This window comes from Malus domestica, chromosome 13 (genome assembly GCF_042453785.1).
Source record: "Malus domestica chromosome 13, GDT2T_hap1".
NCBI classification, from domain to species: domain Eukaryota; kingdom Viridiplantae; phylum Streptophyta; class Magnoliopsida; order Rosales; family Rosaceae; genus Malus; species Malus domestica.
This window is the reverse complement of record NC_091673.1, coordinates 11,796,388-11,936,922: the sequence shown is the minus strand read 5'-3', so window position 1 is coordinate 11,936,922 and position 140,535 is coordinate 11,796,388. Positions and strand designations below refer to the sequence as shown.

Below are 140,535 nucleotides of genomic sequence, written 5' to 3'. Positions count from 1 at the left end.
TACACTTACGACGGGAATGATACTTGGCAATAGCTTTGGGGCAACGCTGCACACACCTGACCAATGATCATTTGATCCACAACAGTAGAACATATCCATTTCAGTATAAACCGATTGAACGGTAGCTTTACCCTTATTCTTGAAGTTTTGGGCCGTGAGGGCAAGGGATTTGTGCTGCAACACGACTGCATACCATTGGGCCTTGGGAGGGTTGCAAACCTCTGGGCCATGTGGTCTGGGTGAGCCCAGCAGCAAATGCTACTGGTTTGGGCCAAAAAATAAGGCATAGATGTAGGCCCAGCATGTGCTGTCCTACAGGGAAGCCCAACCGAGGCTGGGTTTCGGGTTTTTGGGTCAGAGCAAGTCAAGCCTAGCAACAAAAGTTGCGGGCAAGTGGGCCAAGGGGTAGCAAAATCCAGCAAGCAACACGAGTTTGCTACAGGCGGACCAAAGACGCAGGACCAGGTCTAGCAATACACGGGTTACTAGTGATGGGTTATGGGTGCGAATGCAGAGCCCAGCAAACGGATACAAGCCTGCTGGTATGTGGGCTAAGGCTGCAAGCCCAATCCAAACCAATTCTTGGCCAAGAAGGTCGGGTTGTTCTCACTCGCGGCAAGCCCAAAGGGCTGCAACCATGGGTCAGACGTCAAAACGATGTCGTCTTGGGGAGTGCTTAATGTGACTGGGTTGCAGGCCAGCGCGGTGCTTGGCGGTTATGCATATCCAACTGAGCCATATATTGATGCTTTAGGCCATAGAGTTTTCAAGGTCGGCTGTGGAGATTTATTTAATTGACCCCAAACCTAATATCATACCTTTGGTAAACCATGAGGAGATGATGGGTAAATAAAAACCCCACCTTCCTATAAAAATAAAATAAAAACTCTACATTTCAAGTGACATTGTTTTTCCATGCATGGCTAAGTAGGAATTAAAACAAAATTTTAGTCATGCACATGAAGCATAAGCTTTTTACTTTTCACAGATTTGGATTTAACTTTGACACCAAATTATTTGTGATAATTAAAGTTATAATACTTTATATTTAATCGTGTCACCTAATTATTTGACAATTAAGGTTATAGAACTTTTGATTTAACTGTAGCACCTAATTATTTGATAATTAAGGTTATAATACTTTAGATTTAACCGTAACATCTAATTGTTTGATAATTATTTGAATCCAATACACATATATTAATAGATTTTAGAAGCCATCACCTTAGAACGTCAATGTCAATATCCATACCAAAAATTAAATTGAATCACATGCACTGTTCAGCTACGAAGAAGGGGAAGCCTGAGGTTTGTATTCGTAGCATTCATTTTTTTCACCCCTTTTTTCTCTCTTTTCTTCTTCGATGTGAATGAATAGTTGGGAAAACTGAATTCAGAGTTGCGATTTAAGTGAGGGTGGAGAGAGAGGCCCACCAGTACAACCCTGTAAATAGGAATAAGTAATCTGTTCAGGTTTATAGGATGATATGGGCAACAAGTTATAATTCTTTAAGGGGGCGTTTGTTGCACCGGACTATCTCAGACTGGACTAACTTTAGGGATTAAACTGGATTGGCTTGGCATGGACTAAGTAGTATAAGAATAATGAAGCATTTGATGTAATGTTGAACTATGCTAAAATACTTTTTTGTCATTTTCTTATTCATTTTATTAATATTTACACACTTTATTTATTTGATTCTCTCTCCCCATCCCTCTACTTTTCTTCTCTGGTTTGCATTTTCTTCTTCGCAAGCCCAGATTTGCTTCCACTAATAATCAAACCTAGAAACTTCCTCTTTTTTCATTTGCTTTCTCTTCAATTAAAACTTATATTTCTCTTCTTTTAATTTACTTTCTCTTCATATCAAATCCAGAAAAATCCCAATTTTTTTTTTTTCAATTTGCAAAGGCTCGGATCGTTGGATCTACAAATCGACAACAAACTTGCAAACGCATCCTCCTGGCAAAGTGCTTGGCGGCCTCGAGGAAGATGCGACGATCAGTGGCGCGAGATCTGGAGATGCAGCCTGCAGGTAGGGCCTGTGCGAGAGCTGGTGCTACCGAATCGGTTGATTGTAGGCCGAGAAAGAGGAAAAGCTTAATTGCAGCGGTTGGGGATCTGTGGAAGATGAAGAGGAAGACGACTGAGGAAGTCAAAGCATCAGCACGGTGATGAAGCGAAGCGATGGTCTTAGCAATCCCATCATTTTTGCCCGGCCTCGCTAAGCCCAACTAGCGAAGAGTTTAGTCGGAACGAGTCCGAGCTAGTCCCATTAAACTTAGTCCTGGCTTGCACCAAACATGGCTTAATAATCTTAGCTAAGCTAGTCCAGTCCAGTGAGTCTAGTGAGTGCAAAAAAACATGCCCTAATATTATCGTGTATATGATTCTCTTTAAGCAGAATTGCTTGCATTCTGGAGAACCACCACGAAGGCAAAATACAAAGTGATAAACTTTGTAAGTACAACGCGGTCCACCACCCATATCACCAGGGCCAGCCTTGAGAATTTGGGGTCCTAGGTGAGCTCTCGAAGTGGGGTCCTAAAGTTCTCTGATCTTCAGTTCTTTGTATATTGATTTGTATAAAAAATAATTCGCTAAACACAAAAAAATCTATTTTCACATCAAATATCATTAAAAATTAATATCAAAAGAATATACATATACAAACATTACTACAACATTACACGGCTCACGTTTTTTGACGCAAATGTACTAAATGTTTGCAGTCAAGAGTCTAAGATTGAGAGTGAAGAACAATAAAACTTGATGATCAAGAGAGTACAAAACAATAAAACTTGATTGACGACTATAATAAATTCAACAACGCCAATTGTTTCTCTGGTGTTTTTTTTTTTCTAAAATCAACATCACACTAACGAATTGAATATTAAAATATTCAATAAAAAGTTATTGAAAAGAAAAATATAAATTCAAAGTTTTGATTACCTTAAAATACAATCTTTAAGACCAAGTGATAGTTGGTTTAAACATTTAATAGAAATTGAGAGAATAGAAAGTTGGTTTAAACATTCGATAGAAATGAAGATAATGAAAAGTTGAAAGATAGAAATGAAGATAATGAAAAGTTGAAAGAAAAAAAGATTGCAAATAGACTTGAGTTTTATAACTTTATATGCATTTGGACAGAAGGATTGGGAGTCAATTTGAAAAACAAGAAAAATCTAGTGACTGAAAGGCAGCTCTGTGTTTCGAACTCAACACCCCAAAGAAAAATGAAACCGAATATTTCCATTCCACTAACAAATGAATTATGATATTTCTTACTTTTTTTTTGTATTTATATGTTAATTACATGATATAAAAAAAATTTGGACGCCTACTTGGGCTACTCTCAAGGCCGGCCCTGCATATCACTCATATTGTTCAAATTTAACCATTTATTATTAGGTGTTGAGTTTATCACAAAAGGTTTCAATGATATTAAGAGTTTCATATATTAATTGTATATTACTTTATCATATGACTAATGTAAGATCATATTCTCCAACACAAAGAAAAGACCATGTCATCTAATGATGTTTCAATCGTCGACAAAGAAACCTTATTATGAGTCTCCTCCAATAAATATCAAGCTTTTTCCTCATACTCCCTTAACAAGCGCAGGAACCACCACACATAAAAAACAAAAAAACACACAAATCCTTAACACAACGAGAGAGCGACACAACCACGAAAGCTCTCTTCAGTAGAGTTAAAGAGAAACCACAACCAATGGATGATGGTTAGAAGATGGAAGAAGCAGATTGAGGAAGAGACCAAGAGGGATTAGCCGCCAATCTCAAGGTTGGCGACAAACAATATTTTCTCTCTAGTGGTTAGGATTGCAACTCTAATGACATGTTTACTTACTTAAAACTAAGAAAGTCATGAACCTCAGAAGGGAAAGAATGAATGGTGTATCTGAATGACTAGCCTTCTCTAGTTAATTTCAAGGATTAGGTTACGGAATTTAATGTGAATCCACATTTGTTTTTCTTCTTGGTATTCAGCCTAAAGTCATAGAATTTTTTATATTAACACTAAGGAAATCAGAATTTCGTGCCATTAAAAGTCAACGAAGAGAAAATTACGAAAAGTAGTGTTGATCGACCTTATTTGAAGATAGACTTTTTTCAATTGAACTATGCAAAAAGTCGTATCCAGTGCACAAGGCTCCCGCTTTACGCAGGGTCTGAGAGAGGTGAATGTCGGCTAGCCTTACCCCCATTTATGGAGAGGCTGCTCCCAAGTCTCGAACCCGAGACCTACCGCTCATGGGCGAAGGCACTTGTCATCGCACCAAGTGCGACCTCTAATTGAACTATGCAAAACATGAAATTATATATTGAAAGACTGAACTTTTTTTTATGTTTTCATTTAAAGACATATATGCTCTGGTTAGAAGATGCGATAATGGGACGGATGATCAAGGCAAAAAATGTAGAGGAAGACCTATGAAGATTTTGAAGAAACTATAAGAAATATTATGGAGTACTTGGAGCTAACGGAAAACTTGGAACAAAACAAAGTATAATGACGTTCTATAATTCATACAACCAACCTACTTTATGGGATAACGCTTGGTGGTGGTGGTGGTTGTTATTGTTGTTGTAATATGTTATAAAACACAAAGCAATCAAGAATATATAATATTCAAAGGGAATTGTTATTAGCATTCAAAAAATCTCATTCTACACTCTTCACAAGTGTATTTTTCTTTCTAATTATAGAAAGTTTGGAGTGTCAAATGAAATTTTTGGAGTGCTAATAACAATTCTCTATTCAAATACATATAACATATGTTTTATAAACGAAAAAAAAAATTCATGAATCAGAACAATTCCAATACTTATTCAATGTAGCATGTCATAATAATATTCCAATATCTCAGAAAAAAACTTGTGATATTGTACAAGACATAAGTTATAGCGGGTATGATATCTATACATCTCTTTTTACTTTTCACACTCTTTGTTAATTTCTGTTATTTGATATTCTTTAATTCAGTCAATCTGATAACCGAAAATTAAAAGGGTGTGTATAAAATATCTACACACCCCAATGTTTAGGGATATATATATATGTACACCGCTTGAGACTTTAAACAGTGGGTTGTGACTGGGGGTATACCAAACGTTGGGTACTTGCCTAAAGAGTTGGGTCGGGAACCATACCTATTGGACAAAGATTAGCACCTTGGTCTGTAGCCTATAGGCGTGGCCCTCCTCAAATATGGCAGCTCTCCTTTTTCGTGCAAGTAAATAGAGGCGGTTTTCCATCGGGCAGGAGCGAAGTTAAATCTGGTATATATGAGCGCACAAACAGGGAAAATAGAAGCAGGGATGCTTTCTTTTATGGCCGGTTTACGTAATTATAATCAAAACATGAGGAATTGAATTGAAGATGAATTGAATTGAGCATAATTGAGAATCGAATTCTTGTTAAAGTTGTTTACTTAAATGTTCTGGAATCGAAATATAAATGAAACTGAATTCATATAAATTGTTTACAAGTGAATCGGAAAAGAAATCAATATGATTACTAAAATGCCCTTATTCTTTTTTGTTTTATCTTATCCCAATATTTATTTTTAATAACACTTTAATTAGAGGTTAAGATCAAGAGACATACTTTCAACAAATATTTTTACATTTTTTAGCCTATAGATGTCCATCTCCATTTGTATTTGTTTGCGCCGCCATCGCTGTCGGAGCTCACCGCGAGGTGAGAAAGATGAATTTACAAAATGAGTTGTGCTATATTTCCACTAAAATGAGTTGTGCCATATTTCCATCAAATTTCGAATTTAGAAACCACTTGAATTTACAATATAGTTACTGATGACGAGATAATTACTGTTCTGTTTACATATTTACCAAAGTTTATCTCAATTTTCATGTTTAAGAGGTAAAAAGTCAAAATCTCACCGCAGATCGACAACATCAATCCTCAAATTGGAGTTTATAAACACATGAGAACAATGCTCATAAATCGGGGTTCCATCTGAGGACTCTTCATGCGGATGAAACCCACGCTGATCACAATTACGAATTGCTGACACACCACCTGGGTCGGAGAGATGAAATATGCCGTGTGGACTGCGATAACATGGGAAACAACCTAGCATGTTGATTATATTACATAATAAAATGATATATTATCAATTTCGTCGACGGTTAAACAAACCCACCTGGATGTATCTGTAGGAGCCATGACGATTGCAATTGCTTCTGGTAACATAATCTGAAACAAAAACAACCATAGCGACCCCGTTATATGAAGTGCAATGAAACCTTGGAGAACACGGACAAATAACCAAAGTGTATCTAATAATGTAACAAATCCTTCACAGTAGAGACTCTATTTCGACAAAAAGAACTAAAGCCGCGAGGAAATTTAGAAAGTACAGATTGAAGTCCAGAAAATAAATATTACCAAAGAGTGAGGACCGGTTTAGGGAAAGGGGACGCCTAGACTGTCGTGAGCCTATTATTCATACAAAAAAAAAAAAATACAGTAAAAGAAAGGTGATTGCTTTTTACCTGGTATGAATAATGAGTGTGCAGATCAACCGATGACATGAAACAGGTCTGTGATGGGTGTGTCTGGTGCATCACATGGATACGAAAGTCAAAATAATGAGTACATGTACAAGAGCAATAACTAATGCACATTGAAGCCACTGAAGCTATTGACACTTACATGAATCCACCCAAGTTGAAAAAGAGATAATCTGTCTTGAACCTCAAATATTTCTTCCTCATTCAATGTTTGGCACTGAACATAAAACACAAGGTAATGAATGCTGTTGATAGAAATAGACAAACGCACTATTAAGAAGACACATATAAAATTGGGAGATCACAGTCAAGATACTCAACACATTGAGTTTACATAAAAATGCTTCTTTGATTCTAAATGATAAGTTATCCATAAGTGGGATGAGTATCTCCGATCTCGAGCAAAATTGGTCATCTAATTTATTTGGTATGTGGTTTGCAGCTCCTCGTGTAGAAAAAAAAATGATAATTTAACCATCTAATGATCCCAAGAAGAAAAATTTGGTATGACAACCAGATTATGGAAAGGCAAACCACAAGTTGACATGTGATGTATCCTACCGAATCAGAGGTTGATTCTTGCTTTGGGACTATTAGCGTGGTGATATGGAAAACCTTGTTTTTCTGCAGCCACAAAAGAAAAAATGAAACAATGAGAACCCAAAGGAATCAAATTATGTTAGTTTTCTCACAACGAAAAGACCATTATATTCTTACCAATGCACCAGCAAGAATACCACAGGTCTCCAAGTTTTTATCTGTATTCGCCCTAGCCAATCTCAAGAAATCGTCCATCAATTTTACTGGCTGCAAAACAAATTAAATGCCACCAGCATCACATTAAAAAATAATACAGAGCCTTCACCATTAGAAGCAAGAAAAATAATTTCTCAAGGATTGTAATTCGGCAAGAGAAAGATCAGGCGTTTCCATTTATAAGAAGGATTGGGAATAGGAAGCTTACAACGTGTAAATGTTGATATGAACTAGAACTTGGCATCCCATCCAGAGACGGTTTTGCAGGTCCTGGCCTTGGATCTGCCACTTTTGATGGAGGAATTGGAGTATATTCCTGCTGCACTCGAGCAAGTACAGGAGGAGGAGAAGGCTGATGGATGACCAACTCAAAAGGATCTTCCCTTGCTTCATTAATCAATGAAGGACTTGATTCCTGAGAAGGACGTGGCCATGCACCGTCATTCAAGGAGAGCACCGACTCCATTGTAGATTTAATTCCTCCTGGATCACCATCTTGTACCTGATTCAGGCTATAACCATGAATGACATGAAATTCACTATGTTAGAAGCAACTAAAATTAGTAGGAAATTTCTTCAAAGTTAATCAAGCAAGCTTTGATAATATACTTAGAAGGAAGCAAAACATGGAAATAAATATGCGGAAAAGAATCACAGTTACAAGGTTTAGCCAAGAAGTATTGCATGAAAAACTCACTCTGAAATATTATTAGCGATTAAGTCAGTACTGCTTGGATATTGAACCTGCATGGTGAATAGCTTAATCGAGTTCTGCTAGCTCAGGAATAAAAATACTTTTGAAACCGCACTTAACAATTTACCTTAACCTTTGCACTAGGTCCTAGCCACTGGCCCTGAAGACCATTTGGACCCAAAAATGAGTGTCTAGACAAAGTTTCTTTATTCGGTAGAGGTAGATTAAAAGATCTGCAAATTCAAGAAATTGTTGTCATAGTTCAGATTATCGCCTATGGATATCAGTATACTATACACAGCTAGAAGAAATACACTCACAGCTTCTGGAACTGCCTGTCAATTTGTGTAGTATTTGTTGAAATCTGTGAATAATCGTTTTTATGCTTCCATGACGACTGAGATGTCAAGTTACCAGGCTGCACATGAAAATAGGGAAGTAATTTAGTATATTATCCATAGTCTTCCAACAAACTTCAGATAAACTAAAAATACTCCATGCAGGCACAACAAGGTTATGACAAATCTTATAAGTGCTTTACAACCCAATGAAGTCAATGACTAGATAATGAGAACCAACAGAACTAATCCCATAATATCGATGAAGCATTCAGTACCTGCTTAGCGCTTAGGCTCAATGATTTATTGTTCACGGGAGGCCATTCTAAAGAAGACGTTGCCAAACCATTTGAAGTGCCTTCTAGGCTTTCATGTTGAGGTAGTTGAGCAACTGCATGAGCCTCGTTAAGTTTGCTCACTAGGCGCTGGGCTTCCGCCTTTAAAGATTCAAGTTCATCTAGTACATCTAAAAGTTTCTGCAATGATGAAACGACAGCCAAATCAGAAGAGGTTGAAGCACATTGAACGTGCAAAGAAGTAGTAAATTAAAAACTATCCAAAAGAACTTGCATATTTTACCTTCCTGTATAGAGTTTTCTCTCTTGGAGAATACGTCTGGTAGTCTCGATGACATGGTATAGTTTCAGACACCAAACTGTAAAATTTTAACAATAAGGTTACAAATCTCAATTATTCTATATACTATCAATCCCACAAAATGGTATCTTAATAACGCTTTCTACGTACCTTGAGAATCGTATAAGTATGACGTACAAATCTAGGATGTTTTTCTCCTCCCGGTAAATATTAGCCTGAGCATTTGAAGAGTACATTTAAAAAACAAAAACAAAAAACTGACAATTTTAAACACACAATGCAGGATACTCATCAAAATACTAGATTAATACATAGCATTGCCATATTATGTCATAAATTCCTAATTAGTTAGGATTAAACAATTATTTTCTAATCACAAAACTTACTGTTTCCAAATTTCATACAGAACTCAGCTTCAATGTGAAAATTAAAATTCAAACTCAATTTTTATGGTGATTGGGGAGCCTTAGCGCTGATAAAAAAAAAATTAAAAATTAAAAATTATTAAAAAAAAACCCTTAAACAGCTAATTTCAATTAAAAGTACAAAATTTGGCTCCCTAATGAAGTTTTATGTAGGTAATTAGCATTGATCAATCAAATTTAAACCCTAACTACTCTAGAACTGAATACAACGAAAGAAAAATGGAACCAAAGAGAGGAAAATCAAAAGGGAACCTGTTTGAGGAGATTATCGGCGATTCGGAAGTAAAATCGGAGAGGATAGCGATTATCGACCTCGACTCGCCGAGCCATAGAATTGATGCTGATCTTCATCTTCTCCGGCGACGAATGCCAGTTGGTCTCGCGGTATCGCGCGCAGTGCTTCAGGGAGAGAAAGGGAGGATCAATGTTCTCAACTTCTGAGCGTGTGAGCCAAGCCAGAACTCGGTCGTTTTGGGTGGAGAATGGTCTTTTAATTTTTTTTATGTCGACATGGTGAGGTTACAGAGGTACGGAATGGCTTTGGCTAGGTGCAGTGCTGGACCGACCTGTCTTCGGGGAGAAATTTGTAACTGATAACGATTTCTTGATAACGATTTTACCACTTGGAAAACAAGAGTTAAACCATAGAAAATTCTTGCAAGAGAACAAGTGTTTGTAGTATAGAATGGCTCAAGCAAGGTCGATCTCCTCAGGGATTGATATAAACAATTTACGAGTTTTTGTGTAATTAACTTATTTAACTCTAAGAATTATACTAATTTGACGAAACTAAATATTACTGAATGTGAATTAAACAAATATCTAAAATAGGAATTGATTTATAGGAATAATGATTCAACTTAAACAAAACAAGCAAATAAGGAAATTCAAGATAAAATAAATGATTGAAGAAAAATAGATTGACAATATGCTAGAGTTCAACCTTTACCAACAACACTCCTACGTAGCTATTCCAATTGCTTAAATAATTGAAAACACATATGCTTTGAAGGTTGGATTTTCCTTGTGTATGTTTTACTTGTGACATTCAAGCTAAAACGCATACCACTACATGCAACTTATCCATGACATTTGGATTAAATATAAACATGAGTGATTCATTAATCTTGGTGAAAATCCTTTTGTTAAACCATATAATCCCTAAGAGCATGATATTTACCTTAGGAGAATACAATCCTCAATCACAAGAAGCACAACCAATTTTAACGTGACATTCGTTCAAAATTGCATCCGATAACTTTTCTAAGCATCCTAATGGTGATCAAGCATCAAGGTACATAGATAGTTTAATTCGGTGATTGAAAATATCAAAGCAAGCATGTAACAATACTTAAGCAATTGAAAATAAATCTACGTATTCATGTTGCGGCTCATGGCCTTACTCTAGCATAATAAAATTAATTACACATAATTATGTTCATACATAAGAAATTATCCATAAAAAAATAACAAGAAATAAAACACCCGTTTTTGGTTCCTCTTCTGCTCCTGACTTCTTTTGCTTCTGCTGCGCCTCTGCTTCCGTCTTCTCTGCGTCGTCCGCCCTGTCGCGTCAGTCTCTCTTCCTCTTATATTTCCTTCTTAGTCTTTTATTCCTTTTTTTTTTCTTATCTCCCTTATCTCTCTGTCTCTCCGTTTCTTTTTATTTCTTTTCTTTTCAGTGTCTCCCCCATCAACCCACTTTTCCCTTTGTTTATTCATGCCGTGCTCTCCCACTCCTCATTCTTTTATTCTGTCAGTGCTGCACTCCCTTCTTGTTTTCTTTATGCCAGTGTGTCCTCCACTTCTTTCTGTATTCTATTTCTTTTATTTTCTTTTTTTTTATTTCTTTGATCCTAAAACAAAATTAACTGCACATTAACACAAGGTAAGGTAAAATGCTACAATTTTAACACAAAAACATCACAAAGACTTTAGAAATGGATGGTATAAATGCATGAAATATATGAGTGATCAAATACCCCTAAACTTACATTTTTGCTAGTCCTCTAGCAAAACAAAACCACTCAACTAAGACTAGATTCAACAACTTAGTAGCCAACTTCTCAATTAAGATTTCAGAGATAAGTGCTAATCATGAAACAAACAACCAAGAATTAATCAAGAGCTCAAAACATCATCCAATAATTAACCAAATTTCCTTCAAACAAAACGTTGAAAAACCATGTGTGAGCTAGCCATGTCAATGCAATTCCAAACTCCTTTAAATCATCATATGCAAACATGTGAGCTTCTCACAAGACATACGCTCATTCACTCATAAGTTTTGGTTAATGTGTTTCACTCAAGTGATCTCATTGTACATGCCGCCATATGCTTGCTTGTCCACCTAACTCGCTCATCAATATTTAAGTAATACCTTGGATCAATAGGACTTTATTACGGTTGTAATGGGGCTAAAGGTGATAGGCTAATGAAAGAGAGGATATGGAAATCAAAAATTTTGAGAAAGTACACTTTGGTAGTTTTCCAACACCTCAATATCACACCACCTCAAATTGAAAGCAAAATAATAAAACCTCGAGCACCTGTTACTCCCCAAATTTAACTTTAAAATGAAATTTATACTCTACCGACACATTTTCAACAAATCAACACTCTCCAATTTTCATATATTTCATTTTTTTTTTCTCTCTTTTTTTTTTTTTCTTTTTTTTTTTTGTTTTTTTTTTGTTTTTTTTTTTCAATGAGAGAAACAAATCTGCAAAAGCTACATCACCCATCAAATTCACATGTCATTATAATACACATGCTCCATCCATCTTTCTACATAAATGAACTCCCAAAAGCACAACCCATGTAATACTTTCTCAAAACAATAAGGAATCAATTTTTGTGTATGGGCTCAACTCCAATCTTGGAGCAAGGTAAAGAGATGTGGCTAACAAAAAAATGGTTTAGTTAAAGGCTCAATGGGCTACTACGGATAAACATAGCATATAAGGTAGGCATGAAAGGCTCAAACGATCCAAAGATGGCCTATATCACTTCCCAGTTATTACATGAATTGATTAATGAATCGAGTAGTATAAAGCAAGTTCTAGAGATACATGTACAGTGAGATCATACGCACAAGAAGGAATGTGATTGATGCATAATGGTTCAATCATGTATAGGCTCAAAAACTCACAAGGTTTACATAATCTCACATGATTCACATATGAAACGCTAAATCATGCTCAAGTTTCACATTGACAAGACTAGACACATTTAATTTTCAAGTTGATTTTTGGAAATCACAGCTAACACAAAGACAACGAAAAGAACTTAGACTTCTTGAAAGTAAGAAGGAAATTAAATCAAATCTCATCATTGAATTGAGAAGTAGCTACAAACAACAATAAAAATGCAAAAACTTTTTTTTTTTTTTTATTTTTAAAATTTAATAAATAAACTAACGAAATATATTTCCACCCCCAAACTTAATTATAGCATTGTCCCCAATGATAATGAAAGGAATTTTTTAACAATAAGACATAAAAATGGAAGGAAAGAAATATAAAATGAAATAAAGACACAAAAAGAAAAGGAAAGAACACACCAATTTGTGTAAGCGAGGAGAGCAGTAGTGTGAGAGATGCTGACACGTCTGGAAAAGCAGATTCCTCTCCGATTTCCGAGCTTGCCTCTTCGAAATCTGAGCTCCGTCGAGTGCAGAGGTTGCATGTGACGAGTACGGACAAATCTGGAACAAAGGATGACCCGTGGTTTCTGAGCAAGCTCAGCTTTTGAGAAAGCGAACGCCGCTTTGATTTTTTTAGTTGGCCTCTTCGATATCTGGACTTGCCTCTTCGATCTCCGAAACCCCATCGCGTGCTGATTTTTATAGAGGTATGCAGGACGTTCAAAGCACACTTGAATTTCTGCCTTCAAAAACTCCCTCTTTGCACTTCTACGATCTTGACTTGTCCGACCTCTTCTTTCTTTAACACCTTTGAAAAATGTCTGGCCCTTCCGACCGTCGTTTTGACTTGAATCTTGGTGAAGAGGCAGCTCCGCCTTCACCAGATAACATATGGCGCCCATCCTTCATATCCCCTACCGGTCCCCTTACCGTGGGGGATTCGGTGATGAAAAATGATATGACAGCTGCGGTGGTGGCCCGGAACCTTGTCACTCCTAGAGATAACAGACTGCTCTCTAGACGATCTGATGAGTTGGCTGTGAAGGAGTCTCTGGCACTTAGCGTGCAGTGTGCGGGTTCTGTGTCTAACATGGCCCAACGCCTCTTTGCTCGAACCCGTCAAGTTGAGTCGTTGGCGGCTGAAGTAATGAGTCTCAAAGAGGAGATTAGAGGACTCAAGCATGAAAATAAACAATTGCACAAGCTTGCACACAACTATGCCACAACCATGAAGAGGAAAATTGACCAGATACATGAATCTGATGGTCAGATTTTACTTGATCATCGGAGGTTTGTGGGTTTATTCCAACAGCATCTGCCTTCGTCTTCTGGGGCGGCACCGCGTAGTGAAGCTCCAACTGATCAACCTCCGATACCTCCTCCTTCTGTGGCCCTGCCGACTGCTGAGGCTCCGCCGACTACTGAAGCTCCTCCTTCGCAGCCTATGTGAAAGCTTCTCCTTCGAAGCTTTTTTTTTTTTTTTATCTGCTCAATGTTCCTTTCCCTTTTTTTTTTATGAATGAAAAAAAAATGTTGCAAGAAGTTGTGGTAGATATTGCAAAATCATTACCTGCATAAAGGAACACAAGTAGGACTTAAACACAAAAACCAAAAAAAAGCAAGAGAAAAACAGAACAAGAAAATTTAAAATTATTCAAAATAAAGATGAAAGATAGAAAGCTTGGGTTGCCTCCCAAGAAGCGCTTTCTTTAACGTCTTGCAGCCGGACGATGCCTCCAGTTACATTCCCCTAGGTTCCATGGCATGGAAGTGATCTTCGAATGGAAGGTGATACTTGAAGTGATCCGGCAATGGTGTAAATTCTAGTGTGAGTGCTCCCAAGAAAGATCTCACATTCTTCACCACAGTAATACCAGTTTTCTTTGGAACCACCTGAGTCGGGCTCACCCATTTGCTATCCGAGATTGGATAAATGATACCTGCATCGAGTAACTTCATCACCTCAACTCTTACAACTTCCTTCATGATCGGATTTAGACGTCTTTGAGCTTCAACAGTTGGCTTAGTCCCAGCCTCCATAAAAATCCTATGCATGCACAATGCTGGACTAATACCTTTTATGTCAGCAAGTGTCCACCCCAGAGCATCTTGATACTTGCGAAGAACTCTTAGTAATTTGTCTTCCTTCGTGTCATTAAGATCAGCAGCAATAATAACAGGCAATGTCTCATTCACCCCGAGATGAGCATACTTGAGGTGGCTAGGCAGTAGCTTGAGCTGTAACTTTGGAGCTTGCTCACTTGAAGGAAAAAGAGGCTGCTTAGGCACTCCAAAGCTTTCATAAACATGTCGCCACTTTGGATTATGAATTGGTGCACTATCTAATGCAGCAATGACGTCCACCACATTTTCTTCCATAGATAAAGTAGCATCATGGTTGGTGAGGCAAGTTAACAGCTTATCATTAGATGATCGTGAGGCAAAGTTTGCATGCACAATCCCATCCAAAACATCAACACGAAAACATTCTTCATGTTCGAAAGGACGCTTGACAGCTTCAAAGAGTTTGAATACAACTGATTCTCCTTGCATTCTTAAGGTTAAAGTACCTGCTTCCACATCAATAAGTGTCCGGGCGGTGGCCATGAATGGTCGGCCTAAAATGAGAGGCACTTCCTTGTCTTCCTCCATGTCAAGTACAATGAAATCAGCTGGGAGATAGAATTTATCCACCTTAATAATCACATCTTCCAAAATACCCAAAGGATAGGTCACGGACCTATCTGCCAATTGAAGACTCACAGATGTGGGCTTGAGTTCTCCTTCACCTAATTTTTGAAAAACAGAATAAGGCATAAGGTTAACACTTGCTCCTAAATCAATCAATACTTTATGAAAATCAAGACTACCAATAGTACAAGAGATAGTGAAACTCCCCGGATCTTTCTTCTTGGGTGGTAGCTTATGTAAGAGGACAGCACTGCATTGCTCAGATAAAATCACCTTCTCGTATTCCAAGAACTTTTTCTTTTTAGAACATAGCTCCTTCAGAAATTTGGCATATGATGGGATCTGTTTAATAGCATCTAATAGAGGCAAATTAATTTGAACCTTAGCCAACGTCTTCATGAATTCAATGCATTGTTGATCCTTGGAACGTTGTTGCTGCCTTTGTGGAAATGGCAAAGGTGGCTTGTATGGTGGCTTATCAGAAGGTGCAAATAAAATACCAAGGCCTTTTTCCTTGTTTGCATCAGAGTTGCGTCGAGATTGCACATTGTCACTTGCACTAGGATCTGGAATACTTGCTTCAGAAATAGCCTCTGACCGAGACTTTGCAGCTAATGGCGCACTTTCAGTAAGCTCTTCTTCTTCCACTTCGGCTTCATGGTGCTCCACTTCTCTGTTGTCATAGCTCTTGCCACTTTTCAATGTCCGTATTACTTTGCAATGCTCCATCCCTTTTGGATTTTGCTCAGATTGGCTTGGAAACTTTCCTTTCTCTCTTTCATTGAACATGGTAGCAAGCTGTCCAACTTGAGTCTCCAAATTCCCCACTGATGCCGTGAGATTCTGAATGCTAGTTTGTGTGGATTGGACAAAACTGTTGGTGCTAGTAGAGAGAGCGGACATATGTTGAGCTAGCTGTGACATTTGGTCTTCAAGAGATGGTTTCTTAGTCTCACTAGTTGATTGGTAAGACTGTTGGTATTGACGTGGCTGTTGGTTGCCACCCCAACTGAGATTGGGATGGTTCTTCCACCCAGGATTATATGTATTGGAATAAGGGTCACTTTTGGGTCTAGTGAAATTATTCACCATATTCACATGCTCTTGCACAAGCTCAGGATAGCTATCCTTGTTGGGGCATTGAGTGATGTCATGAGTTGTTGCACTACAAATGATGCACGCTTCTTGGGCATTGGGCATGGAAGATACCTGCATTAAGGCAGCAAATTTGGCATTAAAATTATTTTCCATTTTAGCAATTTGAGCAGAAACATTAGGATAACTATGAGAAATCTCAAAAACTCCCCTCTTTTGTGTTTGTTCTTCTGTCCATTGTTGGGATTCAGAAGCCATCATATCAAACAACTCAAATGCTTCCCTTGCTGATTTTGACATTAATGACCCTCCAGCAGATGCATTCACGTGACTCTTGGTGGTGGCATTGAGACCATCATAAAATATGTTCATTTGAAGGTTAGAATCAAACCCAGCATGAGGACATTTTGTGTACATCTCATTATACCGTTCCCAAGCTTCATGGAAAGACTCGTTCGGCTTTTGAGCGAAAGCCAATATCTCTTTCTTGAGTGCAAGCGTCTTGGAAGAAGGAAAAAACTTATTGAGAAATTTTTCTTGCAATTCTATCCATGTTGTAATGCTATTGGCAGGCAGAGAATGCAGCCATGCCTTGGCTTTGTCCTTCAAAGAGAACGGGAACAAACGTAACTTGATAGCTTCAGAAGAGAAACCTCTGATTATGGTGTTGTCACATGCCTCAATAAAATCAACCAAATGCATGTTGGGATCACTGTTTGGCAACCCATGAAAGGAGGGCAATATGTTGAGGATGTGAGGTTTGATTTCAAAGGATGTCCCATCTTCCACATCTGGATATATAATGCACCTCGGCACTGCATTGATTCTCGCCGCCAATGAATTCCTTAAAGGTTGACCTGCTGCAGGTAAGGCTAGGGCCATGTGTGCAACTGGTATCAAAGGTTGGAAAATAGATGTGCCGCTCTCAGGATCACGGAACAAATCCTTAAGAAAAGTATCACCAAGGTTGGAATCTTGTGCTAAATATTTTTCTCTAGCTAACTTCCTTGCACTTCTCTCTGGTTCAAGGTCATAAGGAATAAGCACTTGATTCTTGGACCTTGTTCCAATCACCATATACTACACCTGAACAAACAATAGAAATATTAAGCCACAATAAAAAATAAAAGTAAAATAAAATAAAACTTAACAGAAACTAACTAAACAACAAAAACAAAAAGAAAAAGAAAGTAAGTAAACCTAGATGAATTAAAAACACAAATTATGCAAATTGGCAACCACTAGTTAATTAAACGAAAACAAAAATCTCACACCACACATCCACTACACTTAATAAAAGATCAAAACTCACTAAATTAATAGCTGTTTTTTTTTTTTTTATAACTTTAATATAATAAATTTTTTTTTTAATAATATGTGATTTAAAACAGAAATTTGTGAAAGGGATACATAAACAGATTTCTAACGCAAATATACAACATTATTACGGTACCAAAGTTAATCAAGAAGGATTCTTTAAATAATTTTTTTTTTTTAAATTAATTTTTTTTAATGATTAATAAAAATAAGACATAAACATAAGTATAAGAAAAATAAACACAAAAACTCGGGAACTGTTGGCACAGTCCCTGGCAACGGCGCCAATTTCTTGATAACGATTTTACCACTTGGAAAACAAGGGGTTAAACCATAGAAAATTCTTGCAAGAGAACAAGTGTTTGTAGTATAGAATGGCTCAAGCAAGGTCGATCTCCTCAGGGACTGATATAAACAATTTACGAGTTTTTGTGTAATTAACTTATTTAACTCTAAGAATTACACTAATTTGACGAAACTAAATATTACTGAATGTGAATTAAACAAATATCTAAAATAGGAATTGATTTATAGGAATAATGATTCAACTTAAACAAAACAAGCAAATAAGGAAATTCAAGATAAAATAAATGATTGAAGAAAAATAGATTGACAATATGCTAGAGTTCAACCTTTACCAACAACACTCCTACGTAGCTATTCCAATTGCTTAAATAATTGAAAACACATATGCTTTGAAGGTTGGATTTTCCTTGTGTATGTTTTACTTGTGACATTCAAGCTAAAACGCATACCACTACATGCAACTTATCCATGACATTTGGATTAAATATAAACATGAGTGATTCATTAATCTTGGTGAAAATCCTTTTGTTAAACCATATAATCCCTAAGAGCATGATATTTACCTTAGGAGAATACAATCCTCAATCACAAGAAGCACAACCAATTTTAACGTGACATTCGTTCAAAATTGCATCCGATAACTTTTCTAAGCATCCTAATGGTGATCAAGCATCAAGGTACATAGATAGTTTAATTCGGTGATTGAAAATATCAAAGCAAGCATGTAACAATACTTAAGCAATTGAAAATAAATCTACGTATTCATGTTGCGGCTCATGGCCTTACTCTAGCATAATAAAATTAGTTACACATAATTATGTTCATACATAAGAAATTATCCATAAAAAAATAACAAGAAATAAAACACCCGTTTTTGGTTCCTCTTCTGCTCCTGACTTCTTTTGCTTCTGCTGCGCCTCTGCTTCCGTCTTCTCTGCGTCGTCCGCCCTGTCGCGTCAGTCTCTCTTCCTCTTATATTTCCTTCTTAGTCTTTTATTCCTTTTTTTTTTCTTATCTCCCTTATCTCTCTGTCTCTCCGTTTCTTTTTATTTCTTTTCTTTTCAGTGTCTCCCCCATCAACCCACTTTTCCCTTTGTTTATTCATGCCGTGCTCTCCCACTCCTCATTCTTTTATTCTGTCAGTGCTGCACTCCCTTCTTGTTTTCTTTATGCCAGTGTGTCCTCCACTTCTTTCTGTATTCTATTTCTTTTATTTTCTTTTTTTTTATTTCTTTGATCCTAAAACAAAATTAACTGCACATTAACACAAGGTAAGGTAAAATGCTACAATTTTAACACAAAAACATCACAAAGACTTTAGAAATGGATGGTATAAATGCATGAAATATATGAGTGATCAGTAACCTACAAAGAATTATACCCTCGTTTATGATAATTTTTGTGTTCCACAATCATATCAGGTAGATTGTTTGACCGACTCATAAAATAATGAGCATTTAGGTAGCGCTTGATCTCATGTTTGTACTATTGTACTTTTATACGTAAGCGGAAAATGATTCTAATAAAAATATTAAATATCAACGTTGTAGGTAAAAATGAAGATTCAAACGAGCGAATGAGGGCAAGATCTTTTATTAAACAAACAAAGTTTACAAATGAGTGTTTAACTCTCACAATTCAAATCCCATAAATTACAAATCATAAACCAAATGAGCAGAGAATCCAAAGCAAACAGAGAGATCTCCCAAATTGTTCTCTAACTCTCAAACTCACAAATTAACTCTCACCAATGTCAAACGAAGGAGCCATGAATTTGCCACACACTCATCACTCCAAACGGTGACCTCCGTTCCAAAACCAAAAGAGAGTAAAATCTTTAAACCAATGGTGATGACACACAAAATAAACCAAACCCTAAGGTCCTGTATATAATGCATAGAACTTAAGTTACAATGAGAATCTTAATCCTAATTGAAAGGAAATCCAAGTCCTAATAGGCAAGGAAATCAAATTCTTATTCTCATCAAATGAGTAAATTATCGAAACTTCTTCACGAAGCAAAGAATCCAACCAAGAGATCTAAAACCCAGCGCATATAGGACCAAAAAAAACTAAAAAGGAAATGTGAGAGGATTTCTCTTCCCGTCTTTGATCGATCGACCGCCACCTCCGATCGATCGCCCTAATGTCAGAACTCTTCAAATGCTTCTTCTATGCTTTTGTCCGACCGATCATCACTTCCAAATTTGTATCCAACACTTTAACTTGACCCATAAATCACAACATGTACAACCCCCGCAAGGGTCACACTTCTTTGTAAGTAATTAGGTAGTCCACCTTATTCGGCTATTGGACACAATAACTTTATGATCCTCACATTTGTAGTGTCATTGATTCGCTTATTTTGTAACATGATACAAAATATGAGACGGATTTTTCTCTTTTGTTGGTACAAGAAATACTAGCAGATGGTGATTTAAACACATGACTTTCAGACTTCAGTGTAAAGGTAAACATTTTTAACCATTTAAGCTACAAATCTCTTGCTCGAAACAAAAAAAAAATGCTACTATGCCTAAAAAAGACACGAGTATAATAGGTGGGCAAATATAACAAGATGAAAAATGGGCAATTAGCTGGAATGATCAATTTTTAAGATTTGGTTGAAAAAATGATCAGTTTTTAAATGTCATCATTATATCATAAATGTATGATCATTATGTCATCATTGTGTCATCAATGTCTGATCAAATATGACATGGTTACTAAAACTGAAATTTACATAGACTCATTATAATATTTATTGTCCCGCATCAAACTGCATATACTTCCCATATGTGAGCTAAGGAAACTTTAACGAAAAGCTCCCGGTACTGTTCACTTTAACGAAAAACCACATTTTTACACTAAAAAGTCAATTTTAATACTATTCACTTTACTATTTATTTTGTCATTATCGTTACAACTTAAAGTTAAGCGAAACTACTTTATATGCGGAACTATTGTCATGCTTGTATGGTGTGCACTGTGTCGTCTTTGTACTTGGTCATCATTTTTCAAACTGGAGCCTTCAAATCAAAGTTTAATCTTATAGTCGTTCGCCCTTCTTTTGTCTCTGGCCAAACGATAAAAGAACTAGGGATAGAAACAACACATAATCTCAAATACATGAATAAACGTTCTTAATTACTTTAGCTATAAGTGTCTTAAAATCTTATATTCATTCTGAAAACACATTTTTACAGCAGTAATTATATATTGATTATCTTCCGTTTTTGTTTTACTACTACAGTCTGAATGACACCGACCCCACTTAGTGGAAAAAGATTTTGTTGTTGTTGTTACTATAGTCTGAACGTTACCACTATATATTATACTTTTGCATATATACATGGCTATGGGAATTAATTTTATGGCATCATACATATTAGAATTTAGAACAGTAATCCATTCCCCACAATCATCAGCACAATCCCAATCAGAATCTGGTTTGCAGCCTTGTACGCATTGCTTCCTTCAGCTCTGATGATGTGTTCAGCCACGTCGAATTTACCTGGAAAAAATGCAATTTAATGACAGATTATACAAATAACAGCTGACCAAAACAAAATATAATCTCTTCACACTACCATGACTAGGTACAAATTAAATCAAAGGGTTACCTCTTTCTTTGCCGTGGCCACATCCGGCATGAATCGTGTCTCGAATGTCTTGAATCGTGGCCTTGTTGTAAAACAGGAAATTGGTCATGATGTTATCAATACAATCGAGCACAAGCTGTGTCTCCGTCATGCAAGGACCATTGCAGTATTCATCAGTTTTTTCTGCAGGCACCTTCAGATCTCCACTCTCATTCAATCTGTAAGACTCTTCACAGCTGCTGTATACCTGAAATTTTCTCCAAACCATTACATATATTTCCATTACAATTGTGTTTACATCCACAAATGAATATTTTATTCCTAGTGAACTTATTTTCCTAATGTCTCACATGTACGTAAACATTCAGAAATGAACATCCTATGAAGTAACGGCGTGCATGAGTATTGTCAAAAGTGGATCTATAACGTGTTTGTATATTTTGTGAGCAACAATGGTACCTAACACATTATGGATAGAATATTGACAGAACGTTAGCTCCATAGACGGACTAATCAAATTTGAATATGGTATGTGCTTTCAACTGAATGATGGTGTGACTTACATATTTGTCATTGAAACACAGCAAGGCTTTGGCAACAATTTGAGTTGGATCCTGGTGTTCAGTGCCAGTGCCCTTTTCTGGTTCATCACCTCTTTCGGGTGTATATTCATCTGCCATCCCTGCAAAAATTTATGCACCAAAAAAAGTTCCGCTTAATATTTTATTAGAAAATTAAGAATAAGAAGTAGGAACCAATATTAGGTTTCTATGTCACATATAGACCTGTTCTGCAGCAGAAAAGAGAAATGCAGATGAAAGCTGCAGCTAAAACTGAGAGTTGGGTCATCGTTAATGCCATGACAGAAGCTTGCAAACTACAGCAACTATCTCGGTAGAGAAATATAGCTACAGTTGGAGCTAAATCGAAATTGTGGATGCAAATTTTCTCCTCTTCGATCTTGGACGATTTTGCACCTACAAAACAACTAGCACCTTAGGTTAAGGCCAAAAGCCTCACGCGCCCACGATGAATGGGGGGGGCTTTGGCCGAAGAACCTCCGATGCCAAAGTTAGAAATTTAGAGAGAAATAGTGTTTAGAGTGTTTTGGAATTTTTGCAAGAGGTTTGGAATGAATTTTTGGTGAGAATAGGAGCCCATTTATAGGATTAGGCTTCCCCATTTTTCACCAAGGAAGGGCCGGCCACACCCTTCCCTTTTCTTAGTCAATTTGTGGTTTTTTATTAGCCCCTTTATTGGCTAATAAAATAGAAATGAATGGGGTCTTAAATGATTAGCTTTATTTGAGTAATAAAGTGGAGGAAAATAAAAAAAAAGGTAGGGAAAAGATGGGAGGGAATGTGGCCGGTTACTATGGGATTTTTAGGTTTAATTTTAGGTTTAATTAGCCAATTAATTGGCTAATTAAATATGAAAGGAGATATTTTATTATTTATGGTATTGATTGGCTAATTTAAAAGGGAAGGAAAGGTGGAAAAGGTAGAAAAAAAGGTGATGGAATAGACTTTGAATGGGGTAGCCGGCCCTATCCCATTTTTTAGGTTTGAGTGGATGTTTCAAATTGGTAATTAAGGGATGATTTTAGGAGATATGGGAAGAATATATTATTTAGATAATTAATTAACTAAATAATATATTAGGGAAATTAAGTTTTGGAAATAATTACCTAAAATAAGATAATTTGGAATTAGTTACCTCTTCTGGAGCATTTTTGAATTGGTTGAGGATGATTACCCACTACTTGCGCGTAGGAATCCCGATATACCTCAAGGGTATTTTTGTCCTCTTTCGTTCACAAATCCACGTGTCGCCTAGTGAATATTTTTGGCTCCACAAATGCCCCCACACCTGTTGAGCTGTTTGCAGAAAAGGGCAATAGGTGTAGAGATTTTCTTGCTTTAGGAAATTCTGAACTGTTTCCTATTTTGTTGTTGATTCTTTCTTTCAATAGGAAATTAAATCCTTCTAGGAAAAGGAAATAAATTTCCCCAAAGCTTATTTAAGTCCACCTTAAGTGGATTGTTAAATCAACTTTTAGAGTGAAACTTATTCATCCTTACAAGAGAAAAAGAGAGCTTAGAGGATATTTGTTCCCCCTCCTCTAGCAATCTTCTACGTCTTGCCCGTGTAAAGGATCGCTCTTCGTTGCTTCCAAGTAAGAAAAAATTATTTTTCTTGTCTTCTTGATTTTCTGGAATCTTTGGATCTTGATTCTTGGCCTGATGGGAATCAGAGACTTGTTATAGGTTGATCTGGTGAACCATGGCATGGTAATGCCATGAAAATATATATATTTTTTTCTTGCTGGGCGTTGAAGCAAGCCAGGCCGTGGGGCCTGGCAGGTTTGCTGGTCCTGCGGCTTTAAGCCTAATTCTTTTTTTTTTTTTTTTTTTTTTTTTTTTTAACAACTCTCTAACAAATCTTCCTTGTACTTTTGTAGAATTTTCAAGCATGTCTTCCTCGAGCCGTAAGAATGATGATGGTGTGCCCCCGCTGTACCGTCAAGGCGGGTCTTTGAGCAAGATTGGCTACTTCAAAGCTGCTCACATCAAGATTAGCTCCGACAATTTGTTTAGAGATTTTCTTGAAACGTATTGGCATGCCATTCCGTCGGGAGTGCGTGTGAGACGAGTTAAAGATGGTAGCAGCCGAGAACCATGCAGTGGAACTCGGAGAACTATCAAGTTCCATCCTTACTATTTTGTGTTAGGGTTTACTTTCCCTATACCGCGTTTCTTCCAAGAAGTGCTTTGCTCTATGAAATGTGCGCCTGCCCAATGTTCCCCGAATGCGGTCCGAGTGATGGTGGGGTTCCACAATTTGAACCAATTCTTTGACTTGGGACTAACCACTAACGAATTTTGGTATTTCTTTGACATAGGTCGTATTGATGGAGTTGGACAACTGCGAATCCGTCATAAGCTTTTTGATAATTCGAGTAAAGGAGATCATGATTGGGCCAAAGAGACTTTGGAGATAAGTGGAGAATGGGAATCTGATTCTTCTCCCGAGCTGCGTGTATCAACGGTCTTCATATCTGGTAAGCAGACTGCTTAGTCTTTTCGGCTGCTTTGCTTTAGTGCCAAATCATTCTTCAATTTTCTGATTGTCTTCTGTTTTTTTTTTTCTTTTTTTTTGTAGATTCGGAATTTGGCTCAACTCCTAGGGTTTCTCCAGATATGAAAAAAGTGCATGTCGCTCTGGGTATTCCTTCCGAGTATCGTGAGTGGCGTTGGCTGCTTAGTCCTCTTCGTAGGGAAAAAGGTGGACTACCCCCAGAAGAAGAAATAAAACGGATCAAGGCAGACGCGATGGCTCGTCCTATCACTGTGGTGGAGCCTACTACCAATGAAGGTGGGAAAAAGAAACATTCCCCGCCTGCTCAAGAGATACCTGCTGAGAAGAAAATGAAGACTGCTCGTGGGGATTCTCCGGCTGCTCCCAAGATTGTGATTGACCTGACTTCCTCTAAGGGCGAGAAAGAACGAACTGCTACATTTGTGCCAGTAACGCCTATTGCTTCGAAGGCTGCTAGCTCGATTGCTGAAAAAATTGCTCAGCGTAAAAGTTCTTTCGTGCCTTTGGTACCGAAGTTTGTGCCAAAACGTCCGTCCGGGACTAAACCTGACTTACCCTTGAAGAGACTTGCTACTATGAAGAGTGATAAGGTGCCCCTGTCTGCTAAAGTGGCGCCGAATACTGCTTCTTCCGCTGCTGCAACCATCTCGTCTGCTGATAAGAATGAAGCTGCTCGCTCAGGCAGGCTTGAAGAATCCGCCAAGGCCGTTTCTGAAGAGGCTGCTAAGATTTGTGCTCTTTTGAAACCAGATCTTCTTGAAGACATGGATGTATGCGCCCAGTTTGTTGATGGCGTCAAAGAGATTGTTGGTCCGAGTCTTTTTGCAAAGCATACACCCGAGTATAGGAAGACTGCTCTGCTAGCCATGATGCAGAAAACAACAATTCTGGCAGCCGAGTCTATGTTCCTTGACCAAGAGGACACCAAGGCTGCTAAAGAGATGGCAAGAACTATGGCTGCCGAAGCTTATTCCTCGGTTGAAAAAATCAAAAAATTGGAATCTGAGCTTGCTGCTTTGAAGGAATCTCATACTTCTGACCCCACTTCTCAGCAGCTTGAGGCCGCTCACCAGGAGATCATGGATTTGAAGACTAGGTTTGATGCGGTCCAAACAAAGAATGAAAGTGCAGAGAAGGAAATCGAGCGTTACATACCTCAGATTCGAGATCTTGAACACTCCATATCTGAACTTCGCTCCGCTGCTTATGCAAAGGATGAAGAATTGATTACTACTTACAACCAAGCGATCCACTTCAAAGAGGTTGCTGACAGGCTTGAGCCTCAAGTGTCGGAACTTCAAGGTGTTTTGAAGACCAACGACAATCTTAAGAAAGAAATTGAGGAGTTGCAGCGAGTTCGTGCTTGCCTGTTTGAGGAGAATGAGCAGTTGAAGAGTGAGAAAAATGGTTTCGAGGCTTCGCTTATTCAGAACCAATCTGATTTCTACAAGCTGGGCTATGTAGATCATCTCTATGGGCGGCCGTCTGACTTTGAGTTTTCCGGTAAAGACTTCGAGACCTTCTCTATTTCCCCAGAAGACTTGCTCGATTTTACCTTTGAGTCTTCTATCGGTGAAATAGCTGGAGGAGTTGATACCCAGGCTGGAACAGTCGAGGGTAAAGGTCCGGAGGATGCCGCTGCTGAGAACACCAAGGCTGCTGAAGGTGTAACAACCGAGCAGTTGGGAGATGTCCAAACTACCGAAGAGTAGTCTTCTAGGTAGCTTTTAGGGTTTCCTTTTCTTTCCTTTGTTGCTTTTGCTTGAACTCTTTTGGTATTTGCTTGTTGTTTATCAATTTTGCTATAAAATTTAATAAACTCGCTTCTTTTGCTTTTCCCATTTTTTTTTTTAACCTTTAGACCTTATAAGCCAGTGGCAGGCGTGCTACTTTTCTATAAGTAGACAGGCCCACATAGCCTATGCAACCGTAGGTGTTGATGTAGAAACTTCTGCAAAGTTATTAACCATAGGGTTGGCAGCCGGATGCCTTACTTACAGAAGCAGACGAATCCGCGTAACCACTTGGTTATTCAACCTTGGATTTTTCCAATTCCGTAGGCCGTGTAGCAAGTATCACAACACTTTAGGATTTGGTATAAGTTATTCTGCGTTTGACAGAGGTGAAGCTTATCAACTACGTAGCATGTCGGTAGTGGATAAAATCTTCGTGTGTGCACGCTAACTTGTTTAACCTTTCACAATAATGTGCGGTTGCATAAGTCTAGCGTGGTTCTACTGCTCGAAGGGCAAGCCGTAGGCAGTCTTCTGGAAATCCGTAGGCTACCTTAGTGCACTCGGTAGCAGCTTTAGGTTTCCAGGGCAGCCGCCCATTGGGTGTGCTGCATAATGTGCCCCCTCCGTATCTAGGGCCCGGTTCCCTGCGGATTAAGCCGATAGACCCATAATCCTTCAACTAGCTAAGCCTTGAAACAGACCATTGTGGCTACTTCTAGGAATCCCGGCGCAAGCCATCATGCACCTAGTCATTCTAGGGCAGCCAAGCTCATCCACGTCTGGATATTCGGAGTGTTGAGTTTATCCTCCCTCCTTGGAGAGCACAGTTGGTCCCTTGAGGGGTGTAATTTTCTTTTGAAATGCAGAAAGAAATAAGTTGTTGTAGACATATATTAAAGCCAAATTACAAATTACTTTTGAATTCTTTATTGAAAAATAAAATGAGCGAATAACTTGGTTGCAAAAACTGCATGATGATTGGATAGTCCTCGGTTTACGAGGTGGTGACCGTTGAGATGCTCGAGTCTTCGGGTCTTGATATAGTGTGAAGTCACACATGGTATTTCCTCAAATTGTAGGCGTTCCATTGCTTCTCGATCTCTTTATCATTCATGGTAGCAAGAGTATAACTGCCTTTGCCGCCGACTCTGTTGATCTTGTAAGGACCTTCCCAGATGGGGTCCATTTTTTTCGAGCCTTCTCTGCGGGCAGTGATGAAAGCTTTTCTTAGGACTAGGTCTCCAGGTTGGAACTGCCGGATCTTGGCCCTTTTGTTGTAGCTGGAAATGAGCTGCTGCTGGTAGGCTGCGATGCGGGTGATGGTTTGTTCGCGCCTTTCTTCTGCCAGATCTAAATCTGTGGCCATTTCTTTACTGTTCCGCTCAACGTTTAGCAATAGAGTGTTGATGCTTGGCACGATGATGTTGGGAGGTATGATTGCCTCCGAACCAAACGCCAAAGAGAAAGGAGTTTCACCGGTTGCTCGTCTTTTGGTGGTGCGATATGCCCATAAACATCCTGGGAGCTCATCTGGCCATTTTCCCTTTTTGTCGGTGAGGGATTTCTTGAGGCAGTCGAGAATCGTCTTGTTGGATGCTTCAACCTGCCCATTGCCTTGAGGATATCTTGGTGTGGACATGTGTTGTTTGATGCCGTATTTTTGGAAGAACTTTGCCAAATCTTTTCCCACAAATTGAGGACCGTTGTCAGTGACGATGGACTGAGGGATGCCAAATCGGCAAATGATGTTCCTCCATATAAAGCGCTCTATATCCGTCTGAGTCGTGGTTGTCATGGGTTCTGCTTCTACCTATTTGGTGAAATAGTCGGTTGCCACGATCATCATGCATCTGCCCCCCGTAGCAGGCGGCATAGGCCCTACCAGGTCGATTGCCCACTGCATGAATGGCCAAGGACTCGTTTGCGGGTGTAGCTCACTGGCGGGTAGTGCTGGTACTGGTTTGTAGCGTTGGCAACGGTCGCATTTTTGTACTAACTCCTTAGCATCTTGGTGCATGGTAGGCCAGTAATAGCCTGCGTTAAGAGCCTTTTGGGCTAAGGATCGACCTCCAGAGTGATTCCCACAAACGCCTTCGTGGATTGAGCTTAGAACCTTCAAGTCATCGGGAGGTGCCAGGCAGCGGAGATGTGGTCCGGTGTAGGATCTTCGGACGAGAATGCCATTCCACATATAGTAGCGTGCCGACTTAATTTGAAGCTTCCTTGACTCCAATCTTTCTGTGGGTAATGTGCCGTTGACCAAGTAGTCTATAATTGAACTTTGCCAAGTGGGAGTTACACTAACCTGTGACACTTCGGCTATCGACTCCATCTCTATGCTTGGCTTGTCTAGATATTCCACCGGAATAGAGCGTTTGAATTGGTGGTCAAGGGCGGAGCCTAAACCAGCTAGTGCATCTGCATGTGCATTGTCTGCCCGCGGAACTTGAGTGAGAGTGTAAGTCTGAAATGCTTCAAGCTGCTGGCGTACTTTCTCTAGGTATTGTGCCATCCTTGGGTGTTTTGCAGTGTATTCCCCAGTAGCCTGGCTGGTGATTAGTTGGGAATCAGAATGAATTGCGAGTTTCTTCACCGCCAAGTCTTTTGCCATTCGGAGGCCCGCTAGTAGAGCCTCGTACTCTGCTTCGTTATTGGATGCTTTGAAACCTAGAGTGATCGCCTGCTCGAGCATTGAGCCATCTGGAGTAACAAGAACTACACCTGCTCCCGAGCCTTTATAGTTGGATGCACCGTCGACATGCAAGTTCCAGAAATCTTTATTGGATGGAGTAAGTGTGGCTAAGGTACTCTCTGCTGCTTCTGGGGCGTCGTTGGGCCGCACTGTTGCGTTGCCTAGGCTAGGTGTGAATTCTGCCACGAAATCCGCCAAGGCTTGGGCCTTTATCGCTGTGCGAGGTTGGAAAACTAAACCATATTGGCCAAGTTCCAATGCCCATTTCATCACTCGTTGAGAAGCGTCCGGACCATGTAATATTGATCGTAAGGGATATTGAGTCATAACAATGACTGTATGAGTTTGAAAGTAGGGTCTGAGCTTCCGAGCCGCAACAACTAACGCCAAAATTAATTTTTCGATCTTCGGATATCTTGTTTCTGCATCGAGAAGAGCTTTAGAAGTGTAGAATACCGGCAGTTGGGCCCCCAGCTCTTCTCGTATGAGAGCAGAGCTCACTGCTACCTCGGAAACTGCCAAATAAATATATAAATCCTCCGCTGCTTCCGGCTTGGATAGTAAGGGAGGTGATGTGAGATAACTCTTCAAGTCTTGGAAAGCTTTTTCGCATTCTTCATCCCATTTGTTTCTTTATGCCCTCTTGATAGCTTTGAAAAAGGGTTTGCATCGATCGGTGGATCGTGAGAGGAAGCGATTGAGGGCGGCTGCTCGTCCGGTCAAGCTTTGGATCTCCTTCAAGGTAGTTGGAGATTTCATCTCTATGATTGCTTGGATTTGCTTGGGATGTGCCTCAATTCCTCGTTGGGTTACTAAGTACCCTAGGAATCGACCTGAAGATACTCCAAACGTGCACTTGGTGGGGTTGAGCTTCATCTTGTACCTTCTAAGGATATTGAAAGCTTCTGCTAAATTGCGAATGTGATCTGATCGCTGCTTGCCCTTTACCATGATATCGTCGACATAGACCTCCATGGTTACCCCAATTTGCTTTTTGAACATCATATTTACTAACCTTTGGTAAGTGGCTCCCGCGTTCTTGAGGCCAAAAGGCATGACCTTGTAGCAGTAAGTGCCTCGCTCTATCACGAACGCAGTTTTCTCCTTGTCGGGCTCATGCATGGCTATTTGGTTGTAGCCGGAGTATGCGTCTAAGAAACTAAGTAACTGGTTTCCAGAAGTTGAATCTACTAATAGATCAATCCGGGGGACAGGATAATGGTCTTTTGGGCATGCTTTGTTGAGGTCAGTGTAGTCTACGCAAACCCTCCATTTGCCCTTCTCTTTCTTCATGACTAGTACGACATTAGCAAGCCATGCCGAGTGTGCTACCTCTTCTATGAAACCGGCCTCCAATAGTTTGTCGATTTCTGCCTCGATGATCGCTACTTGTTCGGGAGCGAAATGTCTTCTTTTTTGAATTACCGGTTTGGCAGTTGGATCGACGTGCAGCTTGTGGCAGGCCACTTTGGGATCAATACCGGGCATGTCGGATGGTGACCATGCGAAGATATCTCGGTTTTTCCTAAGGAAAATTGTGAGTTCTTCCTTCTCGTCTGGGCTTAGTCGTGAGCCAATTTTAGCCGTCTTTTCCGGCTGCTGGGGATCAAGAATGATGTCTTCGGCGTCCTCTTCGGGTTTCCATCCTATCCTGTCTGCTTGGGTGCCATCTTCTCGATCCACCTGCTGTAATTGCTATTTGGCAATTTCTTTGCCCTTTTGGACTTCGGTAACCTCTACGGGGGTAAAGGTCTTTTTCTTTGTTTCTTTTAACATTTGCACAGTGCATCGTCGGGATGAAGCCTGGTCAGACTTGATCTCTCCGACTCCTCCTTCCGGGATGCGGAATCGGATTTTTTGATACTTGACGGAAGTGACAGCATCCAGCTTGATCAACCAAGGTCTCCCAAGAATCCCATTGTAGGGAGATGGGTCGCTTACAATCGTGAATGTTTGCTTTGAGACGACTGGCGGTGTTTTTACGTCAAGTATGATATGACCGATGGCAGTTGAGGTGTGTCCGTTGAATCCAGTAAGTACCTCTGCCCGGCGTATGATTGTACTTTCCAGGCCCATCTTCTGAATGACTGAAAGTTGAAGTAGGTTGACCGCACTTCCATTGTCAACCATCATCCTGTCGACTATAGCATGGGCTAGTTGGACAGATACTACTAATGCATCGTCGTGTGGGAAGTCGACTCCTTCTGCATCCTGCTCCGTGAAGCCAATGATAGGTCCATGTTGGGTATCGACTGCATGAACTTGTGAGATTAGTAAGGCCTGCTGGATCTTCCTCTTTTTGGAGTTATTAGTAGCCCCTAAGTGCTCGGACTCAGCGAAAATGCCGTTGATTCGAATCGTCTTAGTTGGTGGCTCCTCATCTCCGTCTGCATTCCTTTTTTGCTGCTCAGCTGGCTTGTCCAAATATCTATCGACTTTGCCTTCTTTCACGAGTTTCTCTAGGTAGTTCTTCCAAGTGTAGCAATCGTTGGTTGTGTGACCGGGACCTCGGTGGAATGCACAATACTTAGTGTGGTCCAACTTGGAAGTATCTCCTTTTGACTGCTTCGGCAACTTGAACCATGGTTCATTCTTGACGTCACGAAGGATTTGATGAATCGGAATTGAGAACTTAGAATAGTTGTTGGTCATCGGGCCTTCTTTGGTCGTGGGTCGGTCCCTGCGCTTGAACTCCTGCCTGCCCTTGTTGGGTTGTTTTTCATCCTTCTTTTGAGTAGCTGCCAACTCTTTTCGAGGTTGTTCGGGAGCCTTTTCTGCTTGTCGAGCCTCGTCCCAAAGCGCATGCTTTTCTGCCAGAGCAAAGGAATCTGCTAGAGTTAGGTCTTCTTTCATGATCATTTCTCCAAACAGTGGGTGGTCTGCTGGTAGTCCTTTTTGGAAGGCTGCACTTGCTATCGAGTTGTCGCATCCGACGATCTTCGCCTTCTCTGCTTTGAATCTCTTCACGTAATCGCGAAGCGACTCTTTTGGGTTTTTCTTTACGTTGAACAGGTGATCGGACTTCTTCTTGATCGATCGATAAGATGAGTATTCTTTGGTGAAGACCAAGGAAAGATCATCAAAATTCAGGATGGATCGTGCCGGCAAGGTATGAAACCAATCTTGTGCCTTGCCTTGTAAAGTAGTGGCGAATATTTTGCACATAAGGGCGTCATTATTCCGATAAAGGACCATCGCATTTCGGTAATGCTTCAAGTGTCTTTCGGGATCCCCATCTCCTTTGAAAGATGTGAAGTGTGGCATGCTAAACTTGCGCGGAGGCTCTGCCTGCTCGATCTCATCCGCGAAAGGTGACCTGCTCATGTTGGTCATATCTCGCCTTAGTGCCTCATCAACCATTTCGTTGCGCCGAAAATCACGCATCCGCTCATTGAAAAGCCTTTCTACCTCTTCTTGGATTTGCTTTTGTTGGGGTAGCGGAGCTTTTTGCTGCCCTTGGTCTTTTTCTACCGGTCTAGGCTGCTCTTCTTCTCGCTCGGCTCGTCTACGCTGTGGCTGCAATGGATGAGATAGATTCCTAGCAGGCGAGGGATTTCTTTGCAGGCTACCGGTTGAACTAGAGCCAGATTGAACGATCGTTTCCTTCCGTTTGTCAGGCTGCCTGCTCCGATGTGATGTGGAGGATACTCCTTGTGAGCCTAATCGCGAATGAATGCTTTGCCTGGAAGGTTGCCCATGTTGATTATCAAAGCGTGGCCCCAACCGTGAATGTATACTTGCTCGTGGGCCTAACCGAGAGTGCACGCTCATCCGCGCGCTAAGACGGGAGTATACGCTATTTCGGGGGCCCAATCGAGAGTGTGCACTGTCTGAATGCTCCACTTGTGATGGGTTGAATGGCTGCTTTCCAGGACGCTGTTTAAAAGGCTCCTTGTCTACCCTTGTTCTACTCCGGGAAACTTCATCGTGAGCGCGATGCATCTCAGTACGTTGTAAAAGTTGATTCACCAAGGTGGTTTGTTGTGCAAGGGCGCTCGTCAATTCTATGACTTGTCGGGACAAGTTTTGTTCGCCATTCGGATTGGAAGAACTTGGATGGAATGCACCTCCTTGAACAATGAAAGGGTGGTTGACTCCAGGTGCGAGATTTGAGTTGGGGAATGTCAAATCTGCAGAGAAATGCGGTGAAAACGCCTCAGCCTCGATGATTGGTCCGGATGGTTGAGATTGTCTCGGGCGGACTTGGGCAGCTTGGGAAACCATGAAAACAGGCTGGGCTGCGGGGGCAGGCTGGATCACTGGGGCAGGCTGGATCGTTGGAGCAGGCTGGGCTACAAGAGCAGGCTGGATCACGGGAGCAGGCTGCTCAATGCGCGGTGCATGTGAATGCGAGGCTTGGGCTTTGGTCCACGTAAACTTGGATGGCACGACTCGGGCCGTGGTGAAGGCTCCATGGACCTCGCCACGAGTGGCTACCGAAGTAGCCACCGTGGTGGTTCCCATGGCGGCTGTGGTGAAGGCTCCATGGACCTCGCCACGAGCGGCTACCGAAGTAGCCACCGTGGTGGTTCCCATGGCGGCCGTGGTGAAGGCACCATGGACCTCGCCGCGGGTGGCTACCGAGGTAGCCATCACGGTGGTTCCCATGGTGGAAGCTCGTGGTGATGATGTCGCTCCCCTTCTTGTCGCATTTTGCCTCATGGATCTCCGTAGTCCCATTTCTTGAATACTAGAATTTTTACTTGCGGAATTTTCTAAATTTCTAGTCATTATATTTTTCTTATACGTTTTATCAAAGAACCTTTGCAAGTAGAAAATTCTAATAATAAGAACGTATGAAAAATATTCAAATAGACTAGAAAATAAAGAAAAAACCTTTTTGTACGAGAGTCTTCTACGAGTATGGATTACAACTCTCAATGAAAGCACCAATTTGTGGATGCAAATTTTCTCCTCTTCGATCTTGGACGATTTTGCACCTACAAAACAACTAGCACCTTAGGTTAAGGCCAAAAGCCTCACGCGCCCACGATGAATGGGGGGGGCTTTGGCCGAAGAACCTCCGATGCCAAAGTTAGAAATTTAGAGAGAAATAGTGTTTAGAGTGTTTTGGAATTTTTGCAAGAGGTTTGGAATGAATTTTTGGTGAGAATAGGAGCCTATTTATAGGATTAGGCTTCCCCATTTTTCACCAAGGAAGGGCCGGCCACACCCTTCCCTTTTCTTAGTCAATTTGTGGTTTTTTATTAGCCCCTTTATTGGCTAATAAAATAGAAATGAATGGGGTCTTAAATGATTAGCTTTATTTGAGTAATAAAGTGGAGGAAAATAAAAAAAAAGGTAGGGAAAAGATGGGAGGGAATGTGGCCGGTTACTATGGGATTTTTAGGTTTAATTTTAGGTTTAATTAGCCAATTAATTGGCTAATTAAATATGAAAGGAGATATTTTATTATTTATGGTATTGATTGGCTAATTTAAAAGGGAAGGAAAGGTGGAAAAGGTAGAAAAAAAGGTGATGGAATAGACTTTGAATGGGGTAGCCGGCCCTATCCCATTTTTTAGGTTTGAGTGGATGTTTCAAATTGGTAATTAAGGGATGATTTTAGGAGATATGGGAAGAATATATTATTTAGATAATTAATTAACTAAATAATATATTAGGGAAATTAAGTTTTGGAAATAATTACCTAAAATAAGATAATTTGGAATTAGTTACCTCTTCTGGAGCATTTTTGAATTGGTTGAGGATGATTACCCACTACTTGCGCGTAGGAATCCCGATATACCTCAAGGGTATTTTTGTCCTCTTTCGTTCACAAATCCACGTGTCGCCTAGTGAATATTTTTGGCTCCACAGAAATGTATACCGATGGAGCGTTACCGACCCCTAGCAATATAATGGGAGGTTCTAAATACCCAAATTTAACATATGAACAACCTGGCGTACCAATCTACTTTTCTTGACTGAATTAAACATAAACCACATTTCAGTCTCTGATTTGACTAAATTCTCTCATATACATGCATTGATAGTCACCTTGAACAAACATAAGAAAGTAACTTCTGTGGATGGGAAAATTTGGTAAAAGTAGAAGTTGGTGGATTTTAATTGGGAAAGAGGAAAACCGATTGATGGGGTTGCTCTCTAAAAGTGGTAAAGAATTTGGAGGAATGCCGAGGACTAGAAGAAAGAGCGCAGTTGGAGTGCAAGTCACCAACTTTCACTTGCTGAGAAATTTTTCTAGAGAGTGAAAAATCAAACCTAAAAATTTGCATGAGCATTGTACAATTGTATACCTTGCAAGTAAAGATGGTGTACAATTAGAAAGAAAATTGATCGAGTTTGAGTTTGGTTCATGGCCTAGGCAATACCACAAGATAGTGTGACATATGGCATGTTATTGGTGGCTAGGGCACAGTTTTTTCTCTTTCAAATGTGGAAAATTGAATGTGTTTTTGTTTTACTACATTTTCTCTTTTCTTTTGGCCCGAAGATATGAATTTCTTGTAACCAAAGAAAATTGCGCTTTAGAAAGGTAAATTATACTTTGCATCCATTTGATTTAGGACACAATTTGGTCCATATGCGATAAAAATTTATATAAAATAACATTAAGTTACAAATTGTAACACCATGTCTCTTCTACGTCTATCACATTATATAGTTTGAAATAAAAAGCTATGGTGTAACAATAATTTAACGGTTATTTTATATTCTTGTGTTTATAAGAGCTCATTTCACCTATTTTTTATTTACATGGAAGCCTGATTTATGTCGAAAAGCCATTTTTCATCCCCTTTTTTGTCTATGTCTATAAGGTTAAAGTTTTCTATGAAGAAAGATCTTGTTTGTTGTCCATGTGGCATATATCTGTATATTAATTTGCGTTCATCAATCCAGCATCTCTGTAAACAAAAAGTGAGCGAACTTGAGTGTTACGTCAAAATTAAAAATGGTTAACTTGACAGATGATTGACAGAGAAGGCTAAAGGTGTCTGGACTGGATGTTTTGCAACTTCTTTGCCAATTTTTTAAGGACATGGATCAAACCGTTGTGTGCCCCAGCGGTTGAGGCAACTGTTGTCTAATATAAGTCTTTCATATAAAGTCCCAGTTTTGGTTATGGATTCAACTCAAGTTGGAATCACAAAACGAACTGCGAAATTAATAGAGAAGAGCAAACTTTAGAGAGAACTACTCTTATTAAAAATAAAAAATAAAAAATAAAAAAAAAGACTAACTGACAATTATTACATTCAGCCAATTCCGATGCTTGTTATATATATAGCTTTGTCATCAACATTAATTCTCTCAAACAACAAACTACTTTGAGCCCTCGACGACTCTATGCTCCCTGCAACATCATAAACCAAAGATAATAAAACATTAAAGGGAAATTAATTAGCATTATTCAATATAATTAACATACTACGAATAATGATGAGTAATTGCATATATATATATGAACTTACGACGCTGCATATCATTCATGGCCAGATGTACAAGCAGGTCTCCTTGGGGGGAGCTGCTGGTGTGGAGTTCTCTGCATATTGTCACGTTAATTGGGTTTATTATTCAAAGCGAGTTAAATTTTTGAAACGAGAACAATTCTTAATTAAACATTGACATTTTGTCACGAATTATATGTTGTTTTGCCCCCTGAACTATCAAGATAGGGTTTTCGTGACGTGGGACTTATCGTCAAATTTCAAAAACCTCATCCAAATTGACGTTAAAAATTGTCGCATGCCTGAAAGTAATGCACTTATGTGTAGTTATAATTCTATACCTGGAGCTTTGGTTGTAAGGTCTCCACTGCTGCTGTTGATTTTGGATTCACCCCTGCACCTTGCTGTTACACATCCATGAATTAATGGAATTTTTTGATTTATTTACAAAATGAGTAAAAAGTAAAGGAGGAGTTTAACTTTCATTTTTTTTAGGAGGGGTTAATAATACCTTGCATAGTGCCCAATCTGCTGAATCAAAGAAGGCACGTTCATGATCCTGCATGCATACATGCACACACACAAATTAGGGTTTTGTTAGATGGGTTTAATGGAATATAACAGAAAAACAAAACTGATTGATGAACTCTTTGAAGTGGTAAACAATTTACCTTTGAAATCAAAGGCTTCTTCTTTGGCGCAAGTCCTCCATATTTGTTGGTAGCTGCTGACTGTAATTAAAACGGAAAAACAAACTGACAGTCAATGCACCGAGTATTGAACGCCTGTATTTGTATGGCTAAAACTTCGACAGCCTCAATGTGGCTATTCAAAGTCTAATCACTTCATACACCGGAGTATTGTAAGAAAACCGTAAATTGGGAATGAAGATGAACACAATGATGATATCATAAGCATGAAGTTCTGTGACTCGGGACTACTAAGTGAATTGCGGAAGAACTCTTCCTCAATCTTGAGGAGCCAAGAGGACTTCCTCTTCAACTCACTTAGTGGCCGATTTACAGAACTTTTTGTTTATGATCGGAACCGCCACTATGTAAAGATCATCACTACAAAAAATAAATTAAAACAAAGCTTGTTTAGTCAATCATTGTAGCAAATAGAGGAACACTTCGTAATTCATTTACTGGATGCACCCATTTGTTCAAAATCTGATACAATTTGATGACCAAATGGTCACATATTTATTTTATTTTTTTACGTAGTTGATATTTACATATTAATTTATAATACGAGCAATTTCGATTATAATATATAAACATGAAGTTTTATAAATTAGTTAAATAGTGAATTGGAGAGGAAATCCTCTTGTTTATGAGGGCATAGGATCGTCTCCGGAGCATCCCCATCCGGATCCTTCTTCTTTACCGTCCGAGTCGGCATCCTAGCTTCTCCGGAGCTGGCATGGTGGCTTCCCTAGCGCTGGTGGTTAGCAACGTCATAGTCGTCTGGAACCACGAACTCCTACTCCTTTAAAAATTGGTGAGAGGAGGGGAGGGAAGGGAATGGAAACAGAAGATGAGATAATCCTACCCCTTTAAAAATTGGTGAAAAGTAATCAATACAAGGGAAAGTCAACAGCAGCAACCACAGCTGGGGATGAAGGATGTTGGTAGTCTACGTTAGTGCCCATAGTTGTAAGTTGTAACCACCGTACCTGCTGCCGACATTTCGAATAGGGAAGACATATTCTCCTATCGTGTCAAGACACTAGCCGTTACTTAATAATATCCTAAATGTCGGTCCCATTTCAATTTTTCACTCCTATATCCGTCCCCACCCACCAAATGTCAATTGCAGGGAAAGGGATCCTCTCCGGATTTACTTTGAGGGAATTTTAGGAATTCTCACATTCTAACCGTTTATCGTATATTATGCGATCGGTTTTTGTCAGATATTATTTATATTTAATTTTAAATAAAAAATCAAATGATTTTTAACCGTACGATACAAGATGAATGGCTAAGATGTGGATATCTTCTTACTCATGTTTAAAACCTCAACATCCACTTAGTTCTACAGTCTAATTATATTCTTCTTCACTTGTAAGTGAGAGGCCTTATGCTCGATTTTCGTCAAAGATAAATTTGAACTATATAGTTGAGTAAGGCTTAGCTCACTCTCCTTCCCTTAATGTAGATAATATCGTATATTCAAAAACAAAATTATTTGTTCAATGAAAAAAAGAAAAAAAAAAGAAGAAACTATATGTAAAGCACATAGCTTAAAAATGTCAATATTTTTGTGGAAATATAAACAAATCAGAGAAATATATGAAAAGGGGTGTGAAATTTAAACTTCATCACATATTGATATTTTTGACATATCGGTTAAATATCAATAAAATTCTTATATTTAGTATAAACCAATTATTAACAATATCTAAAGTTTCATTTTTAATTTTCAACATTTTTGTCGAAGACAATTGATATCGATTTTCAATATATTCATCGATATTTTATACAAATTTGTATATCAATATTTGCACCAATACCGATATTTTAAACACTGATAACACATGTGTGAAATGGCTAGTAAATTAATGAATTAAAAAACTGCCACCAAAGGAAAAAAATAAAAAATAAAAATATTTGCCACCAACTTTAATTGAAATAAAGAGGATGCGGAGCGTATGACCGTGACTCATGCAGTAAGGATTGCAGAAACGGCCATTAAATTTCTTAATTATACATTTGAACCGACACCATGGAAATAGTCTACGCCTCTACGGTGGTTAACTAATCACATCCTCTCTGAATTTCAATTTTTATTAGTTTTTGGGGCTTAATTAGTCTAAACTCAATAATTTAACAAATAATAAGTTGGAATTACGAATAAGAGAGAGAGAGAAATAGGAGCAGATCTTACCTCATGGTCTTGGGCAGAGAAGTAGTCTTGGCCTCTGTTGCAATCCTCCATCTCAGCTCTCCTGCAAGATCATTGATTCTAATCAATCTTGGGGCCAAAATTAAGAACTAATCACCAATGAAAAGAAAAGGGGAGCAGAAATTTGACATGAAAATTGAGAATTAAGACATGAGAGAGAGAGAGAGAGAGAGATGGCTAACAAGAACAATGCAGCTGCAAATAGTAGCAGAAGTGTTGAAATGGGGTAGGAGTAGGTTAGTAATCTGTATATATATAAATTATAATTATACACACATACACACACACACATAAGGACCAAAAAGAGGAAAGAAACTAAAAGAGAGGTAAACGGGATCTTGGCATTACCTTGTGGAAGAGCAAAGTGAGAGATGCAACAGAAATGTTGAGACGACAAGTTGCGAAAGGAAATAAAGGGGGGGGGGAGAGAGAGAGAGAGAGAGAGAGAGAGAGAGAGAGAGAGATGATGAATGAAGGTTGAGTGAGATGGTAAGATAAGAATATAACTGTATTTATGTATATGTGTTGTGTTTTAGTATTTAATTTTGATTTGAGAAAGTATACTTATGATATACAATGTAGAAAGTCCAAATTAACGAGATATTTTTCAATATATCGAGAATACAGTTTAGTACACCAAATATCATTATACTAGTTGTTGAATACTTGGAAAATAAAATTTCAATCATTTGAATAATGCTGCTTGGTATAAAGACTCTAATACTAGCACACTGAAAAATCTCTCTAAACTAACAAGAAAAACTTATCTATAATCATATCTTTGTTTGACCAAAACAAATAATTGCATATCTCCTCTCTTTCTCTTTCTTATTACGTGTTGTTGGGTAATTCTTATCATGTGTTATCAGACAACTCTCGTAATGTAACGGTACGTAGTGGATGAAAATCCAAGATAAATATTTGGTATGGTAAGTAGATAAAATCTTCCTAATAAAGCGTATAAGATAGCGTAGTTGAGGCTGAGGTTCATGGAATGTGAGCAAAATCTCAAATACTATTGGGTTAGGAGGGCTTTTAGGACACTCAGCAAATTCTCACCATTGGTTGTTGGTCCAGTCTAATTTCTAAGACAAAGAGTACATGTTCACACGGGCCATTTATCTACTTTACTCACCGACAACCGCTGCAATTTTTGTTGTTTGTTTTCATATGTGGATTTTGACATGCCATTGTTGCAGAGAATAAAGAAGAAAGGGAGTAGTGACTGGCGGGAGAAAAACATGGGAGAGTTTTGTATGGTTTTGTCTTTTTAAATAGAAATATAGAAAGAAAACCAATAAATAATGAATAATACTTGCATTCCCGTTGGAAGAAAACACATATTTTACTCTTTGTGAGTGTACAAATTATATAATCAAACCGCTCAATTCCTTAATTTAAATTGGAGATTACTGTTAACAGAGTAACAAAGAATGCAGAAAAACTACTAAGAACAGTATGAGTGTTTAGAGAGCAAGAGAGAAGCAAAACGATTGTATTATTACTGAATGAAATCTTAACACTTTCAGACTTCAGTTTATATAGCCATTCTAACTGTCTTGTATTGTAATCTGTTTTAACTAACTAACTGATAACAACTCAGCTAACTAATTTCAACCGTTTAACTAACTATTGACTGATGAGCTGGCCATAGGTGAGTCATAGGTGTATAGTCAACATTCCCCCTCAATCTAAGCTGGGATTTCCAAGCTTTAGATTGTAACAATGCTTGAGAAATGAAGGACCATGCAGCCCCTTAGTTAGAATGTCTGCTGTTTGTTCTTCTGTTGGAATGTAGAGAACCTCAAGATCTCTTCTCTGTACTCTTTCCCTTACAAAATGATAATCTGTATCCAGATGCTTGATTCTGGAATGGAAGACAGGATTTGAACTTAAGGCTATCGCAGACATGTTATCACAATGTATTATAGGAGGTTGAGGCACTGAACATTTCAAATCTCTGAGAATCTGTCTAACCCAAGCTATGTCTGCAGCTGTATGAGCTAGAGCTTTATACTCAGCCTCTGTAAAACTTCTGGACACCGATGTTTGTTTCTTTGATTGCCAAGAAATCGGATTTTCCCCAAGATAAACCACATACCCAGTAACTGATCTCCTTGTATTGAGATCTGCAGCCCAATCAGAATCTGAGAAAGTAGTGAGAGTAGGATGTGATGCTGCAGAATACACTATCCCAGTATGCAGGGTTCCCTGCAAATATCGTAAAATTCGTTTGACAGCACCAAAATGTATCTCAGTAGGGGAATTCATATATTGACATACTGCATTAACTGCAAATGCAATGTCAGGTCTCGTAAATGTCAAGTATTGTAGAGACCCCACAGCACTTCTGTATGTACTAGGATCTGCAAGGAGAGTACCTTCGGAACACAAAAGCTGACTATGAGGCTTACAAGGAGTAGCAGCTGGTTTACACGAATCCATTCCTGATTTATGAATGAGATCCTTTATATACTTTGCTTGATGAACAAAAATATCCCCATTTGATTTATATTGAATCTGCAGACCAAGAAAGTAAGTGAGCCTGCCCAAATCTTTCAAATCAAACACTGTTGATAATTCTTGGACTACATTTTGAACTTTAACTGAGCTTGATCCAGTCAAAATAATATCATCCACATATAACAGTAGGATGATTATGTCCGCAGAGTCTGTTTTCATAAACAAACTTGTGTCTGAAACTGATGCAGTGAATCCCATTGATAGGAGATAACTTGTAAACTTTGAATTCCAGGCTCTAGGTGCCTGTTTTAACCCATATAGGGATTTCAACAACTTACAAACATGAGTTGGATGGCTAGGATCCACAAAGCCTTGTGGTTGTTTCATGTACACCTCCTCCTGTAACTCCCCATGCAAAAAGGCATTCTTTATGTCAAGTTGTTTCAACTCCCACCGATTCATAGCAGCTAATGCAATAATTATCCTTACAGTTGTATGCCTCACAACAGGACTGAAAGTATCAGAATAGTCAACTCCATGCTCCTGTGAAAACCCTTGAGCCACAAGCCTCGCCTTGTATCTTGAAATACTACCATCAGGGTTCTTTTTCACCTTATACACCCATTTGCTGCCAACTATAGATCTATTTTCAGGAGTAGGTACTAGTGTCCATGTACCTTGAGCTCGAAGAGAATCATACTCTTCTTGCATCGCAATTTGCCACTGAGACATGGATGCTGCTTTTCTGAAACATGAAGGTTCAACTGGATCTGTAATCTCAGACATAAAAGAAAAGCCTCCAACAAATGGATCTTCATCTGTGATCTGTAAACTTTGAATTTGAGGACAGAAAGACATCAATGCTGCATAATTCTTTCGTTCAATAGCACTTGTTCTCAACCTTGTTTGAACAACATTTTCTGGTATTGCATCAAGTAAATACTCAGAAGATGAGCTAGTTAATGATGAGATAGGCAGAATTACCTCAAGCTGAGAATTGTGATGGACAGGCAACATAGGAGAAATACTAGTTGAGATACCAGAGTGATGATGAGGGGAACTATCATGTTGATCAGGACTGTGAGAACCATCTTTGTGTGAAGATAAATGCTGATCAGAACTATGAGACCCATCTCTGTGTGAAGATAACTGTAAATTTGCACCACTGACTTCAGGTGAGTCACTTGCTTGAACCGATGTATTAGCAGTCTCATTTTGTACTTCCATAACCTGTCCTGCATAACCATTATCATTGGGAAATGGCATATGTATCACAATTGGAGCTGAAGGATTGTGTGGATTATGCTGTGTTGACTTGACAGAATTCTGCATTTCTGTGATTAATTTGCCTCTGTATGGGAAAACCTCCTCATCGTGAACAACATGTCTTGATATGAGCAATTTACCAGTACTAATATTGTAACAAGCTACTCCCTTATATCCCATCATATAACCAAGAAAAACACACTGAATTGATCTTTTCTGCAGTTTGTTCTCATTATATGGCCTCAAAAATGGATAAACTGCAGTACCAAACACTTTTAGATGTTGAATCTCAGGTTCTAGTCCAAAAACTACCTGATATGGGGACTGCATACTTAGGTTTCTACTTGGCATCCTATTAATAAGAAATGCAGCATGTGTGCAAGCATGATACCAGAATTGGGTAGGTAAATTTGCTTCAGTCAACAAAGTCACAGCAGTTTCAATCACATGTCTATGTTTCCTCTCTGCAATGCCATTTTGTTGAAGAGTATATGGACAAGATATCATATGGTTAATCCCTTTATTCTCCAGAAAATTGATAAATGTCTTACTCAAAAACTCTCCCCCTCCATCAGATTGTAAACACTTGATTGTAACATTGAATTGATTCAAAATAAAGGCATGAAACTTCACAAATATCTCAAAAGCTTGTGATTTATTATTCATAGGAAATATCCAAAGGAACCGAGAAAATTCATCTACAAAACTAATATAGTACCTATATCCTTGTACAGACACTTTTGGAGAGGGCCCCCATACATCAGTATGAATCTTCTCAAAAAGAAAAGTAGCTCTAGACTGTTTTACATGAAAAGGTTGCATACTCATTTTACCACTAATACACGAAGAACATAAGGACTGTGAACAATCAGCATGAACTACCACCTTTGACTTCTTTAGCATTGCAGCAAGTACCTCCACAGATGGATGTCCTAACCTTTGATGCCATACTGAAACATGAACTTTCTTTCCCAGAAAAGCTGAACATTTTCCCAACTTTGCAGCAAACGACATGGCAAACACATTCACCGGTATTGTAAACAGATCCCCACCATCACTCTTTCCTTGGTAAAGTATTTTCCTTGTTGCCTTGTCCTGTATAAAAAACACAATATCATCACACACAAACCAGCAACCATTATCCTTACACATCTTTTTAACAGATAACAAATTGACAGCAATTGTAGGAACACAAAGCACATTTCTCAATACTATATCATTATGAGGCATAGATATAGAAGTTGAACCAATATGAGTAACTGATAAACCTGTACCATTCCCAATAGTAATCTTCTCATCACCATTGTATGGAGTGACATTATTGAGATGATTTAGATTAGCAGTCATATGATGAGTAGCCCCCGTGTCAATAATCCAATGATCTTCAGTAGAAAAACCATGTCCATTTTCATTTGGAAATACTGAACCAGCAGCTGCATTTGTCTCAATGTTTGCCTGAGCAGTCATAGCAAGAGAAGAAGGTGGAGGATTACCTTGGTAAGCATAGTTGTTCCTATGATAGCATTCAAGAGCAATATGCCCTCTTTTTCCACAAATTTGACATATCACAGGACCGGAACTCTGAACATTCCCATTATCAGATCTGTAATAACAGTTTGGTGCAGTATGTCATCTTCTTGAGCAAATCTGACACTCTGGTGACACAGAAGACTTAAAATTGGTATTTCCAGCCCAGTTTGTCTTAGAATAGCCATTTGAACTGCCATTTGAACTCCCATTGCCAGAAAACGAACCTCCATTCCCATAACTATTTCCAGAATATCCATTTCCCCCACTCTGATGAGCTTTTCCATTTCCAGAATAATTGTTGTTTCCATTCCCAAAGTGATTGTTAGTACTTCCACTTGCATTCCTGTTATGAAACCCGGAAGATGAATTCTTAAAGTTGTTATTTCCATTCCCAAACTTCTTGAAATTGTTGTTGCTACCATTTCTAGTATTGTAATTGTTCCTGTTATTTCCATTGCCCAGAAAACCAGATCCACCTTGAAAGCTATCTCCAAATTGCTCTCCATTATATCCTCCTTGCATCCCTTGTGTATTTGAGCTTTCACCATGTTCATAGCTCTGATATCGCTGAGCGCTAGAACCTTCACCTTGAACACACATTGCAGCCATAGAACTTGACAAAGATTGCATCTTGGATTCAATACTCCCTTCTGCAACAAGAAGTTGAGCCCGGAAATCTTTTAAAGATAGAGTTGTATCCCTTGCTAAGATCACTGTCCGAATCATCTCAAAATCTGCAGGCAGACCAAATAACACAGCAATCATCAAATCATTATCTGAAATTCTTTCTCCAACAGAAACAAGTTGATCCCTTATATTCTTCAGCCTCATTAAGAACTTATCCACAGATTCCCCTCCTTTTTGTGCTGTATGTAATTCAGTCTTTAACTGATTAACTCGAACAACTGAAATCGATGCAAACCTTTCTTGTAAACATGTCCAGGCTTCATGAGATGTTCTGCACCCAATGACATGCTCCATAGCCTCATCAGATAAAGTAGCAATAAGAAGACTTAGCAGTGCCATATCTTTTCTCACCCATTCTTTATACTCGGCAGAGACTTCCTTTGTTATACCGGTGTCTGGACTAATCACAAACTTAGATGGACAAGGATTCTCTCCAAGAAAGAAATCAAACAAATCATATCCCCTCAAAACTGACTGAAATTGATATCCCTACTTAACAAAATTATCATCTTGAAGTTTCACATTCAACATTCCCAACAATGCTTCAATTTTGACACTTGAATCAGCCATTATATCAACTTTAACAACAAATGAAATCTTCGGAAGAACTCGTCAACAACTCCTGGCTATCGGCCTTTTGAAGAACACAACAAGACTTCTACACACACATTTCTGGCTATCGGCCTTTCTGAAGTGAAACAAAACTTCGACACACACACTTCTGGCTATCGGCCTTTCTGAAGTGAAACATAAAAGGGAAATGGCTATTGGCCTTTCTATCCCAACAAATACCTCATTGATCTATCCATTCCATGATTACAAGACTAATGACTATCGGCCTCGAACAATTATGCAACTTGAAGCAGAATTTGTGACTTCGACATTTCATCAAACATATAGAATGCAAGAAATCAGAAAGAACCTGAAAGGACTGCGTTCTTGAATCTGTACCCAAACCAGAAACGATATGATCGAAGAACGTCTCCTCCCTTTCGATCCCAAATCAGCGGAAGAAAGGCACCAAGAATCGACTCGGCGATGATACCATGTTAACAGAGTAACAAAGAATGCAGAAAAACTACTAAGAACAGTATGAGTGTTTAGAGAGCAAGAGAGAAGCAAAACGATTGTATTATTACTGAATGAAATCTTAACACTTTCAGACTTCAGTTTATATAGCCATTCTAACTGTCTTGTATTGTAATCTGTTTTAACTAACTAACTGATAACAACTCAGCTAACTAATTTCAACCGTTTAACTAACTATTGACTGATGAGCTGGCCATAGGTGAGTCATAGGTGTATAGTCAACATTCCCCCTCAATCTAAGCTGGGATTTCCAAGCTTTAGATTGTAACAATGCTTGAGAAATGAAGGACCATGCAGCCCCTTAGTTAGAATGTCTGCTGTTTGTTCTTCTGTTGGAATGTAGAGAACCTCAAGATCTCTTCTCTGTACTCTTTCCCTTACAAAATGATAATCTGTATCCAGATGCTTGATTCTGGAATGGAAGACAGGATTTGAACTTAAGGCTATCGCAGACATGTTATCACAATGTATTATAGGAGGTTGAGGCACTGAACATTTCAAATCTCTGAGAATCTGTCTAACCCAAGCTATGTCTGCAGCTGTATGAGCTAGAGCTTTATACTCAGCCTCTGTAAAACTTCTGGACACCGATGTTTGTTTCTTTGATTGCCAAGAAATCGGATTTTCCCCAAGATAAACCACATACCCAGTAACTGATCTCCTTGTATTGAGATCTGCAGCCCAATCAGAATCTGAGAAAGTAGTGAGAGTAGGATGTGATGCTGCAGAATACACTATCCCAGTATGCAGGGTTCCCTGCAAATATCGTAAAATTCGTTTGACAGCACCAAAATGTATCTCAGTAGGGGAATTCATATATTGACATACTGCATTAACTGCAAATGCAATGTCAGGTCTCGTAAATGTTGTAGTCGGTTTGTTCATATTGATACGTAGTCTAATTTTTAACTCTTTTCGTGTTATTGTTTTATTCCAGTCTTTCTTAATATAACTCCAAAAACTGAACATGTGTTGTCATAGTCACGTAAAAGGCAAGTATAGTCGTTGTGGGATTGATCTGAGAATTCACCATAATATTGAAGGTGAGCTGGATGAGTTTGTCGGGTAGAACATTGCACCTGAGATGAAAATCAAATTTGTTTTCACCTCATGAATTTCAGCTTGTTTCTTTCACGGATTCTCTTCTTTTGGCAGGAAAATCCATTAGAACAAAAAGAAAAGATAATTAACCCAACAACTTCAATTTATTACAAGGAAGAAAAAAAAACAGGATAATGTGTACCTACTTTTGATTATAACTACAAACCAACCTTGCATTGTTTGTATCTATCAAGCATTAATTTATTTTCCTTCTTGAAGAAGTCTCTTCCGCTTTAGCCATTTTGAATGCATTCAAACAAATACGTTACAGGTTAGCCTACTGATGAGAGTAGATAAGATGATGATTAAGAGTATATGCTTGATTTAGAGTTCGTACTCTTCAAATTGCAAATTACAACATTTTGCTTGTGTAGTATAGCAACACATGAGATTCAAAATTACTATTTTATTAAAACCTTACGGCTCATTAATCAATATTCTGTCTTTTGGATAGTCTTTCCTTTACTTGTACAGTAGAATTTTCCTTTTTCTTTCCTATTCTGTGACTTCGAAAAGGAAGACTAGAAGTAACTAATTGATAATTAAATGCTAATCCCGTAACATTTTGGGGTGACTACCAATTTTTTGATAGCTCCTAATTAGAACTTAATCTCTCCTAAATTTGCTTCAACAGAAACATGATGCTTCAAGTCACCAATTTCCAGTTTGTGTTCGCCCAATGGGATTCTCCGGATCCCAAATTTGTCAACGACGCTCAGGTGCTTGCACACGTGGACGCCAACCCTAACCCGTCTCTCCGACCCGGCCACGATATGGACCTTGTGAAAGCCCACTAGTTGCTTGTTGGGGGCCCATTTTTCTGCCGGTGGGGTCACGAACACCAGAAGAGTGTGGGTCCCGTCCATGGTTCCGGTGTTTTTGACGTCAACATGGATGTCGAGTGAGAGTGAGTCGCAGTTTATGTGGCTGACTCGGATGCCGTTGTTGTTCAGCATGGTTGTGTTTTTGGCGGCAACGAGGCTAGTGAGTGGGACCGAGACCAGTGTGGGCCCCTGTGCTAGTGTGTAGGAGAATCTGGTGTAGCTTAGGCCCAGCCCAAATGGGAAGACAACTGGGCCTTTGTAGAATCTGTAAGTCCTGCCAGGGTAGCCTCTTGCTGGGTTTGCTCTCATGGCCATGTCTGTCATTGGCAATTTGGCCACATAGTTTTGAGGGTACCATGTCATAGGGAGCTTTCCACCTACACAAACAAAACATAATTAATCAATATCACGTGGCAGCGTGACGGTCATAAATATAAATTTCTCATTTGTTCGAGTATTACTTGGGTTCGTAGTGCCAAACAAAACATCGGCAATGGCAGTTCCTCCAGCCTGACCAGGATACCCAACCCAAATAATGGCTCCAATGCGCGGGTCATTTTTTGCAAACGTAACATCAATAGGGCTACCAGACATTATGACCAATATGGTTGGTCCTCTAGAGGCCCTAGCCACCATGGACACCAGCTCCTGTTGGTGTCCGGGCAAGAGGAGGTTGGTCCGGTCTCTGAACTCTGCTTCGATTGATTGGTCAAGGCCTATTACTAAGACAGTTGCATCAGCCTGTCTTGCTGCAGCCTCAGCAGCACCAATTAGTTGGTTTCCATTGCAATGAACATTTGAGCACCCAGCTTGGTGTATGGTCCTTGTGTACCTCGCAATTCCTTGTAGTGGCGTAGTGTAACCACATGCAACTCCTACATACAATTACAAAAATATCCAATGGATCAAATTTTAAATCTTTGCTAAGAAATTGGACTAAATTGACAATATATATATATGTACAGTTTTACATTTTTAGTAAACTTACCAGCATAATTTCCAATCATTGTTTCAGTAACATCAGAATTGGGCCCGATTACTGCGACGGTACGATGACGCGTGGTTGAGAGGGGCAACGAATTCCCACGGTTTTCAAGCAGAACAATGCCTTGCCTGGCAGCTTCAAGGGCTAGCTCATTGCTGGACATTTTGCACACATCTGCTGGGCCTAGGTTTCCATATCTCTGAGTGGACGGTTCGCCATCGAACATGCCCAATCTCATTTGGACCGTGATCGTATTAGCCAATGCGTAGTTAATGTCAATCTCATTTACCAGGCCCGTCCTCACGGCCGCCTCCGTATGGATGGCGAGGAACGGCCCACAATCCAAATCCAAACCTACAGTTTACAAATTTGGATTTAGATTCTCATAACTTTATCTTTCATGCACGCGCACGGTTAAACCGCTAATCACCTGCTTTAATTGCGTCTGCTGCTGCTTCTTCTGGTGTCTTGGTGTAATGTTGGTCGTCATAATAAACACCAACTGAGTCACAATCCGAGACAATATACCTATTTGGGCACGTACACCGAAAGCTTAAACAGATATTAAAGGCTACAAATACAAATTAAGGGAATTATATATCATTAGTTCAAATCAATGAGACTCACCCATTGAGTCTCCATTGGCCGCGGATTGTGCCCTTGAGGAGATTAGGGTCAGCACAAGTAGGCTTTCCATTGACCTGGTTGTAGGAGCACATAACACTAGCAACATTCCCATCTACCACACAGGCTCTGAAGGGCACATCATATGTGTCTTCCAAGTCTTGCTTGCTAACCTGCACATGTCACACATAAAACATTTTATACACACTCTACATATATATACGAAAACGTTGTTTCGTCTGACAATCTAATATGTTAATTATGACGTCAAACTGTCAATTCAAAATATTGATTACGTCTAGGTTGGTGCAATGACAACGTAACATGTCATACATGTGAATATGCTTAAATATGAAATGACAAGCTAGATTAAGATTTTGTTACCCTAGCATTGAAGTGGAAGCGATCAACACCGTTCCAGTTATCGAGATCATAGGCAGTGTAATGTTTGCAGCATGCAGCAACCTTAAGGCGATTGCCAACACCATCACCTTGGAGGCCCTTGACATACCTAGCACCATACTTGGCAGCCAAGACAGGGTCTTCCCCAGGAGTCTCTTGCCCTCTACCCCATCTCGGGTCACGAAATATGTTCACATTTGGGCTCCAAAATGTTAGTCCAGCCGCGCCCCCGTTGTACATTGCTCTTGCTTCATCAGACACAACCTATCCAATTACAAAAAATTATATGACCACATAATTTAATTTCCCTTCATTTTTTTTAAATAAAAGAAAATGAGTAGGCTTTCAATTAGGAAAATATTGATCGACAAAGGAACTTTATTAATTTATTTTCCGGTTTTGCCACAACAAGAAAGTGGTCCAATATTTCGTACATGTAATAAGGGGTGTATGTATATACTATATAATCCAAGATAACAATTTTAGAAGCTAAGAGTCTAAGATGGGTCCCAAAAGGGGGTGCAAAAAGTAAAAATTTCACCAAATTTGTGATGGCAACTTGCCCAGTTGAATTCATCGACGGTTTGCACCCATCTGTGCTTTTGTTTTTTCTTTTACAAGTAACATTTTAGACTAAATTTATGTAATCATAGATAGAGAGAGTTGAATTTGGATGCAGATGGAAGATCACGTTACTTTAATCAACTTAACTAAACTCATATTTGCTTCATCGATGCCATTTTGATTTTGGGTTGGCTACTAATGAAATTTGTCATAACATGACTAATGCGACTCGTAACTAAGAATTATCTGTGAGACTATTATAAACTAATACTTAAATTGAAGCATGTTTTATTGGGCATTTTATATATAGTTCAACTATATACGTCTGCGTGCATATTTAGTAAACAATTTCAATCATGTCTTGAAAAGAAAAATAAACAAGAGCAACAACCACAATAATTAGCTACTGAAAATATCGTTTGTGTTGTTTGTTTCATGGAATCATCATGGTTTTTAAGGCTTAATCTGGCTTTGCTAGTCAATATCCTTTGCCGCCAATATTGTCCAATTCATGAAGGGATGTTGAATTTAGGTAGCTCATCGAATTTCCAATGCACGTGCCATGTACCACTATGTTACATGTACCATGCAAATTTCACCCCTATTTCCTTAAAATGTTAAATTATTTAATATAAATCACAAAACCCTTCTCTCACCGAAAGTTTATCACACTATATTTGTCAGACAATTAATCAAAATCGGATGGTAGCAAATCGCTTATCTTATTAAATAATGTATAATAGCATAATATGTCAGGTATATATAATTTACACGAGTACTGGTCTACACTAATAATTTAGTATTAAGGTATAACAGATATGACAATTTTGATCACATGATTGGAGATAAAAGAGTTATAGCCTATAGGCTATAGGTCCAAAGTGATGGTTAATACATTAAATAAAAAAGAAAAAAAAGTTTGCCTTCTATTTTCTATTCTAAAGTTTAGGAAAACTAATGAAATGAATTTGAAAATTTTGAGTTTCACCGATAATGATAAAATAAGGGGGATTGATTTTTAATGTAAAAATATAGTCTTTCGTTAAAATGAATAGTACTTGAAGTTTTTCGTTAAAATTCTCAAGTTTTATACTGCGGAAAAAAGTAAACAAACGAAAAAGAAAGAATCCTCACCCGTCCGATTTCCTCCCAGAGCGACTCGTTGAAGGAAGCAGCGGTGGTGATGACTTGAGGGAAGCTAGTGGCCCCAAGAAAGGTCCCACCAAACTTGGTTCCAGGTCCCACATTGGACACACCATGAAGTGCCTCAGACCACCACTCGTAGCCCTGGATGCCAAGCCTAGGCACGTCAATGGCATTGTTCACCAACAGCCTGATCTTCTCCTGCAATGTCAGCCGTCCGATCAAGTCGTGAACCCTATCGTGGATTGGCACCCTCACCCGGCAGAACTTCAACTTTCTCGTTATCGGGTTTCGAGGGTCGCAGGCGAAGGGCGGACGAGCATGCACAACTGCAATGTTGCAGAGGGAAGAAAATAAGAACAGAAGAGAAAAAAGTGAGAGAAGTTTGGCAATATTGTATGCCATATCTGAAAAAAATGGAATATTGAGTATACTTTTCCTTTTTTTTTCCTTGTGATATTTTGGGTATTGTGTTTCTTGTGAGTGAAAGGTTTGGTATGTGTGTATTTATAGAGAGAATTTTAAGAAGGTTGCGTTTGGAGGATGGTTTAGGGAGAGGAGAGGTTTTTCATGATTGAATTTCCACGTAGACGATCAGATTATGAACTTTGAAGCTAACCAAAACAGAAAAAAGGGGAGAGAGAAAGATAGTGATCGACCAAAAAAAAGAAGAGAGAGACAGAGAGAGAGAGAGAGTGGAGGCAGGAGTCTGTCAGTGCAACACGCAGTCGGCACTGGATGGTCACTTAGGGTAAGGAGGTATAAGAAGTAGAAAAGTATATGAGCCATAACCATGAAGCAAAACGGGCAAAAGGAGACATAAAATAATTGAAGAATATTTACCATAAATATTTAAGAAATGTTGGGATCACGGACGAGAGAATCTACTTTATTTTTTCTTTAATTTATCACAGAAGTAAATTTGAAAAAACAAAAAAACAAAATATTTACAGGGAATGTGGAGAATGGTTATGCAATATTCAACAGAATTGAATAAATTTCAGATTCCGTTGCCAAATGAAAGGACCCGTGGTCTTGATAATCTGGTTCAGTTACTTGACTCTATATAATTTTACAACAGAAACAAATATGAAAAATATATATGTATACATACCAGTGTGATTTTTCCTAGTTTTTTTGGGTAAAATAATTAGGAGAAATGGTTATAAAGGACAAAGAATTTGCTTCTTGGAAGCTTTTCTGCCCTAACAATGCAGTGTTTCGTCCTTCCAAGTTATAATTATTCACAAAAAGGAATTGGAGGGAGCAGAAGTTTTTTTATTTGCTCTCGTGACTTTTGCTTGTGCAGACTACTACACGAGACCTAAAGGAAGTCCATCTCGTGACTAGCTACTACGATTTCAAGTCTCTACCAGCGATCGATGAAACAAAACCATTTGTCTTCTTCTTTCCTTTATTTTGTTCTTGTGAGTTTGTACAGTCAATGGCTTAATATGCTTCGAACTGAACCCAACATCAACATCATATTATACGTACTAGCTTCTTGCTACACTCTCGGACGTGTGCTCTTTTTTTATTTTTTTTTATTATTATCTGATATATCTTATTTATTGTTTTTTTTTAGTTTTTTTTTACTTTAGTTATTATTATTTTTATGAAAATATATTTTAGAAAATAATAAACTTAATTACTAACCACCCACAATCACACTATGTGGGTGGTTTTGTTTTTTTTCTTTTGAAATCATAACAGGAAAACGACAATTTTGAATTATATAAACTTCACTCTTTTGCCTTCTCTTTCTATATATATATATACACACACATGCAAATTATATATAGAGTGGTAGTTTAGTACCATGCGCTAACTTAAAATACTCGATCGACCGATCTACATGAACATGGATACAAAATATGTACTGTAGATTATTAACTGGTCCAAACTACTTCTTTCTTTAAATATTTGCCTGTTTATGCTACGCTGAATACACAGATGCGTTTAAAATGTCTAAATGTTAATGCATGTAGAATTCAAAACGCATTTACAGTTCTGTGTGGACAAGCGGTAGCAATTTTTTGTTCGTTTGTTAACCATATCCGATATTTATATAGATAGATAATAGTAGTGCTTAATTACTAATTAGGATTTGATACGTGACAGATAAGCTGAAAATATACTGTGGCGTGGAGAACTATATAATTATATTATTCAGGGCCGATACATAAAATGGACAAGAAGGAAATTGAAAAAAAAATAATTCCCAACCACTTATATTATACGGGTGTTCACAATACGCTGAAACTCTTCTCCACAAATTGGATTAAAGATTGAAATATGAGAATTATATATTTTTGTATTTCTCACATGGTAGTAAATGCAGATTAAATTAGAAATAAATGAGAATAAAGTACAAAGTAATGCTAGGGAGATTAAATTTGTAAACTAAATGATGTTACCTACAAATGATGTTAAAATATCTCTAAATTTTACTGTTTTTTATTGAAGCCTTACCTACAAATGATGTTAAAATATCTCCAATATTTATAAAAATAAAAAAATAAATAAAAACAAAACCTCTCACTCCCCCCACGTTTTCTCTCTCTCTCTCTCTCTCTCTCTCTCTCTCTCTCTCTCTCTCTCTCTCTCTCTCTCTCATTTCTAAAAAAAATGTGTTTATACACGCAAAGTGTGTAGACAAATGCTATAGTAAGAAATTAAGAAAAGTCAATGATTCAAATAAAAATTTTTATTTATGCAAGTATATACAACTTTCTAGTACATGAGAATATATAATCCCAATTAACACAACTCTTTACCTAACCAAGGAAAAAAAAAGGTCCAGTGAAGAAAGTAACAAAATATACTTTGAAAAAGAAGAACGAACATTACAATTTTCTCAGATAAACTCAATGTTTATATTCTGTGGGACCCCTAATGTTTCAACAGAAACCAGTTATGAATTTGATGTCACCATGCTTTAATGGTTTTACATTTCATCAGTACCATGTATTTGATTTTTTTGGGTTTAGGGGATCTCATCATCTTATACACCACGTGAAATGACGCGGTTTAGACTTGAGAGCCAATTGGCTGGCCAGTGACTTGCGAAGTGGTTCAACGAACAAACCTTTTCTACACTAACCATTTTTTATGGTTCATCTCTTGGGAAGAAAAAAAAAAGATGTGCTATCCACACACCCCATTTTACTTCTCACACATTCCTTGATAATTTCTGTCCGTTGATCTTTTTCAATTCATCCGATTCGACGGCCGAAAATTAAAAAGGTACGTGAGAAGTAAAATGAGGTGTGTAGATATCACACCAAAAAAAAAAAAACCCTCTCACTAGCTATGCTCTATTAACTATTTGTCCACTCAAACAATCAAACCGTATTCAGGATTCCTAGATAATTTGTTTTTACCATCAACTTCATCACAATTTTTGTTAGTTTTTATATTCCAATATACGAAAATATATACACGAATGATAAATTTGGTTAAAAGTCAAATACATTGACATGTTTTTAAAAATTAAGAGCTCAAAAACAAATTAAAAGTTCAAAACGGTACTAAGTTTAGAAGGCGTTTGTTAAAGTTTTTCATTCACTCCTTAAAGAATCTGGTTATTTCTAGCAGCTTGGGTGGACTCCATGGGTAGCTAGGCTTATCTTCTTCCTTATTTAATCTTGCTAACTCTAACACTCTTTGTATTTAATCTTGCTAACTCTAACACTCTTTGTTTTCCTTATCTATTATTGGCTGGAAAATCGTATGATTGATTTCCATGCATTATGTATGATTAGCTGGTTCGCTTTGGCCATTGGAGTAGACAATAAGGAATGCAACCATAAACGAAAATTTAAGAAAGAATAATCATCCGTTGGAGATGTGACCAAAATAAGAGGCCCTATAAAAAGACCTAACTTGATAATGAAGGATGCGTATGGGAGCCGCCTTAGCCCTCCTTATCTTTGGGTTTTTGACTAACAGAGACCCCCTAACAAAAAGAAATTATAAAACTTCAGTAGGGCAAATGGGTGCTTCTTTGACACCACATCCTCTCACAAACGTTGGACTTTTATAGCTCGAATCCATTGTTAATGTAATGTTTTTTTGGAAATAATATCATGATTTAGATAAATTTCTTTTCACATGACGTTGTATTATTGACACAAGATGTCATAGTGACAGTATACTTGTGTTATGTAAGTTGTTTTCTCCACAAATACCTACAAATTCTCTGTGCTTTTTTATTAATATGTTCCCACTTGTATCAGCATGAGAACGTCTTATTAGCTTGTCCCACACGCCCAACCACGTGACACACTACCATTGTTACCATGCATGGAGGAAACCATCATCTTTTGTGGATGCATGGATAACAAATTGAGCTGATTTAAACTACAAAAACAGTAGCATGGGCGCGGATAGTGATTGACCATTACATTCCTATCCTTGAGAACCTATCAATCAGTGCAAAAAGATAGCTTTTACAACGAGCCTCGTATGAATGAATCTGAGATGCTTCTCCTCTCCCGCTCATCTTTTTTTGGTTGCTTACTGGTTTGGAGAAATCTCTTAACGGTTTGGTCATTGTCAAATTTTTACAAACTTTCATAAATGCACGTCTACCTGTAAACCGTTATGCGCCGCAAGATCAAAAGCCTTAGTTGTTCGGAAGTTGGTTTGCCTCTGTAAGTTACAACTTTTGTAAGTTGTAGTGAAAGGGATTTCTCCCATCATTCAGAAATGAATGCCTTTGGCTCATTCCCACATTATTATGAGCATATCACAGAAAAACTTGGACTATTGGCTACAAAATTGGAGAAAGACTACCACAGTTACACCATGACGTTATATTATTAATAAGAAATATCAAACTGAAGATGTGATAAACTTTTCAGGTCCAGGCACGGTTCACTACCAACATCATCAATCTTATCCTCACTTGACCTTTCTCTAGGTGTGGGTTTTATTATAAAAGACCTCGGTGGTATTAGGAGTGGAATCTCCTACATGTTAATTGTGTATGTTTTTGTAATATACCCGATATGAGATCCTATTATCCAACGCGCTCCTTCATGAGTGGCCCCACACAGGGTCACAAGGGAAAACCAATTATCACGTCAGGAACTGGTCAAGTCATTATACCGAAGCTAACACCAATCAAATAGAAAGCCTAATCGGTCGGTATTCAGTCACTAGAGCCAACGCCAATCTTTTCAAAGGCCTAGTCAATATTCAGTCATTGGAGCCAACACTAATATTTGAGCCTAATCATTCAATCAATACCCTTAAGTTGGAGCTAGTGCAAATTTTTGAAAGCCAAACTTAAGGAAGCTTATTCGAGCCCAATAACTACGGCCTAGGAAATGTAGAGAGAATAGCCTACTCTGATACCAACTTAGAATTTATGAATACTTCAATGTTTATAAATATATATACTTGTACAACCCTAATCACAATTAATTTAGGAATCCCATAAAGGGAAGGAATTCTAATACAATCGATATACAATAAAACATTCCTATTCTAAAAAGATGTAGTCGTGCCATGGAACATGAATTGATTTTGGTCAAATTAAAACATATATTTGAGTTGTGATTAGTGGTGAGAACGGTTTGGTGCGGTTGGTTATGGAATAAAACTAAAACCGAAATCGAAATTTATTGTGGTTCGGTACAATTTGGTTTAACAGTGGGAACAATAGTCACTAGTAAAAAAAAACACTTTGCGCTACGTACCTACATTCGTCGTGCAAAGTCAAAAATCGTTGCGCAAGGGTTTGCGTGACGCAACATTCGTCGCACGCTAACCGTCGCGCTAAGCCCGTGACACTAAGGTTTGCGCGACGAAGAAATAACATGCGTCGCGCAAAGACACTTTACACGACGCATGACCTACGTTGTGTAAAATCACTTTGCGCGACGCGCGTCGTACATCGTGCAAAGATACTTTGCGCGACGCACATCCTAGGGCGTGCGTCGCGCAAACTCTTTTTTTTAATTTAGTGAAAAATATTTTTTTTTGTTTTAGTGAATTTTTTTATATTTTTTGATAAATATTATAATTAAATTCTAAAGAATAATTAATTAACCAAGCAAAAGTATTTAATTATAAAATATATGAAAATGTACATACAAGATGTCCAAACAAAAAAGAAAAAACTACAAGTGAACTAGGTTTAATACATCAGGCTATTGGGTATTGGCAGGGCGAGATGGCTCTGAGGTCGAAGGTGAAGCAAGATGAGATGCTGGTAGCGAGATTTGGAGGCCGGACATCTGTATAGCTTGTACAAGTTCTTGCACCCTCCCGACACATATCTTCATCTCCTCTTCCTGGGCCCTCAGCTGCGCCTTCATCTGCTCGCCTTCGACCCTCAGGTGCGTCACTTCCGCCTTCAATGCATCGACCTCTGCTGTGTTCGACATCTATGGTTCTTCAACATCTATGGTTCTTCAATGCATCAACCTCTGCTGTGCAAACAAAAAAGAAATAACATGAATATAAAAATAATAATAGAACTAAAAGAGAGAACAACATTTAGAATTTAGTGCCTGGGGAAAGTAAACAGCTATAGCTCTTCAACATCTATGGTTAGATGGAATGCTTTGATTGCACACATTTTAAGCAAAAACCGGAGATTCTCGGCGAGGCCACGAGTTCCGTCATGCCCCACAGGATGAAGCAGACCTGTTACATTGTGTTCAACAATCTCTTTTGTGCCTCCGGCTTCAGTTCCAAGCACCTGATCAAAGCAAATACATAAGAATTATATTTAATCAAACGATCGAGATCAGTATTAGTAATGCCATTTTGCTTCAAAAGAGGCTTTATCTTTTATAACTATTTCTGTTGTTTTCGAGGAGAAACCGGAACAAGGCATACAACGCTAAAAAACACCATTTTGTTTTCACGATGCAAAAAAGAACGGCTATACTATCCCTAGCCAAAAAAGAAAGATTATGCCATAAAGCAGTCATATAGTAGCATGCCTTTGCATATTTGAGGTTCGATTAGGGAGACTAAATGTTAGCTGCAGTATAAAAAAAACTATCATCCAAGTGGGATGAGGAATAAAATGTCATACCGGAAGACCGAATGCCATGGCTTCAATTGTCACTCTCCCAAAAGTTTCTCCCAGTCCCTGTGCACCATTTTACAAACTGTGTTAATTCTAAATGATATAGAATAATTGATCAAATGCATACAAGCATAAATCAAGATTATATATTCAACTGAAATGAGAAATGGGTTACAAACGCAATAAATTGGAACCGCTACATACATATTGAACAGAACAGTAACATTTGGTGGTATGCCTAGTTCATACATCACCAATGGAATTCATGAATACATATTTGACTATTTGACATGACTATCATCAGACACTTCTTACGATACTGTAAAGCATCCAGCTTCAGCCACAATCCTCTTTTCATAAACTTCATATAAAAAAAGAAAAACCATGTGCTATTCTTATAAGCATGAATGCAGCAGAGTTCTTAAACCCACAAGGTTTTTTAACTTAATCAGATTGAACTTCTTAACCATAAAGTGAAACCTATTGTGTTTAGTAACTGCCATTTTGAAATGGAAGTAAGATGATCCAAAACTGATTAATCTCAAAGGTAAGAGATCATGGAGATAAGGAAAAATGAAAAGTGACGAAACTATGTTACCTAAAACAGAAAGAGGATGACTCAACTGTTTCTCTTCCCTCTTCTTCCGTTATAGCACCGCTATTTTCTTACTTTAATGATACTCAAGCAGCAACTCAACTACATAAAATATTAAGCTAAATTAGCAGAATATAATAATCCGCATTTGGGCATTTTGCTTTAAGCCATACAGTACAAAAAATTATGCTAAAAGTACAAAACAATGAACCACCAGGTAAATCAGAAAGCAAAAAACCCACATCCGAAAGTACCCAGAAGCTAAAATGATAGAAAGAAGGAGAAGGGGTATTTATATGTACTTGTCGTTGTTGCAATCCATTTTTTGAGCAGCAGCAGTAGCAGTAGCAGTAGCAGCAGCAACTCAATCGTCGCCGCCCAAATGCCAGACCCTCTTTGCCTTCTCTCTTTACACACGGACTCTCTGTCTTGGGTGGAGAATTAAATCGAGAAACCCATCTGCCAAATTAAAGGAGGAGAGAGCAAGGAATTGACTCTTTGGATTCAAGAACATATATATCGAGAAAACTTTGAAAGATAGAGAGATAAACCAAAAAATCAAACATGAGAATCAAATGGCTTACCAACTGGGTAGGTTTTTAATTTCTTATGCAGTTATATGAGTAATCAATATCTGAGTTGTGCATTCAATTGCTCACCTCCACTCGCATTCTTGTCCACGTTTTTTATGCAATTGAACATCAGCGCCGCTAACGACGCAAATATGCCTCCAGAAAAAATAAAATCCCATTTCGCATACACAAATATAAAACCCTAGAAATCTAAAAACATGCAGAAACAGAATTTGGGGTTCGGGTCGGACCTTGAAATATGCAAGAACGATGTGAACTGGCTGAAAACAATTCCCTTTGCAGATCCATCCTTTTCAACCATGGATCTGATTTCTTCTCTCTACAACACAATTAATTACACAATCATTAAATTAAATATACAAATAATGAGATTGAATGTGCGAACCTGAAGAGGACATCGAAATTGACGGCGGCGAGAGCTTGGCTAAGATGGAGGTGTGTGAAATTTTTTTGGATGAAGGCAGAAATAGAGAGAAATCGAGAGATGGTGTTGGGAATGAGAGACAGAGAGTTAGAGAGAGTGATTGAAGACCGAGAGAGAGAGGAGGCTCAGGCTACTACACGAGATGTGAGAGACCGAGTGAGACCAAATTTGGGAAGAAAAAAAAAAAGGCCTAATTTTTACAAAACTACCGCCAAATTTTTAACACATTGCGCGACGCATGTATACCTTACGTCGTCACGCAAAGTGATTTTGCACAACGATGCCATTTAGGCGTCGCGCAAGTTATATATATAAATTTTTTTTTAAATTATTATAAAATTCTACAAAACCAATTTCAACGATCCAATTTTCAAATTTATTTGTATATGCTTCAAGATTGCATACACTAAAAATCGCAAAAAAAAAACATTCAGAGCTCAAGTAACGGGACAAAACATTTCGACGGTTATAAACGAAAAATCACGATTTAACGATTATTTTAACTCCGAATTTGATGATTTTTTACAGTTACACTCCTTAACCCTATGTGAATACAATGAATGAACTCGATCGTCAATTTAAAATATTTACACTAGTGGATACCACAAAATCTTATGTTATGCTTAATGAAAGTATAAATAAACTCCTAAGTGTTAGTAAATCTATTGTTTTGATGGGGTACGCATTCTACAAAACTAATTTCAACAATCCAACCGTCAAACTTATTTGTATATGCTTCGAGATCGCATACGCCAAAAATCGCAAAAAAAAAACATTCAGATATGAAGTAACGAGGCAAACATTTTCGACGACTATAAACGAAAAATCACGATTTAACGGTTATTTTAACTCTGATATTGATAATTTTTTATAGCTACACTCCTTGATCCTATATGAATACAATAAACTAATTCGATCATCAATTTAAAACATTTACACAAGTGGATACCACAAAATCTTATGTTATACTTAATGAAAATATGAATAAACTCCAAGTGTTAATCAATCTAATGTTTTGATGGCATACACATTGTACGAAACTATTTTCAACGATCCAACCGTCAAACTTGTTTGTAAATTCTTCGATATCGCATACGCCAAAAATCGCAAAAAACAAACATTCAGAGATCAAGTAACGAGACAAAACTTTTCGACGATTATAAACAAAAAATAGCGATTTAACAGTTATATTAACTTCGATTTTGATGATTTCTTACAGCTACACTCCTTGACCCTATATGAATACAACAAACTGATTCGATCCTCAATTTCAAATATTTACACAAGTGGATACCACAAAATCTTATGTTATAGTTGATGAAAGTATTAATAAATTCCAAGTGTTAGTGAATCTATCGTTTTGAACGCATTGTACTAAACTAATTTCAACAATCCAACCGTTAAACTTGTTTGTAAATGCTTCGAGATCGTATACGCCAAAAATTGCAAAAAACAAACATTCAGATATCAAGTAACGGGACAAAACTTTTTGACGGTTATAAACAAAAATCACGATTTAACAGTTATTTTAACTTCGATTTTGATGATTTTTTACAGTTACGCTCTTTAATCCTATATGAATACAATGAATCAATTCGATCATCAATTTAAAACATTTACACAAGTGGATACCACAAAATCCTATGTTATACTTAATGAAAGTATAAATAAACTCCAAGTGTTAGTCAATCTAATGTTTTGATGGGATACACATTGTATGAAATTAGTTCAACGATCCAATCGTCAAACTTGTTTGTATATACTTCAAGATCGCATACGCCAAAAATCTCAAAAAACAAACATTCAGAGATCAATTAAAGGGACAAACCTTTTTTACGGCTATAAAAGAAAAATCACGATTTAACGGTTATATTAACTCCGATTTTGATGATTTTTTATAGCTACACTCCTTGACCCTATATGAATAGAACGAACTAATTCGATCCTCAATTTAAAATATTTATACAAGTGGATACCACAAAATCTTATGTTATAGTTGATGAAAGTATTAATAAATTCCAAGTGTTAGTGAATCTATCGTTTTGATGGGAAATGCATTGTACGAAACTAGTTTCAACGATCCAACCGTCAAACTTGTTTGTAAATACTTCGAGATCACATACGGAAAAAATTGAAAAAAATAAACATTCAGAGATCAGGTAACGAGACAAAACTTTTTGACGGTGATAAACAAAAAATCACGATTTAACGGTTATTTTAACTCCGATTTTGATGATTTTTTACAGTTACAGTCTTTAACCCTATAAGAATACAATGAACAAATTCGATCATCAATTTAAAACATTTACACAAGTGTATACCATAAAAAAAAAGGCAATGCAAGAACCCAAAAAAAAAAACAAAAAAAAAGCCTTTGCACGACGTAGCGCGACGCAGTGGTACCTACGTTGCCCAAAGGCTTTTTTTTTTTTTGGGGCCCTTTTGCTTATAAGTACAAAATAAATAAATGAAAATGTACTTAGTAAATATATATACCATTGATTTTGATGGGAAACGCATTGTATGAAACTAGTTTGAACGATCCAACCGTCAAACTTGTTTGTATATGCTTCGAGATCGCATACACCAAAAATAGCAATAAAGAAACATTCAGAGATCAAGTAACCGAACAAAACTTTTCGACGATGATAAACAAAAAATCACGATTTAATGGTTATTTTAACTCCGATTTTGATGATTTTTTATCGCTACACTCTTTAACCATATATGAATACAATGAACCAATTCGATCATCAATTTAAAACATTTACACAAGTGTATACCACAAAAAAAAAAAAAAAAAAAAAAAAAAAGCCTTTGCGCGATGTAGGTACCGATGCGTTACGCAAAAAATATTTGTGCGACGTAGTTGTACCTACGTCGTGCAAAGTCTTTTTTTTTTTGGGCCTTTTTGCTTATAAGTACAAAATAAATAAATGAAAATGTACTTAGTAAATACATATACCATTGATTTTGATGGGAAACGCATTGTATGAAACTAGTTTGAACGATCCAACCGTCAAACTTGTTTGTATATGCTTCGAGATCGCATACGCCAAAAATCACAAAAAAAAACATTCAGAGATCAAGTAATGAGACAAAACTTTTCGACGGTTATAAACAAAAAATCACGTTTTAACAGTTATTTTAACTCCGATTTTGATGATTTTTTACAACTACACTCTTAACCCTATATGAATACAATGAACCAATTCGATCATCAATTTAGAACATTTACACAAGTGTATACCACAAAAAAGAAAAAAAGGCAATGCAAGAACCCAAAAAAAAAAAAAAAAAAAAGCCTTTGCGCGACGTAGGTACCGATGTGTCGCGGAAAACGTCTTTGTGCGACGTAGTTGTACCTACGTCGCGCAAAGTCTTTTTTTTTTTTTTTTTTGGGCCCTTTTGCTTATAAATACAAAATAAATAAATGAAAATGTACTTAGTAAATATATATACCATTGATTTTGATGGGAAACGCATTGTATGAAACTAGTTTGAACGATCAAACCGTCAAACTTGTTTGTATATGCTTCGAGATCGCATATGCCAAAAATCATAAAAATAAAAAACATTTAGAGATCAAGTAACAGGACAAAACTTTTCGACGGTTATAAACCAAAAATCACGATTTAACGGTTATTTTAACTACGATTTTGATGATTTTTTACAGCTACACTCTTTAACCCCTTATGAATACAATGAACTAATTTGATTATCAATTTAAAACATTTACACAACAAAAGAAAAAGGCAATGCAAGAACCAAAAAAAAAAAAAACTTTGCGCGACGTAGGTGCATATGCGTCGCGCAAAGATATTTTGTGCGATGTGCGTGCACCTGCGTCGCGTAAAGATGTTTTGCGCAACGTCAATATTCGTCGCGCAAAGCGGTTTTGAGCGACGCCAACCTTCGTCTTGCAAAGTGCCGTCGCGCAAAGGATATTTGCGCGACGTTTTGTGTTTTCGGTCGCGCAAACATGTTTTTCTACTAGTGAGTGAAACCGAACCATTTGGTTTTGGCTCGGTTTCAAATGGTTTTGGCCAAACTTATTGTCCTGTTAAAAAATTTGGCTTGTTTTATAGGCTTGTTTTGGTTTGGGGTAGTTTTTCAAGTTTGTTTTGACCTCCAAATTGGAGAGAAGAACACCTTGCAGTAAGTAAAACCAAAATTGATAACCACATTGCTAAAATTCAAGGAAATGCCTTGTGAATTTTCTTCAAAATCAAAAGGAAAAACAAATCCCACAAACCAATAACCTATGCTAAAATTCAAGTATCTAAATCCAAATCCATCTATGTACTCCACCAAATAACCAATTACATCACAACACCTAATTTGCTAATTAAATTAATTATATATATATATATATATGTATATATGTGGTTTGATTCCATATATTATAAACCCAAACCAAACCTTATTTCAAATTTCGGTTTGATTTCAAACTGAAATCATTTCAAAACCACAAAAACCAAACCGTTCGATCCGATTTGATTTGGTTCGTGTCTCAGTTTCGATACCAAGTGCCCACCACTAGTTGTGCGAGTGAAGGATTCCTAGTTGTTAATGAGATACGATTCCATATAGAGTAAAATCTCTTTAAAGTAAAACTCTATAATTGAACAACCTCCTTAAAGTCATAAAAATTTTCTATTCCAACTTGGGACCAGTTATGCATTGGAATAAACTTCATAATACGTTATACTTTTTCTTGGTCCCATCATAAGAAAATACGCCTACACATAGTTATAATTGTTTATAAGTACAAAAATACGAAGAAATAAAATATTTAACGCCCAAGAAATCCTATTTAAGAAATACAACATTGATTAAGGATAACTACGTCAATAAATAATATCTTTTAACCACACCTAAGTAATAATCGCGGAACATCCTTAAAGTTATAAAATTGGTTTTGTTCCAATTGTAGAACTTTAGAGATATTTAACAATTGAAAGTCACATAATTCCAAGTGACCAAAAACCCTTATAATTTCTCAATTGATGTAGAGTTGAATAAATAGATTTGGAGCGGGACTCCCGAATAGATGAAGGACTTAGTTACATCCTCGAGATATTAACGTGACATCGGACCATAATACGATGTAACATGTTTAAAGTTTTCTATATGGTAGTAGCCTGGAACAGCTTAGCATCTTTATTTCATGCAAGTCTTCACATTATACACACTTTACTAAGGCTTGTACCCTTACCTCTAGATTTGTTTAATTTTCTTTTTATATATCCAAGCAATTATCTTTTTTTATTTATTAGCTAGAGGGTAGCGGAGAAGAAGTTAGGTTCGAACTTGAATCTTGAAAACACACTGATATAGCTAACTTGGTTACGTTAATAAGCAATTGTCATTAATATGTCTCAATGGCTGGGATCAAACCTAATAATGGACCTTAAAAGGAATTGACCTAACAATTATCACATCATTTAGTTCTTGAGACCAATACTAAACTGGATAATTTACCAAATCGTCACATCCTCCTTTTTGGTTCCTTTGAATCAATCAGACATTTGAAAAATGGTATTAACTTAAGACTAGGTCAATATAGGTGATTACCTCAGATACGGCAACAACAAATCAAACACCGTGAGTAAAGCTTTGAGAGAATCTCAATATATTTTTCATAGTTCTGTAATCTGTATAAGAGAACTTAGGTCACACATTAAAACCCGAGAAGGCGAATGTTGGACCTTCGCTCTTCTCGTCGCTTAATCTTACACCCGCTTTTTACCAAAAGAAAAATGACAGAAGAGCAAGAGAACCTAGCTAGGCACTGAATATGACTCAAGCTGTTATTAGCCCTTTATACAATGGCGAATACAATGCAGTTATAACTTACTCATAGAGGCAGATCCCAGCTCTTTGGCCTTGGCCCTCAGCAAATGCTTCTGTATCTTCCCGGTAGCGGTCTTTGGCAACGGTCCAAATACCACGGATCTCGGAACAAAATAAGCAGGCAGCTTGGACCGGCAGAACTTCATTATATCTTCTGCCAGATGCTTCTCATCAGAACTGTCGACACCCGGCTTCAATGTCACAAAAGCACAAGGAGTTTCACCCCACTTCTCATGTGGCCTTGCAACCACTGATACCTCGAATATGGCTGGGTGTTGATATAGAGTGTTCTCGACCTCCACGCTACTGATGTTCTCACCACCGGAGATGATAATATCCTTTGATCTGTCTCTGATTTCGATATAGCCATCTGGATGCTTCACTGCAAGATCCCCAGAATGAAACCACCCGTTGGCAAAAACTTCCTCATTCACCTTTGGGTTCTTTAAATACCCCTTCATCACAAGATTGCCCCGCAACATTATCTCTCCCATGGTAGCTCCATCTGCAGGAACAGGTTGCATAGTCTCAGGGTTGAAAACATCTACCCCCTCCATGCCAATGTACCGAACACCTTGGCGTGCATTAAGTCGCGCTTGTTTTACATGGGGGAGTGAGTCCCACTCATGCTTCCACGCACATACTGTGGAGGGGCCATAAGTTTCTGATAGGCCATAAGTGTGCGTGACTCGGAAGCCCTTTTGGGACATAGCAAAGAGAATAGAAGGTGGAGGAGCAGCACCAGCTGTCATCACCTGTACAACATGAGGCAGAGGAAGGATAGTCTCCTCCGGGGAAGCATTGACCAAAGTGTTGAGTACCACGGGTGCAGCACAAAAGTGAGTCACGCCATGCTCAGCTATCGCTGAATAGACTGCCTTTGCTGTAACCTATGAAAATCAACAAAGGGCAGTGTGGGCATGGACGTCTAAGCGAATCAACCAGGGAAAACTAAATGAAAAGATAGCAAATATCTGAACTGTATACTAAAATAATTAACCTCCAAATAAATCCAACATCAACTTACAGAGACATTTTAGAATTTGAGAAAGAAAATGTGAGGCTCAGTTCTGAAGCTTAAGAGGGGTGCAACCAAACATAAAATGTTGGCTGAACATTATAGATTTATGACGCATGTAAAACTTGACGCTACTTTAACTGCAGCTTGTTGCCAAACTGCAGAAAGTACATACGAGCTCCACAGAGCATGTTGTATTGGGGTCTTAATATTTACTCGGGGAATCAGGGTCATTATGGTACTTGGGGCCAACAAGTTCGTACCGTGCCATTCTGTGCACGAGGATTCAACAGTCGCATGCATATGATGGCCTTCTATATTCTAAAGATGCGGTAATGACTACATAGAATGCAATATAAGCTTTAACACTGAAAAATTCATGGGAGAATAACAAAACTAGTTAATATGCTGAACTAAACGTACAGCTTTTGTAACTACATATATAAGAAATTTACCTGTCGAAGGCATATGTTTGTCCCACAAAGAGCTGCAAGTGACCAAGTGAAACACCAACCATTGCAATGGAACATGGGTAGAGTCCACAAATATACAGCTCCTTCAGTCATCCCCCATATAAGAGGACCACTCAAAGCCATCAGATAAGCCCCACGGTGATGCAAAACCACCCCCTTAGGGCTGGCTGTTGTGCCAGAAGTATAACCCAGAGCAATGCTCTGCCACTCATCCTCTGGTTGTTTCCAAGCAAACTCAGGGTCACCAGTTTCCAAGAATGTCTCATATTCAATGGCACCTCTTCCCACGGCACTTTTTAGTGCCATAGGATCACAGCTTTCATCACCTATGACAATTAAGAGTGGAGGCTTGTAATGGCCTTTGCTTTTCTCTGACCAGATCTTCAAAGCTTCCTCTGCCAAGGGAAAAAATTCTTGATCCACCATCACAACTACAGACGATGAATGACCAAGAAGGAAAGCAATAGTCGCCGCATTTAGACGAACATTGACAGTGTTTAATACAGCTCCTGCCATTGGAACTCCAAAGTGAGCTTCAAAGAGGGCTGGCACATTTGGTGCTATTACCGATACCTGTTTCAATATAAGAAAAGCGATGTGTCAATCAACAAGCTCCAACACAACACAAGAAGCATATAGCAGAAGCTGATGGTGAGATCCCATGCAAGAGTATAATACAATACGTAAGGTACCTAAAAAATTGATCTGAGATTTTAAAGAGGTGTGATTTATGGTTTCAGAGATTACAATGAATTCCTTTTAAGAAATCCAAGTATTACGATACGATACAACAACAACAACAAAGCCTTTTCCCACTAAGTGGGGTCGGCTAAAGTATTACGATACGATGAAAAACGAAAATTTGGTAACCAAAGAAACAAAAGAACCATGCTTCCATGCTAGTCAAAAGTGAATAAGTCCATGAAAAGGATACCATTATGAATTTTCAAGTACAAAATATCTCGTGATAGAATATCAACAACTAAAAAGGAACTTCAAGAAGCCCCAATAACTAGCATGGGGCAGAGACCATAATTATCAGCCGCGGAAGTGGGGTGATAAAAAAGCAAGACAACATATCAAAAAGGCCATTATCTCAACAAAATATGATCATAAAACAGGAAGGACAAGATTAAAAAAGAAGAAATGATGGTGAAAGCTATTACCCATCTGCATTTTAGAGGAGAAGGGAGATGTTACCAAAGCAATTCATTGCAAATGACCAGGGTCATGATGCATTTGTATTTCATATTATAGTTCTTCGCATGCATCTGGAGTAGAAATAGGTATTTTTTCTACAGGACCACAGGTAAGTTATTGGATCTTCGAATTGTCCAATTGAAGTTAAAGACGGACAATACTAGTCTTTCTTTGTTCTCTAACTGGATTCCATATCGACATGGGAGATTATTTTTTTCCCTTTCTTTCTAAGGAAAACCAATGCTGTTTGGAAGGATCGTTTTTGGGTCGATAAAGTTACTTGAAGTTAGTTTAAAAATGGGCAGTTCGAGAAATGGACTCTACCATGGGAAAGACATACGGAAACCATTGCCACAAGTGTCTATAAGTTTCTTCTCAGCAACATTGAATATTCAAGTACAAAACAAAGTTAAACCAATTGAAATCCATTAAATAAATACAATGACAAAAGGCAGAACGGACAGTCGGTACAAAACCAAAAGCAAGGGGATTATATAAATATGAGGTACACAGGGATGAATCCAAGGCAACACACAAAGAAATTGAGCTTTTGAATGTGAAACATAACATAACAAGAAAGCAATCGTCAAGAGCAGCACTTATTTCTGCCGAATGTGGGTACATAAGTACATGTGTTGGTTCAAGTGTCACGATTAAAAGGTAACAAGCTAAATTCCAAACAATCTACTCTTTCGAATTGCTTTTCGAAGGCCTCTAAGTGCTTTCTAACGACTACAAAAACACTTCTGACTACTTTTGGCAGAAAAACTTAAAAGTGCTTCTGAGTCGTAGAAACACTTTGTGGAGAAGTGTTTAGCAGGAAGCACTTCCAAGTGCTTAAAGCATGGACCTTTAACAAAATTCCGTCATGTTTATAAAAAGCACTTTGCATAAGCGCCTTTGAACCGAGCCCAACACAGTACCATTTTTGGATAAATAAACCAAACAGAGATCTTAAATGCTTCATCAAATACACAATTTCCGACTGCAATTTCATTTCCATAAATACCAATTAAACAGGAGAAAGATAACGCTTTTCCATTTCCCATTCCCATAAATTCGACAAGAAAATTATAAAAATATAAAACTTATATTACAAAAAATAAAATCTAAAATTTAAAAATCAAACAAATTTAGCACTCAGGTCAAATGGATGACAGAACTAATAATTAAGGTTTAAGTTACCGTGGTGCCGAGGCCGATGGAGCGCTTGGCGAGAGCGGAGGCCAAACGGCGGCACCGCTGGTAAGTCTGCTGCCACGTGTAGCGAATCGATCCGTGGATCACGGATGTTCTGGTGGGGTGCACCAGAGCTGCTCTATCCAGAAACCACAGCGGCGTTAATGCCGTGTAGTTGGCGTCGTTCTTCGGCAGATCGTCAATGTCTCGCCCCACCACCATCTCTGTTGCACCGGAAAACCCCTCTCTCTATTTCTCTCTGACTAAGAGACTCAGAAGTTCAGAATTATGACAAAGAATCGAACAGCCTGACATTGCTGGCCTCCACCACCAGTGAAGTGACTTATATAGCCAGATTTTCCGGCCGCCTTTTTATTGTTTTTTTTTGGAACACGTAGGGTTATACTTTATACTTTTTCCCTTTGGGCATGCTTGGTCGTGCGTATACTTCTTCAAGCGATGGTCGTAGCATACATTTCCTGGAATACATGAGAATGGTGGTGCATGTGTTTTTTTTTTTTTTTTTTTTTTTTTTTAAAGCTATGGTCGTACATATTATTTTGTTTAATACATAATCTAAAGTACGTACAAAAAGAAAGAAAGATAATTCAAACTCAAAATGCAATAAATCATACGTCGTCAAATTTATTTAGTTTTTGAAAAGATTGTCATCTTAATTTGTGAAGTGGGTTAATTATTTGTTTATTATTGTAACTCTTATGCCAACTCTTTTACATAACGCAGAATTTGTGAAATTAAAAAATTATGTAAGACTTGGTGTTGAAACTACTCTATATGCAAGAGTTGGGAAAAAATTCTTGGAATGTGTAGTAGTACTCATTGGTAAAAAAAAATTAACATAAAATCGTTGTTAAGGTTAATGTTACTGATTAATGTATAGGTAAATTTACTAAAGTATCGTACGTATACACAAACTAATTAAAGACACTCTATTTCTCATTCAAATTTTGGCCATTATTATATGTGAAGAATTATATGTTTTCTTAACGTAACAAGAAGTGGAATGCTCTAAACATTGTTGGAGAGAAAAATATCAGTATTCCGATACATAGCTGGTATAATTACAGCTAAATAATTCTACTTGTGTGCAACAACAATATTAATATATAAGAATGTGTTGTAAACTTCTTAAACAATTTAAGTGTGATTGTGTAAATTTTAGATTAAATTTGATTCTAATTATTCTTTTCAATTAAAACTTGTATTCCTTTGAGTAGAATTAAAATTTGTATTCCTTAGGGGTGCGTTTGGTACGTGGGATTGGACGAAACAGAGTGGGACGGACGCGTTCCGTCCCACATTTGGTGAGCTAAAATTATGTGGAACGCGTGTCCCACGGAACGAAAATGGGTTAGATTTTGGTTCCCCCTCCCCCCTGGAACGGGCTTTTCCATCCCGTGAGACACAAAATTATATTTTTTTGGACACCAATACCCATCTTATTTTTCATTAATTACATTGTCTACCTCCCTCTCTTCTACCCTTGTCTCTCCCGTAGCCCTTTTCTTCCTCCACCACAAACCCAGTAACCCAACTACTAACCCAATCCCAGCAAACCCATCAGACGACGACGACGTCACCATAGCAAACCCTCTTCTTCTCCGGCACCGTCTGGCGTCACGAACATGACCCGCATCTCGTCATCTTCGTCCATGTAAGCGAGGTGGATCTGATCCGGAACACGACTCGATTCGAAGCTAAGCTCGTCATCTGAGGTGGCGAACAGGTGGGCGGTGCCGGGGAGGGGGTTATGGTCCTGGTCGAGGTGGTTGGGGTCGACCTCGGACTCGTTCCAGCGGAAAATCCAGAAGGAGTAGTTGAATCGGAGATTGACCAGAGGGAGGGAAATGGAGCCCGACCCAAATTTCCATGTGGGGCGGAGGAAAGGAACTTATAGTCTATAAAGTTGTCGTGGTGGGAGGAAAGGGGCGAGTAGATGCCGAGCCAGTTAAGTCGGGAAGGCGAGTCGATGTCGGACCATTGGATTAGGACGGAATCGTTCGATTTGGAGAGGGAGGTTGGGGAGAGAGAGAGTAAAATAGTTTGGTGGGTCAGAGGGAAGAAGGTGTACAAACAAGGCTAAGTTAGTCATTTAACACGAAATCCGAACCGTTCCGTCCTATGCATGCCAAACATAACACGAACCTCCATTTCATTTCTTTCCGTCCCGTCCCGTCTCATCTGCGTACCAAACGGTACCTAGAGGATGGTGATTTCTTCTCTCTTTCTGTTTCTCTCTCTATTTCTCTTTGACTCAGAGACTCAGAAGTTCAGAATTATGACAAAGAAGCTGACAGCCTGACATTGTTGGCCTCCACCACCAGTGAAGTGACTCATATATCCAGATTTTCCAGCCACTTTTTTTTTTTTTTTTTTTTTTAAATTTTTGTGGAACACGTAGGGTTCTAGTTTACACCTTTTCCCCTTGGGCATGCTTTGTCGTGCGTACACTTTGTATCGTGCATTTCCTGGAATACATGAGAATGGTCGTGCATGTTTTTTAATTTTTTATTTGAAGCTGTGGTCGTACATATTATTTTGTTTAATACAAACAATCTAAAGCACACGTATAGAATTTTTTATGTGTATTTCATTAAGAAACAATTACAAGATGAAACATATATATAGGGAAAGAAAGTAGACATAAGCCTAACTTGCCTAACTTGCCTAATTTCCTAACTTGCCTAACTTGCCTAACTTGCCTAATTTACACAAAGAATGTTAACTAGCCTAAACCACTAGCCATCCAATACTCTCACTTTTCCAACACTCCCCCTCAAGCTGGATCGAGGGGATTCCTTGAGCCAAGCCTGGACAGAATGCGCATGAACTGAACCGTAGAAAGAGGTTTAGTAAAAATGTCAGCCAATTGATCATGACTGCGAGTGTAATGAGTGTTGATGATGTTGGCTTGAACCTGTGCTCGAACATAATGACAATCCACTTCAATATGCTTCGTTCTCTCGTGAAATATAGGATTGGAAGCAATATGCATGGCAGCTTGATTGTCATAGAACATAGATATAGGTTCCTTACTGTGAAACCCTAAATCAAACAGAAGACTTGTCAACCATCTTGGCTTCATAATGTTCTCCAGCCATCTGGGCTTAGAGTAAAAGAAACTTAGCGGAGGCCATCTTGGCTTCATAATGTTCTCCAGCCATCTTGGCTTAGAGTTCATAATGTTCTCCAGCCATCTTGGCTTAGAGTAAAAGAAACTTAGCGGAAGCCATCAACAGAGCCAGGAATTTAGAGTTGCTGCTCTGATACCATATAGAAATTTTTATGTGTATTTCATTAAGAAACAATTACAAGATGAAACATATATATAGGGAAAGAAAGTAGACATAAGCCTAACTTGCCTAACTTGCCTAATTTCCTAACTTGCCTAACTTGCCTAACTTGCCTAATTTACACAAAGAATGTTAACTAGCCTAAACCACTAGCCATCCAATACTCTCACTTTTCCAACAACACGAAACGAAAGAAATAATTCAAACTCAAAATGCAATGGATTATACGTCGTCAATTTTATTTAGTTTTTTAAAAGAATATCATCTTGATTTTTGAAGTGGTTTAATGATTTGTTTATTATTGTAACTGTTATGCCAACTCTTCTACATAACGCAGAATTTCTGAAATTATAAAATTATGTAAGACTTGTTATTGAAGCTACTCTATATGCAAGAGTTGGGAAAAAATTCTTGGAATGTGTTGTAGTACTCATCAGTAAAAAAAAACATAAAATCGTTATTAAGGTTAATGTTACTGATTAATGTATAGGTAAATTTACTAAAGTATTGTACATATATAAAAACTTATTAGAGACACTCTATTTCTCGTTCAAACTTTGGACATTATCATATATGAAGAATTGTATGTTCTCTTAACGCAACAAGAAGTGGAATGTTCTAAACATTGCTAAAGAGAAAAAAAAATCAGTATTCCAATACATAGATGGTATAAATACAACTAAGTAATTCTACCTACCTGCAACAACAATATTAATATTACTAGCCTGCATGCACGCGCTCACGCGCGTGCAGAAGACATTTTTTGAATCATGGCGTGCTACACGCAACTTACACGTTTTAAATGTACTTATATGCATAAATTGACAAAAGGAAAGTTAAATATTTGAAGTAAATGAATAATCTTAGATCATGCTAGAAGAAACCCCTTATAAACCAATCAAAGCATCTAAATTCACAAATAAAATCAACATCTATTGAATTTACATTAAGAATAGAGAAAACAATATTTAATAAACAATTGATTGAATCACATTATTATTAGCTCATTGTGAGGCTAAGCCCGCCCCTCCCCCTATCGTTCTTAGTGTAAATAATATCGTTTGTAAAAAAAAAATCATTTGACAACTAATTTAATCACATTATTATGCAGGTGCAAAAAACTTTTTCTATAACCGGCATACACGCCTCTTAAGATATTTTGATTGTGTTTAAAAATAGAGAAAATAACATTTAACGAACAACTGATTGAATCACATTATTGTTAGCCTATTATGAGGTACTACGTGCATTTTAAGATGTTTTTAATACAATATTCATGATTTTCCTTATTTTTTATTATATTTTTCTTTCCCCTTCACATGGTGTCACAGCCCGTCCCGGAATTTTAATTCCGAGGACATGAAAAGACGAAAATGCCCTTAAACGGGACTAAGGGGCGAAAATTTAACAATTTGGATTGAGTTGGACACGTGGGATCCCCACACCCCTCAATCCTCTCCCTATTTTCTGCATACTGTCTCTCTCTCCTCCCTCACGAATCTCTCTCTCTCTCTGTCACTCTTCTTCTCCGTTCGAACAAACCAACCACAAAACAACCTTAAACTTCCACCAACGACGGAGTTAAGACCACCATCGAACTCCTGGAGACTCCACGATCACGTAGACACCAATTTCAGGTAAGTTTTACTTCGGAAAACCTAGATTCTAAACTCCCCGTGAAAGTGCACTGTTCATGATCTTCGAATTGACTTTGTTTTAGGACAATCCAAGCTCACAGTGAGCTTAGTGAGGTTCCAAGGAAGCTCGGAGTGCTTCGTTGGAAGTTTTTGGACGTAAGAACACGGAGATCGATAAGTTCAAAGTTTGGCCGGAGCTTTCGAGGCATTTTCCGGCGAATCCCCGGCGAGTTAGGCGTCGAGGTAGGTATCAATCTCTTCGTCTCGTCAAGTACTACAACTTTCCTTTTTGTTTCACTCAATTTCGTTGAGTATTGAAGAAGTTATACTCATTTGAAAAATACCCAGTTTTCGGCGACCTCTGAGGCTTTCGAGGCAGTTTCCGGCCAAACTACGGCGAACTAGGTGTTGGGAAAGGTACCATTCTCTTTGTCTCTTCAAGGGCTACAACTTTCGTTTTTGAATCACTTGATTTCGTTGAGAAATGACAAAGTTATGGCAATTTGAAAAACTGCCCAGAAAACGGCCGCCGGAAAAACCAGTCCGGCGACCCAAGGAAGAAGAAGGTGCTACAGTAAAAATAAAAAATAAAAATAAAATTATTTTAAAAATATGTCGACGTCCGTGACGTCGAGTAGATCGCTGTGGTATATTCATATACCTAAATTGAACACCGTATGAGAAAGTTATTGAAGATTGTTGGTTAGGTGTTCAAATAACGTTTTATAGTTTTCACATTTAGGTGAAAATGTGAATTGATGATCCGACCGTTGGATCGTCACCAAACTTTGATACGTTGTAATACGTAATATTTGAGGATTATTGGAACTTACGGATTGGGAATCCGAGTTACGGATCTTCCGGAATTGGAATTGTAAGTCCATAATATAAAATGTTAAACGTCACTTAGTTTTGGAAATTGACGGAGATCCGACCGTTGGATGGTAATGAAATTTTAGGATGTTGTCCTAGAGGTATAATGTGGACCTCTGGAAGTTATGGATTTAAAATCTGAGGGGTGGATCTTCCGGATCAATCTACGTAGTGACGTATTTTATATAAGTTATATATTCTATCGATATGAATTCTGAGGTTGGAATTGATTATTGTTTTAGGCGCCGATCGTCATGACGCCTTGGCGTATTGTGCTAGGGAGTTGTAGGGCGAACTCCAGGTGAGTGGGCAGTTTTGTTTTCCGTATATATATATATACTTAACGTTTTCCCAGAAATTGAAAATGCATGAAATTATGTTTAAAATGAAATGCATATGAATTATGTGGAAAAACGGGAAGTGAAATACCATGCATAGAATTGATATGAAAAGTATATAGAAATGTGAGTTGAAATGCCATGCATGAATTAATATATGATGCATATGTATGAATTGGTGCGGTGGACGCACAGGTAAGAATTGATTTATGATGCATATGTATGAAATGGTGCGGTGGACGCACAGATGAGTATTTAATTACTGTTATGATGATGATGATATATATTGAGCTCAAATCCTGCACGATGGTTTAGTGCTTATAGTATTCACCGCATCGCACGCTCGCCTTGGATCCAAGTAGATGCTAGTCGTACAGTCCACGCGGAGTGGGTACGACAGACCAGTCGCGAGAGTGTTAGTGAGATTCCGACTGGTGGGTGACCTTAGATTATGTGCACAGATGATTTATGAGAAGCACTAGAGCGTAACTTGTGTGCAGAAGGCCGGACGGGTCACAGAGGTGACTCCGGTAGAGTGATAATGATAGATTTTGAGCTCTAGGTTCAACCGTATAGGGCTATTAGAGGGCCTACGGTTGATTACTTTCTTGCACCTGATATGATTATGTTGATGCATTCATACCTTATTACTGTTGAGATGATGTGGCATGGCATAATTAATATGAGAAATGTTGAGATGACATGGCATGGCATGATTGATAAAGAGATAATGTTGAGATAGTAAAAAATGAAGTTTTGAGAATATATATGTATATTTATATTTTACATTTCTGGGAAAGTATACAGGTTTTACGGAGAGGGGTTACAACGTTTTGAGAAATGTTTGGATTTGGAAAAGAATTGTTTTACTGACCCACTCAATTTTGGTTTTGCGCCCCTCCAGGTTCAGGAATCACAAAGGTGTGGTGACTACGAGGAATTCGACGGTGTTCTGACAGATTGGACAAAATTAGGACTCACCTTCGGGTGTATCAATTTAAATTGTATCTTAAAGCTTCCGTACTGTGCAAATGGTTACGTCACTCTCACGTGACGGCCAGCATGCCCTCCTTCGGGACGGGGTGTGTCAGTTGGTATCAGAGCATGGTTGCAATCTTGGACATTTTGAGAAGTTCTAGTGAATTCTGTCAGAACTACACCGCCTCGTAGCAAGCCACTTAGTTAGAGGAATTTAGTCTCCCTAATATAACGGTTTAGGGGAAACTATTATTATGGTGATTCAGTCTATTATAAAAAGGGACATTTTAAGATGGGTTATGAGTTGAATTTGAATCACTTAAGAGAAATGATGAACCTGAGGGAGCGAAGTAACGGTTTAACCATTTGGAAAAGATGTTTCGGATTATGCAAGTCAAAGGAATCTTCCTTCTGACAAGGGGTCGAGATGACTACCTGGTTTGAGTTATGAACGTGTATCCTGATGGAAGCAGGAGTATTAATTGTTGTCACCGGAGGAACAGCCGATTTAAAATTGTTTAAGGACTTGTTTAAGGAAAAGTTTATCCCTCCGGCATTTATCGATGGTAGTAAACAAGAGTTTACAAATATGAGACAAGGAAGGTGATGATCGAGGGATATTATAGAAAGTTTTCAGACTTGCCTTGTTCCATCCAGATATTGTTGTTATTGGTGGAGGTGTTATGTTGTTTTAAGCTGGGTGGCAAAAAGGGAAGTGGTATTTTGGGTGACCACTATCCATTATACTTCTTACCAGGAATATACGAGATGCTGTTGAGTCTTGAGGACTCTGAGAACATGATCAACGAGAATAAAGAAGAATAAGAAATGAATGGGAATTAAAAGAAGACGATAAAGTTAATGATTCGTCATATCAAGGAGATAGAAAGATTCAGAGCTTCGAAAGAAGTGAAGCTAGAGTTAATTCTTCCAGCTGAGGTTTTAATGTCGCTGGTCAGAGTAAAAGTGATGGATATACTGGTAATCCCAGATATTTGAGACAAGGTGTCTCGAGTAAAGGAAATGTACTTTGTGCAGCAGGTACAAAATTAACACTTTGGGAAGTGTGAAATTAATGAATGTGTTTATGTGAACAGAGGGGACACAGAATTGTGAATCGTCCCTAGAATCAGTTGTACCCAACAGTTTTCTATGACATCATAGTGTTGATTCAGCAGAGTTATGGATTTAGTAGTTTAGTCGGATTGACCGTGAGTACAGAGAGATTTGATGAGTTATATGTTCAGCCGTACAGACCATGAGAAGTGGATTCGATTGACACATGAGAAATTGGTGAGTTATAGGCTCGGCCGTACCGACCACGCGGAGTGGATCCGGCCGACGTATTATTGAGATAAGAGTTGAATCAGCCGTATTGGTCATTCTAGTTGACTTCGGCTGATATATTTCTTATTATGTATGTTATTACCTAGAGAGTAGTAAATAAATGTAGTTGAGACGAGTGTATGTATTTTGCATTGAGTAACAAAATAGTAATGTTATATCTTTGAGAGTGGTTGCCTACTTATCGAGACAACGATGATTTATCAGTATTGCGGGCTGCAGACCGTAATATTAATAACTCATTCGTGGATTCGTTAAGCAAGCAAACCAGTAGATTATTTTATGTTAGTATTGTACTTATTCAGAATGCTTAGTAGTAATAGAGTATGTATTGTGTCGGTTAAATTATTTCCATTAGATTGGTTGGTTATAATTGTGACAAGACGGAATGTTAAGGGAAACCAGTACTTTCCATCGATCTGGATGACCAGAGATTACTTTTGTAAGTATGCAAAGTGGATTGAGTCAGGTCGTTATTTATGCTGTGAGAGCAAAGAGATTGTTTTCGAAAGGCTGTCAAAAATATTAGCTCGTGTGGTGCTAAATGATGTTGTTTGGAGTAGTGTGAATAATGTCAAAAAGGGGTTAGACTTTTCTTGATGTCTTCCCTGAAAGTATACCTGGATTGCCTTCAGGCAGAGATATGAGGTTCACTATTGATTTGTTGCCAGGTATAAATCTATGTTAAAGATTGGTTCAGGATGAGTTAAGGGAATTGGAAATTCAGTTGAAAGAATTGGTTGATAAAAGTTTCATTCAACCTAGTACAACATTTTTGAGGAGCCCCAGTTTGTTGGTGAGGAAGAAAATGGACTTAGAGATTGTTCATTGATTATAGACAATGGAGTCGGGTAACGATTAAGAACCGTTATCCATGGTAATGTACTGATGTTTATTTAACCAGCTCAGAAGTAATTGCAAAGATTCAAAGATTGAATTGAGATCTAGTTACTACCAATTGAATATTATAAGTGACGTTGATCATAAGATGGTTTTCTGGACTTGTTATGGTCCTTATGAAGTTTGGTGATGCTATGTGGATACTCATGCTGTTTTATGAGTTGATGGATGAAGTATTCCAATAATGCCTTGATAGATTGATATCATTTTTATTGAAGATATTCTGGCATATTCTGAGCCAGAGCAGAGCATGTAAACGTATTAAGTCGGTGAACCAAAGATTGAGAGAACGTTGGTTGTATGCTAAGTAGCAAATGCTAAAGTTAGACGAATCAGGTGGCATTCTGAGATTTGTTATATATTCTTAAGGTATTCAAGTGAATCCTTAAAAGATAGCAGAAATTGAGAAATTGGAACAACCACGAGCTGTAATTGAGATTCAGAATTTCTTAGCTTACCAGGCTATCTTGGATGGTTGTGAAAGATTTTTCAGTCATTGCTTTGTCATTGACGAGACTGTTGAGAAAAGAGGTTATGTATGAGTGGGAAGGAAATTGTGAGCAAAGGATTCAACAACTGAAGTATTTCCTCACTCATGCACGTATTTTGGTATTCCCAGAGAATAGTGGTAATCATAAATTTTTAGTGATGTTTCTTGAATGGTATTGGATGCATGTTGATGCAAATGTTAGGGTGATTGCATACGTTTCACGATAAATGGAATCTCATAAGATGAATTACCCTACGGGTGACTTAGAAATCATGATTACCATTCTTGCTGTGAAGTTATGAAGGCATTATATTTGGTAAGAATGCAAGATTTTTACGAATCCAAAAAGTCTTCAATATCCATTACTTGGAAGGATTTTGATATGAGGCAGCGAAAGTGAATTGTATTGCTTAATGAACATGATTGTACGATCAGGGTGATCGTAAAGTTTGTTCTAACTGAAGCACTTGGTGAGAAGACTACAGTAAGATTAATGTCTGGCACGTTTGCCAAGAGTATCATCTTGTGGATTGAAAACCAACGGAAGAAAAATTAAGAATGGAAGATCGAGAAGAAGTTATACTTGTTAAATTTCAAGTTAGGCCTGTTTGGTAAGGTCGTACTTGAAACTTAAATGCTTGACGAAGAAATTTAAGAATTAACCAAGGTAGAGAAAGAAGGTAAGTTAAATCCTAAGGTAATCGGACTTAAGTGATTATCGAAAAGTTGGTGAAGTTGCTTACAAGCTTGTGATGCCCTCAGAATTGGTTAAGGTGCAAAACATATTTTATGATTCGATGCGTTGTCACTAGGTGGCAGATTCGTCACATGAGATTCTGGTGTAACTATTGAGAATTAAATTGGATTCGACTTGATAAGGAATCAAGGACGACTTTGGATTGGAAAAAGAAGGTCCTGAGAATTAAGACAGAGTAAGTAGTAAAAGCTTTGTGAAGGAAATCATTCAGTAGAAAAGTATGTGGGAGAAAGAGAATCGGATGAGAAAGATTTACCCGAAGCTATTGTTGGAGTATGGTTGATTTAGTTGGTTGCTGGAATTTCGGGGACGAAATTCTATAAGGAGGGAAGATTGTCACAGCCCGTCCCGGAATTTTAATTCCGAGGACATGAAAAGACGAAAATGCCCTTAAACGGGACTAAGGGGCGAAAATTTAACAATTTGGATTGAGTTGGACACGTGGGATCCCCACACCCCTCAATCCTCTCCCTATTTTCTGCATACTGTCTCTCTCTCCTCCCTCACGAATCTCTCTCTCTCTGTCACTCTTCTTCTCCGTTCGAACAAACCAACCACAAAACAACCTTAAACTTCCACCAACGACGGAGTTAAGACCACCATCGAACTCCTGGAGACTCCACGATCACGTAGACACCAATTTCAGGTAAGTTTTACTTCGGAAAACCTAGATTCTAAACTCCCCGTGAAAGTGCACTGTTCATGATCTTCGAATTGACTTTGTTTTAGGACAATCCAAGCTCACAGTGAGCTTAGTGAGGTTCCAAGGAAGCTCGGAGTGCTTCGTTGGAAGTTTTTGGACGTAAGAACACGGAGATCGATAAGTTCAAAGTTTGGCCGGAGCTTTCGAGGCATTTTCCGGCGAATCCCCGGCGAGTTAGGCGTCGAGGTAGGTATCAATCTCTTCGTCTCGTCAAGTACTACAACTTTCCTTTTTGTTTCACTCAATTTCGTTGAGTATTGAAGAAGTTATACTCATTTGAAAAATACCCAGTTTTCGGCGACCTCTGAGGCTTTCGAGGCAGTTTCCGGCCAAACTACGGCGAATTAGGTGTTGGGAAAGGTACCATTCTCTTTGTCTCTTCAAGGGCTACAACTTTCGTTTTTGAATCACTTGATTTCGTTGAGAAATGACAAAGTTATGGCAATTTGAAAAACTGCCCAGAAAACGGCCGCCGGAAAAACCAGTCCGGCGACCCAAGGAAGAAGAAGGTGCTACAGTAAAAATAAAAAATAAAAATAAAATTATTTTAAAAATATGTCGACGTCCGTGACGTCGAGTAGATCGCTGTGGTATATTCATATACCTAAATTGAACACCGTATGAGAAAGTTATTGAAGATTGTTGGTTAGGTGTTCAAATAACGTTTTATAGTTTTCACATTTAGGTGAAAATGTGAATTGATGATCCGACCGTTGGATCGTCACCAAACTTTGATACGTTGTAATACGTAATATTTGAGGATTATTGGAACTTACGGATTGGGAATCCGAGTTACGGATCTTCCGGAATTGGAATTGTAAGTCCATAATATAAAATGTTAAACGTCACTTAGTTTTGGAAATTGACGGAGATCCGACCGTTGGATGGTAATGAAATTTTAGGATGTTGTCCTAGAGGTATAATGTGGACCTCTGGAAGTTATGGATTTAAAATCTGAGGGGTGGATCTTCCGGATCAATCTACGTAGTGACGTATTTTATATAAGTTATATATTCTATCGATATGAATTCTGAGGTTGGAATTGATTATTGTTTTAGGCGCCGATCGTCATGACGCCTTGGCGTATTGTGCTAGGGAGTTGTAGGGCGAACTCCAGGTGAGTGGGCAGTTTTGTTTTCCGTATATATATATATACTTAACGTTTTCCCAGAAATTGAAAATGCATGAAATTATGTTTAAAATGAAATGCATATGAATTATGTGGAAAAACGGGAAGTGAAATACCATGCATAGAATTGATATGAAAAGTATATAGAAATGTGAGTTGAAATGCCATGCATGAATTAATATATGATGCATATGTATGAATTGGTGCGGTGGACGCACAGGTAAGAATTGATTTATGATGCATATGTATGAAATGGTGCGGTGGACGCACAGATGAGTATTTAATTACTGTTATGATGATGATGATATATATTGAGCTCAAATCCTGCACGATGGTTTAGTGCTTATAGTATTCACCGCATCGCACGCTCGCCTTGGATCCAAGTAGATGCTAGTCGTACAGTCCACGCGGAGTGGGTACGACAGACCAGTCGCGAGAGTGTTAGTGAGATTCCGACTGGTGGGTGACCTTAGATTATGTGCACAGATGATTTATGAGAAGCACTAGAGCGTAACTTGTGTGCAGAAGGCCGGACGGGTCACAGAGGTGACTCCGGTAGAGTGATAATGATAGATTTTGAGCTCTAGGTTCAACCGTATAGGGCTATTAGAGGGCCTACGGTTGATTACTTTCTTGCACCTGATATGATTATGTTGATGCATTCATACCTTATTACTGTTGAGATGATGTGGCATGGCATAATTAATATGAGAAATGTTGAGATGACATGGCATGGCATGATTGATAAAGAGATAATGTTGAGATAGTAAAAAATGAAGTTTTGAGAATATATATGTATATTTATATTTTACATTTCTGGGAAAGTATACAGGTTTTACGGAGAGGGGTTACAACGTTTTGAGAAATGTTTGGATTTGGAAAAGAATTGTTTTACTGACCCACTCAATTTTGGTTTTGCGCCCCTCCAGGTTCAGGAATCACAAAGGTGTGGTGACTACGAGGAATTCGACGGTGTTCTGACAGATTGGACAAAATTAGGACTCACCTTCGGGTGTATCAATTTAAATTGTATCTTAAAGCTTCCGTACTGTGCAAATGGTTACGTCACTCTCACGTGACGGCCAGCATGCCCTCCTTCGGGACGGGGTGTGTCACATGGGCACCATCAACTTTCACTCATCCTTCCATTTTTTTTATTCTTTTCTCTCTTCCCTGCTTTATTTGATATATTATATTGGGCTGCTTTTGGATTTTTTTGGTTGAGGGGCAATTTTGTCCTAATATTTTTGTCGAAGTCATGACACCAAAACTGGCCTCCAGCTTTATATATAACTAGCCTTCATGCACGTGCTCACGCACATGCAGAAGGCATTTTTTGAATCACGGCGTTCTATACATGACTTACACGTTTTAAATGTATTTATATGCGTAAATTGACAAAAGGAAAGTCAAATATTTGAAGTAAATGAATAATCTTATATCATGCTAGAAGAAACCTCTGATAAACCAATTAAAGCAGCTGAATTCACATAATAAAATCAGTCTCTATAGAAATTACATTAAGAATAGAGAAAATAATATTTAATAAACAATTGATTGAATCACATTATTGCTAGCCCATTGTGAGGCTAAGCACACCCCCTCCCTTTTAGTGTAGATAATATCGTTTATTTAAAAAAAAATCATTTGACAACTAATTTAATCACATTATTATCCGCGTGCGAAAGACCTTTTTTATAACCGGCATTACACGTCTCTTAAGATGTTTTGAACGTGTTTAAAAATAGAGAAAATAATATTTAATAAATAACTGATTGAATCACATTATTACTAGTCTATTGTGAGGCTAAGCCCACCCCCTCTTCCTTAGTGTAAATAATATATTTTGTTAAAAAAATAATCATTTGACAACTAATTTAATCACATTATTATTCACATGCGACATACCTTTTTTATAACCGGCATTACACGTCTCTTAAGATGTTTTGAACGTGTTTTAAAATAGAAAAATGAATCACATTATTGCTAGCCTATTGTGAGGTACTAATTAAAAAAAAACAGCACCAAAAAAAAAAACTAATTAAAATGACAAAGGCATTTTTTGAATCAGTGCGTGCTACGTGCGACTTACACGTTTTAAATGTATTTATATACGTAAATTGACAAAAGGAAAGTCAAATATTTGAAGTAAATGAATCATCTTAGATCATGCTAGACGAAACCACTCATAAACTAATTAAAGCAACTGAATTCACATAATAAAATCGGTCTCTGTAGAATTTACATTAAGAATGGAGAAAATAATATTTAATAAATAATTGATTGAATCAAATTATTGCTAGCCCATTATGAGGCTAAGCCCACCCCCTCCCCCCCTTAGTGTAGTTAATATCATTTGTTAAAAAAAAAACAATCATTTGACAACTAATTTAGTCACATTATTATTCGCGTGCAAAAGACTTTTTTTATAACCGGCATTACACGCCTCTTAAGATGTTTTGAATATATGTTTAAAAATAAAGAAAATAATATTTAATAAACAACTGATTGAATCATATTATTGCTAGTCTATTGTAAGGCTAAGCTCACCCCTCCCCCTTAGTGTAAATAATATCGTTTGTTAATAAATAAAAAACAATCATTTGACAACTAATTTAATGTAATTTAATTACATTATTATCCGCGTGCAAAATACTTTTTTTATAATCGGTATTACACGTCTCTTAAGATGTTTTGAACGTATTTAAAAATAGAGAAAATAATATTTAATAAACAGCTGATTAAATCACATTATTGCTAGCCCATTGTGAGGCTAAGCCCACCCCCTTCCCCTTAGTGTAAATAATATCGTTTGTAAAAAAAAATAATCATTTGACAACTAATTTAATCACATTTATCATCCGTGTGCGAATGACTTTTTTATAACCGACATTAAGATGTTTTGAACTTGTTTAAAAATAGAGAAATTGAATCACATTATTGCTAGCCTATGGTGAGGTACTAATTTAAAAAAACAAAAAAAAACCACAAAAAAATAATTAATAAACAAATATTGTTGAAATGATGAAAATGCCCCTGTTTTATTTGATACATTATTTTGGGATACCTTTGATATTTTTTATCTTGGGGGTATTTTTGTCCAAATTTTTATTGAAACTTGATAACACCAAAATCACTATTCACCTTTGTCATTGACTTTATATATAGAATCGATAAGATTGCAAATTTTCAATAACTGGTCTAGTTGCACTTCTCTTCCAAATATTGAGATCCTGACATCCTGGCATAATTTTATTAGTCCAGGTGTCTTTAATGGTATTGGTTAGTCACTGAGTTGAGAATGGGTTTAAAAGTCAAGAGTCTTGTTTATTTGTGTTAAGTGAAAAAAATTGATCCGTCCTCACTCACGAATACCGAACCCATCTAATACCATCTTTTAAGAGAAAATGAAATCATTGAAATATTACAGGGGTAGAAAGATATTGAGTTCTAGTATGATGGTATGAGTTCAAACTCTATCGATGGTTAATTTAACTAAATATATCATTTGATCCAAAAAATAAAAATAAAAATCATTGACATATCCTAATTGTGTAGATAAATGTGAGATGTGAGTGTCGGTGATATGTAATGCTTGCATATAAAAATCGAATTCAAGACCTTTAACTTAAAATTAAGTATGAATATCAATAGACCTAATCCGTAATGTTATGCATGTTCAAATTCAATCTAGTAGGAAGCCACTTAGTACTATGGTTTAGTAGTATTCTTATTCACTCGATTCTCACCAAAAGAGAATTTAAACCGCATTAGTATGGCTAGCCTAGTGTAAGGCTTAACCCATTCACCCACCCTCCTAGTGTAGATAATATCGTTTGTTCAAAAAAAAAAATTGTAAAACAATGCACCTAAACCTAAATGCCTATTTTGATCAATGTTTTGTGCATTTAAATTCCAGGGTGCAATCACTTAGTACTAGGATCTAGTAATATTCTTCTTCACTTATAAGTGAGAGGTATTAGGTTCGATTCTCGCCAAAGAAGAATTTGGACCACATTGTAAGGTCAAGTCCACCTCTTCTCCATGGTGTAGAAAATACCGTTTGTTCAAAAAACTTAATGTAAATAATATCGTTTGTCAAAAAATAAAAAATAAAAATAAAAATCCAGGGTGTAGAACAATCTTGTACAATTGCAAAACCAAATTTGTGTGATGAGAACTAGTAAGTGTTAATTATATATACACACAGATATATATACATGCGCAAGGCTCTAACCAAAAATGGGATTGAAGATTGAAGAGTTTCGAGTATATGCATTATACAACAATAACACAGTTTCATACAATTCAAATTGCATAGATGCAGATAATATTCAGAACTTGTAAACCACAAATCACAAAATTTGCACCAAATAATAAAAAGCAGGGCTTACTGCAACATCACACAAAGATAAACTTGAGACAAATCGAATAAAAACCTTAAGAAGACGAAGAAGATGATGAAGGTTGAAAAGCCTTCTGCTCAGCGCAGCTGAGCACATCATGAGGGCCAGCCTCTTCGCGGCCGACGCCGACTTTGTCAACGTAATACAGGTAATGGGAGATGATGTTGTTCATGGAGTCGACGTCACCTTGGCCACAGACTTGGTCCCCGTAGAGCACATTCATGGTGGTGCCAAAGCCAGGAACCCTTTTGGACAAAGTGTCGTTCTTGGTTGGCTTCCATTTGCCTACGAAGACGTCGTGGGCTGACGGGATTTTCTTCTTCACTGGTGTCATCCACCTCCAGATTGCAGCCTGGAAGGCTAGGGTTGCATTTTGTTCTATGTACTCTGGATGGTTTAGTAAGTCCACCTTTAAGGCTTCACCCGTTTCTCCATAGTTGTAGTTCCTAAGTTCAAAATCACCCAAAAGTAAATGAAAACTAAAACAAAAATTGAAACAAAATCATAAAGTAGAAAGTGATGCTGAATTGTTAAAATAGTCGTTTGACACCTTTCCATTCCAATTTTTCCGTAAGAGAGTTTGTGTGATGACTATTTTAGTATTTTGAAGTACAGTTCTGAATTTTAAAAATTAGAAAGTCAAGAATTGTTATTAACAATATACTTGAATCCCTTCCTCTAGAAATAGCATTCCTAACCTCTTGTCAATCAAGTTTACAATTACATGTATAGTAATTTTTCTTTGTGTTTTTTATGAATAATTTATGTACGTCTCAAACTATGATTTGCAAGAACGAGAACGAAGAATGACAGATTCTACGAAAGAAGCTAACTCATATCTTTGTTTAAACACTCCATAGTAGTTATCATACATTCCATATTCTTTTCATTAGAAAAGAACGTACGATGACTATTTTTTAGTGCTAATAACAGCTCAAAATTCTGGATATGAAAAAAAATCTGGGAATTAGGTGGATTGTTTATACCAATAGAGTGGCAAGGCACCACGGCCATGGTATGAAGCTCCAGGAGAGCAGGGATAAGTGTATTTGTAGTAGTCATCACAGTATAACTGGCTAGGGCTCATTTCCTTGTTGTAGCATAGACCCCAAGCCGTTGGTCCTCCTGTAGCAACCCCATAGCCACCTGAAAATTGAAACAAATTATTATCACTTCATCTTTGTTTCGTTACATATAAGACTGCATAAAATCCTTGTAAATCTAAGCTTCAAAAGCACTTCAAGGAAAAGCATTTTGGAGTCATAAACTCCAGCAACAACACTCAACATTCCTAGATTTGTATAGTTTTTATCCTGCGTTGTGAGAAGCTAATTAGGATCAAATTAAGGTGTCAATTCCGTTGTATAGAACCCCAAATTCCAAATTATTCAACTCTTCCTAATTGCAATTGTGGGGATTTTAAACTAAAATAATTTTACGTAACCCTAATAAAATCCATTTCAAAGCAAGTACTAGTTGAATACTTGAATGATGAGAAAAGATTGTTTGGCACTGCACACCAATCTACAATACCTGAGATTGTTGATATTTGGCCAATATATTAACGTTATCATCTTTTATCGACAATGTACAAAATACTGTAGATTGGTACTCGGTACCAAATACAGTAGATTGTTGATATTCGATATCAAGTATTATAAATTAGTACTCGATCCGCATATAGTATATTGGAATTTGGTACCAGATCATGTAGATTGGTGCCTGATGCCCTCCTTTAGTGGTATAGAGAAAAAGAGATCCTAAAGAAATTCCAACCAAATCAACCCAAAAAAACCCTAGAAAGAAATTTTTTATAACTCACATGAAGTTTTACTGCCAACATGGCCAAGAAAAGCAGTAACTTCCTTCATCCCCTGGAGCTTGCCACCTGTGGTACCAAATCCATGAGGCTGGTACTCAGCGGCCGCTGTGATGAAAGAGTGGTAGTCCCAGAACCCTACGGCGTGCGCCACGGGCGAGTTACGCTTGGAAAAAAGGTCCTCAAATTGGTAAGCTTGGAAGTAGTCAGAAATTGTCTGGTTACAGCAATAAACAGACCATCCCTTACACTCCCACCCTTTGTCACACACCTTCTTGCCCTTCACTATCTTCACCAACGGCTTCACCGCTGACTCCTCTTGACCATTCACAACGTCGACCGCTAGCAGTGTTGCAGCTGCCATTGAGAAAAGCAGAAGCCATTTTTTCTCCATTTTTTTTGCTTTGGTTAATTTTGTGTGGTGGGATGATGAAGGGGGAAATGGAATGAGATTTTATACATGGAATTCAGAATATTAATGGTTGGGGGGAGTGAAGAGGAAAGAAAATGAGTGTGCAACAAATAAGGTTAGAAGGAGACTGTCAATGTGTAACGCTCACCCACCACCTTCTGTTTTTGCTTCAAATTAATTTCTTCTTTTGAGTGCAAGGGAAGCAAAAAGCAGTGAGCATTCGATCAGCTTTTGCTCGCCACTTATGATCCAGATGGGCTTTTGCTGTGTTTTCAGGAGTAAAGGTTTGGAACTTAGTTGGGCTTTTATTGAGTTGGCTGGCTCTTCTCTTGGCGTAGTCCACTTTGGACCTTAAAATTGGAAATTTGCTGGTTGGATCTTTGTGGCCCAAAATCTGAAAAAAATAAATAGAAAAATAAATTCGGAGTATGTCAAATCACTTTACTTATATGTTTAATCAATTAAGAGGTGATATTATCATTAGTAGTACAGTCTAATTGTAATTTTTTTTTATTTGTAACTATAATTGAGTGTCTTAGATCCAACTCATATGAATGATACATTTGAATTTGATACTTAATGTGACTAGTTCATTGGGAGACTTAACTTAAATCTTCCTCCCTAAAATTGTTGTATAGAAAAAAGAGGTGGGATTTATGTAGCGATTTCTTAAAATATGATTTGATAGGTCGATTGTATGATATCGAATGCGAGTCTGTTGTCCTTAAGTTGTGTCTCTTTCCTTGTCTCTTTATTAAAATTTTAACATGTATCCTTAAACTTGATAGATATTGACGCTGTTAAAATACCATAGCCTATATTAAGCATAATGAAACAAAGAATAATCCCGTAATGTTCTCTCGCCTTCTAAAACCACCGAGCAATCTCCTCCTCCTTATCCTCCCAATTCACCGCCGATGGTACGCCACCTCCTCCTCCTCCGTACCACCAAAAAGAAACCTCTTAATTGTAATTGCTCAAAATTAAGAACTTGAGTTTATTGGGTCATGCAAGTTAGGTTTTGCAGACATACTTCTAAGAAAATTAAAACAATTTTTAAGGAGATCAAAAATGTGAAAAGACTTCCCGTGGTTAATTATATCATGACGGGACCCCAAACATAGAGAGAGAAAGAAAGAGAGAGAGAGAGAGAGAGAGAGAGTGGTCGGTTAAAGTAATGGGTTAAATAAACATGAAAATTTTAGGGAATTATTATTTTATTCGTTAAGCTTTAAGATATAACTTAACATCGTTAATTTTTTGTTAAATAGTAAAACATGTGCCGAAATTTTAACAAGAACTAGCCTTTCTGCACGCGCTTATGCGCGTGTGAAAGGTTTTTTTTTACATCACGACACGCTACGCGCGGCATCTAGAGTCATTTTTTCTTTTTACATTCACTCATGCATAAAGACATTGTTATAATTACAATGTGCTAAGTGCAACGTACATTGTTTAATTATAAAATTTGGACTTGTCAAGAGACATTCTTTCATTTATTTTTTTATTTTTTTAGGCTAAAAAATTGTATTAACTTTTGCACCATTAGATTTAAATTAAGATATTGCAAGCCTCTAAAAGAGAGAAGCACATAAACGAAATTAAGCTAAACATGATGTTCACGATCGATCTCCCATATCACAAATGCCACAAAATTGAAACTTTATGTCCAAATGATAGCAAAAAAGTCACATATAAATACACCATTTAAATTATCATCAAACTGAGTAAATAAACTGCACAAAAAGACAACCTTAATACACAAAAATGTATATTAAGCATTTTAAGCATAACATAATAAAAATGTTAGCTAAAAAGGAGAAACCAATATCCACATACATGCAAACCAAGACATGTTTCTCCTCTTCCTTGCCTGTGCAAAGTATTACTCCATCATATCTTTTCTTCCCTGAAACCATCTCTATTCCAAGCATTCGTAAACCAAACTTTGTGATAATTCCAAGTTCTGAGTGGTAGCAATTTGAAACAAAGGGCAACACAATTAATGGAATTAGTGTCATTTTGTATCCAATACAATACCTTAATAAAATTAAACCATAAATTGTTAACATAGTAGTGCAACACAATTAGGGGTTTGTGAAATCACAAAAAAAATAAGATAAAAATACACATTAGTGTACCTTAAAAACTTGATAGCAATATCTTCGTCACTCAAGATTAATGAGTACATCCACCTTGCATTACATAAGTAATCAATATAAATTGGAAACCATCATATTAAAATGGACAGTGAAACTAAAATCCCTCCCCCCTCTTTAAATTCTGCAAAAATGAGTAACCATTATTTAACTAATAAATTAGTACGTATATAATAATGAAGTTAACAGAAATTTTCATACTACTTGCAATAAAACAAATGGAAGGGGGGCTGAAACCTTTCATAGTTGGATGGTGCAAAATATACATTTTCAGTATTTTTCCTGTCAAACGAACTTCAAAACTGATTATACCAATTAAATTTTTTCAAACGTTCACTTACCCAGAAACCAAAAATGAAAATTTTATTAAATTAATTAAAATAAACTCATTGGCAAAAGGAACATAAAAATGAAAATTTATACTAATTAATTTAAAGGGATACAAACTAAAAATACTGAGATTAAGATTGACAGGAGGAAATGATTGAGAATTGAGAATAAAAGATAAAGATTGAGAGTTGAGAAGTTGTACCGAGGAAGACTCTTTGTCAATTTATCTTTCTGTTTCATCCTCTCTCGCGCCCCTGCAATGAACGGATAAACAATTTGCTATAAAAAAATATATTTGTGTAATCAGATAATATGTAGTGAACCTGGTTGAGAAGAAATTGGGAATTTCGTAAGATGGAGACTCTGTGCACGTTTCTCTTTTCTGATTCTTGAATTTAAATGAGATTTGTGGAAGGATTTATCAAACAGCTTTTTGCTCAACGGGGGTGCAGTTTTCAGTTTCCACGTTCTAGTTGAGGGATTTATCAAATTTTTCCCAATAAAATAAAATTTTAAAATTTTTATACATTTATATGGGATAATAATGACACACCCCGTCCCGAAGGAGGGCATGCTGGCCGTCACGTGAGAGTGACGTAACCATTTGCACAGTACGGAAGCTTTAAGATACAATTTAAATTGATACACCCGAAGGTGAGTCCTAATTTTGTCCAATCTGTCAGAACACCGTCGAATTCCTCGTAGTCACCACACCTTTGTGATTCCTGAACCTGGAGGGGCGCAAAACCAAAATTGAGTGGGTCAGTAAAACAATTCTTTTCCAAATCCAAACATTTCTCAAAACGTTGTAACCCCTCTCCGTAAAACCTGTATACTTTCCCAGAAATGTAAAATATAAATATACATATATATTCTCAAAACTTCATTTTTACTATCTCAACATTATCTCTTTATCAATCATGCCATGCCATGTCATCTCAACATTTCTCATATTAATTATGCCATGCCACATCATCTCAACAGTAATAAGGTATGAATGCATCAACATAATCATATCAGGTGCAAGAAAGTAATCAACCGTAGGCCCTCTAATAGCCCTATACGGTTGAACCTAGAGCTCAAAATCTATCATTATCACTCTACCGGAGTCACCTCTGTGACCCGTCCGGCCTTCTGCACACAAGTTACGCTCTAGTGCTTCTCATAAATCATCTGTGCACATAATCTAAGGTCACCCACCAGTCGGAATCTCACTAACACTCTCGCGACTGGTCTGTCGTACCCACTCCGCGTGGACTGTACGACTAGCATCTACTTGGATCCAAGGCGAGCGTGCGATGCGGTGAATACTATAAGCACTAAACCATGGTGCAGGATTTGAGCTCAATATATATCATCATCATCATAACAGTAATTAAATACTCATCTGTGCGTCCACCGCACCATTTCATACATATGCATCATAAATCAATTCTTACCTGTGCGTCCACCGCACCAATTCATACATATGCATCATATATTAATTCATGCATGGCATTTCAACTCACATTTCTATATACTTTTCATATCAATTCTATGCATGGTATTTCACTTCCCGTTTTTCCACATAACTCATATGCATTTCATTTTAAACATAATTTCATGCATTTTCAATTTCTGGGAAAACGTTAAGTATATATATATACGGAAAACAAAACTGCCCACTCACCTGGAGTTCGTCCAACAACTCCCTAGCACCACACATCAAGGCGTCACGACGATCGCCGCCTAGAATAGTAATCAAATCCAACCTCAGAATTCATATCGATAGAATATATAACTTATATAAAATACGTCACTACGTTGATCGATCCGGAAGATCTGCCACTCAGATTTTAAATCCATAACTTCCAGAGGTCCACATTATACCTCTAGGACAACATCCTAAAATTTCATTACCATCCAACGGTCGGATCTCCGTCAATTTCCAAAACTAAGTGACGGTTAACATTTTATATTATGGACTTACAATTCCAATTCCGGAAGATCCGTAACTCGGATTCCCAATCCGTAAGTTCCAATAATCCTCAAATATTACGTATTACAACGTATCAAAGTTTGGTGACGATCCAACGGTCGGATCATCAATTCACATTTTCACCTAAATGTGAAAACTATAAAACGTTATTTGAACACCTAACCAACAATCTTCAATAACTTTCTCATACGGTGTTCAATTTAGGTATATGAATATACCACAGTGATCTACTCGACGTCACGGACGTCGACATATTTTTAAAATAATTTTATTTTTATTTTTTATTTTTACTGTAGCACCTTCTTCTTCCTTGGGTCGCCGGACTGGTTTTTCCGGCGGCCGTTTTCTGGGCAGTTTTTCAAATTGCCATAACTTTGTCATTTCTCAACGAAATCAAGTGATTCAAAAACGAAAGTTGTAGCCCTTGAAGAGACAAAGAGAATGGTACCTTTCCCAACACCTAGTTCGCCGTAGTTTGGCCGGAAACTTCCTCGAAAGCCTCGGAGGTCGCCGGAAACTGGGTATTTTTCAAATGAGTATAACTTCTTCAATACTCAACGAAATTGAGTGAAACAAAAAGGAAAGTTGTAGTACTTGACGAGACGAAGAGATTGATACCTACCTCGACGCCTAACTCGCCGGGGATTCGCCGGAAAACGCCTCGAAAGCTCCGGCCAAACTTTGAGCTTGTCGATCTCCGTGTTCTTACGTCCAAAAACTTCCAACGAAGCACTCCGAGCTTCCTTGGGACCTCACTAAGCTCGCTGTGATCTTGTTTTAGCCTAAAACGTAGTCATTTAGAAGATCATGAACAGTGCTCTTCCACGGGGAGTTTAGAATCTAGGTTTTCCGAAGTAAAACTTACCTGAAATTGGTGTCTACGTGATCGTGGAAGTTCCAGGAGTCCAAATGTGGTCTTATCTTGGACGTTTGTTTATGTTTTAGGTGGTTTTGGGTGAGGTTGAGCGTCGGAGAGGAAGAGAGAGAACTGAGAGTGAGAGAGAGTCGTGAGGGAAGAGAGAGAGTGAACTGAGAGAGAGAGACAGGGTACGGGAAAGAGGGAGAGAATTGAGGGGTGTGGGATCCTACCCAATCCCCAACTACAAAATTCTAACCTAAATTTAAATCTAAGTCTCCACTCTACTTACCAAATTTTAAGAGCTTAGATATAACGAACGTAAAAATTATACCTTAGCCACGTATTAGGGGCATTTTCGTAATTTCACATCCTCGGAATTAAAAATTCCGGAACGGGCTGTGACAATCTTCCCTCCTTATAGAATTTCGTCCCCGAAATTCCACAACCAATCCAAACATCTACTCATACCAACCTCGGTAAATCTCTCTTATCCGATTCTCTTTCTCCCACGTAATTTTCTTCCACTGAATGATTTCCTTCACAAAACTTTTACCATTTACTCTATCTTAATTCTCAGGACCTTCTTTTTCCACTCCATATTATACTTTTCAATGGTGAACACTTCGAAAATATAAAACCATTTACCTTATATACTCGATTAGTGGCATATCCATCTCTTGATCTCTTTTGTCATTCCTGGTTACTTTTAGGTTAACTTAATCACATGAATACTTTGAGGAGACTCATCCATAGTCTCAGGGTCTACTAAAACTCATTTTTGATCGAATCTTTCTCTACCCAGAAACATTCCATTCACAAGTCATCAAAAACCGACTCACGTGACACATTTCATGGTCCTTATGGCGTTACTTCGGAAACTGCACAACCAACATACTTAAGAAACTTAGCAGTTCCGTAATCCAATTCTCTTTTCCATAAAACAAATAAGTAGTGTTGCACTGTCTGGGAAAGGTTGTTACTCAACACTGGAGTAAATGTACTAACTTGTTACTTAACAAGTATAACTTCTTCTCGATCTTCCATTCTTAATTTTTTTTTTTTTTTTTCGTTGGTTTTCAATCCACAAGATGATACTCTTGGCAAACGTGCCAGACATTAATCTTACTGTAGTCTTCTCACCAAGTGCTTCAGCTAGAACAAACTTTATGATCCCCCTGATCGTACAATCATGTTCATTAAGCAATACAATTCATTTTCGCTGCCTCATATCAAAATCCTTCCGAGTAATGGATATTGAAGACTTTTTGGATTCGTAAAAAAAAATCTTGCATTCCCACTAAAATATAATGTCTCCATAACTTCACAGCAAGAATGGTAATCGTGACTTCCAAATCACCAGTAGGGTAATTCATCTTATGAGATTCCATTTATCGTGAAACGTATGCAATCACCCTAACATTTGCATCAACATGCCTCCAATACCATTCAAGAAACATCACTAAAAATTTATGATTACCACTATTCTCTGGGAATACCAAAATACGTGCATGAGTGAGGAAATACTTCAGTTGTTGAATCCTTTGCTCACAATTTCCTTCCCACTCATACATAACCTCTTTTCTCAACCGTCTCGTCAATGACAAAGCAATGACTGAAAAATCTTTCACAACCATCCAAGATAGCCTGGTAAGCTAAGAAATTCCAAATCTCAATTACGACTCGTGGTTGTTCCAAATTCTCAATTTCTGCTATCTTTTAAGGATTCACTTGAATACCTTAAACAGATATAACAAATCTTAGAATGCCACTTGATTCATCTAACTTTAGCATTTGCTACTTAGCATACAACCAACGTTCTCTCAATCTTTGTAACATCAACTTAAAATATCTAACATGCTCTGCTCTAGGCTTAGAGTATACCAGCATATCTTCAATGAAAATGATATCAATCTATCAAGGCATTATTGGAATACTTCATCCATCAACTCATAAAACAGCATGAGTATCCACATAGCATCACCAAACTTCATAAAGACTATAACAAGTCCAGAAAACCATCTTATGATCAACGTCACTTATAATATTCAATTGGTAGTAACCAGATCTCAATTCAATCTTTGAATCTTCGCAATTACTTCTAAGCTGGTTAAATAAACATCAGTACATTACCATGGATAACGGTTCTCAATCGTTACCCGACTCCATTGTCTATAATCAATGAACAGTCTCAGGATCCATTTTCTTTCTCATCAACAAACTGGGGCTCCTCAAAAGTATTGTACTAGGTTGAATGAAACTTTTGTCAACCAATTCTTTCAACTGAATTTCCAATTCCCTTAACTCATCATGAACCAATTTCCAATATAAATTTATACCTGGCAACAAATCAATAATGAACCTCATATCTCTGCCTGAAGACAATCCAGGTATACTTTCAGGGAAGACATCAAGAAAAGTCTAACCCTTTCGACATTATTCACACTACTCCAAACAACATCATTTAACACTACATGAGCTAAGTATTTTTTTGACAGCCTTTCGAAAACAATCTCTTTGCTCTCACAGCATAAATAACGGCCTGACTCAATCCACTTTGCATACTTACAAAAGTAATCTCTGGTCATCCAGATCGATGGAAAGTAACTGGTTTCCCGTAACATTCCATCTAGTCACAACTATAAACAATCACTCTAATGGAATAAAATTAATTGACCCAATACATACTTTATTATTACTGAACATTCTAAGTAAGTACAACACTAACATAAAATAACCTACCGGTTTGCTTGCTTAACGAATCCACGAATGAGTTATTAATATTACGGTCTGCAGCCCGCAATACTGATAAATCATCGTTGTCTCGATAAGTAGGCAACCACTCACAAAGATATAACATTACTATTTTGTCACTCAATGCAAAATACATACACTCGTCTCAACTACATTTATTTACCATTCTCTAGGTAATATCATACATAATAAGAAATATATCAGCCGAAGTCAACTAGAATGACCAATACGGCTGATTCAACTCTTATCTCAATAATACGTCGGCCGGATCCACTCCGCGTGGTCGGTACGGCCGAGCCTCTAACTCACCAATTTCTCATGTGTCAATCGAATCCACTTCTCATGGTCTGTACAGCTGAACATATAACTCATCAAATCTCTCTGTACTCACGGTCAATCCGACCAAACTACTAAGTCCATAAACCTGCTGAATCGATACTACGATGTCATAGAAAACTGTTGGGTACAACTGATTTTAGGGACGATTCACAATTCTGTGTCCCCTCTGTTCACATAAACACATTCATTAATTCCACACTTCCCAAAGTGTTAATTTTTGTACCTGCTGCACAAGGTACATTTCCTTTACTCGAAACACCTTGTCTCAAATATCTGGGATTACCAGTATATCCATCACTTTTATTCTGACCAGCGACATTAAAAACTCAGCTGGAAGAATTAACTTTAGCTTCACTTCTTTCGAAGCTCTGAATCTTTCTATCTCCTTGATATGACGAATCATTAACTTTATCGTCTTCTTTTAATTCCCATTCATTTCTTATTCTTCTTTATTCTTGTTGATCATGTTCTCAGAGTCCTCAAGACTCAACAGCATCTCGTATATTCCTGGTAAGAAGTATAATGGATAGTGGTCACCCAAAATACCACTTCCCTTTTTGCCACCCAGCTTAAAACAACATAACACCTCCACCAATAACAACAATATCTGGATGGAACAAGGCAAGTCTGAAAACTTTCTATAATATCCCTCGATCATCACCTTCCTTGTCTCATATTTGTAAACTCTTGTTTACTACCATCGATAAATGCCGGAGGGATAAACTTTTCCTTAAACAAGTCCTTAAACAATTTTAAATCGGCTGTTCCTCCGGTGACAACAATTAATACTCCTGCTTCCATCAGGATACACGTTCATAACTCAAACCAGGTAGTCATCTCGACCCCTTGTCAGAAGGAAGATTCCTTTGACTTGCATAATCCGAAACATCTTTTCCAAATGGTTAAACCGTTACTTCGCTCCTTCAGGTTCATCATTTCATAAGGTGATTCAAATTCAACTCATAACCCGTCTTAAAATGTCTATTTTGATAATATACTGAATCACCATAATAATAGTTTCCCCCAAACCGCTAAATCAGGGAGACTAAATTCCTCTAACTACGTGGTTTGCTACGAGGCGGTGTAGTTCTGACAGAATTCACTATAAACTTCTCAAGATGTCCAAAATTGCAACCATGCTCTGATACCAACTGACACACCCCGTCCCGAAGGAGGGCATGCTGGCCGTCACGTGAGAGTGACGTAACCATTTGCACAGTACGGAAGCTTTAAGATACAATTTAAATTGATACACCCGAAGGTGAGTCCTAATTTTGTCCAATCTGTCAGAACACCGTCGAATTCCTCGTAGTCACCACACCTTTGTGATTCCTGAACCTGGAGGGGCGCAAAACCAAAATTGAGTGGGTCAGTAAAACAATTCTTTTCCAAATCCAAACATTTCTCAAAACGTTGTAACCCCTCTCCGTAAAACCTGTATACTTTCCCAGAAATGTAAAATATAAATATACATATATATTCTCAAAACTTCATTTTTACTATCTCAACATTATCTCTTTATCAATCATGCCATGCCATGTCATCTCAACATTTCTCATATTAATTATGCCATGCCACATCATCTCAACAGTAATAAGGTATGAATGCATCAACATAATCATATCAGGTGCAAGAAAGTAATCAACCGTAGGCCCTCTAATAGCCCTATACGGTTGAACCTAGAGCTCAAAATCTATCATTATCACTCTACCGGAGTCACCTCTGTGACCCGTCCGGCCTTCTGCACACAAGTTACGCTCTAGTGCTTCTCATAAATCATCTGTGCACATAATCTAAGGTCACCCACCAGTCGGAATCTCACTAACACTCTCGCGACTGGTCTGTCGTACCCACTCCGCGTGGACTGTACGACTAGCATCTACTTGGATCCAAGGCGAGCGTGCGATGCGGTGAATACTATAAGCACTAAACCATGGTGCAGGATTTGAGTTCAATATATATCATCATCATCATAACAGTAATTAAATACTCATCTGTGCGTCCACCGCACCATTTCATACATATGCATCATAAATCAATTCTTACCTGTGCGTCCACCGCACCAATTCATACATATGCATCATATATTAATTCATGCATGGCATTTCAACTCACATTTCTATATACTTTTCATATCAATTCTATGCATGGTATTTCACTTCCCGTTTTTCCACATAACTCATATGCATTTCATTTTAAACATAATTTCATGCATTTTCAATTTCTGGGAAAACGTTAAGTATATATATATACGGAAAACAAAACTGCCCACTCACCTGGAGTTCGTCCAACAACTCCCTAGCACCACACATCAAGGCGTCACGACGATCGCCGCCTAGAATAGTAATCAAATCCAACCTCAGAATTCATATCGATAGAATATATAACTTATATAAAATACGTCACTACGTTGATCGATCCGGAAGATCTGCCACTCAGATTTTAAATCCATAACTTCCAGAGGTCCACATTATACCTCTAGGACAACATCCTAAAATTTCATTACCATCCAACGGTCGGATCTCCGTCAATTTCCAAAACTAAGTGACGGTTAACATTTTATATTATGGACTTACAATTCCAATTCCGGAAGATCCGTAACTCGGATTCCCAATCCGTAAGTTCCAATAATCCTCAAATATTACGTATTACAACGTATCAAAGTTTGGTGACGATCCAACGGTCGGATCATCAATTCACATTTTCACCTAAATGTGAAAACTATAAAACGTTATTTGAACACCTAACCAACAATCTTCAATAACTTTCTCATACGGTGTTCAATTTAGGTATATGAATATACCACAGTGATCTACTCGACGTCACGGACGTCGACATATTTTTAAAATAATTTTATTTTTATTTTTTATTTTTACTGTAGCACCTTCTTCTTCCTTGGGTCGCCGGACTGGTTTTTCCGGCGGCCGTTTTCTGGGCAGTTTTTCAAATTGCCATAACTTTGTCATTTCTCAACGAAATCAAGTGATTCAAAAACGAAAGTTGTAGCCCTTGAAGAGACAAAGAGAATGGTACCTTTCCCAACACCTAGTTCGCCGTAGTTTGGCCGGAAACTTCCTCGAAAGCCTCGGAGGTCGCCGGAAACTGGGTATTTTTCAAATGAGTATAACTTCTTCAATACTCAACGAAATTGAGTGAAACAAAAAGGAAAGTTGTAGTACTTGACGAGACGAAGAGATTGATACCTACCTCGACGCCTAACTCGCCGGGGATTCGCCGGAAAACGCCTCGAAAGCTCCGGCCAAACTTTGAGCTTGTCGATCTCCGTGTTCTTACGTCCAAAAACTTCCAACGAAGCACTCCGAGCTTCCTTGGGACCTCACTAAGCTCGCTGTGATCTTGTTTTAGCCTAAAACGTAGTCATTTAGAAGATCATGAACAGTGCTCTTCCACGGGGAGTTTAGAATCTAGGTTTTCCGAAGTAAAACTTACCTGAAATTGGTGTCTACGTGATCGTGGAAGTTCCAGGAGTCCAAATGTGGTCTTATCTTGGACGTTTGTTTATGTTTTAGGTGGTTTTGGGTGAGGTTGAGCGTCGGAGAGGAAGAGAGAGAACTGAGAGTGAGAGAGAGTCGTGAGGGAAGAGAGAGAGTGAACTGAGAGAGAGAGACAGGGTACGGGAAAGAGGGAGAGAATTGAGGGGTGTGGGATCCTACCCAATCCCCAACTACAAAATTCTAACCTAAATTTAAATCTAAGTCTCCACTCTACTTACCAAATTTTAAGAGCTTAGATATAACGAACGTAAAAATTATACCTTAGCCACGTATTAGGGGCATTTTCGTAATTTCACATCCTCGGAATTAAAAATTCCGGAACGGGCTGTGACAATAATCTCTCTCCTAAAATGGAGGAGGAGTGGGGTTATTGCCCCCTTTTCTAGTGATATTTAATACACGTCTTCCCTTTTTTTATTTTTTTTTTATTTTTTGCTTCTAATAAAATGAATTTTAGATTTATTTTTTTTACAAAATTGCCCCTGTGTGTTTTCATGTATCAAATTTGGTCAGTTCTATTTTTTTTTTTGTTTAAGGGGCTTTTCAGTCCAATTTTTTTTGGTGAAGCCTTGAGACACCAAAGTATGCTTCTGGCTTTCTAATATTAGAGATATACGAAAGAGACAGCCACTTAGAGACAGCAGACCTGCAGCCTTGTCCATATATGTTAAAGGATTATTTTGATATTGGTCCAAAGTAACTAAAAATTGAACTTATTTCAAAAATTAAAAGTCATTAAAAATTGAACATACTTTAAAAGTAGGCCTATAAAATTGGACTTATTTCAAATTTTCCATATGTTAAATGATTCCATCATTAAGGAGGGCGTTTTGGAAATACATAAAAAAAAAAAAATATATATATATATATATATATATATATAATTAAAAAAAGAGCCACTCAGTCCTCTTAATTACTTTGTTTTGCCTACAAAGAAATAGTATTTTAACTAGTTGATCCAATAAGCTTTCTTGATTTGCAGCCATCATTCTCAATTTGGAGTGCATTGTTCTCATCACTCTTAAAGCAAAAGTGGTGGGACTCGAATCAATGTTTAATAGCAAACAATGTGTTATTTACTTGAGTACTTAGATCTGTTTAGTGGGTGATTAAGATTAGACATGATTGAAATTGAGCTCGATTCAGTCTTATAAAGTTTCACGGAACTTGCAAAACACATTTTATTATTATTATTATTGATTAATGCATATGTAGCTGAAGCCATTTGAATTGTGATACACATTTGACAAAGACTCGATGAACCTAGCACGAACCCTACCATCGTTCATGCACATATATTAACGTCGGTAGGGAAGTGGGGACTTCGAAAATTGCATCACTGCAATCTCCACCTTTATAACGTGTGAAAATCGTGATCGAGTCGAAAGTACATGAGAAAACACAATTTGTGTCCTCACTCTTCTGTCTACACAGCGGCCTCATTCGAAATTTAGCATAACATCCAGGTCCGCACAGGCCGACAATAAAATCTCCAAATAAGATTGCATATAGATGAAGAAAAAAGTCCAGCATTGATCCCCGCGTGATGTTTTTTGAGCAATTGATGCAAAAACCCCAACACGCGAGAGACACTCTCGTGTCATTAAATGATAAATGCATTTTTTTCACTCGTGAATTGTGATGCATTTATTAGATAATGATGCCACTAAAACATATTAGTTGTGCGAGAGTATTTTACCTAACACTTGATAATGCGATTATCCCTTTGATCTACTCATCCAAAAATAAGATGAATTTTAACTAATGTTAACGTACAGACCTCAAGTGCATCCACAGTCAGAATTTTACGTAAATTATTACAAATAACATATTTGGGAGCCAATATATTAATATCACTAACAATAAAAAAATATTATAAAATATTACGACCTGATTTAGTTTTAGATGACGTGGTCCCGTGAATTCAAATAATTCAATTCTCGTTGAATTTTATATAACGTATTATGGAGGTTGGACCACTAAGAATAGGCAAAAAGTACGGGAAAAAAAAGGGAAAAGTCATTAGTTGACCCCACCAACCGGTGGGATTCACCGTACACGTGGTGGTGATAACAAGTGTCTTTATCAGTGGGCTAAGATCTTCCTCATCGAACGGCCTGTTTCCGCCTCCGTAGAATCGTTATCCTGAAACGCGCATCGGAGAAAACGAATTTCTCCGGCATTGACGAGCAGCTGACTTCACCTGTCCTGTTACAACAAATATATTTATTTACAGCCGAAAAATGTTTTAAGTCCGTACTTCTTGGATATATTCATGCGTTCTCATTTTTTACGAAATAACCGACAATCACAGAGAGAGAGAGAGAGAGAGAGAGAGAGAGAGAGAGAGAGAGAGGCTCTCACTGCTGGAAGATTTTCCTTTCGCTCGGATTTTGATTAAGTACTTTTGGGTTGATTTTGTTTTGCTTTTGATCGTTTTCTGTTATTTTTGTGAAATTATTGATCAAGTTTTTGTATTGGGTTTTGACGGGTTTAAGGCTTTGACTGAGGGAAGTTTTGGGATTACTTGGAGGGTTTATTGATGATGGAGAATCAGCTCGTGGGTTCAGAGATTCATGGATTCCGTACAATGCAAGGTGCGGATGTGTCTTCATTTTTTATTTGTAATTAAAATAATAAAAAAATCTGTTATTTTGCTCTCTGTGTGTGTAATTTGGTATATAATGGAAAGTGATTGGTTTTGATTATTGAAGCAATTGAATTTTTCATTGGATTATCGCCTTTCGGCAGTAATTTACATGTTCTGCGAAAGCAAGAGCATGGAATTCCTCACAGGAAGTGATATCTAGTGAATCCAGAAGCATGAATAACTTGTGGCCAGAGGAGGCTGAAATACCTCTGAACTCTTCCCGGCCCCTAGAAGGGATGGATAACGGTGACTTGCCACTCCCTATCTCCCTTTAAAAAAAAAAGATAGAAGCTATAAAGATAGTATTTTTATGTGCTAATTGGGAGAGAGAAAGAAATGCATATATGTGTCGAAAAGAACAGAGCCTTCTTTCTCGTCTTTATTGATCAATGATGACAGTTTGTGGGGAGTCGAGGAAACAAAGCTATTGAAAGGCTTCATCTTTATGGTTTCTGTGTTGTAGAGCGCGTATGGGAAGCAACCAAGTTGCTGGCTGAGCTCTTACAATGAAAGCTCAGGATGATTAGTGCCCATGTCCCCAGCCTAGAAATCCCAAAGAACCATGTCAAACTAAATTTTACTATTGCAATTTGCAAATTTGCGATAGTTTTTAGTAGGCAAGACTTACGGGGAATTGGGAACAAAGGAAAAGGCAAGGGAAGATAAAATGACATAGATTAGATATCAGGTTGATATTGTTCAAATGGTTGGATTGGATTTTTTTGTCTGTGTTGAATTCGTGTCCCTACGTGCCTCCCTCGTTCGTATTGCAGTTCCGATTATGGCTGCATTCTTGATCAGATTCCATAGTTTCACATGTTACTACCAGGATGTAAGGTCCCTTGCTTATTTTTCTTGTTGTGGGTTCTTGTTTCATGCACAGATTTGGATGTTGCGACTACTATGGAGGAAGCCAAATCAAGATGGCTCCGCCCAAATGAAATTCATGCAATACTTTACAATTACAAGTATTTCACCATCCAACTCAAGCCAGTGAACTCGCCCAAAAGTACGCATCTGTTACCGTTAATAGTGAGATGATTATGTTTTGTCGTATAACTATTGTCCCTTCTCACACTCAATTCATTCTTTTCTGATTTCAACAAATATTGAAACTGCTATGTTTCCTATCTTGGTCATTTTTTGTACAGGTGGCACTATTGTATTGTTTGACCGGAAGTTGCTTAGAAACTTCAGGAAAGATGGTCATAACTGGAAGAAGAAAAAGGATGGGAAGACAGTTAAGGAAGCTCATGAGCACTTGAAAGTAAGTTTCCATTTTTTATTTGCCTATTCTTTCTTATTCTTCTAAGGTGTTAGTTGTGCATACTGTTGAATATCAATTTTTTCAACAACCCCGTAGAGTTGGGATTCGGATTGATTATTGAAAAAGCTGCACCGACACTTGTATCATGGAAATTTCCTTTGTTCTCAGTTTTAAATATTGCAAGTTTTTTTTTTAATCAACTGCACATAATCTCCTTAATCAAAACTTGCCTGAAAATCCTGTACAAGTGCCAGAGCTTAGTTTGCCATGGAATGATTATTGACAGTTCTATCACATTTTTTTCATTTGTTTTAATCGTTCAGGTTGGTACTGAAGAAAGAGTGCATGTATATTATGCACATGGTGAGGACAGCCCAACCTTCGTCCGGAGGTGTTATTGGCTGCTTGATAAGTATGTAATTATTACAGTTTATATGGATCCATTAGTGTATCATATTGTTACTATTATCTCTTAGGGAGTAGTCTTACTGACAGTATTATTGTTTGTCTGGTTGCAGGAGTCTAGAACATATAGTTCTTGTTCATTACCGTGAAACACAAGAGGTGGTTTTTCTGTAGCTTTTTTTTTTTTTCCATGTTCAAGATTAAGTACTTTCAGAATTTGTGCTCCTTCTCAGGGCATGAATAGTTAAGTCTGTTATTGCTATTTTTCAACAATTTCCATTTAGGGGTTTAGGGTGAAACCAAGTGAGAACTTCGTAATACCTTCACGAACTTGCCAGTCTTTGGAACAAATTATTTGTTGCATTCTTTTCAGAAACCAACTAGATATTCTGATGGATTGTTTGCTTACTGCAGGGTTCTCCAGTCACGCCTGTGAATTCAAACTCTAGTTCCGTCTCTGACCCATCTGCTCCGTCATTTTTATCAGAAGAACATGATTCTGTGGCTAACAACGCATATTGTGCTGGTGAAAATGAGCTTCAAGGTGACTATATATGAACTTTCTGCACGATGACTTATATTATTCATTTTTTGTTTTGGAATAGGCTGTGTCATTTCAGGAAACCATAACAGAATTTGGAGTGTGGTGATGTTAGAAGAAATAAATTACTTTTCATGATAAGAATTGGTTTTTTCATTATTTCTTGATATTTTAATGATTTTTCCTTGTTTAGTGAAGGTTTGTTACTTCTAATCCCTATTGCTATTGTTCTTGGAAACGGATATTCAAGGTCCTTACTCTTTGGTTTTGATGGTCTACAGAGCTTGGTGACGGATTGACTGTTAATAATCATGAACAGAGGCTCCATGATATTAATACACTCGAATGGGATGAACTTCTGGTTAAAAATGATCTTGAAGGAGGTAAGTGACAAGATAACAGTTATTGCTAGAGCAGAACCCAGAGTGATGAAAATATTAACCATTATTCTCCCTGTCTCTTCTTTTCGGTGGGGGATTTTGTGGTGCCAGACAACATCTCAGGCTATGACCAGCAGAATCAAGTCGTGGGAAATGGCTCCATAAGTGGCGTAAGTAGAATTACTCATAATTCTTATTTTTTACTGCCCATTTATTGTAGTCCTTCCACATTGGCAATTTATTGTTTCGTTTACACACTGGCATTCAATTATTTAGCATACCTTTCATGATAAATGGTTTCTCTTTGCAGGGAGCCAGCAGTTTATCAGCTGAAATTTCTTCTTTTGGTAATTTAACCAATCCAACCGCGGGGAGTGAAAACATTCAGTTTAATCTTTCAGGCACTCCTTATGTTGAGACTCTGGTGGGTGATGTGAATTCAAATGTCCAGAGAAGGGATTATAATGCCAAGGCCGACGTTTTGCATAATAATGGATTACACAGTCAGGACAGTTTTGGAAGGTGGATAAACCAGATCATGACAGACTCTCCAGCCTCAGTGGAAGACCCAGTACTTGATTCCTCATTTTCAGCTGCCCAAAATTCATTTGCTTCTCCCACTATGAATCATCTTCAATCTTCTGTTCCTCAGCAAATATTTAACATAACTGATATCTCGCCTACATGGGCTTTTTCAAACGAAAAAACAAAGGTTATCCTCTTTGCTTTAAACCCCATATTCTACTACTTAGCATAAATTTCAGCCTCTAATCAAGTCCTTTTGCAGATTCTAATCACTGGCTTCTTACATCAAGAGTTTTTTCAACTTGCAAAGTCCGATCTACTTTGTATTTGTGGTGATGTATGCCTTCCTGCGGAAATTGTTCAAGCTGGGGTGTATCGCTGTTTTGTACCACCACATCTTCCAAGAGTAGTAAACCTTTTTATGAGCATTGATGGCCATAAACCCATCAGCCAAGTACTAAACTTCGAATATCGTGCTCCTGTTTTGAGTGATACATTAGTTTCTTCAGAAGGGAACAAATGGGAAGAATTCCAAGCACAGATGCGGCTTGCTTATTTGCTTTTCTCCTCATCTCACAGCCTCAATATTATATCTAGTAAAGTGCCCCCGAATGCCCTGAAAGAAGCCAAGAAGTTTTCCCACAGAACCTCTCACATATCTAATAACTGGCCATATTTGATGAAGGTTGTTGAAGACAACAAAACTCCCTTACAGCTGGCAAAGGATAGTCTGTTTGAACTAATTCTGAAGAACAGGCTAAAGGATTGGCTGCTGGAAAAGGTTGTTCAGGTCTCTAAAACAAAAGAGTATGATGCTCATGGTCAAGGAGTAATCCATTTATGTGCTATTCTAGAATATACATGGGCTGTTCGCTTGTTTTCATGGTCTGGCTTGTCGTTAGACTTTCGTGATAGACGTGGATGGACAGCCCTTCATTGGGCGGCATATTGCGGAAGGTATGCATTTATTCAGTTATTTGTTTTAAGTTGTATTTGTCTGAAACATATCTTGTACATCATTCACTACTTAGATGTTCTGTGTCTTCTTTAAGTTTTGGTACTCGTATACTAGAACTTACCCATCTCTATCCTCTGCTCGCGATAGCTTGAGCTTTTAAGTCAATAATTTTTATCTTCTGGATCATATTGATTTTGGGCATATATTTGTTTTACTTGCATCTGACATTGTTACATGCATTCTGTGATAAGATTGGAAGTATATCGTCCGAGGAGATTTTCTTAATGCTAAAACACTCCATGTGTAGGGAGAAAATGGTTGCAGTACTTTTATCTGCTGGTGCAAATCCAAACTTGGTCACAGACCCCACGCCAGATAACCCTGGTGGATCCACTGCTGCTGATTTTGCATTCATGAAGGGCTATGATGGCTTAGCAGCTTATCTTTCAGAGAAGGCTTTGGTAGAACAATTCAAGGCTATGAGCGTAGCTGGAAATGTTAGTGGCTCTCTTGAAATTAGCTCAACCTATGCAGCAAACTCTGAGAACCTCAGTGAGGAAGATCTATATCTGAAGGATACTTTGGCAGCTTATCGGACAACTGCAGATGCAGCAGCACGAATACAGGCTGCCTTCAGGGAGAACGCACTGAAAAAAAAGACTAAAGCGGTTCAGTATTCCATTCCAGAGGCTGAAGCACGTGGTATAATTGCAGCATTGAAAATTCAACATGCCTTTCGCAACTATGAGACAAAAAAGAAGATCCAAGCTGCTGCTCGCATTCAATATAGGTTTCGTACTTGGAAGATGCGTCAAGAATTCCTTAGTTTGCGCCGTCAAACTATCAAAATTCAAGTAAACCCTCTTCCCTCTTCCTCTTTCTGGTGTAGTTGGAAAGTGAATATAGCTGGTATGAGCCACACAGGGATATACCAAATCCTTTTGGAAGATCAAATTTAAATAGGAAAGATTTAGTCAATCTATTTAGTGTCAGTCAGTCGCCACTGAAAAACATTTATGATTGGTCAAATTGCAAGATTGTTTTGTTTTCAGTAGCTTTAACTTGGATTGTTACTTGTTGTTAGACAATGACTATAGCATGGAAGTTGCAGCTGGATTTGCATAACCAGTGTATGATTAACTCTTATAAGTCCAGGAAAACCCTGTTAATTGAATTGGCATCTTATGCAGGCTGCTTTTCGGGGCTTCCAAGTGCGGAGGCAGTACCGTAAAGTTCTCTGGTCAGTTGGAGTGCTTGAGAAAGTTGTTCTGAGATGGCGCTTAAAAAGAAGAGGGCTTCGTGGACTTAATGTGGCCCCGGCTGAAGTGAGTGTAGATCAGGATCAGGAAAGTGATACAGAAGAAGACTTCTACAGGGCCAGCCGGAAACAGGCTGAAGAGCGCGTTGAAAGATCTGTTATACGTGTTCAGGCCATGTTCCGCTCAAAGAAAGCACAAGAAGAATATACTAGGATGAAGATGGCTCACAATCAAGCAACGGTGAGTGATCTGGTTAGGATCTTCTTTCGGTGTTACGTTACAGTTCTGCAGATACATTAACCAATCAAATCTTTTATCTTCTACAGCTGGAATTCGATGATTTTCTCGACCCCGATGCTATCATGGATAATTGAAGAAATACCCGAGCTCCGGACGGGCAAATGACAACGTTTGGGGATGGTGCTCTCTGCTTGTGTATCCTGTACATCTTGTAAATGCCTAGAACAATTAGTTATGTGCCCTTTACCCTTTCAGATTGTTTCTAGGATTGTTGGGAGGCTCTTTCAGTGTTGTATGATCAGTAGTCGGTGCTAATATGCTTCTCGATTTTTAATGTTATCGTGAACGTTTTCAGCGCTACATCTCCAAATAATTCAGTGTTTTTAAGCTTAAACCTAATAAATTATTGAGGGGCTATGTTCAACCCTTTCGATTGGAAATGATATACGAATATAGCCTGCATTGTCCATTTAAAAATATTTTTTTGCAGGACTGTAATTCCAAAAAAAAATATGTTTAGCCATTTCGATTAGAGTTGACCTAAACCCTCGTATCCGAAAGGTATTTTTCTTCGTTTGCTTGTTTAGACATTAAATCTTTTTACACGAGGAATCGAAAACAAGATCTCAGGAGGAGTAAATGCACTCAACCACTTTAAATACAAACCTCTCGCAAACCACATCTGTATCCGTTATGAACCGTCAACGACCATTAGTACATCCAGCAATTTTTGTGATCTAGCTACTGGTTTGGTGCACAATTGATTTTCACGGGTAAGGGACCAGTGCAACGCAGGGAGACAATACTTATTGAATGGAAAGTGGGCACAAATACTACTTGCAGATGCCTAACTAAATGGCAGTGGAAAATAGAAAGAAAGCACAGAGGCAGAGTAGACGTTCTGTAAATATTTATTACTTCTGCAATCTAGTTACCAATACAGATTAAGAAAGCTAACACATCTATCCAGAACATAATAAAATGTAAAACGAAAAATAGTACTTTTACCGGAGAGCATCTGTTGCAGAAAACTAACACGGTAGGTTTCGAAGCAAAAAACTGGTACCTAAGATAACATATCCACTTCACACGAGCACCTATGCTTAGAAATCGCCATCATCAAGTCAACCGGACAGCATCTGTTGCAGGAAACTACCATCTGGACCGCCAGTGGCATGGTTGCTTGTCCATTCATAAACTATTTGATGTATTGGGACAGCCACTTGAAGCCTTCACCATACCCCATCTTGCGGACAATACTGCACATGAACACTTCAAGGGGGCGGACATTGGAATCGGCCAGATTGACCTTCCCCTTACCTGTGGTGAAGTTAGTCAGGCCCAAATGGTAACGTAGCTCATCCTCTGATGCAGCATAAGGTATGTCGATCTTGTTTCCCAAGATAAGAAACGGGGCAGTTGCCAATGACTCGTCAGAGAGAAGAGCATCGAGCTCCTTCTTTGACTCTGCAAATCTCTCCTTGTCGTAAGCATCAACCAGGTACACCACAGCATCCACCTAAACAATCAAAAGAGCATAGAATATCTATGAATATATCGCACATCACGTTAAGAAAAATCTTGAACTAATCCCCAATTTGAAAAAATTATCCTAGGTTGGGCACTAACAAGTCACCCTTGACACCCGGAATCAATATAAACCAAAATAACAATCAATTGGCATTAAAATAAGCAGAAAAACAAAACTCTTGACTGCAACCCTGCACCTACAACTACAAGTTCAAGTGACTGGGAACAAAATAACACAAAATCCACTGAATTTTTCACCACATGAATGCGATATCAAAACCCCGGCGTTGCTTAAATATTCATTCAGTCAAGGTTAAAAACCATCATCCTATATTCCAATGGCGGTTCAATCCATTGTATATATATGCCCACAAAAGTACCATACACTCGCCGCATGTATATGATGCATTTTCATATTTTTCGGGTTTAGGGTTTTCATTTTTTTTTATCGAACACCTACACCATGCAACCACAATTTCGAAAAATAAATCAGATCAAACACTAAATTAGCACATCAAAAGTAGAGGAACCGAAATTTGAATAAATAATTGGAGTAAAATGTCAACCTTGGCGTAATAGTCCTTCCAGACTCTGCGAGCGACCTGATGCCCGCCCAAATCAAAGGCCTTGAACTTAATCATCCCAATACTCAGCTCCTCCGACGTCGGATGCTGCGTCGGTTGGTGCTGAACTAATCTCTGCAACCACCAAATCAAAAACCCTAAATTCTTCAATCCAAAATTCAAATTCAAATTAGCAATTAAAAGATTCAAATAAATCAACACCTCATCTTTGAGCATGTGAAGCAAGGTGGTCTTTCCGGCATTATCGAGCCCTAAGAACAAGATCTTGGCCTCCTTCTGCCATAGCCCTAGAGAAGCCAGAACTCCATAGAACCAATCCACCAGAAACATGGTTTCTTCTCTCCTCTTTCAGTCGGAGCAGATATTCAAATCGCGAAAGTTTGAATTTTCCAAAGACAAAAATTTAGACGAGATTTTCCCAAGAAAGTGACGGAAAATCCTAATTTTCTGTTTTGGTTGGCATTTTGAAAGATTTTCCGGGAAAATATATTAATACGGGGACTGTCAGAGTGCGTAAGCTGGACAGGGTGTGACTGCTTTGGTAGGTAAGCGGAGGGGTTCGGTGAAGAAGGTGGTGACGTGGAGCCGGTGAATAAGTACGGTGACTGGGAAATGCCGGTTTTGGGAGTGCGGACCCTACGTGGAAATATGTTATTGGATGGTATGCGTCATTAGGCTGTGTCCTCGTGTGCCAGCCATCGATTTGGAAACTGGTAGTGGGAATGATCCCCATTCTTTTCTTTGTCCTTGACATAAATGGATGCGTGAAGTAATCTTAGGCCGTAATCATCACTTTTTTTATTTCTTAATTTGAATTTCGTGGACACGACTTTCTATCAATTTATTTATTTTGTATTAGAGCATTTCTAACGACAATGTAAATGCTTTGAAATGTGTAATATACATTTTTGGTTGAACCGGAAATACAAAATAAGATAAATACATCTTATCGTTGGATGAGAGATTTTTTAGTATGCTGGAAAGATTAACACATCACATGTCATTTACAAGTGCAGAGACACTTGAAAAGTAAAACTTTCCTCCACTTATATTATGGCATATGATATATCATCCTGTATTTCGAACATTCCAAAAAATTTATGCCATTGGAGATGTTTCTAGTAACGCGATATATTTGGGTGATAAAAACGGTATTTAGGAGGACTCAAACTCCAATGTAAAAATGAATGCCCTTGACCAATTGAGTTACAAAGCTCTCGAGAATGCTTTTGTAAGATACACTTCTAGATTTTCCCGTCAAATGGTAGATAGAGCGATTTTGGTTATCTAAAACGCTCTTAGCCGTTCTGCAATCTTGAACAAGAAGAAATCCATGCTCATGGAAAGACAAATGAATCCATCATAGAAGGGAAAAATGGATTAAACAACAAAGATTTCCAAAAGTAAGTGAATACGAAACTGCTCAGAACCAAAAACAGAGCTTAATAAGATTCATAATTCATCATAAAAGAATCACGATCTAGTTCAGGAAGCACAGATTTAAAATCGAACATTGCGACAAATGATATACCATGAGTTGTTAATCCATCAATCCGATCAAACTCGAATAAGAAATCCCTCTTCCATTATAATTGTGGTCAGAAACTACAAATTCGCAGGAAAATTTACCACACATACTGAGCAGAAATGTTATCCACCTACACTAATCTCTATTTGATATATTGGGAGACCCACTTGAAGCCATCCCCGTACCCCATCTTGCGCACGATACTGCACATGAAAACCTCGAGAGGGCGAACAGTGGAGTCTGTAAGATTCACCTTCCCCTTGCCAGTTGTGAAATTGGTCAGTCCTAGATGATATCGGAGTTCATCTTCTGAAGCAGCATAAGGGATGTCGATCTTGTTGCCCAGCACAAGAAATGGAACCGTTGCAAGGCTCTCATCTGAAAGGAGGGCATCCAGCTCCTTCTTTGATTCTGCAAAACGATCCTTGTCGTATGCATCAACCAGATAAACCACTGCATCAACCTGTTCACAGCGGAGAAAATGGAAAACTTGCAGCAATTAGGATGTAAATCAGCAAAATCCAAGAGAAATTCAAGACAACTTAAATTCTCTAACAACAATCACGGCCAAGAATATGGACCATAAACGCCATACGACAAACTAGAAACTTGAGAGAAAAAAGGAATTATGGAACTTAATATATTTGGTCAAGGAGAGGTTGGAGCAGGAACTGAGAATTTTATATGGAATCATGAAGCGGTGAGACTTGGTGTATCAAGGGGAAATCAAAATGAATGCAAGCATGTAGCTACTAAGCATCTATTCTGATAAAGAAGTCATCAAGTCTGATCCAAAATAAAATCACAATAGATTGGTTCACTTGCAAAGAGAAGCAACCACAACTAAATCTTCCAATGTCTGGAATAGCGGAGTCATAAAGTCCACTTTCCATAATATAGTTGTCTTCTCTTTGTTCACTCTTCTTGATGAATGACTTCTCCATTAGGAAGCATGGAGAAGGTTTATGAAGTGATTTATTAAAACTAGATAGCATGGACGTGGATACGTGACTTTTGAAAAGATAGGACTCTTGCAAAATTAAAGGTCCAGACTCTGAATCATAGAAAATTGAGTTGAAACAATTTCCCATATGTTGGAAAGAAACAGGAAAATAATAGCAGAAAAACACGGATAGAAGGAGACGGAGAATAAAGGTTCATTTGGTTTAGTGTGTTTAACCAGACTCTGATGTTTTTATCAAATGTAAATAATCACTGTCAAGTTAACTCACAAGGAAATGTTTTGTGACTTGTTCGTAATGAGAGAGTAAGTTTTCAACTCTAAGACCAAGCCACAATCATGAAGCATGATGGCATTTTTAAGGACATCACGTCTGGAAAGATACTTAGTAAAATACCTCCTGGTAAAAAGAAAAGAGGTGCTCTCTGCAAAACCTCCACCGTAAATGTTTGCCTCCCATGAATCAGATAAACTCAAGGAAATTTCATCCGGGATTATGAAGGCAAAACATGCTGACCAGCGGGTGCAAACAAATGTATTGCAACCCGATTGTTGGGTTAGAACATGTATGCAGACAAGGAGCTACAATATAATCATAATGTACTGCGCAACAAAGACAAACATCGAAATATAGAAATAAATGAAGTTTGAAACAACCTGTCCCAAGTTGAAATCGATCGAAATCTCAAAAACTACAGCATTGTTGATATTTTCGAATCGAAAAAACATAACTTCCACTCAATCAAAACAAAACAAGAGATCACGATTCACATACAAGTAGTGGCCGGAGTTATAGTGAAAGTATGAAGTTCATACACCAAAGCAATATGCGGATAAAAAATTCAGCTGAAAATTACTATCCAATCAAATTCCAACACTACCAATTCAACAAATCTAATACCTTAGCATAGTAATCCTTCCAGACTCGCCGAGCGATCGAGTGTCCGCCCAAATCAAAAGCCTTGAACTTAATCTTCCCAATGCTCAGCTCCTCCGACGTGGGATGCTGGGTCGGCTGGTGCTGCACCAATCTCTGCAACAAAACCCACCACCACATTCACACACATTCCTCAAAAACAACAAAAACCCAGCAAAGATTCAACCTCAAAAACGAGGACTCAGAGAAAGAGAATCAAACCTCGTCCTTCAACATGTGGAGGAGGGTTGTCTTGCCGGCATTGTCGAGACCCAGAAACAGAATCTTGGCCTCCTTCTGCCACAGCCCAAGGGAGGCGAGGACGCCGTAGAACCAGTCGAGCAGAAACATGGCAGCGGCTGATTCTTCTCCGGGAGCAGATCGGCGGAGTTTTTAAGGAAGGACCAAAACACCCACAACGAATCGGGGGAGAAGAGATCGAATGGGAGGGGATTTAACAAATGGGTTTGTGGGGATTTGTCGTTTTGGTGGTGACAACCGAATCCTGTTCAGCGGTACAACTGGAGGAGCCTGGACTCTGATGGGTTCTGCAAGTGGCGGTGGTGAGGAAATATGTGATGAATAATTAGGGAAATATATATATATTTGTATTTTCTGGAAATTAATATTATATGCTTTACCTAATATATTTAAGGATGTGCTATCCACACATCATTTTTTATTTCTCACACATCCTTGTTAATTTATATCCGTTGATCTTTTTCATTTCATCTGATCTGACGGTCAAAAATTAGAAAGATGTATGAGAAGTAAAAAGGGGTGTGTGGATATCACACCTATATATTTATGTAATTTTGGTTGTCTTTTGACTTCTTGTCATGTTACTACACATACCTCTCTGTCGCTTTGACTTTTGACCATCAACGCGAATGGGAAATTATTTAGGTGTCTTAGTTAGTTAGGAAATGATCATTTCCGAATTCCTTTTCCTTAATTTTCTTTATCAAATAATTTGGATATTTGATATTTGATTTAACAGTTAAAGTTATTATAACTTTTAGAATTGGTCTGTATTTTTAGTTGTTGAATCAAATTTCAAAGATTCGGATTGTTTAATAAAAAATATTAGATGGAAGGGATCCTTTCCTCTTAGCTAAATAAGATGAAATACCTCCCATTTTCACAATAAAATTAAAATAGATACCTCTATGTTCCAAATTGAAATGGTTCATTAGTTGACTGAAATTCGAAATCTTTTCCTTTTCAATTTTCCACTTAAACATTGTTTATTTTACAACAAAAATAAAATTTACGTTGAATTTTGGCGGGCCTATCTACCAACTCACCTTGTATAAGTTGGGTTGGGTTCTAACATTAACTTTATTTTGGCATAAAAATTTGACAACTCGGTCAGTAGGCGAATTGAGTTAGGTTGAAGTACTATTAATTACATTAGGATTGACTCACCTGAACCATAATAATTTTTAAACATACATGTATATTAAATAGATTTATAAATAAAATTTAGTTAATTTTAAATACAATTGTTTATTAATGCTTGATTCCAATTTATGACATCATTATAAATAGTTCAACATAAATTTCTGATTTCGATGCCCGCTTATTACCCATTTCTACGTACACCAATTCCTACTCATGCTTATTTCGATTCTTAGTTAGTAAACACAACTTTATCGTTCTATGTGTTCTAATTGGCACATAAATTAATGTTAAATAATAAAGTGACAAATATTGATAATCCATAAAAAACCTTACTTTAAGATAATCTTCTTCACATTGGTTTGTATCACAAATTCACAATGGTCGTCACTAGAGTCAATGAGAGATTAGAGCAACCCCATCCCTAAAAAATAAGTTGGCCTAAAGTTCATTTAATCCACCCAAATGAATACTAATTGACTCAAATGAACAGTAATTGGCCAAGTACATATTCACCCCTAAAAAATGAGCTGGGCAACAGTCTATTCAATTCGTATTAAAATATTATTAAATTTTTTTTTATAAAATAATAATAAAAATTTTTATTTTTAATTTCGGATATAATTTTTAATCAATCTTGTCACGCCACGTGTTATTTTCCGAAAGTACAATTTTTGTGAAAGATGGTTAGGTATTTATATATATATATAATAATCTTTTGTTTTTTTATGTATTTTTAAACAGAAATCCAACCGCCCAAAAGTGGACACGTGGCCCAGGTAAGATCTAACCTTTTTTTTTTAATGCTGGAATGCGCGCGTGTATTCCACTCGCTAGCGGCAATAAAAAGAAAATTCACATGGTTGACGTCAGCTGGCATCATGTAGGCCGGTCTCTTGCTCAGTCCATTATGTGTTGTGCTCAAAGCTGGCCTCCACTTTGGGCCAGCCTATTGGGTGGGGTGGAGTGGGTTTTTGGGGGAGCTGACCTAAAAAATAGACTTTGAATTAGCACATTTGTCAGGGGTGGAAGTGATCTAAGGGAAAGCACATGGACGCAGGGGAGGGGAATGGCTGGGTGTATTTTGAGTTTCTTCAAGTAAAAAAGGTAAAAGAAAATAATATTGGGTCTGTGATGATAACAATAAAGCCCAATTATACTAATACTGGGCACATGATGTCCAGCCCAACCCAAGCCCAAATTTTTCAATCGGTACTAAAAGGGTACTTTCGTCATTACGAAAATACAAGACCCGGCAGCTAGGGTTTTGGAGGAGCTCTCATATAAAGCTCAACTTCCCATTTTACAGCGGCGAAGAGAACCCTAAACCACCCAAGCGTCGTCGCTGCTATTTCCAACGTTCTCTTTCCGGTTCGTCTCCCTCTCTCTCTATCACTCTCTCATATGTCTCTCTCTAACTCGATCAGTATCTCCACTCCATTTTGGTGCTGATTACGTGTATTGTGATCTGGGTTTTTTTGGATTTGCAGAGATGGCCAAGTCGAAGAATCACACCGCCCACAACCAGTCGCGCAAGGCCCACAGGAACGGCATCAAGAAGCCTAAGAGGCACCGCCACACTTCCACCAAAGGGGTATCCATTTTACCTTTCTATATCTCATCAATTTTTGCATTACTTTAATTTTGTTTTGTTAATAATTGCTTATGGGTTTAATTATTTGGATTCTGGGTTTTATTTGTTGAACTTTGGATTTTAATTTTTGAGTTCTGGGTTTTAATTTTCGGGGTTTGGGTTTCAGATGGACCCCAAGTTTCTGAGGAACCAGAGGTATGCCAGGAAGCACAACAACACCAAGAATGAATCTGCCTCCGGGGAAGAGTAGAGTGAGACCTTCAAAATCATGGCTCTGATTGGGGTTTTCTCGATTAGGGTTTGTTGATTTCGATGTCAATTTATGTTTAATTTGCTGTTAGTAACATAGTAGTCTGATGTTACTCTGGTGGGCTTTATTTCAACTTAATGTACGAGCATCACTCTTGAGATTGCTACTTTTGTTAAAGAGATTGAGTTTTTGAGATAATTTTTTTGTGGTTTTGCATTCATTTATTGATTGAAATCGATGAGTGCTCACTCTTAAATCTTATTAGTGCAAGTTATTTATTTACTACCATGATATGGAATTTCAGTTTTGTTTAGTTGTTCAGATTGTGGTTGATATTGGTATTGTGCCCTGTCAGGTATTTTCCCTGCTAGCTGCTCCGGTTTTTTATTAAGCATTTTTGGTTGGACACATTATTTGTGAAGGATTTTAGCATCAGAAATGCGTATGTATTAAGTTTGTTGTATCTTGGGTTTCATGGTCTGGTCCATTTTCTGAGATAAACTAGAATTGCCAGCATCGACGCCCTTACTGCCGAGGTCTCTGCAGATTAAAATTTGGATTCACAACTGTAGTTAGTATTTGAGTAGATCCAGTATCGTAAACTTATTTGAAATATTTGTGTTATTACAAGTCTTGTTATATTTCGTATTCTAATGTGATTCTCTAGGATATAGTTGTTATATTTTCCAGATTAGGGTTCTTTGGATTTTGTTTGGGTTTTATTCTTACTTTGGGGAAGAGTGAGATCTCCAAATCCTGGCTCTGATTGGGTTTTCCCGGTCAGAGTGGTTTGATTTTGACGTAGTTTTACGCTTTGTTACTAGTAATGTAGTAGCTTCATGATTTGGTGTTCATTGCTGCTGTTTTCTTGTTAAAATGCTCTACGGTAATTTCAATTTTCTTCATTTGTTTAGAATGCTTGTATATTTTGTTGTTCATTGGGTTATTGGTTGAGTTTTAATTATTGGAATTCTCCACCTCATTTTATATTCCTAATTTTCAGACCGGTAGGTCTTAAAACTAGGGCTAGAAAGGATAATGTTAGTGAGACCGAATTCAGAAGCTAAATTTGCAAATCAAATGATGTGTTGCCAATATGAAATAATAAGCACGTTAATCAATTCAAACATTACATCCACATTATTTGGATTATAAAATTTGATTTACAAATTTGGTCTTTCTAGCATTATCCGGTTAGAAAATTCCAATAATTGAATAATTTAAATTTTTAAGAACAAAATTTGGTCAGAAACATGCTGATCCACCTAGAGGACGGATTCATTACCTTCTCCAAAACTTTTTATTCACCGCTATTTTCCTAAAAGAAAAAGCAATTTTGATAGTAATTCGAATTTGGAACTGTTATTGACGTTCCAAAAATCTTATTCTATACTCCTCACAAGTGTATTTTTCTTTCTTAATATAGAAAATTTGGAGTGTAAAAACAATTATGAATACAAATGTTTCTTCAAGCCATTAACAAAACCAAGAATCCAAGATACAAAGGCGACAAATATTTCGGGGCAAGTCGTCCTTGATTCCCTCAAGTTCCTTCTCTTCTCTGGGTTTTGATCTCTTCCGTCCTCTGATACAAAACTTCCTGAAACTCCCAATTACAAGCAAATGTCTGCAAAATTTATACCCGAGTATTGAGGAAGCTTAGACTGCAACTGGTTCACTGACTGGGCTAGGAACATGAGCTACCTGCCCGACGATAATGTAAAAAGATATCTGGGTAAAAACACATCAGGAAAAAGAACTAGCATCGATGAAGCGTGGATTAAGAAATTAACGTCAGCAGCTCACCTTTGCGGACTTGAATAATTCGTCTAGGACTTCGGACAAAGTAGGATGTGCATGGACTGCAAACTTGATATCCTGCAAGATCAAATGGACGGTAATATAAGTAAACTGAAAGTTAGGAGTGGTAGATTATAGGGGGCACATCAGAAGTTGCAGTGCAGGGGCATGCCAACACAGTAGCTTTAAATAGGTACTTACTTGAATGCGTGTCCCCAATGCTATCGCATTTGATGCCTCGTGAATAAGGTCTGCGGCGTGTAGCCCAAAAATATGAACTCCAAGAATCTCTCCGTTATCTGGTCTGTATATCAACTGCATAAAAACAAAGCAGAAAGGGGATCGTAAATATCCACGGTACATATCAGCCATAAAGAACAATTCATTGACAACACCAGTACTCGGTACTAATTTTCTGTGTAGTCGAAAGATAAATTTGGAAAAAAGAAAGCACCTTAGCGAGTCCCTCTCCTTCATTTTCTGCCAAGGCCTTTGTGTTGGCCTTGAAACTGGTCTTGGCAATACTTACTTCAAATCCCTCCTTTTCAGCTTTCTCTCTTGCTTGAGGCTGAAAATGGTAATTATTTAGTTAAACTTCCAATATTTATGAAAGCTAAAATATCTCTAATTAACACTGTCAAAAGAAACAGAATGTGAAATAAAAAATGATAAATAAAAGTGTAACCTTTGTGATAGATGTTGAAAACAAAAATATGGCAATTAGCAAATTACTCACCTCTGTCAGTCCAACCATACTGATTTCTGGATGTGTGAAACATGCTGCTGGAATGCTCAAATGATTGAGCACGTGGTCTCTTCCTGTGACTTGTTCAACCACTAAAAAAAGGTGTTGACGATAGTTAAGTTTTTGTGCGTGAGAGAGAGCGACAGGGAGATTCAAATGAAATTAGTTAGGTGCACTAACCTGAAATTCCTTGTGCACTGGCTGCATGAGCAAGCATCATCTTGCCATTAGCATCACCAATGCAAAATAGGTGAGGAACCTGATATTCAAAATTCACATCAGAAACAATCGATAATGTTGATGCTAGGGTTCATGATCACAAGAAAATTTGCAACATACCAATTTGCCATTTGCATCTATTACTCGCATGCGCTCATCAACAGGAATAAAGCCACGTTGTGTTGCTACATCGACCTGCATAAAAGTAATGTCAGATCCTATTGCTGCTGTTTTGCTGAATAACTATATATACACTCCAAAATTAAATATATGTTAATCGAGATGTCATACATTCTCCAATCCAAGACCTTGTGTGAATGGGGCTCTTCCAGTTGCAATTAGTGCTGCATCTACCTGGGAGAAGATTAAAGTACAACGGTCTATCACAAATTCCTTGGAAAAACCTTTCATACATTTGAACTGTAACAGTTATGCCTATAGTAATTTTAAGGCAAGCACTCAAGCTACTAAGGCATCAATTTGGAAGTCTAAACATATGCCTGACTTCAAACACAGAATCACAGCAGGTTAATCTATAAATTAGCAACTTAACAACATACATATGGGAACAGGTTCCTTCACAAGGGTATTATTCAACTAAAAAAGGATGTGGTTGTGTCTATCAGATTCGTATGACCAAATCCGTTAATGGCAGAAAACTATATCCTTTAGATATGTTACGTCGGTTTAAAAAGATCCAGTCAATTACCTCAAGAGTTTCTTTTGGTTCCTTGGTCTTTGCATCAATTAGTTCAATGGTGACTGGTTTCCCATCCTTTGCGGGTGTGATCTATAAAAAACCAAAGACAGTGAAAAACTGAAGCAACAATCCTGAAAACACTTAACAGAACAATCAGATAAAAACATCCACTTACCTTGGATGCAAATACTCCAGTTTGATAATCAATCTTCCGTGGATTTATTAGAACCCTCTGGGCTAACTTCCCAATCTCAGGATCAAAACCAGGCATAAGCTGATCTAAAGCTTCAATGAAAGTAACCTGCAAAATACTTAAGATTAGTCAAGGCTCCCCTGTGAGACAAGAACTCCAAGGTCGTACCAAAGAAATCTTTTGAAAGATTAAAATATATGAAAAGGTGGCTCATTGAGCTGGTGTACACAAAGAGAAGTCACTAATTGACCCATAGAATTAGCTTCCTTTTATTTTTTATGTCGAAATAATGCAAAAATTCAGAAGATGAAATGTAAATTGAAAGAAAGGAACTACCTCACTCCCAAGTGCAGTATAAACATCACTGAACTCAAGACCTATGTAACCACTTCCAACAATTGCAATCCACTCTGGAACAAACTCCAATTTGAGAGCATGGTCACTTGTAATCACAGTCTTCCCTGCAGGTTACTTATATAGTTAGTCACAAAGATCCCATAGGCTAGTAACCAATGCTCCCAAATCAGTTAACTTTTACGCGTCTTCTAAAACCAAAAAATGATTTGATCAACCATTAGATAGCAAGGAATAGAAGAAACAAATGATTTTTACCATCGACTTCAATGCCCTTAGGAACAAAAGGAACAGAACCAGTGGCAATGATTATATCTTTTGCCGTTACTACTTTGTCAGACGATCCAATTTGCACCTTTTGAGGGCCCTGATATTTTCATGAACAAGAGAACCAATGTCAGGATAACTATCAGGATGCCAGCACTTATATTGTATGAGAGATTTCAAACTTAATCATAGCCATGCTCTAACCAGCTCAACATTGTACCAAAACAAGCTTCATTTAAAAAAAGAAAAAAGAAAACTGGACATGAGACGTTAGTTTGTGTTGCCACCAAATATATTAGAACGTACAACTTACCAGAATTGTACCAACACCTGTCAAAATGTCGACTCCAAGAGAATTCATTGAATTGGTCAGACTATTACGAATTTTTGTTGCAAGATTATTCGCATGATCAGCTACTCCCTGTCTGTCGTATCCAGCAGCTGACACCTACAGTAAGTCACAAGAAAGCAGCACCATAAGAATCAAATGTTTTCACAACTAACCGTAACTGGAAGTAACCAATTTACGATGATAAATTCTTGTATCTACACGTGCATGCAGTTAGGTCGTACCCAGTGCACAAGGCTCCCGCTTTACGCAGGGTCTGGGAGAGGTGAATGTTGGCTAGCCTTACCCCCATTTATAGAGAGGCTGCTCCCAAGTCTCGAACCCGAGACCTACCGCTCATGGGCGAAGGCACTTGCCATCGCACCAAGTGCGACCTCTTACACGTGCATGCAGTTGATGACATAAAACTGTGATTTACCTGCAAACCTAAGGCCTTGAGGTGATGTTCGTTCTGAAGCTCACGCATCCGACCACTAACTGCCAGAAGAGCTTTAGACGGAACACATCCCCTGTTAACACAGGTTCCACCCACCACATCTCCCTCCACTATGGCAGTTTTCAAACCCTGCATTGTTTGCGTTGAGGAAAGCAAATTCAATAAATACCAACTTAAAGATCCATTTGTTAACACACGAAAAACATTCGATATACAAAAATATATCTATATACAGAAACTTATACAAAAATACAGGCACATGAATATTCTAAGTCCAAGCATTGATTTTTCAGGTACTAAACTAAAAAGTTGTAGGCTTTTCTTGCCATAACATCAAATAAACGCAGATACACTTGCCACAAGTACATTTTCGGTACCTTCGATCGAATAATTCAACTTAATGTAGAAGAAGCCAGAAAAAGAAAAAAATCAAAACTTTCCACATAGTATACTCTATTAAGCAAAAAGCACAGATAATTGAAGCTTCTGGAATACTATTTAAGCTAAAATAGCAACCAATCACTGACAATTGAGCTGAATCCAAAGCTCAGAGCCGAAATTTCTCAGCAAAATTCATAAGGAGTGTGTGGAGAGTGTGAGAGTGAGCGTACCTTTTCGACGGCGTGGAGAGCGGCACCGTGGCCACCGACGCCGGCGCCGATGATGAGCAAGTCGTAATCGAACGACTTGGGAGGGCTGCCATTGCCCGAGGACGAGGAGGCCGAGATTGTGGAAGAGCGGGAAGGAGCAGAGAGGCGGACGCGGTGCGAGTCGGAGCGGCCGAGAGGCGAGAATCCCAAGGCCTCGCGGCGAAGGCCGCAGAATCGGAGATTGATAGGCTTGGATGGCGGGAGAGGGAGGGCGGACTGAACGACGTAGCTTGGCCTGGGGACGGCGGGGGAGAGGAGAGAGAGGGAGGCCTGCATTTTGGGAATGTGAGGATTGAGGAGGGAGAGAGAGAGAGAGAGAGAGAGAGAGAGAGGGAGATCTAGAGAGAGAAAGTGAATAGGAGGAAGGAAATGAGAGGGAGTGTGTTATTATGGGACGGGAGGAGACCTCGAGTGGTCCGTTGAGGAGTAAAGAGGTAGAACAAATGGACGGAGATATCAAAGTGCGGCGGATAAACTACTCTTTCTTTCTGCTTATTTTCTTGTTTGTGTTAGTTGGCGCCTTTGCTAAAATGCGCACGGGGCCTACTGAGGCAGAATATGTGGCCTCTTTGCTCGTTTGTCTATCAAATTGAATCCTAGTTTTTTTTTTTTTTCCTTCATTTTTTCTGTTGAACTGGAATTCTCATTAACAAGGCAAAAGCCAGAAATACAATGAAAGCCCACAGGAGAGGCAAGCAAGCAGCAAAATAATAAGAAACTAGAAGCAGAATATGGCCTCTTTGCTCGTTTGCATGTCGCATTTGACTGAATCGAACTCTTAACCTATCATGAACGGCAAAAGTAGTGTTAGAATGGCTTGGGTTGCCCGGTGCAACTTTTTCAAGGAAAAAATAATAATAAAAGAAATGATTTTCTCTCGATTTAGCATAAGTTAATTTACTATACACTAACTTTTTATCAAGACAAAAGTCTTCAGTTATCCACGCACTATAAATAATGAAAAAAAAAGAATACGCTCCTTAACTCTTGGAATTCCTTTATTTCGTCTTTGCCTATTATAATCCTAACTCATTTTCTTGTCTTTCAAAATATGGGATAATTCCGAAGGCTATGCATTTTAGTCATAGTCTTAAGATTGGGGAGCCAAAAGTTCACTACAAAAAAGTTTGAAATAATCATTTCTAGCAATTGAAGGACAAATGTATTTTCATCGTTTAGTAAATTTTCTAAATAAGTTTGAAATTGGGAATGTCTTTTGGGTGCTACTACATGCAAGCAATAAGTAAAGATGATTGAATGTGGATAGGTTCCCCATGCAAGTATGAAACGTGACTTTTCTTAACCAATCCCTCCGTCCCACACTGGCCTCAAAAGGCTAAACTAAAGTGACGTCGTTGGAGTCTCTCTCCTCCATCTCTTATTCTCTGCACCTGTTTTCAGCTGAGTCGAACTGTTTGAAGCATCCACAACTACAAGTCGTTTCTCTGTCTGAGATTGCAACTAGTCTGTGTGAGAGAGGGAGGGAATGGCTACAGGATCGGCATCATCGTCATCTGCGGCGGTGACAGAGCAGAGACGAATACCGGGAGCTCAGTTCGTGGAGGAAGTGCAGACCTATCTCACTCAGGCAGGCCTCGACGTTAATCTGCCCTCTCCTTTCTCCAAGAAAGGTTCTGCCCATTTCGATTCGCTCCTTTTTCCATTAACCATTGTTCTAGTAATTTTAACTTTTTGCTTCAAGGTATAGGTACTGTTAAAATGGATGCTTGTTTACTTGAGCAGTAGAAATTGGTTGAACTGAAGCTTCAAGCTCAGCAGAGGGATCTTCAGTTCAGTTTTGCTCAGAAAATCCCTTTTCTTTAGATCATAGCTTTTTCTTCATTGTTCGGTTGACAACAGACTCAAGTTTTTAACCCATTTATAGTTTTTCGCCGGCACTCATGAAGTTTGATGCTAGCTACTCGGCAATGGCATAGTAACATGTTGGAGTTTGCCGAGCGGAGCCTAATCTGTAGCTATAGGTTGTTGGACTTTGCCAGTAAAAGTATAACCAAGTTTGCGTGGTTAATTTGCCCCATTTCATCACCCTCCCTTGGGGCAAGTTGGTGGTGTGAGAGAAAACGATGGTAGTGATTCTGTCATATTGTTTTTGCCTATACATGGTATGAATTGTTTCACTCATGATGTTGGTTACCTGTAACTTAAGTATCTGACCAATCGAATTGACTCAACTGCTGTATATTTGGTATAAATTTGTACTATTCTCTGACTTTTGGTTGCATATATTTGGTACGGTAGATTTTCTGATTTAAAGTTTCAATGTATATTTCATATATTTTGTGTACAAGAGTGAGTTCGGGTATATATGAGAAGAGAGAGGGAAAATAGATGGAAAGGATGGCTGCTGCAAGTAGCCAACAAGAAAGAAGAAGGCATGTTGCCTACCTAATCTAAACCTTACACAAAGACATTACCTCAATTAGTCTCCTCCCTTAAATCAAGAGAAAGTTGATTTACAATAATACATTTAGACTTACCCTTACCCTTACCCTAGAGATTACATTGAGCCTTACCCTAGAGATTTACCCTAAGGTTCACCCTTGGTAGTAGACTCTAGAGGTTGGGAAAGAACACACTTCAACAACACTCCCCCTCAAGTTGGATCGAGGAGGTTAATCGAGCCAAGCTTGCCCAAAAAATGATGAAATGGAGTAGATGCCAGAGCCTTGGTAAAGAGATCTGCCAGTTGATCATGGCTTCGCGTGAAGATGGTCCGGATGACTTGAGTTTGTACTTGAGCTCTAACAAAATGACAGTCCACTTCAATGTGTTTCGTTCTTTCATGGAACATAGGGTTAGCAACGATGTGCATGGTTGCTTGATTATCGCACATAAGAGACATGGGAATAGTACTAGTAAACCCTAAGTCTAAAAGAAGCCCTTTAAGCCATATAAATTCACATGCAGTGGTTGCTATGACTTGATATTCAGCTTCTGTGCTGGAGCGAGCAATGACATGTTGCTTCTTGCTCTTCCAAGTGACAAGATTTCCACCAACAAACGTGCAATCGCCTGTGGTAGATTTCTTGTCAAGTGCATTTTTTGCCCAATCTGCATCAGTGTAGCCACTGATGGCAGTGGAATTGTTGTTACGCATGATTCCTTGCCTTATCGAACCTTTGAGATAACGCATGACTTTCTTAACCATGTTAAGATGATCAACTGTAGAAGAATGCATAAATTGGATTGCCAAGCTCACTGCATATGTGATATCTGGACATGTGTTGGTGAGATATATAAGTTTGCCCACCAATCGTTGATAGTAACTCACATCATACATGGTTTCTCTATCTGTGTTGAGCCTTAGTTTAGAGTCCACGGAAGTGATGGCAGGTTTGCAATCAAGCATTTTTGCTTCCTATAGAAGATCCAATACATATTTTCGTTGATGTAGAAACAACCCATTTGAAGAGGTTACCATTTCGATGCCTAAAAATACTTCAGCTTCCCTAAGTCTTTGATAGCAAAGGTTTGGCATAATGAGAGTTTTAGTGCCTTAATTTCAGCAGCACTATCTCATGTGATGATGAGATCGTCCTCATAGATGAGCACCACCAATTTCCCTCTGGTGCCAGTTCTTACAAACAATGAGGAATCAACATTACTTCGTAGTAATCCAGCATTCTCTAGAACTGAATTGAGCTTGGTATACCAAGCTCTTGGGGATTGTTTTTGTTTGTACCATACTTAGGGCTTCTGTATTTAGATCTCGTATAAATACTCGGGGGACTCAAATGTAATTATGTAATAAATGAAGGGGCAAATATGTAATAAGTGAGGAGCCCTTATTCTATAAAAGGACTCTTCAATCTCCTCAATGGGAGAGGCCGAGGCCAAGTTTTAGGCCATGGGAAGAGAGCCCACAGAAAATGGGCTAGAGAGTACACTGCCTCTAGCCTTCTTGTATATTCATCATTCAGAGTGAAACAATATCAACATCAGTGTGGACGTAGCCCAAACATTGGGGTGAACCACGATACATTTTGTGTTCTTTACCTTTTTGCAAATTCACGGTCGGATTTACGTTGTTCCAAGACCCCTCCAGTTTTGTGCATCAACATTTGGCGCCTTCTGTGAGAATCGACACGAAAAGCTATGTCGGTTCTCTCTCAATTTTTCACCTCCGCCGTGGATCTGCAAAAACCCACACAGAGACACAGCTACGAAGATAATAGACAAGAAGAAGCTGCAAAGCGCACCAAATTCCCAAATTTCCCCGCCACTGCCCGCAGACACCACCATGACCATAGATCCCAACCACACCACCACTATGATAGCCATCGCAACCAGCAGCACCATGGGCCAGGAAAATGACACCCAGTTCAACCTCGTTGGCTTCTCCAACTTCGTACGGACCAACCCCCGGTCCGAACGCTTCAAAGTCCACCGCTTCCATCACGTCGAGTTTTGGTGCACCGACGCCACCAATGCCACCCTTCGATTCTCCTAGGGACTCGTCATGCCCATTGTAGCTAAGTCAGACCTATCCACCTGCAATCAAACCCACGTTTCCTACCTCATCCGCTCCGGCGACCTCGATCCCCACCTTCGACTACTCCACCTTCCACACCTTCTCCGCCACCCACGGCCTTGGCATCCGCGCCGTCGCTATCCAAGTCGAGGACACCGTCTCCGCCTTCATAGCTAGTGTTGCCCACGACACTAAACCCTCAGCGGCCCCCATCATTGTGGACAACCGTGTCACCATCACCGAAGTCCAACTATACGGTGATGTCATTTTGCGATACGTCAGCTATACGGACCACAACCACCTCACAGAACCGGACCTCCACCTTTGGTTCCTTCCTGGATTCAAATCCCTAACGTCATCGTTCCCAATCAACTTCGGAATCCGCCACTTCGACCACGCCATCAGCAACGTGGAGGATCTCAAATCGGCAGTGTCCTACGTCAAAGGCTTCACTGGATTCCACGAGTTAGCTGAGTTTATTGTCGAGGACATCGGGACGAGCAAGACTGGACTCAACTCTGTTGTCTTGGTGAACAATGAGGAGATAATGTTGTTTCCAATGAATGAGCATGTGTACGAGACGAAGAGGAAGAGCCAGATTCAGACGTACCTGAAGCACAACAAGGGTGCAGAGGTTCATCATTTGGCGCTGGTGAGCGATGACATATTCAGGATGCTAAGGGAAATGCGGAGCCGGAGCGGCGTCGGTGGGTTTCAGTTCATGCCAGCGCCGCCGCTGATGTATTACAGGAATTTGAAGAAGATAGTGGGGGACGTGCTGACGGATGAGCAGATTAAAGAGTGTGAGGAGTTGGGGATTTTGGTGGATAAGGACGATCAGGAGACTCTGCTTCAAATTTTCACTAAGCGTGTTGGAGATAGACATCTTCCTTGATCAGTATGAAGGTCACCAGGTCTGAAGCGGCTCTTTGGTGCTGCAACTTTTCCCGAGACTCTTCATGCCTCATCACTGGCAGCGCTGATCGGACCACCAAGCTCTGGGACGTTCAGACCGGCCTCTGACCCTCCTCCATGAACGACGAGCTCTGCAAAAGAATCTGAAAAGATATGACATTTTTCTTTTGTTTTTGTCAAGTAAGATAAGACTTTCATCATTGCAAACCATCAGACAGCTCAACCACTCCCACAAAAAGAAAAAAGGATGTTTGGAGAAAAGCAGAAAGAAAAGTAGAAAGAAAAGCAGAAAGCAAAAGAGGATAAAAAGAAGCAGACATAATTACGGTGGTGATATCATGCAGAAAAGGGAATTATGGGCGTGACTCATTGAGCAGAGGGTCAGATTTATTTTTGAATGATGCGATTTATTTTTCTTATCTTTCGGAGACATCTGTATAACCTCATTAGAGGGTAATCATAAAAAAAAAAAAAAAAAAAAAAGGCAAGCCCAAAATAATGGGCTGGAATGTTATGTGGAGGGCGAAGGCCCATATGCCCAAAAGAGCCAGACCCTTTATTATCACCAACCAGGTGATCAAAAGTACGTCCAGTACTACAAAAAATTATTCGGCAACCTGTCGCTCTTATCACAAACCAGGTGATCAAAAGTACGCCGAGTACTCCAAAATTATTCGGCAGCCTGCCGCTTTTATCACCAACCAGGTGATCAAAAGTACTCCTAGTACTCCAAAATTATTCGGCAATCTGCCGCTATTATCACTAATCAGGTGATCAAAAGTACGTCCAATATTCCAAAATTATTGGCAGCCTGCTGCTATTATCACCAACTAGGTGATCAAAAGTATGTCCAGTACTCCAAAATTATTCGACAGCCTGCCGCTATTATCACTAACCAGGTGATCAAAAGTACGTCCAGTACTCCAAAATTATACATGAGCATCACTCATGTCAATCATACATAAACATTCATGAGCATCACACATGTCAATCATACATAAACATTCATGAGCATCACGCATGACAACATTCATGAGCATCACTCATGACAACATTCATGAGCATCTCTCATGACAACATTCATGAGCATCACTCATGTCAACATCCATGAGCATCACTCATGTCAATCAACATAAACATTCATGAGCATCACTCATGTCAATCAACTTCAAAAGCTTCATTTACAGAGCTCCAGCTTCGAAAGCTTCATTTACAGAGTTTCAGCTTCAAAGCTTCACTTTAAAAGCTTCAGCTACAAAGCTTCAGTGCATGGTATACAAAGACCGCCTTTGAACAATCGCCACTTCGCCCATACATGGATTAAATTTGAAGTCTCCAACCAACAGCCTCTATTGACTGAAGACTTGGGGGACTATACTATATACCATATATTGGGCTTCCGCAACTGGGCCTCATGAAAAATACTTGGGGGACTTAGCCCATTATTTATGTATTGAGGAGCGAACCCTTATTTTATAAAAGGGACTCCCTCACTTTCATTAGAGAGCATCTATTATTCATGTATCGAGGAGCGAGCCCTTATTCTATAAAAGTGACTCCCTCACTATCATTAGAGAGTATCGCCGCCAGCTGAACAACCGCCTCGCCGCAAGCATCGCTCTTAGCCCATCACTTATGTATTGAGGAGCGAGCCCTTATTCTATAAAAGGGACTCCCTCACCATCATTAGAGAGCATTGCCGCCTGCTGAGCAACCGCCTCGCCGTGAGCATCAACTCTAGCCCATCATTTATGTATTGAAGAGCGAACCCTTATTCTATAAAAGGGACTCCCTCACATTCAACACCACAAGCCGAGCCAACCAAGGCAACATAAGCCACAAGCCGAGCAGCCTCGCAACATGTGCTACGTCTAGTTGAGCATCATTTCACATTGAGCACCGCCTCATATCGAGTATTCAGTTCTAGACGACATCTAGTTACTTCAGCCCACACATGGACTGAATTTCAAGTTTCCAACTAAAAGACTCTCTTGGCTGAAGACTTGGGAGACTACTGTTTGTACCATACTTAGGGCCTCCGTATTTAGATCTCGTATTAATACTTGGGGGACTCAAATGTAATTATGTAATAAATGAAGAGGCAAATATGTAATAAGTGAGGAGTCCTTATTCTATAAAAGGAATCCTCACTCTTCTCATTGGGCGAGGCCGAGGCCAAGTTTTAGGCCATGGGAAGAGAGCCCACAGAAAATTGGCTAAAGAGCACACTGCCTCTAACCTTCTTGTATATTCATCATTCCGAGTGAAACAATATCAATATCAGTGTGGACGTAGCCCAAACATTGGGGTGAACCACGATACATTTTGTGTTCTTTACCTTCTTGCAGATTCACGGTCGGATTTACGTTGTTCTAAGACCCCTCCGGTTTTATGCATCAACAGTTTTAATCCATAGATTGCCTTGTGAAACTTACAAACCAGGTTGTCTTTAATACCATCATAACTTGCAGGAGGCTGTATATACACTTATTCTTGTAATTATCTGTGAATGTGTTGACCCGATAAACTACCAAGCTTACATGGCGCGTAGGCCGAGTGACTAATAAGCTAATTACGTTCTTCGATTGATGCAGGGCGTACCAACTTATATGCCGAGTTCGACCGAGGAGTAAAATGTGTTGATGTTGCATTGAGCGCGTGGCTAACTTCTCGATCTTACGACTCCGGCCAAGGATGGAACAGGTCCCGACCTTTGGGCCTTAGAGCCTTAAAACAAGGCTACTAGTTCTGCGAAGTTCATAAATCGTTGGCTCCAGATTCGGTCACAGTGATTATATTCGTAAGAGTATAAGCACGCCGAATCAACACCAGAGTATAGGTGCACAGATACTCAAAACAAATATATATCTTGATGGTAAATGTGGTTCGACCGTCAGAATGATGAACTCTAAAGCCTAGTTGTGAGTATCCAATCATAAAATAACTCGGCGTTTAATGTGTCGAGCCCTAGTAACACCTCACTTCGTCGAGAAGGCTGATGAGATGACCTCTGCCAATAAGGATTGGAAAATCCTTCTCGACCGAGACTTGGATAGATAACCAGTCGGCCTTGTCGCAGTGCTGTTTATCCAAACTGAAGGTGCTTCACGGTCAGCTGATTTTACGGCAACTGTGTTGTTTATCCAAACTAAAGATGTGTCGGCGGAAAAAGAAAGTAAAAATCTCAAGGTTGTTGAGAGGTTTCACGTAGAGCGAGAATTTGCGCAGGGCAGTTTGTGTGTTGAATTGGAGAGGCTGAATGATGTCCTCATCCCCCTATTTATAGTAGCTAACCTGCTTCCGATTGAATCACAACCATTCTCGGATTAGGACTTATTTCCTCGATCCCCCCTTATCTCGGCCAGTCCTACTCCTACTAGGACTTTGAACTCAACCCGTTATCAAGTCGAATTCAATCCCAAACTCCAAAATCCTTATCTTATCGAAACTCTTTCTCATATCAGGATTCAACTACCCATGGATTCCTAATAGGACATGGCCGGCCTTGGTTATGTGGCCCATAAATCAGATGACCCCCAATGACTCCTAAGTATAGCCTCTGGGCCGAGAACAATTTAGTGCTCGGCCCAAACCAATATTTTGGGCCCAAACAGAAGGAAAACATTTGTCACATCCATTTGATAAAGAGTCCACCCACAATTGATTGCAATTGAGAGTAGAACCCTCACTGAATTCATCATCTTGGCCACACGTGCAAATGTTTCTTTGTAATCTACCCCAAATGTTTGGATGAAACCTTAAGCAACAAGCATGGCCTTGTGTTTCTCGATAGAACCATCAGCATTGAATTTAATCTTGTAAATCCAACGACTTCTAACAGCATTTTTTCCTCGTGGTAGTTGAACCAAGCTCCAAGTTTTATTTTCTTATAGAGCATGAAGCTCATTTGTCATGACTTGATTCCATTGTGGGAGGAGAGAAACCTCTTGAAAGCTTCTAGGTTCACCGTGTTTATCAATTTCATAGAGAAATGCAGCATGATATGTTGAAAACTCACCAAGGCTGATACTTTCACTGATAGGATAACGTGAGGCATAAGTAACATAGTCTTGTAGCCTAGTTGGAGGTTTTCTGGTTCGAGGAGGATTTCTTCTAAGCCCTTAAGACTATGTAGGAGATTGCGAATGATAAAAATGAGACTCATTTTCTGTCTCATTAGCAGGGATACGACTATCACTGATTGAGTCAGTATGTATTTCTTCAATATCTGGTATCATAGTAACTGAGCTTTCTTCCAACACTAGATTATTAATGTTCTGAGGAAGTGGAAACATTTCAAACAGTTTCTCCCCCTAACTTGTAGTATTCCCCTTGTGAGTAAAATAAAGGTAATCTTCTTCAAACTTCACATCCCTTGACATAACACACTTCTTAGTGGCTGGATTGTAGCACTTGTATCCCTTTTGGGTGAAGAATACCCCACAAACACACACTTGGTTGCCCTGGCATCTAATTTGTCATGGTTCAAGGCTTGAATGTGAACAAAGCAAACACATCCAAATACCTTGAGGTGTGTCAAATCAATCTTTCTACCCTTGAGTACTTTATAGGGAGATTTAAACCTTAGCACACAACTTGGAAGTCGGTTGATGAGGTAAGTGGCAGTGAGGATAACAAATGACCAAAATTTCTTTGGAACATGCATGTGAAGCATGAGGGCACAAGTCTTCTCCAAAAGATCTTTATTTTTTCTCTCAGCTACTTTATTTTGTTGGGGAGTCCCTACACAGTTGGTTTAATGTATTATGCCCGAAGAACTTATTTATTGAAACATGTTGTTAGATAAAAATTCAGTGCCGTTATCTGATCTCAACACCTTAATGTATGCTTGAAATTGTGTTTTAACATGCATATGAAAATCTTTGAAAATAGTTTGGACTTCACCATTTGATTTCATAAAATACACAAAACTCATTCGAGAGAAGTCATCAACAAATAAGACAGAGTATTTAAACCCTTCTATTGATTCAGTTGTTGGTCCCCATACATCAGTGTGTACCATTTCAAAAAGTTTACTTGTCCTAGACATTGAGTTACCAAAAGGTAGTGTAGTAAACTTAGAAAATTGAAAAGTATCACAAGTAAAATGAGATTTACAAAAATTTGGAAACAGTTTAGACAAGATAACTTCAGAGGGGTGAAGGGCCTGAATAAAATAGGCCTGAGTATCCCTTACTTTGCAGATAGGCTGCAAACTCATTTTACTTTGCAGATAGGCTTGTGAACCTCCTATGTATCCCTTACTTATTTTGCCTTGAGCTTGTGAACCTCCTATGTATCCCTTACTTTGCAGATAGGCTGCAAACTCATTGATAAGTGACAATGAATTGGCAGTGAACTCCATGGATCATTGTGAGATAATATAAGGATGTGCATTAGCAAGTTGAGCCTTGTAATAAGGTTGAAATTGTTGTGATGACCTTGGTATCATTTTTCCATCTTTGCTGAACTTAAGCTTGAGTTTAGGATGAAGTTCCCAACACTTATCTTCCACATAGCCAACTCCATTGCAATATTTTCATTTCAGGTGTGTATTTCTACCCTTGTACATCTTAGCCTCAGGTTTTGTAATTTGAGGCATATGCACGAGTCTTAGTTAATCTTAAGTTGTACTTATCATTCATCATTTTCTTCCTTGCTTATTCTCGTTGGATAGTTGCACATACATTGTTGAAAGTGGGCAGTTCTTGACTCATCAAGATGTGACTCCTTAGATCATTGTACTCAGAGTTCAAACTCCCTAACAGCTAGTAGATTCTATCTTCCTTGGCTCGTTTAGTAGAATGGTAGAATTTGTGGTATGTGGAAGGTTTACATCCAACTAATTCCACATAGCCTTGAGGCTTCCAAGGTGTTAAGCAAATGTTTTCCCTTCTTGTTGAGCATTGGCAATATCCTTCTTAAGTTGAAAAACATGTGCATAGTTGTTTTGATTTCCATACATATCCTGCAAGACTTTCCAAAGCTTACATGAAGAATTGTTTTAGCTAAAAATCTTAGCAACATGTTTCTCTATGGTGTTGAGCAACAAATACATGACAAGTTGATCCTTGCAAAGCCATGCACCGTATGTAAATGAGGAGCTGTATGGAGCTTCAACACTTCCATTTACAAACCTTAATTTTCCTGTGCCTCTAAGAGCTAGATAAACAGCTCGAGACCAAGGGAGATAATTAAACTCGTTCAAGAGAACTGAACACAGAAGTTGATTGGTGTTAACCTCGACGTCTGAGAAATTTGGGGAGAGACTATGCTAAGTTTCTTCATCACGGTTCACTAAACTTTCTTCAGCCATGGTTCAGATTTTTGGACGAAAAATGCAGTAGCAAGAATGGTAGAGACATGTCACAAATGAACCTACTCTGATACCATGTAGATTTTCTGATTTAAAGTTTCAACGTATATTTCATATATTCTGTGTACAAAAGTAAGTCCGGGTATATATGAGAAGAGAGAGGGAAAACAGATGGAAACGATGGTTGCTGCAAGCAGCCGACAAGAAAGAAGAAGGCACATTACCTACCTAATCTAAACCTTACACAAAGACAGTACCCCAATCAGTTTATTCCCTTAAATCAAGGGAAAGTTGATTTACAATAATACATTTAGCCTTACCCTTACCCTAGAGATTACATTGAGCCTTACCCTAGAGATTTACCCTAGGGGTCACACTTGGTAGCAGACTCTAGAGGCTGGGAAAGAACACACTTCAACAACAGGTACAACAAAATAGCGTGGGACACGTATGTTCTTATGACGAATTTTAATACAATTTTTGTATCACTCTTATTGAAACAAACTTGTTCCACCTCATAGAACACAAAATTATACATTTCTAGACAAAAATACCCCTTCTCTTTTTTAATAATTTCACTACCTAAATCACAAAAACAAACTCTAATCTGTTGTGTCTTCTCATAGCCTTTGCTATCTGAAGCACATCACCCACCGCCCAAAAACGCTTTCTCTTCGCCGTTTCCTCCTTCAAAATAAGCTCATCAGCAAACTGCTCCACCTGCCATCCCCAACCCAAAGACATCCTCAGCATGAAAAAAGAATCTCGCTCATTGGTATTTGGTACACTCACTCATTTGCATTGTTTTGATTCTTACTCAGTTTGATCGGTGAGTATATGTTGAAAATTTTACACATCCTAGTCGCTCGTCTCAAATTCATAATTACATGGCAATGACATATCACACCTATATAGTTCCAATATCAAAGTTAATTAGCCTCAATGATTTATGCAATCATACATATTTGTTTTGTTGCATACGAATACATGAATGAACTTGAGACTCATTTCTTTATTTTTATGAGCATTTGGATTACACTGGTACAAGTGTATACTATGAATGCATAATTGTTGTGGTATAGACAATCACAAAGGAGACAAACGGAAAAAGGTGGTTTAAAGCAAAGGACAATTATTAGACTTCATGCTAGGGGATAGGAGATAGATTGTATCACATTTCTCATGAGTGAGTGAGACTAATTGTTTGTGGGAGATGTGAATGTATAATTTGTCATTTTATGTGATTTACTAAAAACTCGTGGTGGATTGGTAGACGATGGTCATGCTACAATAGAGAAGCAAATAGCTACTCTTATAAACATATTACCCTCCCACAAAAAAAAAAGGACAATTCAAGTTAGATTTGTTAAGTCTGGTGAAACTATTAGTCGATATGTCCACTGAGTATTGTATGTGTTACTTGGTTTGCAAGATGTGTTTTTTTGCAAATCCAACCCTTGTCCCAGAGGAGTGCACGAAATCTTGATGGAGATGCTTTAAGGTAAGCATTGTAATAAAACATTAAATATAACAAAATTATTTATATTTAATAATAAGTATAAGTTTTTTTTAGGGTTGTTTAGGAATGCTAGAGGTAATATACATAGGGGTTATTGTGACTGAGGTCGACATACCAACGTATCGAACAAGGAAGGGTTATATAGTAACTAATGTGTTAGGAGTATGCACACTTGATTTGAAATTCGTATATGTGTTGCCTGATTGGGGGATCAACTACTGATTTGAGAGTTCGTGGTGACTTTGTGACTAGAGCTAATGGTCTCAAGGTCCCAACCGATAAGATAGACAATTACCTAATATTGTTGCTTACTTTTGTTGGCTGACATCTAAAATTAATTATTAACTAATATATGTGCATACTATTAAGTTGTTGCTAGATATACAAATGATGAAGATTTTATGGCACCATTTAGAAGTACTAGATACCATTTATAAGAGTGGGGACATAATTCACGTCGTCAGCGGCGTCTGAGATTTTTCCATGGGGGGTCAATTTTACATATATAAGTTCTAATTTTTTTATACAACGATATTTTATTTTACACAATTAGGTGAGAGATTTGACTAAGTCACACAAGTATAGTCAAACCTAAATCCTCCCACTTTTAATGAAAAATGATAAGTGCTTAAAATTTGAACTCATTATTGTTCATCCAAAATAGAGAAAAAAATACACATCCACAAATGCTATATATCTTAAATACTAATATATAATCTCTAATTCATTCTAATTGTGTAGTATCTTTATTGTTTTTCTTTTTAGCGTTTCACTATTTCTCATAACTGTTTATAATAAATTCAATATGTCAATGTAGTAGACTGATAATTTTCATTCCAAAAGTTATTATATATGGATTATTCTTAACCTACTTTAACTAAAAGTTAAAGCACAAGTGGCCCTTTACCACAGTGGTGGAAAAGTATTGAGTCCATGCATGACGACATGGGTTCAAACCCCATCAGTGGCTAATCTAACATATAATCTAATAAAATCTATCGTGTGACAAAAAAAAACAATTTAAAAGTTAAAGCAACATTAATAAGGAATTCAATAATTACCAGGTGGAGAATGGTCAAAACTGAACAAACTTAGAAAAATGTTAGAAGAAGAACTACATTACTATAATGGTGCAAATGTTAGAAGCACTAAGCGGCTGGCCACCACCCCAATTAATCCCAGCGTTTGAAAATTAAGAAAGACTATCTATACATGCCTAGGTGCCTGCCTGGACTCATCCAGACACCTATCTAGGTAGCAACTCTTAATTAGACAAAAAATATATAACTTTCATTTTGCATTTTATTTTTTCAATAAATTATAAGAGACTTGTTGAATTTTGGATGAACATTCATTATATACTTGTTTCCCATAACTTTAATATGTTCTCGTACTTTATTCTAATACTTTATAATCTATACGTCATTTTGTTTTACAATTTATGTATCTCAATACAATTATGTATCTTTTAAGTGTAATTAGACATTCATTTATATGTTATATAATAAAATTTAATCAAAATTAAAAGAAATTGCCTAGGCCTCCGCCTAGAAGCCTAGGGGCTAGGCCCTTTCCACAGCCCAACTAGCGCCTTTTAAAACCTAAAAGCTGACCCTTTTAAGGGTTAATTGGCCCCACCCTTGATTCATGTGCACCTAGAAATCAAGAAAAATATTTTAATGTGAAATACTCACATGCTAAGAGCATCTCTCCTAAATGGAGTCCTTACAACCACATGGTTCCTAAATATAGGGACAACTGACTTCCAATGGGTCGGAATTGAAGTCTTCAAAGCATCTCAATATATAGGAACTCGTCAGATACCTCAAAAGAATTCTCAAATATGAGGACTACATATAGAGACTCAAATAGTGGACTCCATATTAATTTAAAGTGGGAATGGTGCTGCTCTTTATGTTTTTTTCTTTGTTTTTTGAACCCACCCAAGTGGGGCAACTTCTCATTTGCCTTTTTTTTAATTCTTAAAAAATCAATGGTAGAGATAGTTTTATTTTTATTTTTATCAATGGTTACAATATTTAAATGAAATGTGTTGATGCACAAAATCAGCGAGGACTTTGGTACAACAAAAAGTGTCAGGTTTGTGACCTTCGCTAGATTGCTCCGGTCACTAGTGTGGATAAGTATGTAAATAGATAGAGACAGGGAAGCAAACACAAGATGTATGTGGTTCACCCCAATGTTTGGGCTACGTCCACACTAATATTGTATTTCTCTGAGATGTTAAAAAGGGAAAGAGAGCTTCTCTGTTATCCCGTGGGATGAGAGCTTTGAGAGGATGATGGGGCTTAAGAAATGGCCTCTCTTAATGAGGAGAGTGAGGAGTCCTTTTATAGAATAATGGCTCCTCACTTATTACATATTTGCCCCTTTCTTTATTACATAATTACATTTGAGTCCCCCGAGTATTTATACGAGATCTAAATACGGAGGCCCTAAGTATGATACAAACAGTAGTCACCTAAGTCTTCAGTCAAGATAGTCTTTTGGCTAAAGACTTGAAATTTAGTCCATGTGTGGGCCGAAATGACTAGATGTCGTCTAGAACTGATACTCGATATGAGGCGGTGTCCAATCTGAAATGATGCTCAACCAGAAGTAGCACATGTTGCGAGGCTACTCTGCTTGTGGCTTATGTTATCTTGGTTGGCTCGGCTTGTGGCGTTGAAGGTGAGGGAGTACCTTTTATAGAATAAGGGCTCGCTCATCAATACATAAATGATGGGCTAGAGTTGATGCTCGCGGCGAGACGGTTGCTCAGTAGGCGGCGATGCTCTCTAATGATGGTGATGGGGTCCCTTTTATAGAATAAGGGCTCGCTCCTCAATACGTAAATGATGGACTAGAGTTAATGTTCACGGCGATGCGGTTGCTCAGCAGGTGACGATGCTCTTTAATGATGGTGAGGGAGTCCCTTTTATAGAATAAGGGCTCGCTCCTCAATACATAAGTAATGGGTGATCTCCAATGAAAGTGAGGGAGTCCATTTTATAGAATAAGGGCTCGCTCATCAATACATGAATAATGGGCTTGAGTCCACCAAGTATTTTTCATGAAGCTCAATATATGGTACATAATGTAATCCCCCAAGTCTTT

The 140,535-nt window shown here is 38.2% G+C and overlaps 13 protein-coding genes, 3 long non-coding RNA genes, 2 other non-coding genes and 1 pseudogene across 48 annotated transcripts; 6 read left to right on the top strand and 13 right to left on the bottom strand.

Annotated features, from left to right (window-relative positions):
* Nucleotides 1-5,794: 5,794 nt before the first annotated feature.
* Nucleotides 5,795-9,951, bottom strand: LOC103452792 (AMSH-like ubiquitin thioesterase 3). The gene is made up of 14 exons (XM_008392330.4): nt 9,630-9,951; nt 9,103-9,167; nt 8,935-9,010; nt 8,634-8,831; nt 8,338-8,435; nt 8,145-8,250; nt 8,021-8,067; nt 7,532-7,835; nt 7,285-7,374; nt 7,129-7,191; nt 6,710-6,784; nt 6,550-6,612; nt 6,198-6,250; nt 5,795-6,105 (listed from the first exon to the last, which is right to left on the bottom strand). Exons 1-14 carry the CDS (start codon nt 9,726-9,728, stop codon nt 5,931-5,933), a joined length of 1,512 nt encoding a protein of 503 aa, XP_008390552.2. The 5' UTR covers nt 9,729-9,951; the 3' UTR covers nt 5,795-5,930.
* Nucleotides 9,952-16,696: 6,745 nt separating this feature from the next.
* LOC114821258 (small nucleolar RNA R71) lies at nt 16,697-16,803 on the top strand. The gene has a single exon (XR_003768704.1). It is a non-coding gene; the product is annotated as a small nucleolar RNA R71 (small nucleolar RNA).
* Nucleotides 16,804-21,094: 4,291 nt separating this feature from the next.
* LOC114820552 (uncharacterized) lies at nt 21,095-22,536 on the bottom strand. The gene is made up of 4 exons (XM_029091519.2): nt 22,319-22,536; nt 22,097-22,215; nt 21,555-21,780; nt 21,095-21,445 (listed from the first exon to the last, which is right to left on the bottom strand). Exons 1-4 carry the CDS (start codon nt 22,392-22,394, stop codon nt 21,327-21,329), a joined length of 540 nt encoding a protein of 179 aa, XP_028947352.1. The 5' UTR covers nt 22,395-22,536; the 3' UTR covers nt 21,095-21,326.
* A 13,671-nt stretch (nt 22,537-36,207) lies between these two features.
* LOC103452794 (uncharacterized) lies at nt 36,208-40,219 on the bottom strand. Of its 2 annotated transcripts, XM_029091447.2 has the most exons (8): nt 39,728-39,879; nt 39,562-39,624; nt 39,362-39,422; nt 37,144-37,203; nt 36,984-37,031; nt 36,814-36,876; nt 36,497-36,567; nt 36,208-36,378 (listed from the first exon to the last, which is right to left on the bottom strand). In XM_029091447.2, the coding sequence occupies exons 3-7, from the start codon at nt 39,410-39,412 to the stop codon at nt 36,508-36,510; spliced, it is 282 nt and encodes a 93-aa protein (XP_028947280.1). In that variant the 5' UTR covers nt 39,413-39,422; nt 39,562-39,624; nt 39,728-39,879; the 3' UTR covers nt 36,208-36,378; nt 36,497-36,507. The 2 variants fall into 2 exon arrangements, with proteins under 2 accessions (XP_028947280.1, XP_070667082.1); XM_070810981.1 differs by lacking the exon at nt 39,562-39,624 and having other exon boundaries at nt 39,728-40,219.
* Nucleotides 40,220-47,906: 7,687 nt separating this feature from the next.
* Nucleotides 47,907-52,781, bottom strand: LOC103452796 (putative beta-D-xylosidase). Its single transcript, XM_008392335.4, has 7 exons — nt 52,049-52,781; nt 50,333-50,614; nt 49,952-50,121; nt 49,755-49,852; nt 49,328-49,678; nt 48,801-49,214; nt 47,907-48,716 (listed from the first exon to the last, which is right to left on the bottom strand). Exons 1-7 carry the CDS (start codon nt 52,460-52,462, stop codon nt 48,115-48,117), a joined length of 2,331 nt encoding a protein of 776 aa, XP_008390557.2. The 5' UTR covers nt 52,463-52,781; the 3' UTR covers nt 47,907-48,114.
* A 5,329-nt stretch (nt 52,782-58,110) lies between these two features.
* Nucleotides 58,111-60,881, bottom strand: LOC103436148 (uncharacterized). 28 transcript variants are annotated; one of them, XR_011574756.1, is made up of 8 exons: nt 60,679-60,881; nt 60,524-60,612; nt 60,285-60,428; nt 60,003-60,159; nt 59,704-59,802; nt 59,112-59,168; nt 58,579-58,769; nt 58,111-58,494 (listed from the first exon to the last, which is right to left on the bottom strand). XR_011574756.1 is itself a non-coding variant. In XM_070810831.1 (7 exons), exons 2-6 carry the CDS (start codon nt 60,592-60,594, stop codon nt 58,596-58,598), a joined length of 528 nt encoding a protein of 175 aa, XP_070666932.1. In that variant the 5' UTR covers nt 60,595-60,612; nt 60,679-60,881; the 3' UTR covers nt 58,111-58,494; nt 58,579-58,595. The 28 variants fall into 28 exon arrangements, 11 of the variants coding, with proteins under 11 accessions (XP_070666932.1, XP_070666936.1, XP_070666935.1 ...); XR_011574762.1 differs by having other exon boundaries at nt 60,360-60,428; XR_011574758.1 differs by having other exon boundaries at nt 60,285-60,372.
* Nucleotides 60,882-66,329: 5,448 nt separating this feature from the next.
* Nucleotides 66,330-70,937, bottom strand: LOC103423955 (acetate--CoA ligase CCL3-like). Its single transcript, XM_008362028.4, has 3 exons — nt 70,450-70,937; nt 68,047-68,637; nt 66,330-67,463 (listed from the first exon to the last, which is right to left on the bottom strand). Exons 1-3 carry the CDS (start codon nt 70,663-70,665, stop codon nt 66,567-66,569), a joined length of 1,704 nt encoding a protein of 567 aa, XP_008360250.2. The 5' UTR covers nt 70,666-70,937; the 3' UTR covers nt 66,330-66,566.
* Nucleotides 70,938-75,176: 4,239 nt separating this feature from the next.
* LOC139190607 (uncharacterized) lies at nt 75,177-80,355 on the top strand. Its single transcript, XR_011574925.1, has 5 exons — nt 75,177-75,394; nt 75,478-75,637; nt 75,743-75,811; nt 76,510-76,568; nt 77,510-80,355. It is a non-coding gene; the product is annotated as an uncharacterized lncRNA (long non-coding RNA).
* A 520-nt stretch (nt 80,356-80,875) lies between these two features.
* LOC139190788 (uncharacterized) lies at nt 80,876-84,247 on the top strand. The gene is made up of 5 exons (XM_070811266.1): nt 80,876-80,928; nt 81,508-81,720; nt 81,804-81,963; nt 82,836-82,894; nt 83,836-84,247. The coding sequence occupies exons 1-5, from the start codon at nt 80,876-80,878 to the stop codon at nt 83,885-83,887; spliced, it is 537 nt and encodes a 178-aa protein (XP_070667367.1). The 3' UTR covers nt 83,888-84,247.
* A 2,907-nt stretch (nt 84,248-87,154) lies between these two features.
* LOC103403561 (chitinase-like protein 2) lies at nt 87,155-89,711 on the bottom strand. Its single transcript, XM_008342402.4, has 3 exons — nt 89,135-89,711; nt 88,299-88,458; nt 87,155-87,758 (listed from the first exon to the last, which is right to left on the bottom strand). The coding sequence occupies exons 1-3, from the start codon at nt 89,523-89,525 to the stop codon at nt 87,347-87,349; spliced, it is 963 nt and encodes a 320-aa protein (XP_008340624.3). The 5' UTR covers nt 89,526-89,711; the 3' UTR covers nt 87,155-87,346.
* Nucleotides 89,712-91,231: 1,520 nt separating this feature from the next.
* Nucleotides 91,232-95,079, bottom strand: LOC114821641 (uncharacterized). The gene is made up of 8 exons (XR_011574923.1): nt 94,876-95,079; nt 94,633-94,792; nt 94,459-94,527; nt 93,702-93,760; nt 92,356-92,763; nt 92,235-92,286; nt 91,685-91,738; nt 91,232-91,509 (listed from the first exon to the last, which is right to left on the bottom strand). It is a non-coding gene; the product is annotated as an uncharacterized lncRNA (long non-coding RNA).
* A 4,152-nt stretch (nt 95,080-99,231) lies between these two features.
* Nucleotides 99,232-101,613, bottom strand: LOC139190606 (uncharacterized). The gene is made up of 5 exons (XR_011574924.1): nt 101,410-101,613; nt 101,167-101,326; nt 100,993-101,061; nt 100,236-100,294; nt 99,232-99,297 (listed from the first exon to the last, which is right to left on the bottom strand). It is a non-coding gene; the product is annotated as an uncharacterized lncRNA (long non-coding RNA).
* A 1,849-nt stretch (nt 101,614-103,462) lies between these two features.
* On the top strand, nt 103,463-110,139 carry LOC139190605 (calmodulin-binding transcription activator 5-like). Of its 2 annotated transcripts, XM_070810980.1 has the most exons (14): nt 103,589-103,875; nt 103,973-104,071; nt 105,008-105,133; nt 105,276-105,391; nt 105,715-105,803; nt 105,910-105,955; nt 106,211-106,340; nt 106,619-106,720; nt 106,829-106,887; nt 107,028-107,429; nt 107,505-108,199; nt 108,508-109,054; nt 109,391-109,699; nt 109,786-110,139. In XM_070810980.1, exons 2-14 carry the CDS (start codon nt 104,017-104,019, stop codon nt 109,831-109,833), a joined length of 2,724 nt encoding a protein of 907 aa, XP_070667081.1. In that variant the 5' UTR covers nt 103,589-103,875; nt 103,973-104,016; the 3' UTR covers nt 109,834-110,139. The 2 variants fall into 2 exon arrangements, with proteins under 2 accessions (XP_070667080.1, XP_070667081.1); XM_070810979.1 differs by having other exon boundaries at nt 103,463-104,071.
* Nucleotides 110,140-110,592: 453 nt separating this feature from the next.
* LOC139190604 (small COPII coat GTPase SAR1A-like) lies at nt 110,593-112,508 on the bottom strand. The gene is made up of 3 exons (XM_070810978.1): nt 112,015-112,508; nt 111,796-111,927; nt 110,593-111,218 (listed from the first exon to the last, which is right to left on the bottom strand). The coding sequence occupies exons 1-3, from the start codon at nt 112,141-112,143 to the stop codon at nt 110,898-110,900; spliced, it is 582 nt and encodes a 193-aa protein (XP_070667079.1). The 5' UTR covers nt 112,144-112,508; the 3' UTR covers nt 110,593-110,897.
* Nucleotides 112,509-113,255: 747 nt separating this feature from the next.
* Nucleotides 113,256-115,818, bottom strand: LOC139190603 (small COPII coat GTPase SAR1A-like). Its single transcript, XM_070810977.1, has 3 exons — nt 115,441-115,818; nt 115,204-115,335; nt 113,256-113,804 (listed from the first exon to the last, which is right to left on the bottom strand). The coding sequence occupies exons 1-3, from the start codon at nt 115,567-115,569 to the stop codon at nt 113,484-113,486; spliced, it is 582 nt and encodes a 193-aa protein (XP_070667078.1). The 5' UTR covers nt 115,570-115,818; the 3' UTR covers nt 113,256-113,483.
* LOC114822397 (small nucleolar RNA snoR83) lies at nt 114,670-114,797 on the bottom strand. Its single transcript, XR_003770475.1, has one exon. It is a non-coding gene; the product is annotated as a small nucleolar RNA snoR83 (small nucleolar RNA).
* A 2,052-nt stretch (nt 115,819-117,870) lies between the features above and the next one.
* LOC139190602 (large ribosomal subunit protein eL29z-like) lies at nt 117,871-118,661 on the top strand. The gene is made up of 3 exons (XM_070810976.1): nt 117,871-117,990; nt 118,110-118,213; nt 118,380-118,661. Exons 2-3 carry the CDS (start codon nt 118,112-118,114, stop codon nt 118,461-118,463), a joined length of 186 nt encoding a protein of 61 aa, XP_070667077.1. The 5' UTR covers nt 117,871-117,990; nt 118,110-118,111; the 3' UTR covers nt 118,464-118,661.
* A 1,136-nt stretch (nt 118,662-119,797) lies between these two features.
* LOC139190601 (dihydrolipoyl dehydrogenase 2, chloroplastic-like) lies at nt 119,798-124,736 on the bottom strand. Of its 2 annotated transcripts, none has more exons than XM_070810975.1 (15): nt 124,138-124,736; nt 123,509-123,655; nt 123,055-123,189; nt 122,733-122,841; nt 122,457-122,581; nt 122,103-122,228; nt 121,937-122,017; nt 121,519-121,581; nt 121,348-121,422; nt 121,189-121,267; nt 121,000-121,100; nt 120,718-120,831; nt 120,465-120,578; nt 120,270-120,341; nt 119,798-120,167 (listed from the first exon to the last, which is right to left on the bottom strand). In XM_070810975.1, the coding sequence occupies exons 1-15, from the start codon at nt 124,450-124,452 to the stop codon at nt 120,123-120,125; spliced, it is 1,701 nt and encodes a 566-aa protein (XP_070667076.1). In that variant the 5' UTR covers nt 124,453-124,736; the 3' UTR covers nt 119,798-120,122. The 2 variants fall into 2 exon arrangements, with proteins under 2 accessions (XP_070667076.1, XP_070667075.1); XM_070810974.1 differs by having other exon boundaries at nt 119,798-120,194; nt 124,138-124,683.
* Nucleotides 124,737-128,494: 3,758 nt separating this feature from the next.
* On the top strand, nt 128,495-129,563 carry LOC103452823 (4-hydroxyphenylpyruvate dioxygenase-like; annotated as a pseudogene).
* The last annotated feature ends 10,972 nt before the right edge of the window (nt 129,564-140,535 follow it).

Bases quoted from the DNA above. Each gene is read 5' to 3' on its own strand.
- LOC139190601 (XM_070810974.1), bottom strand. From the start codon at position 124,452: ATGCAGGCCTCCCTCTCTCTCCTCTCCCCCGCCGTCCCCAGGCCAAGC. The intron at 122,842-123,054 runs GTAAGTTGTACG...TGAAAATATCAG, and splicing joins CAGGTGTTGGTACAATTCTG to GGCCCTCAAAAGGTGCAAAT. The intron at 122,229-122,456 runs GTAGTTCCTTTC...AGTATTTTGCAG, and splicing joins ATACTGCACTTGGGAGTGAG to GTTACTTTCATTGAAGCTTT.
- LOC103423955 (XM_008362028.4), bottom strand. From the start codon at position 70,665: ATGGTGGTGGGGCGAGACATTGACGATCTGCCGAAGAACGACGCCAAC. The intron at 68,638-70,449 runs GTAACTTAAACC...ATATTGAAACAG, and splicing joins CCATCGGCCTCGGCACCACG to GTATCGGTAATAGCACCAAA. The intron at 67,464-68,046 runs GTAAATTTCTTA...TGATTTTCATAG, and splicing joins CAAACATATGCCTTCGACAG to GTTACAGCAAAGGCAGTCTA.
- LOC103452796 (XM_008392335.4), bottom strand. From the start codon at position 52,462: ATGGCATACAATATTGCCAAACTTCTCTCACTTTTTTCTCTTCTGTTC. The intron at 50,615-52,048 runs GTGAGGATTCTT...GTAATTGGATAG, and splicing joins TCTGGGAGGAAATCGGACGG to GTTGTGTCTGATGAAGCAAG. The intron at 49,853-49,951 runs GTGAGTCTCATT...GTGCCCAAATAG, and splicing joins GGCCAATGGAGACTCAATGG to GTATATTGTCTCGGATTGTG.
- LOC139190605 (XM_070810979.1), top strand. From the start codon at position 104,017: ATGATGGAGAATCAGCTCGTGGGTTCAGAGATTCATGGATTCCGTACA. The intron at 106,888-107,027 runs GTAAGTAGAATT...TTCTCTTTGCAG, and splicing joins GAAATGGCTCCATAAGTGGC to GGAGCCAGCAGTTTATCAGC. The intron at 109,055-109,390 runs GTAAACCCTCTT...CATCTTATGCAG, and splicing joins GTCAAACTATCAAAATTCAA to GCTGCTTTTCGGGGCTTCCA.
- LOC103436148 (XM_070810831.1), bottom strand. From the start codon at position 60,594: ATGGTTGAAAAGGATGGATCTGCAAAGGGAATTGTTTTCAGCCAGTTC. The intron at 60,429-60,523 runs GTCCGACCCGAA...TTTTTTCTGGAG, and splicing joins TCGTTCTTGCATATTTCAAG to GCATATTTGCGTCGTTAGCG. The intron at 60,160-60,359 runs GTGAGCAATTGA...TTAATTTGGCAG, and splicing joins GGACAAGAATGCGAGTGGAG to ATGGGTTTCTCGATTTAATT.
- LOC103403561 (XM_008342402.4), bottom strand. From the start codon at position 89,525: ATGGAGAAAAAATGGCTTCTGCTTTTCTCAATGGCAGCTGCAACACTG. The intron at 88,459-89,134 runs GTGAGTTATAAA...TTCAATTTTCAG, and splicing joins TGTTGGCAGTAAAACTTCAT to GTGGCTATGGGGTTGCTACA. The intron at 87,759-88,298 runs GTATAAACAATC...TTTTGAACTTAG, and splicing joins GGTGCCTTGCCACTCTATTG to GAACTACAACTATGGAGAAA.
- LOC139190603 (XM_070810977.1), bottom strand. From the start codon at position 115,569: ATGTTTCTGCTCGACTGGTTCTACGGCGTCCTCGCCTCCCTTGGGCTG. The intron at 115,336-115,440 runs GTTTGATTCTCT...GTTTTGTTGCAG, and splicing joins TCCACATGTTGAAGGACGAG to AGATTGGTGCAGCACCAGCC. The intron at 113,805-115,203 runs GTATTAGATTTG...CGCTGTGAACAG, and splicing joins GGAAGGATTACTATGCTAAG to GTTGATGCAGTGGTTTATCT.
- LOC139190602 (XM_070810976.1), top strand. From the start codon at position 118,112: ATGGCCAAGTCGAAGAATCACACCGCCCACAACCAGTCGCGCAAGGCC. The intron at 118,214-118,379 runs GTATCCATTTTA...TTTGGGTTTCAG, and splicing joins GCCACACTTCCACCAAAGGG to ATGGACCCCAAGTTTCTGAG.
- LOC139190604 (XM_070810978.1), bottom strand. From the start codon at position 112,143: ATGTTTCTGGTGGATTGGTTCTATGGAGTTCTGGCTTCTCTAGGGCTA. The intron at 111,928-112,014 runs GTGTTGATTTAT...TGGTGGTTGCAG, and splicing joins TTCACATGCTCAAAGATGAG to AGATTAGTTCAGCACCAACC. The intron at 111,219-111,795 runs GTTGACATTTTA...TTGATTGTTTAG, and splicing joins GGAAGGACTATTACGCCAAG to GTGGATGCTGTGGTGTACCT.
- LOC114820552 (XM_029091519.2), bottom strand. From the start codon at position 22,394: ATGGCATTAACGATGACCCAACTCTCAGTTTTAGCTGCAGCTTTCATC. The intron at 22,216-22,318 runs GTCTATATGTGA...AAATTTTTGCAG, and splicing joins TCTTTTCTGCTGCAGAACAG to GGATGGCAGATGAATATACA. The intron at 21,781-22,096 runs GTAAGTCACACC...AGAAAATTTCAG, and splicing joins TGTGTTTCAATGACAAATAT to GTATACAGCAGCTGTGAAGA.
- LOC139190788 (XM_070811266.1), top strand. From the start codon at position 80,876: ATGGAAGATCGAGAAGAAGTTATACTTGTTAAATTTCAAGTTAGGCCT. The intron at 80,929-81,507 runs GTAAGGTCGTAC...ATTTGGATTGAG, and splicing joins TTTCAAGTTAGGCCTGTTTG to TTGGACACGTGGGATCCCCA. The intron at 81,964-82,835 runs GTAGGTATCAAT...TTATTGTTTTAG, and splicing joins CCGGCGAGTTAGGCGTCGAG to GCGCCGATCGTCATGACGCC.
- LOC103452794 (XM_070810981.1), bottom strand. From the start codon at position 39,412: ATGGAGGATTGCAACAGAGGCCAAGACTACTTCTCTGCCCAAGACCAT. The intron at 37,032-37,143 runs GTAAATTGTTTA...GTATGCATGCAG, and splicing joins AGAAGCCTTTGATTTCAAAG to GATCATGAACGTGCCTTCTT. The intron at 36,877-36,983 runs GTATTATTAACC...GATGTGTAACAG, and splicing joins CAGATTGGGCACTATGCAAG to CAAGGTGCAGGGGTGAATCC.
- LOC103452792 (XM_008392330.4), bottom strand. From the start codon at position 9,728: ATGAAGATCAGCATCAATTCTATGGCTCGGCGAGTCGAGGTCGATAAT. The intron at 8,251-8,337 runs GTGAGTGTATTT...TTGAATTTGCAG, and splicing joins GACAGGCAGTTCCAGAAGCT to ATCTTTTAATCTACCTCTAC. The intron at 6,785-7,128 runs GTAGGATACATC...TTTTATGTTCAG, and splicing joins AAGAATCAACCTCTGATTCG to TGCCAAACATTGAATGAGGA.